This window comes from Phyllobates terribilis, unplaced genomic scaffold (genome assembly GCF_046119375.1).
Source record: "Phyllobates terribilis strain yellow unplaced genomic scaffold, ASM4611937v1 Scaffold_2__4_contigs__length_985480577, whole genome shotgun sequence".
Classification (NCBI taxonomy): Eukaryota; Metazoa; Chordata; class Amphibia; order Anura; family Dendrobatidae; genus Phyllobates; species Phyllobates terribilis.
This window is the reverse complement of record NW_027362762.1, coordinates 248065850-248210028: the sequence shown is the minus strand read 5'-3', so window position 1 is coordinate 248210028 and position 144179 is coordinate 248065850.

Here is a 144179-nt window from a genome sequence, read left to right as displayed (position 1 = left end):
ACATTACCGTAGTCTTTACCTCATTGAGCCTGCACCTCAGTCTCCTGTCTATACAAACAGCTAACTGCATAGCTTCCTGCAGAGTCTCAGGTGCAGGGAATGCAATTAGCAAATCCTTAACCCTTTCACTCAGACCAGCAAGAAATAAATATCTCAGTGAAGGATCATTCCACTTAACTTCTGAAGCCCATCTCCTGAAGTGTGTGCAATAATTTTCAACATCATCTGATCCCTGATTCAAACGTCTAAGTTCTGATTCAGCAGATGAGATTCGATCAGGATCGTCATATAATAGCCCCATAGCAGAAAAAAATTCTTCAACGGACCTTAAACACGGATCATTAGGCTGGAGAGAAAAGGCCCACCCCTATGGCTCATTGCGTAAAAGTGACATAATAAAACCAATGCACTGTGATTCAATCCCAGAGGATTTTGGTCTCAAACAAAAATATAACAAACAAGCATTTTTAAAGGAAAAAAAATCTTGCTGTTTATCATTAAAAACATCATGCAGTCCTACCTTGGGTTCGACAAAATGCGCTCCAGAACAGCTACTCACGTGTTGCTGAAGCTCTGCCACCTCCAGAGACAATCCCTGCAGGCATTGAGCCAAATCCTGGACGGAAACTATACTGATCCCCGAACTTCTTTCCTTTTAGGTTTTTGGGCTGGACTTACTGTTATGATCTGCCACATGTACTAAGGAAAGATAGGGGAAAGCTGTCCCTAGAGAAAGACTAAGCTGAATCCCTTCGATGTAGCGGGCTGCCTATTCCTAGTGAACAGACCCGCCTTAGTCCTCGGTTAGTCTGAACAAAGAGGTATAGAATTAAGGGAGGGGTTCCTAAAAGATCTAAGGACTAGGACAAAAAAGTGACACCTCCTAAACAGAAGTTGTTGCAGAACACAAAAAGACAAACTGACAAAAAGTACTAGAGGTCCCAGAGGACCAAGCAAACTTGACAGAGACAGGCACCGAAGCACCAGGCTAGAGAAACAGTCAAAGACTGAAGTCCAGCACAGCCTGAAGGGCGGATCTGGAATATAAAGGCAGATGGTCACGTGACCGCAAAACACAAGATAGAAAAAACAAACAGGAGGGTTCTAACAACCACACCTGCCAAAAAAAAGTGCAATAAAAAGCCATCGAAACATCATATGTACCCCAAATTGATATCAATAAAAATGTTAGCTTGACAAACGAAAAACAAATCACACAAATCCATTGATGGAAAAATAAAAGTTATTGGTCTCGATAAATGGCGACACAAACCAGAATGTTTTTTTTCATCACTTAAGTTAAAGGAAAATTATTCAAGTTTGGTAGCTCCATACTAGTATACTAGTATTAACATGGAGAATTATGCTGTCAGTTTATTTTTACCATACAATAATGAACACCATGAAAAGCAAAACCCTTAGGCTTTGTGCCCACGTAGGGTTTTTGTAGCGTTTTTTTGGAGTTTTTACGGCAGTGGAAACGCTTGTAAACAGTATACCATGCAAAGCAATGTGAATTCAGATGTGCTATGCACATGATGCGCCAATTAGCGCGCCAAATTCGCATTGCATTGCAAAACGCATCATGACCATTTCTACCGCGACTACGCTGCAAATTCGCGTCTATTGAGGAACATTAAAATGCAGCAAACCTGCAGGTATATGTGGATTTGTTGCCTTTCAATTAAATTCAATGGCCGCGAATTTGCGGCGTAATCGCAGTGCGTGTAGTACCCGTGATGAAGAGGAGACTACAACTCCTCTTCATCCCGGCTACCACGCGATGAAAAAAAGAAATAAAAAAGTTAAAAATAAAAAAACCTGTATACTAACCTTTCCGGTATGCTACCGGCCATGTCCTCTCTCCTCTGTGTCCCGCGGTGTACTTGCAGGACCTGCGGTGACGTCATTTAGTCATCTGATGGTCACTCGACCGCCGACGTCAGCGGTCAGGTACTGGTCGCGTGACCATCAGCTGACTAAATGACGTCACTGCAGATTCTGCCAGTACACTGCGGGAAGCCGACGACAGAGGATCGTCTCCGGGAGGCGCTGGGAGGAGACCGGAGAGGTGAGTATACAGTTTTTTTTTTTTTTTTCAACTTTTTAATTCTTTTTTTTACTATAGATGCTGCATTTAAAGCATCTATGTTGGTCACACATTATAAATCCATGCCGGTTGCATGGATTTATATTGTGTGACCAACTTGTCAAGCACTTTTCCAAGTGATGCTCAAAATCGCTTGGAAAAGTGCTTGAAAAAAAGCATGTGGAAACGCATGTAAAAACACTGGGAAAATGCTTCTCTCTGGCAGAAAAAAACGCATGTAAATCTGCATGCGTGTTTTTCTGCCAGAGAGAGGCAAAAACGCTCTGCATCAAATCTGCTACGTGGGCACATAGCCTTAAAACGATGGCAAAAGTGCAATGTTTTTCACTATTTTATTCCACTTGGATTTTTTTCCTGCTTTTTATTATATTATAAGGTAACATGAATGGTATTATTCAACACTACAACTCATCCTGCAAAAACAGCCCACATATAGCTTTGTCAATTGAAACATGAAAAAGTTATCGCTATTGAAAGAAATGGAAGAAAAAAAAAAAGTTCAAAAATGAATTGGCTGTGCAGTCAAGCAGTTTAAGTCAATTTTTGTTAATCATTTACTGTATCTATTTAATTAATTTACTCTAAAATACTGGATTTTTATAATAAGAAAAATATGTATCTCTTCCCATCAGCACATATGTTTTATGCTTTTTAGAAAGTTCTTGTGCATTTACAAATATTACATAGTACATATTTTATGATATGTAAGAACAAAAATATTTTTAAGATCTTTTCGGTTGACCTACCCTGACAGAAACATGCTAGAAAATAAATATGTGTTTATGAGGAAAAACAGTCAGCCTTAATAATTGTCAAACAAAACAGGCTTTCTTTTTATTTTACTTGACCTACCCTCATGCTAGAACATGAAAGGTACGAAAGTTGAAGACTTAAAACAGTCAAAATAAATTTTTGTCAAAGTATTTAAGTACGCAGATGTGACTTTTGCATTACAATGCTGTAAAGGGCAATATACAGTACCTTGAAAAAGTATTCATACCCTGTGAACTTTTCCACATTTTTTAATGTTACATCCACAGGCATAAATATGTTTTATTGTGATTTTATGTAATATACCAACACAAAGTAACAACTATTTGGGAAGCTTAAAGGACATAATACATGGTTTTCTAAATATTTTGAAAATATAACTCTGAAAATTATTTTCCTCGTGAATTCAGAAAAATGGCAGCATGAAGCTGCTGCTGACAATTTGCTGAACTATACGCTGTGTGCAGAATTATTAGGCAAATGAGTATTTTGATCACATGATACTTTTTATACATGTTGTCCTACTCCAAGCTGCATAGGCTTGAGAGACAACTACCAATTAATTAAATCTGGTGATGTGCACCTCTGTAATGAGGAGGGGTGTTGACTAATGACATTAACACTCTATATAAGGTGTGCTTAATTATTAGGCAACTTCCTTTCCTTTGGCAAAATGGGTCAGAAGAGAGATTTGACGGGCTCTGAAAAGTCCAAAATTGTGAGATGTCTTGCAGAGGGATTCAGCAGTCTTGAAATTTTCAAACTTTTGAAGCGTGATCACCGAACAATCAAGCCTTTCATGGCAAATAGCCAACAGGGTCACAAGAAGCGTGTTGGACAAAAAATGCGCAAAATAACTGCCCATGAATTGAGGAAAATCAAGCGTGAAGCTGCCAAGATGCCATTCGCCACCAGTTTTGCCATATTTCAAAGCTGCAACATTACTGGAGCATCAAAAAGTACAAGGTGTGCGATACTCAGGGACATAGCCAAGGTAAGGAATGCTGAAAAACGACAAGAATGGACCAAGAAATACCTTTAGACTGATTTTTCAAATGTTTTATGGACTGATGAAATGAGAGTGACTCTTGATGGGCCAGATGGATGGGCCAGAGGCTGGATCAGTAAAAGGCAGAGAGCTCCACTCCAACTCTGACGCCAGCAAGGTGGAAGTGGGGTACTGGTATGGGCTGGTATCATCAAAGATGAACTTGTGGGAACTTTTCAGGTTCAGGATGGAGTGAAGCTCAACTCCCTGACCTACTGCCTGTTTCTGAAAGACAACTTCTTCAAACAATGGTACAGAAAGAAGTCGGTATCGTTCAAGAAAAACATGATTTTCATGCAGGACAATGCTCCATCACATGCATCCAACTACTCCACAGCGTGGCTGGCCAGTAAAGATCTAAAAGAAGAAAAAATAATTATATGGCCCCCTTGCTCACCTGATCTGAACCCCATAGAGAACCTGTGGTCCATCATAAAATGTGAGATCTACAGGGAGGGAAAAACAGTACACCTCTCGGAACAGTGTCTGGGAGGCTGTGGTGGCTGCTGCACGCAATGTTGATCAAAAACAGATCAAGCAACTGACAGAATCTATGGATGGAAGGCTGTTGAGTGTCATCATAAACAAAGGTGGCTATATTGATCACTAATTTTTTTGGTTTTAGTTTTTGCATGTAAGAAATGTTTATTTCTAAATGTTGTGCACTGATATTGGTTTACCTAGTGAAAATAAACAAGTGAGATGCGATAATATTTGTTTTTTATTAAGTTGCCTAATAATTCTGCACAGAAATAGTTACCTGCACAAACAAATATCCTCCTATGATATCCAAATCTAAAAAAAACCCACTCCAACTTCCAAAAATATTAAGCTTGGATATTTATGAGCCTTTTGGGTTGATTGAGAACATAGTTGTTGATCAATAATAAAAATAATCTTCAAAAACAATACTTGCCTAATAATTCTGTAGAGGGCTGGCAAAAGGTTAAAAAAAAATAACTTACTGTATATGAGCAGCCAGGTAAAATTCAAATTTGCCTGTTCACACAGATTTTGCCAGGAAATTAAATTCACAGTGAAGTTTTTTTCCGGGAATTGAATGTCTCTTATCATGCACTGGTGTTTCTCCAGACCTCAGAGCTAAATAAACCTAAGAAGTTAAAAATAGCAAAAATATTTATACTTAATTTACAACTCACCTCTCCAGCCCCTCCACTTTACACCATCCTCCATCCTGTACATGCACATCTTCTTATCATACATGCCTAGTGCTAAACCCCTGGGCCTCTTCATGCCTGGCCGGGACATCCAACTCTGATGAGTTATGGGATAGTTCTGCACACATGCCCATAAGTAATGATGTAATGACTTATGCACAGAAAGGTCCCAGTCATTATCAGAAGATATGCCGAGGACTGGATGGGTGAGGAGCAGAGAGAATAGAGAGATGAGTGGAAAAGTGAGTATAAGTATTTTTTTTACTTTTTGATAGCATTTTAAAGCCAATAACTGCCTTTTTGCTCAATCCTTTGGAAGCAAATTACAAAACATCAGCCTATTGGTGGATGTGGATTTTTGTTAAATTCATGTAGAATTCAAATCCACTCAAATATATTCACTCATCTCTAAATCTCACCTCCCAACTCACCTGTCCTGGCACACCCTTTGCTTCTGGGGCCCTTTCCTCACCATTCGGACCTCAAGGCCTCTTGTTTCCACAATCAAGCCTCAGATATCACAACTCACTACAATAGACTGTGTCCTCTAAAGCCTGCTCACGGGTGAAAGTTCTGTTATAGAGTTAAAACACCAGGCCTTGGAGGTCACAGTGCTGTAAAAAGTCTGCATCCCTTAGGGCCGTGGATTCCACTCTACATCTATTGGTCCAATAGTCTTAGAACAAGGCCATATCCTCACATTCCTCCCCCACTTTCTCAGCACGGACCCAAATGTAAGATATTTCACCTTAATGAGAACAAAACTTTGTATCATCCTGTTTATTCAAAGGATATTCCATGTCGGCTTTGTGAATAAACTCCACTGTCTACATTCCACCCTAGTGTAGATCAGCATAGTAGATATCTCATGCTTCTCTCATATGATCTTTCACATTCTGCAAACTACCTGATGGGGAAAGCCCTGAGCTGAGGACTCTGTATTCAGACGTTTATACCCAGGGTCCTCAATATCCTCCTCCTGATCCCCAGTTTGACCTGGATAACTCCACACATAGCCGACAAGAACCGAACTTATATCCATTGCGTCCATCCCCAGTGTGCTGATCCCCAGCTAGGGGGATGGTCACTTGGCGACTTGGTAAATGGTGTTCTGGGAGTACAATATCTTGGCTGATCAGGGTGATGGTAGACCCAGTGTCCCAAAGTCCCTTGGTCTCCTAGCTGATTTCATTTACCTCCCCCAGGTCACATTCCATCATGGTAACAGTCATTGCATGTTGCTGTTTTTTACTCACCACAGGCAGGGGGTAGGCAGCATGTTGAGATTGCTCTGTTCCCTCTTGGCTGAAGCAGTGAAAGCCAGTACTTGGCTTCAGGTCACAAAATTGGCTCAGAAGCACACCAACCCTGCTCCTAGGTTGTTTCCAAGAAACACATCTACTGGTAGGTTCCACACTACTCCTACATCCACCATTCCATGACTGTCACCCCAGTCTAATTGTAATCGGGCCTTCTGAATGTTCAGAGATTCTCCTCCAGCTACGTGGACTTACGAACGTCTGCTAGAAACAATACTGGTCCTGTACCAAATGTTCTTGCATCAATGTGACTGAGGCTCCGGAGTCACAGAGTCTCACAGCCTCCACGCCCTCTACCCAGACTGGCTGCAGATCCGGGTTCATGGTCATTGAGGTGTCCCATCTAGTCCGGGACAGTTATCGGAGAAGTGGAATCCTCTCTCCCTCAGCATTCCAGCCCCATTGCAGCACAGTGTTCACTGGTTGGGGACATGGATGATGTGGGCTAGAATGTTCCTAGCATTCCCCGGCAAAGTGTCACATGCATCCACAGTTATGGCATCTAAACCCTCTTCACTCTGACGTGGGCCATATATTGGGGCTTGAGAAACCTCAACATCTTTGTAAAGTCTGAAATTTCCGCAATTCCTCCTCTGGCGGATCCATAGGTCTCGCTGACCTCTCTGTAAGCTCCTGTTACAGACTCGCTGGGGCTGTACTTCCACGTAGCACTGGTAAATTAGCAGACTAATCATCTGCCAATCTTGCAGCTTCATCCAGGCTGAGTGGTTTTCTTTCTGCCACCCATAATTTTAAGTCACCTGGGAGCTTGGACATAGATTGTTCCAGCATGAATATACCCAAGACAAGTTCTGCTTCCCGAGATCCTAGTCCTTCTATCCACCTAGTTCATGTTGTATATAGAGTGTTGGGAAACTCCCGATAAGTGTATGGTAGGTTTCAGGCATAATGACTAGTGATGGACGAGCACTAAAATGCTCGGGTGCTCATTGCACGGGTGGAGCACATTGGTATGCTGTGGTGCTCGACCCGAGCAATGAGCCCAAGGTAAGTCTATGGGAAACTCGACATTTTTCCGGCGCCCCCCCAGCGGTCTGCAGAGGCACTGGAAATTGCAGAAATCGATGGGAACAGTGCTCAAATGACATGGGAACATATACCCATGTGTTGGTGTGAAAAGGTGCATGGGAATACACCTCCCAAAAAAAGACACTGGATTTGAGTTTATGATATGCTGACATCATTCGGTGGTGTTGCGAAGTCTTGCCCAATCCAGCCCTTTTTCATTTTTATAAGAGTCAGCCTGTCAGCATTTTCAGTTGACCGGCGGATGCGCTTATGAGTTATTATTCCACCAGCGGCACTAAAAACCTGCTCAGACAAAATGCTAGCGGCAGGGCATGCCAGGATCTCCAAGGCGCAGAGAGCCAGTTCATGCCACGTGTCCAGCGTGGATACCCAATAATTATAAGGCACAGAGGAATCACGGAAGACGTACAGTCGGCAAGGTACTCCCTCAGCATCTTCCCAAACTTTGCACTCCTTGTGAGAGTACCCCGCACATCAAGGCCTGTACGATGGGAGAGGCTTAGAAAACTCTCCCAGTACTTTGACAGTGTTCCCCTGCTTCTGCTGGATTGGACTTGTGTCTCTCTCACCTCTCTCCACTGCTACCAGCATTTTCAGATGGAAGTTTTTTTAATAGTTCCGCAACAAGGGCCTTCTAGTACTGCCCCATTTTTGTAGACCTGTCCGCCTCAGGAATAAGAGATAGAAAGTTCTCCTTGTAGCGTGGGTCTAGAAGTGTCACCAACCAGTAATGACTGTCCCCCAAAACTTTGAGAAGGCTAGGGTCATTGGAAAGGCAGTGTAACATATACTCAGCCATGCGCGCCAGACTGATAACAGGCAAGACTTCCGTTGCCTCACCAAGAGGACGACTGACCATGCTCTCCTCCTCCTCCTCCCTGTCCTCAGGCCATCCACGCTGAACAGACGGTATGACAGTTATGCAGGTAGTACCTTCTATAGCACAGGAAACTACCTCCTGTTCTTCCTCCTCATCCTCCTCCTTTTCCTCATTGTCACCCAATCCACATTGGGATGAGATGAGGGTGGGCTGTGTGTAATCACCCTGTATGGTTCCTTGCTTCATCTCATCGTGCTCTGCCTGCAATGCATCCTCTTTGAGTATAGAGCGTTTCAGAAGATAGAGAAAGGGGATGGTGATTCTAATTAAGGCATCATCGCCGCTCATCATCTTCGTGAAGTCCTCAAAGTTTTGGAGGATGGTACATATGTCTGATATCCATGTCTATTCCTGAGGTCTTATGTGTGGAGTCTGAACTGAATACCGAGGGCCTTGTTGATGCTGGTAGTCAACAACTGCCCTCTTCTGCTTACAAATCCTTCTCAACATCTGCAGTGTAGAGTTCCAATGCGTGGGGACATCACACACCAGTCGGTGAGCCGGAATCTGCAAACGCTGCTGAAAAACGGCAAGGGCGGGAAAGCTGTAGCTGACTTTCTAAAATGAGCACACAGGTGGCATATTTTGACAAGCAGATCCGGCAGCTCCGGATAGGTTTTGAGAAACCGCTGAACCACAAGGTTAAGCACATGGGCCAGGCATGGTACATGTGTGAGCTCGCCTTGCCTCAGAGCCACAACCAGGTTCCGACCATTGTCACACATGACCATGCCTGGCTGTATGTTCAGCGGTGTCAGCCACAGATCTGCCTGCTCTTTCAGAGCTGTCCACAACTCTTCAGCACAGCCTGTTGCTGCTTGGCTGAGGCAGTAATGCAGTGCTTCCAACTTGTGACTGATGTGTTCATTTTGGAGATGGAGGCTGAAGAGGAGGAGGAGGCTGAGGAAGATGAGGTGCAGGAGCTGTAGACTGGGGGGGCAACCCTGATTGACCTAGGGCCCACAATCCTCAGCGTCGGGAGGATATGTTCCATCCCAAGGTCCAACTGGGTCCTGGCTTCACTATGTTAACCCAGTATGCTGTCAGCGAGTTGTACCATCCCTGCTCACAAGCACTTGTCCACGTGTCCGTGGTTAGGTGGACTTTCCAAGTAACTGCATTGTTGAGGGTACAGCTAATGTTGTGGGACACATGCTTGTGTAATGCGAGGATGGCACACATGGAGAAATAGTCCGGGAGTACCGAGGGACGACTGCCGCCATCAGATTGCGGAAAGCATCCGTCACCACGAGCCTAAAAGGCAACATTTCGAACGCAAGCAGTCACTAAATGTGGGATTTTAATAGTGTGACCTGTGGGGCGTTGCCTGCATATATGCGCATGCGTTCTAAGGACAGGTGTATGGACAGCTGAACGCTGTGCTGGAACAAGGACATGCTTGCTGATGGTGATACTTGAGAGTGTTCAACGGTAGGTGCAGGGCAGGAGGCATCTTCGCATGCACTATGGACAGGGGATTAGCTTGCATGCACAACAGTGGAAGAAGCAGAGGTTTCACCCGCAGACACTGTCCCTGGACTTTGGGGTTCAGCCCACAAATTTGGGTGCTTTGCTGCCATGTGCCTGATCATGCTGGTGGTGGTCAGGCTGGTAGTTTTGCTGTCCCTGCTGATGCTGGCCTGCTGGCCTGGCAGGTGGTACAAATGGACTTTATGCAGTTATCGGCAGAGTCTTTTAAAAACAACCAGACTCAGGAAGACCTAACAGTTGTACTGGCAACTTCTGTCATGTTGGTGTTACGGGGAACGGTTGACCACCCTCTATCTCCGACCACCACACTGCTTCTTCCTGCCTGTTGGGGTGCTCTGCTCCCCTCTTTCTGTGTGCTCCTGTCCTTGCTCTGCATTTCCTCCTGCCAGGTTGGGTCAGTTACTATATCATCCACCACCTCGTCTTTCACTTCCACACCGTGGTCCTCCTCCTGACTTTCTGGCAATTGTGTCACATCATCGTCCACCTCTTGTGACACTTTCCCACCTTTGCCTTCGTATAACTGTGGCTGCTCAAATATTTGGGCATCGCTACATGCGATCTCCTCTTGCCCCGCTTCAAGTGGACCGGGCGAGAGGCCCAAATCTATAAATGGATAAGTGAACAGCTCTTCGGAGTGTTAAAGTATGGGATCTATTGTGTCTGAGCACTCGGCATGGTGGGAGGAAGAAGGATTCGGGTGAGGAATATGCAGTCTATACTCACGGCTACTGAGACTTTACTATGTGGAAGACAGGGTGGTGGTGGTGGCAAAGTGACTGGAGGCATTATCCGCTATACAACCAACAACCTTTTGACACTGCTCTGGGTTCAATAGTGTTGTGTTACTGTCCCCTAGTAATTGGGACAGGAAGGTCGGGCGAGAAGATGTGGGTGTTTGTTGTGCACAATTTCAGCTTGCCCACGGCCTCGGCCTCTGCATGCACCATCACCATTACCATCACGTCCATTTCCGATCTCTTGCCATGTGCCTTGCCCATTTTAAATGGAGGACAATATCTTCCACACTCACTACAAATGGCTAAATTTGGAGCGAATTTTTATGTTATCAGTATGACGGACAAACCACAGTTTTAAATAGCTGGCCTTTAGGTAACTATTTTTAACAGCAAACTAGTGTCAATAACTTCGCTGACACACAAACAAAATTTTAATGGAGGCCAGAAATGGCAGAATTTTGTGCAAACTTTTATTTGATCCGTGTGATGGACAAAACACAGTTTTAAATAGCTGGCCTGTAGGTAACTATTTTTAACTGCAAACTGGTGTCAATAAGTTCGCTGACATACTAAAACCAAATTTTAATGGAGGCCAGAAATGACTGAATTTTCAGTACAATTATATGCGATCCGTGTGATTGACATACCACAGTTTTAAATAGCTGGCCTGTAGGTAAATATTTTTAACAGCGACCTCATGTCAATAAATTCGCTGACACACTGCAACAAAATTTCAATGGAGGCCAGAAATGGCAGAATTTTCAGCGCATAATCCCTGTGATGGATAAAGCCGTTTTAGATATCTAGATTTTTAGTGCAGTAATATAGAAATTTAGTGCTGTAATATGCCTGTAATCTGCAGTGCCAACAAGCAAAAGTCACAGAAAAAAGATGTTCTCTTTATTGCTTTTTAAGCAAATAATCAGGATTAAGATAAAAAAAAATATTCCTGGCCCCTGATACCTGGGCTATTTCTACAAATATCTGTAAAAGCATCAGAACTGGAAAGGACCCTCTTGCTATATGATTTCGGTGCAAACAGCTCCAATTACAGGGTGACCCCACTCTGCTATTGATGAACACACCATCCAGCAAATAGAGTTTGCCATTTTGGAAAATCGCTGCGTAACCATTCACCACCTATCCCAAATTGCCAAGATTATTGTGGGGTCCGTGGAAAAAATCATCCAATACCATCTTCACATGCATAAGGTATCTTCTCGCTCTGTTCCCCAGCTGTTTACACCTTTCCAGAAGCAGAAATGAGTAGAATGCTCTCAGGCTCTATTGACGATGTTTCATGGAAACCAGGAGGACTTTTTCAACAGACTGAACACACAGGACGAAAGCTGGGTCCATTGCTATGATCCTAAGACTAAAGTCCAGTCGATGCAATGGAAGCATCGTGACTCACCGCCTCCAAAGAAGGCACCTACCCAACCCTCAGCAGGCAAGGTCATGCTCACTATATTTTGGGACCAGCACGGGGTAGTATTGATGGATTTCCTAGCAAAGGGTATACTATGCTTGACTGCTGGGAAAATGTGGAAGGCCATCAAAACCAATAGACATGGCATGCTCACGAAAGGTGTCTGCCTTCTGCAAGACAATTCATCAGTTCACAACTCACATTTTGCCCAAATGGAAGCATGCTCCTGTGGCTAAGAACTCGACCGCATTCCCCTTATTCACCCGATCTCGCATCATCGGACTTCCACCTCTTTCCAAAAATGAAGTTATTTTTGAAGGGCAAGCATTTTCCAGATGATGAGACTCTGATTTCCGAAGTCACAAAATGGCTTTTGAAGCAACCTGTCGACTTCTACAAGCACGGTGTTTACAGTTGCTTAATGAGATGGGAGAGGTGTGTCTCCCTAGGTGGCACCTATGTAGATAAAGACTAATAATTGTGCCAAGTTTCATTGCTCTCAGTCCACAGGAAGTGGGTAAGGGGAAATATTTAATGAACACCCCTCATAAGTATATTTCACTGTATTTTTAACCTCTTCCCAGTCCTTAAATGAATCCAGTGAGTTGGACAATTTTGATGGCTTTAGCAAATCAAATTGCAAAATTTTGTAGCTAATTTTATTATCTGCAAATTATCATGACAACTAAAATCTCATCCTGTCAACAGTGTATCATAAACCAATAATAGCCAGGCATGGGATAATACAGTGTTGGCCGAAAGTATTGGTACCCCAGCAATTCTGTCAGATAATACTCAGTTTCTTCCTGAAAATGATTGCAATCACAAATTCTTTGGTATTATTACTGTATCTTCATTTAATTTGCTTGCAAGGAAAAAACACAAAAGAGAATGAAGCAAAAATCAAATCATTGATCATTTCACAAAAAAAAACTCCAAAAATGGGCCAGACAAAAGTATTGGCACCCTCAGCCTAATACTTGGTTGCACAACCTTTAGCCAAAATAACTGTGAACAACCTCTTCCGGTAACCATCAATGAGTTTCTTACAATGCTCTGCTGGAATTGTAGCCAATTCTTCTTTGGCAAACTGCTCCAGGTCCCTGATATTTGACGGGTGCCTTCTCCAAACTGCCATTTTGAGATCTCTCCACAGGTGTTCTATGGGATTCAGGTCTGGACTCATTGCTGGCCACCTTAGAAGTCTCCAGTGCTTTCTTTCAAACCATTTTATAGTGCTTTTGGAAGTGTGTTTTGGGTCATTGTCCTGCAAAAAGACCCATGACCTCTGAGGGAAACCCAACTTTCTCACACTGGGCCCTACATTATGCTGCAAAATTTGTTGGTAGTCTTCAGACATCATAATGCCATGCACACGGTCAAGCAGTCCAGTGCCAGAGGCAGCAAAGCAACCCCAAAACATGAGAGAACCTCCGCCATGTTTAACTGTAGGGACCGTGTTATTTTCTTTGAATGCCTCTTTTTTTTCCCTGTACACTCTATGTTGATGCTTTTTGCCAAAAAGCTCTAATTTTGTCTCATCTGACCAGAGAACATCTTCCAAAACGTTTTAGGCTTTCTCAGGTAACTTTTGGCAAACTCCAGCCTGGCTTTTTTATGTCTCGGGGTAAGAAGTGGGGTCTTCCAGGGTATCCTACCATACAGTCCCTTTTCATTTAGACGCCGACAGATAGTACGGGTTGACACTGTTGTACCCTCGGACTGCAGGGCAGCTTGAACTTGTTTGGATGTTAGTCAAGGTTTATTATCCACCATCCGCACAATCTTGCGTTGAAATCTCTCATCAATTTTTCTTTTCCGTCCACATCTAGGGAGGTTAGCCACAGTGCCATGGGCTTTAAACTTCTTGATGACACTGCGCACGGAAGACACAGGAGCATTCAGGTCTTTGGAGATGGACTTGTAGCCTTGAGATTGCTCATGCTTCCTCACAATTTGGTTTCTAAAGTCCTCATACAGTACTTAGGACTTCTTTCTTTTCTCCATGGTCAATGTGGTACGCACAAGGACACAGGACAGAGGTTGAGTCAACTTTAAGCCATGTTAACTGGCTGCAAGTGTGATTTAGTTATTGCCAACACCTGTTAGGTACCACAGGTAAGTTACAGGTGCTGTTAATTACACGAATTAGAGAAGCATCACATGATTTTTCAAACAGTGCCAATACTTTTGTCCACCCCTTTTTAGGTTTGGTGTGGAATTGTATCCAATTTGGCTTTAGAACAATTCTTTTTGTGTTTTTTCATTGAAGACAAATTAAATGAAGAAAATAATACCAAAGAATTTGTGATTTCAATCATTTTCAGGAAGAAACTGAGTATTATCTGACAGAATTCCATGGGTGCCAATGCTTTTGGCCACCACTGTACAGTACAAACCAAAATTTTGGACACAACGTCTCATTTAAAGATTTTTCTGTATGTTCATGACTTTGAAAATAGTACATTTACACTGAAGGCATCAAAACTATGAATTAACACATGTGGAATTATATACGTAACAAAAAGTGTGAAACAACTGAAAATATGTCTTATGTTCTAGGTTCTTCAAAGTAGCCACCTTTTGCTTTGATGACTGCTTTGCACACTCTTGGCATTCTCTTGATGAGCTTCAAGAGGTAGTCACCGGAAATGGTTTTCACTTCACAGGTGTGCCCTGTCAGGTTTAATAAGTGGGATTTCTTGCCTTATAAATGGGGTTGGGACCATCAGTTGTCTTGTGCAGAAGTCTGGTGGATATACAGCTAATTGTCCTACTGAATAGACTGTTAGAATTTGTATTATGGCAAGAAAATAGCAGCTAAGTAAAGAAAAACGAGTGGCCATCATTACTTTAAGAAATGAAGGTCAGTCAGTCCAAAAAATTGGGAAAACTTTGAAAGTGTCCCCAAGTGCAGTTGCAAAAACCATCAAGCGTTACAAAGAAACTGGCTCACATTAGGACCGCCCCAGGAAAGGAAGACCAAGAGTCACCCCTGCTTCTGAGGATAAGTTTATCCGAGTCACCAGCCTCAGAAATCGCAGATTAACAGCAGCTCAGATTAGAGACCAGGTCAATGCTACACAAAGATCTAGCAGCAGACACATGTCTTCAACAACTTTTAAGAGGAGACTTTGTGCAGCAGGCCTTCATGGTAAAATAGCTGCTAGGAAAGCACTGCTAAGGACAGGCAACAAGCAGAAGAGACTTGTTTGGGCTAAAGAACACAAGGAATGCACATTAGATCAGTGGAAATCTGTGCTTTGGTCTGATGAGTCCAAATTTGAGATCTTTAGTTCCAAACACCGTGTCTTTGTGCGAAGCAGAAAAGGTGAACGGATGGACTCTACATGCCTGGTTCCCACCGTGAAGCATGGAGGAGGAGGTGTGATGGTGTTGGGGTGCTTTGCTGGTGACACTGTTGGGGATTTATTAAAAATTGAAGGCATAATGAACCAGCATGGCTACCGCAGCATCTTGCAGCGGCATGCTATTCCATCCGGTTTGCGTTTAGTTGGACCATCATTTATTTTTCAACAGGACAATGACCCCAAACACACCTCCAGGCTGTGTAAGGGCTATTTGACCAAGAAGGAGAGTGATGGGGTGCTACGCCAGATGAGCTGGCCTCCACAGTCACCAGACCTGAACCCAATCGAGATGGTTTTGGATGAGCTATACCGCAGAGTGAAGGCAAAAGGGCCAACAAGTGCTAAGCATCTCTGGTAACTCCTTCAAGATTGTTGGAAGACCATTTCCGGTGACTACCTCTTAAAGCTCATCAAGAGAATGCCAAGAGTGTGCAAAGCAGTCATCAAAGCAAAAGGTGGCTACTTTGAAGAACCTAGAATATAAGACATATTTTCAGTTGTTTCACACTTTTTTGTAAAGTATATTATTACACATGTGTTAATTCATAGTTTTGATGCCTTCAGTGTGAATGTACAATTTTCATAGTCATGAAAATACAGAAAAATCTTTAAAGGAGAAGGTGTGTCCAAACTTTTGGTCTGTACTGTATGTCTTAGTTGAATTTAACTACAAATCCATGAAGGATATAAGGAAACTAGCTATTGAACCGAGTGGCGGGAATTTTTATTGGTATATGGCCTACCATCCTGGCATATGCTCCCCCATCCTGCTTTCCTATCCTGTTATGTGCTGCCCCCATCCTGTTATGTGCTGCCCCCAATCCTGCACCCCCATCCTGATATGTGCTACCATAGCCTGTTATGTGCTGCCCCCATTCTGTTATGTGCTGCACCCATCCTGATCCCCCATCCTTTGCTCCCATCCTGTTACAGTATGAGCTGCCCCCATTCTACGCTCCCATCCTGTTATGTGCTCCCCAATCCTGTTTTGTGCTCCCCATCCTGCTCCCCCATTCTGTTATGTGCTTCCACCATTCTGTTATGTGCAACCCCATCCATTAGGTGCTGCCCCCATCCTGTTACGTGCTGCTGTGAGGTTCTGAGACTTTCTATCATGGTTTTTTCATGTTGTGCTTAGATCTTGTTTTTTCCCTGCAGCCATCTTGCTTTCTGTTTTGTGCATCCATTTTGCCCTCAGTTGTAATGGAGTCTTCAGCCTCTATGTCTCCACCCTGTTTTTCTGCCATTTGCACTTAAGCAGCCTCAGCTGTTAGTTCAGTGCTTCTGAATCCTGTCTGCAGCCAGTCTGTAACATTGCTTCCTGAAGCCTCTGGACTAAGCTCTTCAAGTCAGCTTCACTCTCTGAGGAATCCTCATAGTTTACCTGCCTGTCTGAAGTTCCCATTTATGGATCTGAGTCTTCTTACCTGCTGGATCACTGGACTACTGCTTTACTCAAAGGACTTCTCAGCACCCGTAAGAGAGACTTTGCTTATTGCTTAAAGACTGTCTTTTGTTGTTGTGCCTTTTGCAACTCCGGGGAATCCGGGGTTAATCCAGTTACACCAGGAGGTGTTCCCTTTTGCTCAGAGACTTGTATATTACTGTGCATCTGCTTGTATGACGTAATACAAGAATATTACTTTATCAAGACCTGTGTTTCTTGTACTTCCTTGCACTCATGCCAAGACTCCATATACACTGAATTCTACACTTTACAAGATTCAGAAGCCACAAGATGGAGTCAGCTGGGTCTGGGAGTATTGATGCCCGCATTAAGAAATTGTATGAGGTGACTAACTCAATCCTCACTGATTTGCAGACTTTAAAGGCGAACTTTGCAGGTCTGCAGGATCGTAGCGATCACAGCCTACAGGTGCTTGGTCAAAATTTTCGAGATTTCTGCACCCGGACTGAAGCTTTGGAGGAGTTAGTTCGTGCACCAGTTCCTACCCCGGTATCGGGCCTCCCCAAGTTACCACCTTTTCGCTTTGGCGGAGAACGAGAAAAATTCAGGGGATTCCTCAATCAATGCAAACTGTTTTTTGCCACCCAGGCATCACAATACCCTACTGACCGATCTAAGGTACTAACAATAATCATGCTTCTCACTGACAAGGCCCTAGCATGGGCGAACCCTTTGATTGAGACTAATGATTCATGTCTGGACGATCTAAATACTTTCATATTGGCCCTGGGGCAAATGTTTGATGATCCCAATCGCAGTGCTACAGCAGAAGCTGCCATGCTAACCTTGCGTCAAGGTAAACGCTCAGTAGCAGAATATGCGCTGGATTTTAGGAGATGGGCCCTCGACACTACTTGGAATAGCTCCGCCAAGAAATCCATTTTCCGGAAGGGGTTGTCTTCTGAAGTTAAAGATGAGCTCGCCCGTGCTGACCCTCCCACTGCTTTGGGAGATTTCATCAATTTCTGCATCCGGATCGATGCCCGGCTTACGGAACGTAGACAGGAGAGATGGTCGGCAATTAATCGTGTTAACAGATACCTTCCTCCCTCTCCAACTAGAGACTTTGTTCCTCTGACTCCTCGAGAAGCTGAACCTGAACCCATGCAAGTGGACTCTCTACAGAAACGGGTCAGTGACGCACGTAAGGAGCATCGGTTGAAGGAGAATCTATGTTTCTACTGCGGTAAGTCTGGGCACTTCATTATAAACTGTCCCAGCCATTCCCGTAAGGCTACTGCTGCAGTTATACACTGTGAATGCTGTGAAAAGGGGTCTGTGATGGCGGCTCGGGAACTCTTGTCTGACCCGGCTGCACCTATAGATATTGACTATTCCGACTTAAACTCTGTCACATCTGAGCCTGATTCACATATCAATGCTGCAATTTTTCCGGTTTCCTCTGCTGTGTCTCGTCCGAACTGCAACAAGAACAGTTCTCATTGTCTTCTTTCTATTAAACTCTGGATTAATGCTGTTTGGGTGTCCACTTCAGCTATGATTGATTCTGGAGCTAGCGGCAATTTTATGGACATTTCCTTTGCCCAAAGACACGGAATATGTTCTGTGAAGAGGACAACCCCTGTACAGATGGAGACAGTGGATGGCTCTCTGTTAAGTTCAGGACCCGTGGATCAGGAGACGGTACCCGTCAAGGTTTTCATGGGGAAAGGTCATCTAGAGAGACTGTCATTTATGCTCATCACTTCTCCACATTTCCCCATTATTTTAGGATTACCTTGGTTGCAGATTCAGAACCCTACAATAAATTGGGAAACCAAGGAGCTGCATTTCCCGGAGAAGAAGACAATTCCCGGGGTTATGATTTGCTCCACTCCGGTAATTTCCACACCATCAGTCTTCAAGCTGCCGCCCATGTATAGTGAGTATGCTGACATCTGTGATAAGAAGAATGCTGACCAGCTTCCTCCCCACCGTCCCTATGACTGCCCAATTGAACTATTACCAGGTGCAGCAATACCCTTTGGTAATATTTACCCTCTGGCAGGCCCAGAACTAAAGGCGTTGAAAGACTATATCGATGAAAATCTAGCTAAAGGCTTTATACGTCCCTCTTCTTCCCCTGCAGGTGCACCCATCTTTTTTGTAAAGAAAAAGGACGGATCTCTTAGACCCTGTATAGATTATCAGGAGCTTAATAAGGTCACCATCAGGAATCGCTACCCACTACCCTTGATCCCCGAATTGTTGGAGAGGGTACGACAGGCTAAGATTTTTACTAAATTAGATCTTCGTGGGGCCTACAATCTGGTCCGCATTAGGCCAGGTGATGAGTGGAAGACAGCTTTCAGGTCACGTTACGGACATTTTGAATATCAAGTCATGCCGTTCGGCTTATGCAATGCGCCAGCAACATTTCAACATTTAGCCAATGACATCTTCAGGGATCTTTTGGATACATTTGTGGTGATTTATTTGGACGATATTTTAATTTTCTCTAATTCCATAGATGAACATCATGAACATGTGAGGACGGTCTTGAGACGTCTAAGAATGCACCGCCTCTATATCAAGCCTGAGAAATGCGAGTTTCATGTAACTAAGATCCAGTTTTTGGGGTACGTAATTTCTTCACAGGGAATAACCATGGATGTGAGGAAGACTCAGGCTATTCAGGACTGGCCAGTGCCCAGGAATGTGAAAGAGGTTCAGCGCTTCATCGGGTTTGCAAATTTTTACAGGCGTTTTATCAGGAACTTTTCTGAAATAGTGTCACCCATCACACAGCTGACCCGTAAGAAGTCTACCTTTGCCTGGACCTCTCAAGCCCAAGAAGCGTTCTCCCGTCTTAAGACCAGATTCACGACGGCACCCATCTTGGTGTACCCAGATCCTGAACTCGCTTTCATAATAGAGGTGGATGCTTCGGACTGTGCCATTGGAGCTATACTCTCCCAAAGGATAGGTGAGAACAGTATTTTACATCCTTGTGCTTTCTTTTCTCAGCGATTGTCGTCAGCAGAAAAGAACTATGACGTAGGGAACAGAGAACTGCTGGCCATTATTGCCGCCTTCAAGGAATGGAGACATCATCTTCAAGGAGCATCTCAGCAGATAGTTGTACTGACGGACCACCGCAATCTGGAATTCATTAGGTCGGCCAAGTGCCTGACCCCTCGTCAGGCCCGCTGGAGTCTTTTTCTAAATCAATTTAATTTCGTAATTTCCTATAGGCCTGGTTCCCACAATGGAAAGGCCGATGCATTATCTAGGATCCACTCAATTGAGACCACTCCAATCATGACACCTAAGACCATTCTTCCTGATTCCAAGGTCCTGGGGGTGATCCATAATCAAGATTTATTAAACGACATTAAGGAAGCTTATCAACTGGATTCCTTGTTAGTACAACCTTCTAACGAGGTAAGTCTGACTTATAAGAATGGTGTGTGGATGCAGGGACAACGCTTGTATATACCTGAGACTGTCAGATTGAGAGTACTGCATTTAGTTCATGACTCTAAGATGGCGGGTCACAGAGGAAGTCTAAAGACTCAGGAGTTTCTATCCCGTTTCTTTTGGTGGCCCACCTACAGGAAGGATGTCCTAAATTATGTTGCTTCTTGTGAAGTCTGCGCCAGATTCAAGACACCACGTTCCTCACCTACAGGTCTTTTGCAGCCCTTGCCCATCCCATCCCGCCCTTGGGGCTCAATTTCTATGGATTTCATTGTGGAGTTGCCAAACTCTCAGGGGAAAAACTCCATTTTGGTGGTGGTGGATCGTTTGACAAAGGCAGCTCACTTTATTGCTTGTACCGGTTTACCTTCTGCCAAACAGACATCAGACTTAATCGTTCAAAATGTGTTTCGCCTACATGGAGTACCAGATGAAGTCATTTCTGATCGGGGGGTGCAATTCACTTCAAAATTTTGGCAGAGTTTCTGCGCTGCTTTTGACATTAAAGTTAATCTCTCTTCTGCATTTCACCCCCAGACAAATGGACAAACTGAACGCACCAATCAGACCCTGGAGCAATATCTCCGCTGCTTTATTTGCCATCTGCAGGATGATTGGGTGGATCTTCTCCCATTGGCTGAGTTTTCATATAATAACTCACAGAGCGCTTCCACAAAGCAATCTCCATTTTTTGCCAATTTAGGCTATCATCCTAACATTCTTCCTCGGTTTCCCATAGATACGCCTCTACCAGCTGTGGCCGACAGAATTTCTTCCCTGCAACAAAATCTGGAGGTGTTAAAGGAGAATCTGGAATCAGCTCGGGAAAGGTATAAAAAAGCAGCCGATAAATTTCGAAAGCCAGCACCAGACTTCAAGGTAGGAGATTTAGTCTGGTTGTCAACCAAGAATTTGAACTTAAGAATTCCATCATCTAAACTTGGACAAAAGTACGTGGGTCCTTATAAGATTAACAAGATTATAAGTGCAGTGGCTTATCGTCTTCAACTTCCTAAATCTATGAGAATTCACCCAGTGTTTCACGTGTCTTTACTTAAGGCAGCAGTTCCTAATATATTTCTTGGACGGTCTCCTTCCCCTCCTGATCCAGTGTTGATCGATGGACAGGAAGAATTTGTGGTGGAAAAGATTCTGGACTCTAGGCTGCACAGAAATCGTCTCCAATACTTGATCAAATGGCAGGGCTACTCAGTGGAAGATAACTCTTGGGAACCAGTTGACAACATCAATGCCCCCCGTTTACTCCGCCAGTTCCATCAGAGGTACCCAGACAAACCTGGTTCGGAGCCGTCCGGAGGCCGTCCTCAAGGGGGGAGTAATGTGAGGTTCTGAGACTTTCTATCATGGTTTTTTCATGTTGTGCTTAGATCTTGTTTTTTCCCTGCAGCCATCTTGCTTTCTGTTTTGTGCATCCATTTTGCCCTCAGTTGTAATGGAGTCTTCAGCCTCTATGTCTCCACCCTGTTTTTCTGCCATTTGCACTTAAGCAGCCTCAGCTGTTAGTTCAGTGCTTCTGAATCCTGTCTGCAGCCAGTCTGTAACATTGCTTCCTGAAGCCTCTGGACTAAGCTCTTCAAGTCAGCTTCACTCTCTGAGGAATCCTCATAGTTTACCTGCCTGTCTGAAGTTCCCATTTATGGATCTGAGTCTTCTTACCTGCTGGATCACTGGACTACTGCTTTACTCAAAGGACTTCTCAGCACCCGTAAGAGAGACTTTGCTTATTGCTTAAAGACTGTCTTTTGTTGTTGTGCCTTTTGCAACTCCGGGGAATCCGGGGTTAATCCAGTTACACCAGGAGGTGTTCCCTTTTGCTCAGAGACTTGTATATTACTGTGCATCTGCTTGTATGACGTAATACAAGAATATTACTTTATCAAGACCTGTGTTTCTTGTACTTCCTTGCACTCATGCCAAGACTCCATATACACTGAATTCTACACTTTACAGCTGCTCCCATCCTTTTATGTGCTGCCCAATCCTTTTATGTGCTGCCCCAATACTGTTATGTGCTGTCCCATCTTGTTATGTGCTGCCCCATCCTGTTGTGTGCTGCCTTTTGATGAGCGAACGTGCTTGCCACTACTCGGTGCTCGCCCGAGCATGACGGTGCTCGACAAGCTCGGCGAGTATTTCCAAGTTGCTCGGGCAGGAGCTCTGGTCCCTGACCTGCATGTTTGGTGCTCTTTAGAGGGATTGCTTGCCACACACTGTAATGCCCAAGCCATGTTGGTTGTTGGCATTATGGTGATTGGCTGGCTGTACAGCGTCATCAGGTATATAAGACATTGCGCCGTTATGCTCGTCACAGTCTACACCGGAAACAGGCAAAGTAGGGAGAGCTGCTGCTGAGTCAGGGAGAGATTTGCTTCTATATATTAAGTAGAGGTTTTCCACAACATATATATCCATCTGAACTAACAGTCCTTTTGCTTGTTAGCACTGCAGAATGCAGCCATATCTTTTCCATATTACAGAGATAAAAATCCAGAAATTTGAACTGAACGTGGAAAATATTGGCCTCCTTTTCCATTTTGTTGCAGTGTGTTGGTCAAGCTATTCACACGAGGTCTCTGTGAAGAAGAATATTAGTAAACTACATGCCTGCTATTTAAAACCGTGATTCTCTGTCAGACGTATCACATATATCTACGCTCCAAAATCAGCCATTTCTAGTGAACATTGAAAATATTGTCCTCCATTTAAAATGGGCAAGGTGCATGGCAAAGGATGGGGAAGTGGACATGATGGTGATGGTGCATGCAGAGGTCGTGGCACAAGCTGAAATTGTGCCACAACAAATACCCACATTTTGTCACTCGACCTTCCTGTCACTAGGGGACCGTAGCACACCACTATTGAACCTAGAGCAAAGGTGAAAAATTTGTTGGTTGAATAGTAGATAATTATTCTAGTCACTTTTCTACCACCACCCTGTCTTCCACACGGTAAAGTCTCAGTAGCCGTGAGTCTAGACTGCATATTCCACACCCTAATCCTCCTTCCTCCCACCATGCCGAGTGCTCAGAGACAATTGATCCCACACTTGGACACTCAGAGGAGCTGTTCACTTTTCCATTTGAAGATTCGGGCCTCTAGCCTGATCAGCTTAAAGCGAGTCAAGAGGAGAACGCGTGTAGTGATGCCCAAATATTTTCGCAGCCACGGTCACACGAAGGCAACGGTGGCAATTACTGTCGCAAGAGGTGAATGCTGATGTTGTGACACAATTTCCACAAAGTTAGGAGGAGTACAGGGTGCAGAAGTGGAAGACGAGGTGGTGAATGATATATTAACTGACCCAACCAGGCAGGTGGGCATGCAGAAAAAGGACAGTAGCACACATGGGGAGGGAGGCGTAGCACCACATCAGGTAGGAAGAAGCAGTGTGGTGGCCACAGACGCATTGTGAGGAAGCGTTCCCTGTAACGCCAACACGACAGAAGTTGCCAGTACAACTTTTAGGTCTTCCCAAGTCTGGTTGTTTTTTAAATACAAAGAAATAGTCGGCATTCCGTAGTCCTCGTTAGTAATAGTGGTGCACGTGGAGAGATTACAAGTAAAATGAAGAAATCCCGGGACTCACGTGTATTCGATCAGTTCATTTATTCTACATGTAGGAAAACTACAACAAGACGTTTCAGCCCCTCACAGGCTTTTTTCAATTGTGGATAACAAAGAAACTTTCACACATACAGTACAGACCAAAAGTTTGGACACACCTTCACATTTAAAGATTTTTCTGTATTTTCATGACTATGAAAATTGTACATTCACACTAAAGGCATCAAAACTATGAATTAACACATGTGGAATTATATACTTAGCAAAAAGTGTGAAACAACTGAAAATATGTCTTATATTCTAGGTTCTTCAAAGTAGCCACCTTTTGCTTTGATGACTGCTTTGCACACTCTTGGCATTCTCTAGATGAGCTTCAAGAGGTAGTCACCGGAAATGGTCTTCCAACAATCTTGAAGGAGTTCCCAGAGATGCTTAGCACTTGTTGGCCCTTTTGCCTTCACTCTGTGGTCCAGCTCACCCCAAACCATCTCGATTGGGTTCAGTTCTGGTGACTGTGGAGGCCAGGTCATCTGGCGTAGCACCCCATCACTCTCCCTCTTGGTCAATTGTCCTGTTGAAAAATAAATTATGGTCCAACTAAACGCAAACTGCATGGAATAGCATACCGCTGCAAGATGCTGTGGTAGCCATGCTGGTTCAGTATGCCTTCAATTTTGAATAAATCCTCAACAGTGTCACCAGCAAAGCACCCCCACACCATCACACCTCCTCCTCCATGCTTCACGGTGGGAACCAGGCATGTAGAGTCCATCCGTTCACCTTTTCTGCTTCGCACAAAGACACGGTGGTTGGAACCAAAGATCTCAAATTTGGACTCATCAGACCAAAGCACAGATTTACACTGGTCTAATGTCCATTCCTTGTGTTCTTTAGCTCAAACAAGTCTCTTCTGCTTGTTGCCTGTCCTTAGCAGTGGTTTCCTAACAGCTATTTTACCATGAAGGCCTGCTGCACAAAGTCTCCTCTTAACAGTTGTTGTAGAGATGTGTCTGCTGCTAGAACTCTGTGTGGCATTGACCTGGTCTCTAATCTGAGCTGCTGTTAACCTGCGATTTCTGAGGCTGGTGACTCGGATAAACTTATCCTGAGGAGCAGAGGTGACTCTTGGTCTTCCTTTCCTGGGGTGGTCCTCATGTGAGCCAGTTTATTTGTAGCGCTTGATGGTTTTTGCAACTGCACTTGGGGACACTTTCAAAGTTTGCCCAATTTTTTGGACTGACTGACCTTCATTTCTTAAAGTAATGATGGCCGCTCGTTTTTCTTTACTTAGCTGTTTTTTCTTGCCATAATACAAATTCTAACAGTCTATTCAGTAGGACTATCAGCTGTGTATCCACAGAGACTTCTGCACAACACAACTGATGGTCCCAACCCCATTTATAAGGCAAGAAATACAACTTATTAAACCTGACAGGGCATACCTGTGATGTGAAAACAATTTCCGGTGACTACCTCTTGAAGTTCATCAAGAAAATGCCAAGAGTGTGCAAAGCAGTCATCAAAGCAAAAGGTGGCTACTTTGAAGAACCAAGAATATAAGACATATTTTCAGTTGCTTCACACTTTTTTGTTAAGTATATAATTCCACATGTGTTAATTCATAGTTTTGATGCCTTCAGTGTGAATGTACAATTTTCAAAGTCATGAAAATACAGAAAAATCTCTAAATGAGAAGGTGTGTCCAAACTTTTGGTCTGTACTGTATATAGAGGAATTCAAAGGAAATGACATCATAAAAAGTTTTTACAAAAAGAAAAAAAAAAATATAAAAGAATATACAAAAACCACAACAGAATATAACACAAAATACCACATGTACAAAATAATAAAGTATCATAAAAAACAAATAATATCTCCATACTGATACAAAAACAAAAATCAAAATATCCTATTTTAAATAGTCCAATCCACCTAATGAAAATGTATGAGTGAACAATCCACAAATTACTATAAATGGTATAATTTTATAGAATATTTTATTACATCACTAATTATAGTTTATAAATAAAAAACTGTCTTTCCATTTTTCCATATTTTTTATTTTTATTAATTTTATAATTTTTATTATTAATTTTATAATGCTCACTCTATATTATTAGTAGCCCCAACATATTGATTCCAATCGTTAAAATACTACCAATATTTAAATCATGTCATATATAATGTAATATCCCAACTGCAACATCGCAAAATGCAATTACTACATGGAAAATTCCTTATATAAACATCATATCTAACTGAAGAATTTTTTAGCTGAAGAATTTTTTATTTTTTATTATTATTATTATTATTATTATTATTCATCTTGTGATGCTCTCTGGATTGAAAAGAGACTAATCTCTAGTATATATACTAAATAACGAAATCTTTCTATATAGAATCAAATCACAATTGTGACATCACAAATCATACTAATAATCATCCAACTAGTAGTCTTATTTTAACGATAGATAAGTTCCAGGTGATAGAAAGTCTCAAAAACATATAATTTCATGTCTCAAATAATATACTACATTACTGCAAAATATAGCCATATTAACAGATCACCTCTTCATAAAATCAATAATCAAGTATATATAAAAATAGAAAATAAATTCCTTCATAGCTAGGGGTATATATCTGCAAAAAATTCTTCATGGAACTATCATGATTTGATTGTGCATGATATTACTTGATTATGTCAGTAACGTGCATGAGGTGAGCTGAGATCATTGGACATGAGCTCACCTCATGCACGTCACTGACAGCGTGAGAGAATTCTCACGCTGAAGAGTTGAGTGCAGGAGAATTTTCCCACGCTGTCAGTGACGTGCATGAGGTGAGCCGAGTTCATTGGACATGAACTCGGCTCATCTGGATGCCGTCACAGCGAGACACTGAGGAGCGCAAGCATGCCTGCGCATCTCAGTGTCTGCGGGATGACAGGCTGGATGGCAGCTTTCTGCTGCGGTCCAACCTGTCATCTCGATGTAGCAGAGCTGAAGCTGTCGTGGGAACCATGGAAAGGTAAGGATGATGTTGCTTTATTATTTTTTTTTTATTGCAGGAGATCGTTGGCTTCAGCTGGAATGGGTGTGATGGTAAGTATGGTTTAATTTAGAACAATAAAGAATTGTGTGTTTATTTCAATTAAAGGACTTTTTTCTGGGTGTTGTGTTTTTTTTAAATACTTTACTAGAAATTCATGGCGGTCATGTCTAATATTGGCGTGACCCCATGAATTTCGGGCTTAGGGCCAGCTGATAATGCCAAGCTGGCCCTAACCCCTTTATTACCCAGTGAGCCACCGCACCAGGGCCCTGGTTGAGTTGGGTACAGCGCCAGAAGATGGCGCTTGTATGAACGCGCCATTTTCCGGGGGGGCTGCGGACTGCAATTTGCAGTGGGGGGGGCCCAGAAAGCTTGGGCCTCCCTGCGCTGCGGATTCCAGCCCCCAGCTGACTAGTTGTATCTGGCTGGGCACAAAAATAGGGCGAAGCCCCATGTATTTTTTTTTTTTAATTAATTCATGAAATTCATGAAATAATTAAGAAAAAAAGGAGCGTCCCTATATTTTTGTGTCCAACCAGGTACAAATAGGCAGCTGGTGGTTGGGGGCAGCCCGTTCCTGCCTGCTGAACCTGGCTGGACACAAATATAGTGCGAAGCCCCACGTCAATTTTTTTTTAATTATTTCAGGAAATTCATGAAATAATTAAAAAAAAATTGACGTGGGGCTTCGCACTATATTTGTGTCCAGCCAGGTACAGCAGGCAGGAACGGGCTGTCCCCAACCACTAGCTGCCTATTTGTTCCTGGCCGTACACAACAATATAGGGAAGCCCTTTTTTTCTTAATTATTTCATGAATTTCATGAAATAATTAAAAAAAAAATACGTGGGGCTTCGCCCTATTTTTGTGTCCAGCCAGGTACAACTAGGCAGCTGTGGGCTGGAATCTGCAGCGCAGGGAGGCCCAAGCTTTCTGGGCCCCACCCGCTGCAAATTGCAGTCCGCAGCCACCCCGGAAAATGGCGCGTTCATAGAAGCGCCATCCTCTGGCGCTGTACCCAACTCATCCAGGGCCCTCGTGCTGTGGCTCACAGGGTAATAAAGGGGTTAGGGCCAGCTTGGCATTATCTGGTGGCCCTAAGTCCGAAATTCATGGGGTCACGCCAATATTAGACATGACCGCCATGAATTTCTTGTAAAGTATTTAAAAAAAAACACAACACCCAGAATAAAGTCCTTTAATTGAAATAAACACAATATTCTTTACGGTTCTAAATTAAACCATACTTACCATCACGCCCATTCCACCTGAAGCCAACGATCTTCTGCAATAAAAGAAAAATAATAAAGCAACATCATCCTTACCTTTCAATGGTTCCCAGGACAGATCCAGCTCTGCTACATCGAGATCACAGGCTGGACCGCAGCAGAAAGCTGCCATCCAGCCTGTCATCCCGCAGACACTGAGAAGCGCAGGTGAGCCGAGTTCATGTCCAATGAACTCAGCTCACCTCATGCACGTCACTGACAGCGTGGGAAAATTCTCCTGCGCTCAGTGCTTCAGCAGGAGAATTCTCTAACGCTCACCGCATGCGCAGGAGAATTCTCCCACGCTGTCAGTGACGTGCATGAGGTGAGCTGAGTTCATTGTCGGCTCATCTGGATGCCGTCACAGCCAGACACTGAGGAGCACAAGCATGCCTGCGCTTCTCAGTGTCTGCGGGATGACAGACTGGATGGCAGCTTTCTGCTGCGGTCCAGCCTGTGATCTCGATGTAGCAGAGCTGGATCTGTCCTGGGAACCATCGAAAGGTAAGGATGATGTTGCTTTATTATTTTTCTTTTATTGCAGAAGATCGTTGGCGTCAGGTGGAATGGGCGTGATGGTAAGTATGGTTTAATTTAGAACAATAAAGAATTGTGTGTTTATTTCAATTAAAGGACTTTATTCTGGGTGTTTGTGTTTTTTTTTAACTTTGACTATGGGGTTAGTAATGGGGGTGTCTTATAGACGCCTCTCCATTACTAACCTGGGCTTGATGTCAGCTGGCATTATAAGCTGACATCAACCCCAACCCTATTACCCCACTGCCACCGCTACAGGGCAGTGGGAAGAGCGAGGCTAAGTGCCAGAATTGGCGCATCCTATGAATGCGCCATTTCTGGGACGGCTGACGGCTGGTGTTTCTAGCCTGGGAGGGGGCCAATATTCATGGCACCCTTCCTGGGCTATTAATATCAGCCCCCAGCAGTCTGCCTAGCCTTTGCTAGCTATTAAAATAGGGGTGACCCCACGTCATTTTTTTTTGGGGGGTCCCCCATTTTAATAGCTAGTAAAGGCTAGGTATTCAGCTGGGGGCCGATATTAGTAGCCTGGGAAGCTCCATGGGTATTACCCCCTTCCCAGGCTTCAAACATCTGCCCCCGCCGTCTGCTTAACATCCGCTAGAGACTAAAATTACGGGGAACCCCACGCCAATTTTTTTTTAAATAAATCCTTTATTTTAACACTAAATGACAAGTACAGTAACCAACACTGTCACTGTACTTCTTATATATGTGACTGACATGTTTCTATCTATCTAATCTATGTGTGATGCTCTATCTTTCTGTTCTAAATCGTCAGGTACCGCTGCTGAATTGCCGGCCGGCTTCTTTAAAGAGGCGGTGCATGAAAACACTATTATTTTTTTAAATTAATCCTTTACACTAAATGACAAGTACAGTAACCAACACTGTCACTGTACTTCTTATATATGTGACTGACATGTTTCTATCAATCAAATCTATGTGTGAAGCTCTATTTCTTCTTGTCTAAATTGTCGGGTACCGGTGTATGCCGCTGCTGAATTGCCAGCCGGCTTTTTAAAGAGAGCGTCTTCTGAGCAGTTTGTCAGCTTTTAGACACCTTTGAAGGTGTTTTCTATGTGTTTCTATGTGTTTTTGTTTGCCTGCCATTGGTTTTAACGGTGTTCGACGGTGTTCTAAGTTGTTCGACGAACAGTTCGACGAACAGTTCCTCGAACATCCCGGTGTTCGACGAACCGAACCGAACCCGAACACTACGGGGGTGGCTCAACACTAATCACCACCATATCTACCACATCACCAGATCTACGTCTCTTGCAAGGGGCATTAGAGTTCCTCCAAATTTTTGGCAGTAGTTGCATTCACTGCAAAGGTAAATGGTATTGGAGATCCACTTCTTAATAATGGGAACATTGTTTTCAGGAGGCCCTCTGACCTCAACGTCCCTTGCAAGGGGCTTTGGAGTGACTCCAAATTTTGGGCAAAAATTGCAGTCACTGCATACGCAGATCAGTATAAGAGACCAACTCCTTCTACTGGGAACATGTCGTTACTGTGGCCCAGATCTATGTGTCTTTAAATTGTTTTTGGGGTTTTTACCTAAATTTCGGCAGTCACTGTATTCACTGAATACCCTATAACTGTATAACAGACCCGCTCCTATCTAATCTGAGCATGCCATTGTTGTGGTCCAGCTCTATGTGTCTTTAAATTGTTATTGGGGTTTTTCCAAAATTTTGGCAGCCATTGGACTCAATGCATACCCTTTAACTGTATAGCAGACCCACTCCTTTCTAATGAGAACATGTCGTTACTGTGGCCCAGCTCTATGTGTCTTTAAATTGTTAGTGGGGTTTTTCCTACATTTTGGCAGCAGTTAGACTAACTGTATACCCGACTAATGTATAGCAGACATGCTCCTTTCCAAAGGCAGCATGTCGTTACTGAGGTCCACCTCAATGTGTCTTTAAATTATTATTGTTTTTTTTTCAAATTTTTGTAGCCGTTGGTCTCACTGCATACACTATAACTGGATAGCTAAACCGATCCTTTCTAATGGGAATATCTCATTACTGAGTCCCACCTCTATGTGTCTTTAAATTGTTATTGTTTTTTTTTCTAAATTTTGGCAGCCGTTGTACTCACTGCATACCCTATAACTGTATAGTAGACCTGCTACTTTCTAATGGGAAGATGTTGTTACTATGGCCCTGCTCGATATATCTTTAAATTGTTATTGGGGTTTTTCCTAAACTTTGACAGCCGTTGTACTCACTGCATACCCTATAACTGGATAGCCAAACCGCTCCTTTCTAAAGGGAATATGTCATTACTGAGGCCCACCTCTATGTGTCTTTAAATTGCTATTGGGGTTTTTTCTCAAATCTTGGCAGCCGTTGTACTCACTGCATACCCTTAAACTGGATAGCAGACCAACTACTTTCTAATGGGAACATGTCGTTACTGTGGCCCACCTCTATGTGTCTTTAAATTGTTATTGTGGTTTTTCCCAAATTTTAGCAGCCCTTGCAGTCACAGCATGGGCATTACCACTAAAGGAGACCCACTCCTTTATAATGGGAACATTTTCTGTACTGAGACCCTCCTCTATGTCTCTTCAAAAGGGTATTGGGGTGCATCCAAATTTTGGTCAGCCTTTGCAGTCATTGCTTATGCAATAACAGTATAGGAGACCCACTCTTTAATAATGAGAACAAAAAAGCATTGCCAACTGCTCGCCCTTTAAGAATAGTAAGGGCCGCCTGTTGGCCCTATAAAAATAGTGTTTGTGACTTTCAGAGTGCCTCCTTCATAAATTAAAGAAGATGTGTCTGAAGATGTCTCACACACTGTTAGGGGGAGCGGTTGCAAAAAACTTTGTTTAATGGAACGTAACCGACCCCGGGGTCCGCGATGCAGCCTAGAGGACTGCTGCCTAACACTTCCCGGGTGGAAAGGCAAACGACAACTAAATGATAAACCCTTCCATGTTAACTTCACACCGGACAGGGTATAGCGGTACGCTCTATCTCCGTTTACTGCACGGAGGAGAGAGCGACCGGCGACGCACCTAACAATAATCTTATCCCTTCGTGTTAACGCACACGGAAGGGTAAGACGGTATGCACAATCACCAAGAACCGCAGGGAGACGTGCGTCCGTGGGAACAGCAGTAGCCATGTCTTTGATACAGGCGCTACGCTATGGGGATTGGCGCTAAAGCGGTTCACACAATCTCCAAGAACTGCAGGGAGACGTGTGACCAGACTATGAGCAGTAGCCCTGTCTTCGGTACAGGCGCTACGCTATAGGAGATGGCGCTAGCTTGCAGGTGATTCCCGCCGGGTATTCGAGCACTCAGCCGGCGTGCTACCGGACTGAGCAAACCCGCTCTATTAAACTCACATTCGGCTCGGGGTGTAAGGGCGGACCCCCTGGTCAGATCGAGTCAGTGAAGCGAAGCTACCTGCCTCTATGAAGCTAACCTGCCTCTATGGAGTTAAACCTGCCTAGCGGAAACTATGGCTCTTTGAGCCCGGAGTCAGCGTGCACACCACAAACAGCTAGCTCAAATGATCTGAGCGCACCGCCTTGTTTGTGGGCGGGCCTTTTAAAGCTTAAGCCCTGCCCCACTGTCGCACCATTGGTGACGACACCTGTGACCTATCAGGCGGTGCCAGGTCACCGGGTCAGGTGGGTGCCAAACCACCAATCATGATCCGCCAGGTCACGGACATGCTCAGTGAGGCGAATCCTGGACTTAGATTCCACGAGCCCTGTCTCCCTCTGCAGCCTATGCTTAACACTGCTAGGCACAAATGCCTGGGAGACAATCTCTAGGGCTCGTGGAACAGCTAGGCGTTGAGGTTGACAACAATGCTGAGCAGTATCAACCCTGGCTGGCCTGGAATGGGAGACCACAGAAGGTCCTGGACCCATTTTGAATCCAGCCCCAGACCGACGCCTAACACACACCATGTGTGAACATAGCCCAAGGTGTGAAGGATCGTTTTTGTTTTTGAATATTTATTTTGCCTTATATACAAGTCATGAACCTGGAAAAATCCATTTTGGTTTTGTTTTTGTATGTTTAATTGTGAGTCTGTAAAAGTGGATTAATACTCTGACAACATTGTTCACAGCAGTGACCTGGGAGTAAGAGGTGCTTCAGGGTTCTTCCCCATACTGTTCCCATGTCATTTGAACACTGTTCCCATCAATTTGGGCAATTTTTTGGCCCTCTGCAGACCACCGGGGGTGGGGACCGCCTAAAAAAATGCTCGAGTTTTCCACAGACTTACATTGGGCTCATTGCTCAGACCAATCACTTGAGCATTCCAATTTGCTCGACCCGAGCAACGAGTACCTGACCATTTTAGTGCTCGCTCATCACTAGTGTCGCCCTATCCTGTTATGTTCTGCCCATCCTGTTATGTGCGCCCCCATCCAGTTTTATGCTCCCTCATCCTGTTACGTGCTGCCCCATTCTGCGTCCCCACCCTGTTATGTGCTGCCCCCATCCTGTCCCCCATCCTGTTTTGAGCTCCCCCATCGTGTTATGTTCTGTCCCATCATGTTATGTTCTGCCCCATACTGGTTTGTTCACCTCTATCCTGTTATGTGCTTCCCCATCCTGTTATGTGCTCCCCCATCCTGTTATATGCTGCCACTATCCTGTTATGTGCACCTCCATCCTGTTATGTGCTTCCGCCATCCTACTCCCCAATCCAGTTATGTGCTGCCCACATCCTGGTATATGCTTCCTCATCCTGATATGTACACCTCCATCCTGTTTTGTGTGCCTCCATCCTGCGCCCCTATTCTGTTATGTACTGCCTCCATCCTTCACCCATCCTGTTATGTGCTTTCCTCATCCTGTTATGCGCTGCCCCATCCTGCTCCCCCATCCTGTTATGTGCTACCCCTATCCTGCTCCCCATCCTGTTATGTGCTTCCCCCATCCAGCGCCCACATCCTGTTATGTGCTGCCCCCATCCTGCGCCCCATCCTGTTATGTGCTCCCCATCCTGTTATGTGCTCCCCATCTTCTTTAGTGCTGCCCCCATCTTCTTTAGTGCTGCCCCCATCTTCTTTTGTGCAGCCCCCATCCTCTTTTGTGCAGTCCTCATCCTGTGCCACATTCTGTTTTGTGCAGCCCCCATCCTGCGCCAAAATCCTGTTTTGTGCTGCCCCCATCCTGCTCCCCTATCGTGGTATTTGCACCCCATCATGGTCCATGCTCCCCTATCCTGGTATTTGTGCCCCCATCCTGGTCCTCCATCCTGGTATTTGTTCTCCCCATCCCGGTATTTGTGCTCCTCCTTCCTGTTTTATGCTGCCCCATCCTGTTTTTGCTGCCCCCATCCTGCTCCCCCATCCTGGTCTTCCATCCTGTTTTGTTCTGCCCCATCATGCGCCCACATCCTGTTTTGTGCTGCCCCCATCCTGGTATTTGTGCTTCCCCATCCTGGTATTTGTGCCCCCATCCTGGTCCCCCCATCCTGTTATTTGTGCTCCCCCATCCTGGTATTTGTGCCCCCATTCTGCTCCACCATTCTGGTATTTGTGCTTCCCCATCCTGGTATTTGTGCTCCCATTCTGGTCCCCCATCCTGGTATTTGTGCTCCCCCGTCTTGGTATTTGTGCTGCCCCCATCCATAAAATGTGGGGCCGAAGTTCGTGCCTGCGCATAGATCGATCCCGGGCGCCATTTTGTTAAAGACAATTTTGCACACTGCAAATTTGTCTTTAACAAAATGGCACAGGAGATCACGCTATGTGTAGGCTCAAACTCCGGCACCACACTCCTCCTCCAGACTTGCCGGAGATCGAGGCATGTGTCATAATGACGCCGGAGATAGTGGTATGCGGTCAGCACTTCCGCATACCGCGATCTCCGGCACCACAGTCCTTCATCCTCGTCCTATTCCCTCTCACCTATAATGGCTGATGTTTTCTTCTGTCACTGGCTAGACTGCGCAGGCGCATCCCGCTTGCGCAGTCTATAGAGGCTTTGGACAGATGGACACATCTACTGTTATATTATAGATATATAAACCAAAATATGTAAATATTAAAACTGAATATTTATTGTATATACATTAAAATTGCAAATGCAAAAATAGTGCAACAATATACAAGAGGAAGAATGGTCAACAACAGGAGGACAAGTCTCCCGAATACAGATCCCCACAATAAGTATGTACATACGTCTAATCATACAATGCTCACCACTAAGAAAGAATGTAATGCATCTAAGCCACTACAGCCACTACAAGCCAAGCTGATGGTGGAAGCATAGTGGCTCAATCAAGATATCTACAATACCTTAAGACATCCTGTAAACTGTGTGAGTCAATGCAACCTCAATGCGCATTTCACTGCTACCTAGGACAGCATATGCCTAGTCTCTGCTGGTAGGCAGTTTTGTAGTAAAATACTATTATCCATATAGAGTATAAAAAAAATCTCTACTACAGGTCCTCTAGTAAGGCTATTAAAAAATATAAGCTAACATTTAATAAAGTGCAATAGAACATATATCCTGCTTTCCCCAAATAATAAGAAAATAAAGTGTTATAATCTGCAAAAACAATATAACTTAAAATATACTGTACATATTTATTATTGTTGCAAACATATTAACCTGCATAATTTTGTTTACTTGTAAATTTCAGCAAATTACATAAAAAGTTATCTAACTATTATAACTTTGAAAAGTATACTTTATGATGAAAAAATAAAAAACAAGCTGACATTTAGTATGTTAATTTCAAAAAATAATTTATCTCACATTGTCGCCATGCAAAAACAAGAATAGACAAACTTCTGAATTTTTTTTTTTTTGTTTTATTAACATTACTGATATTATCTTTTGTTTTTGAGTTGCAATGGCTTTCAATGCAAAATCAACTGTGAATGTTATTGTAAACTTTTTCACTGTATCAAAGTGAATTTCTGCATTGACTTTTTTATTTTTATTTTTTTACAAAATGACATGAAAAAAAGAGAAAATAGAAGTCTATTGTCCAGCAGTGTGCTGACAGTGACTGATGATAATAGACTAAAAACATATTATGTTTTTATTCTAGAGACATTGCATTGTATTCTATTAGATTATGCTGTCTCCTTTTGTGTTAACATCACTCATCGCACGTTAATTGACTTTAAATTATGCTTAATAAAGTAATACAATGCATTTATATGAATACAATATCAATTTGTAGGACAAATATATAGAACAAGGTTTCAAGGTTTACCAGAGCATCATAAATCAAAAGACTTTAACATATTTGAGGTCAAGTAAAGAAGTTGTTATGGAGAAGGTTTTGAAAATATTAGACCTAATGGAAATCTAAAAATTCAAAGGCAGGACAGAATTTAAAAAGGGACAGGCTTAAGGAAGAGCATTTCCCAAAGGGTCTCAGTGATGGCAAATTTTTTTTTGTAATATTACATACTGTGAAGAGACTGTAAAACACAAATCCCACAAAAGCTTTTCACGGGTCAATTTCATTTTTGAACCATAAAATCATACATACAATATCAAAATACATAGTTCTGTGGAAATTACGAATGATCAAGTGGACACGATCTTTTCTTCTCTGATGTCTCTTATGAAGTGGCCTAATTTAAGATAACGTTATACTTTTATAATGACACTTTTTGCTAGTGTGAACATGCTCCTATTTCTTGCATGTCTACCATCTTAGACCTCAGTTCACATTGCTTGTTTTTTTGTCTTGTTTGCATTCTGTGCAATTTAAGCGTGTGGCATCCCCTTTGTTGAGCTGATTAGTATATATGTAGCTTACCACGGGCCTAGGTGGTCTGGAGTTGGGACCCAGTCCTATTTGTCTACCCTTTTATATGCATTACTTCAACTTTGATATACAGTAAGGTTTTTAATATAGACAGTATAGTTACCGTCCCAATTTAGGGTCATCTTGCCGCTGGTGGGACGGCTTGTATACTTTTTTTGATCAAAAATAGTTCACTAAGTACCCTATATTTATTATGCAACTTTGCTTTACATTTATATATAATGATGGTAGGGTATGAGATATATTTTTTTGTCTTTTGTAGGTTTTGCTTCTTTTTGCTAGTGTGAACATGCTCCTATTTCTTGCATGTCTACCATCTTAGACCTCAGTTCACATTGCTTGGTTTTTTGTCTTGTTTGCATTCTGTGCAATTTAAGGGTGTGGCATCCCCTTTGTTGAGCTGATTAGTATATATGTAGCTTACCACGGGCCTAGGTGGTCTGGAGTTGGGACCCGGTCCTATTTGTCTACCCTTTTATATGCATTATTCAACTTTGATATACAGTAAGGTTTTTAATATAGACAATATAGGTACCGTCCCAATTTAGGGTCACCTTGCCGCTGGTGGGACGGCTTGTATACTTTTTTTGATCAAAAATAGTTCACTAAGTACCCTATATTTATTATGCAACTTTGCTTTACATTTATATATAATGATGGTAGGGTATGAGATATATTTTTTTGTCTTTTGTAGGTTTTGTTTTTAATGACAGGAAGAGCAGTGTGATAATGTTAGACATATCTCTCTAGATCACAGAGAAATAGATGGTTCTGACCTTCTTTGTGGGCAGTTGCTTTTTCTGCCCTGTATGACGTAAGACTTCGTATGATTGGGCATTGTTAAACAGAGAAAAAAGTAAATGCCAAAGGATATGTACTTTTCTTAAAACCCCCTTTGTTAAATGGGAAACTAGCCAAATAGAATTAAATATTTCCAGGTGAAATAAAAAAGTAAAACTATGTGATAATCAGATCTTCAGCCCCTTTTTATATACAGTTATATGAAAAAGTTTGGGCACCCCTATTAATCTTAAGCTTAATGTTTTATAAAAATTGGTGTTTTTGCAACAGCTATTTCAGTCCCCAGACCTGAATATCATTGAACATCTGTGGGGTCATTTGAAGAGGGCTGTCCATGCTCGGCGACCATGAACCTTAAATGAACTGGAATTGTTTTGTAAAGAGGAATGGTCAAAAATACCTTCATCTGGGATCCAGGAAATCATTAAAAGCTACAGGAAGCGACTAGAGGCTGTTATTTTTGCAAAAGGAGGATCTACTAAATATTAATGTCACTTTTCTGGTGAGGTGCCCATTCTTATGCACCTGTCAAATTTTGTTTGAATACAGATTGCACATTTTCTGTTAGTACAATAAACCTCATTTCAAGGCAGAAACATTACTGTGTCCAACAGTTATTACATATATCAAACTGAAATAGCTGTTGCAAAAACACCAATTTTTATAAAACATTAAGCTTAAGATTAATAGGGGTGCCCAAACTTTTTCATATAACTGTATATATATATATATATATATATATATATACAGTGCCTACAAGTAGTATTCAACCCCCTGCAGATTTAGCTGGTTGACACATGCGGAATTAACTTGGCATTGAGACATTTGTACGGTAGATCTGGAAGTGGGAAATGCACTGCAGCAAATTTTGCTTTTGTTTTTTTTTTTTTTTTTTTTTTAAACGTTAAAAGTTAATTCAGAGTGTCATTTATTATTCAACCCCTCAAACCACAAGAATTCTGTTTGGTCCCCCTAAAGTATTAAGAAGTAGTTCAGGCACCAAGAATAATGAGCTTCACATGTGTGGATTAAAGATCTCTTTTGCCAGCCTTTTCTGACTATTAAAGACCCTCCCCAAACTTGTGAACAGCACTCAGACATGGTCAACATGGGAAAGACAAAGGAGCATTCCAAGGCCATCAGAGACAAGATCGTGGAGGGTCACAAGGCTGGCAAGGGGTACAAAACCCTTTCCGAGGAGTTGGGCCTACCTGTCTCCACTGTTGGGAGCATCATCCGTAAGTGGAAGGCTTATGGAACTACTGTTAGCCTTCCACGGCCTGGACAGCCTTTGAAAGTGTCCTCCCGTGCCGAGGCCAGGCTTGTCCGAAGAGTCAAGGCTAACCCAAGGACAACAAGGAAGGATCTCCGGGAAGATCTCATGGCAGTGGGGACATTGGTTTCAGTCAATACCATAAGTAACGTACTCCACCCCAATGGTCTCCGTTCCAGACGAGCCCGTAAGGTACCTTTACTATCAAAGCGTCATGTCAAGGCTCATCTACAGTTTGCTCATGATCACTTGGAGGACTCTGAGACAGACTGGTTCAAGGTTCTATAGTCTGATGAGACCAAGATCGAGATCTTTGGTTCCATCCACACACGTGACGTTTGGAGACTGGATGGCACTGCATACGACCCCAAGAATACCATCCCTACAGTCAAGCATGGTGGTGGCAGCATCATGCTGTGGGGCTGTTTCTCAGCCAAGGGGCCTGGCCATCTGGTCCGCATCCATGGGAAGATGGATAGCACGGCCTACCTGGAGATTTAGGCCAAGAACCTCCGCTCCTCCATCAAGGATCTTAAGATAGGTCGTAATTTCATCTTCCAACAAGACAACGACCCAAAGCACACAGCCAAGAAAACCAAGGCCTGGTTCAAGAGGGAAAAAGTCAAGGTGTTGGAGTGGCCTAGTCAGTCTCCTGACCTTAACCCAATTGAAAACTTGTGGAAGGAGCTCAAGAATTAAGTCCACATGAGACACCCAAAGAACCTAGATAACTTGGAGAAGATCTGCATGGAGGAGTGGGCCAAGATAACTCCACAGACCTGTGCCGGCCTGATCAGGTCTTATAAAAGACTATTATTAGCTGTAATTGCAAACAAGGGTTATTCCACAAAATATTAAACATAGGGGTTGTATAATAATTGACCCACACTTTTATGTTTAAAATTTAAAAAAATTCAACTGAGCAACATAACTTTTTGGTTTATAAGATTCATGCTTCTGTTCATAAAACCTATTCTCGTTTGCAGTTTGAAGGCTCTAACTTATTTGCATCTTATCAAACCAGCTAAATCTGCAGGGGGTTGAATACTACTTGTAGGCACTGTATATATATATTGAGGAAGCCAGTTTACTATACAAAAAGTGGTGAAAGATGCTCTTTAACCAGTTCTGGAGTGCCCATAGACGTTAAACATCTGTGCAGTCCACATCTAACTCTGCAGTGATGTTTTACAATGTTATTGCAGTGTTTTACGTGCTGCCATCACGCTATTAATGAATCCTATGTGACCTCACTATTACTAGTAAGCTAAGATCATGGAGTAAACCCTAGTCACCAATCCTTATTCTCTCTGAGCACATGAGTGTTGTGACAGACTGTCAGAGTGCTCAAAGAAAAGTTTCTAGCAAATAGTTGTTTCTTTAGTTTGTGAAAATCTGGTAGGAGAGGAAGATGACACAGAGGGAATTTGTTAAGTACGCATAATGTAATGTAAATGTAAAAATTAGTGTTGAGCGAGCACTAAAATGCTCGGGTGCTCGAAGCTCGGGCTGAGCTCACCGTGATACACGGGTGCTCGACCCGAGCAATGAGCCCAATGTTTGTCTATGGGAGACCCGAGCATTTTTGCTGTGGCACCCCCGGCAGTCTGTAAAAAGCCTAAAAAGTGAACAAAACGATAGTGACAGTGCTCAAATAACATGGGGACAGCATGAGGATCGCCCCAGGAAGCATTTTTGACCCCCAGGTCACTGTTGTCAACAACGTGGTCAGAGGTATTAAGCAACTTTTACGGGCTAACAATAAAACGTTCAAAAACGAAACTGAAACTGCTTTCCTGTGAAATATGTTAAGGAACATCCTTTCCATTGTAAAGTATTCTGTATAAGGTAAAATAAATAACCAAAAAACAAAAATACTCCTCCACACCTTGGCCTATGTTCACAAATAGCATTTTTTATGCGTTTTTGAACTTTTGTATTGCTTTCAACCATGACAAATGCATTCACCGGGAAATGTCATTTTAACATTTTACCACCTTATCTGGCCATGTGTTGTGTGACACATGCATACAGTGCTGAAAAAACATAGGAACAGCATGGGGAAGACCCCTGGAAGCATCTCTGACACCCAGGTCACTGCCTAAAAGTGTGCCCATCAGAATTGATCTTTGCCGCATCAGAAGATGCAGACTTGCAACTATCCCTGTGCAAGTCCTTGTCCTAGGGGAGTGTTAAATTGTACCTCTCCCATTCCTTGCAATGCAAGCGCAAGTATGCAGCCTGCCACCCACCCGCAGGCTGCAATACCATACTGCTTGCTTGCTTGCACTTTAAATTGGGCCTTTTATGCATGTGGAGGCGGAATCTGAGCACCACGTCATGGATGCGTCGGCGGCCTGGTATCCATACTCATTCCCCAGCCGCCAGGCGGTCGGGTGTCCACGCTTGGTCCCCAGCCGCAGGGTGCAGCTGGGTGTCCATAAACAGTCCCCAGCCGCCCCTATTTGAAGGACAGCCTAACCACAAACACGTGGACAAATGAATGTGGCCAGGGATGGTCCATCTGATTGATGCCGTCACACTGGGTTAATATTGTGGAAGCCGGGACACAGTTGGACACTGGGATGCAACACGTCCTCCAGACATAGAGGATTGCGGGTCCTGGGTCAATCAGGCTTCCACACAAAGTTCAGAAGGTAGACAGCAGCAGTGGTCGGCCTCCTACACAGCGAGTAAATTATTCATGATCATGAGGCCATCCAACTCCTTAGCTTTCTGTTCCTTGGAATGCAAGCGCATGTATGTAGTAGCGGCTAGGCCTGAGGTGGTCAATATTTTGGCGCATATCCTACCTCCTTCGAGGATTGTTGGATATTTTCCTGCTTCTATCCCAGTTCTATGACTCCCATTAAAACAAAGCTTCAGGTGATGAATGATGGATGAGGTGGTGGCAAAGGTGAAAGAGTAGGAGGAACAGGGACCATTCACATCAATATCAGGCCATTCAACCACACATGTCTTGTAGGATATGTTTCTGTACTAAAAGGAGCGGTTCGGCTACACAGTTATAGGGCATACAGTGAGTGCAATGCCTATCAAAAATTTCGAGGCACCCCAATGCCCCTTGGAAGTGACATGGAGGTCAGAGAGCCTTAACTAAACCTTTTTTTCCATTAATAGAAACTGGGTCTACTGTTCACTGTTGACCTAAGGAGTGAATGGAAGGCTTTACAAAAATTATGAGGAACTGCAATGACCCATGAAACAGACGTGGATTACAGCATGCTAAAATCCTTCTACCCATTATTGGGGAGTGGGTCTCCCTTAGTGTTCGCCTATGCATTGAAAAGCAAAAGCTGACTAAAATTAGGAGGCAATGCAAGGCCCGTTGGAAGAGTCGTGGAGGTTAGAGTTAATTAAAAACATTTCAATGCCCCTTGGAAGAGCTGTGGAGTTGAGAGTGCTTTAACAAGACGCTTTTTATGCCCCTTTGAAGAGTGGTGGAGGTTGCAGTGGAATAAAAAGACAATATCAATGCCCTTTGGATGAGTGGTGGAGGTCACAGTAGCTTAACAAGGCGGTTTTAATGCCCCTTGGAAGAGACTTGGATTTCAGAATGGTTTAACAAGACTGTTTTAATGCCCCTTGGAAGAGACATGGAGATCAGAGTGGTTTAACAAGACGGATTTAATGCTCCTTGGAAGAGACTTGGAGGTCACAGTAGTTTAACAAGATTGTTTTAATGCCCCTTGGAAGAGTGGTGGAGGTCGCAGTAGCTTAACATGACAGTTTTAATGCCCCTTGGAAGAGTGGTGGAGGTCGCAGTAGCTTAACAAGACGGTTTTAATGCCCCTTGGTGGAGTGATGGAGGTAGCAGTAGCTTAACAAGACGGTTTTAATGCCCCTTGGAAGAGACATGGAGTTCAGAGTGCTTTAACAAGACGGTTTTAATGCCCCTTGGAAGAGACATGGAGGTCACAGTAGCTTAACAAGACAGTTTTAGTGCCCCTTGGAAGAGTGGTGGAGGTCACAGTGAAATAAAAAGACAATATCATTGCCCCTTGAAAGAGTGGTGGAGGTTGCGGTAGCTTAACAAGATGGTTTTAATGCCACTTTGAAGAGTGGTGGAGGCCGCAGTAGCTTAACAAGATGGTTTTAATGCCACTTGGAAGAGACGTGGAGTTCAGAGTGGTTTAACAAGACGGTTTTAATGCCCCTTGGAAGAGACATGGAGGTCAGAGTGGTTTAACAAGATGGTTGTATTGCCCCTTGGAAGAGACGTGGAGGTCACAGTAGCTTAACAAGACCGCTTTAATGCCCCTTGGAAGAGACTTGGATTTCATAGTGGTTTAACAAGACGGATTTAATGCTCCTTGAAAGAGACGTGGAGGTCACAGTAGTTTAACAAGATGGTTTTAATACCCCTTGGAAGAGTAGTGGAGGTCGCAGTAGCTTAACATGACAGTTTTAATGCCCCTTGGAAGAGTGGTGGAGGTTGCAGTAGCTTAACAAGACGGTTTTAATGCCCCTTGGTGGAGTGATGGAGGTAGCAGTAGCTTAACAAGACGGTTTTAATGCCCCTTGGAAGAGACATGGAGTTCAGAGTGGTTTAACAAGACGGTTTTAATGCCCCTTGGAAGAGACATGGAGGTCACAGTAGCTTAACAAGACAGTTTTAGTGCCCCTTGGAAGAGTGGTGGAGGTCACAGTGAAATAAAAAGACAATATCAATGCCCCTTGAAAGAGTGGTGGAGGTTGCAGTAGCTTAGCAAGACGGTTTTAATGCCACTTTGAAGAGTGGTGGAGGTCGCAGTAGCTTAACAAGATGGTTTTAATGCCACTTGGAAGAGACGTGGAGTTCAGAGTGGTTTAACAAGATGGTTTTAATGCACCTTGGAAGAGACGTAGATGTCACAGTAGCTTAACAAGACGGTTTTAATGCCCCTTGGAAGAGTGGTGGAGATCGCAGTAGCTTAACAAGATGGTTTTAAAGCCCCTTGGAAGAGGCGTGGAGGTCACAGTGGCATAAAAATACAATATCAATGCCCCTTGGAAGAGTGGTGGAGGTCGCAGTGGAATAAAAAGACAATATCAATGCCCCTTGGATGAGTGGTGGAGGTCACAGTAGCTTAACAAGACGGTTTTAATGCCCCTTGGAAGAGATGTGGAGGTCAAAGTAGCTTAATAAGACAGTTTCTATGCCCCTTGGAAGAGACGTGGAGGTCACAGTGGAATAATAAGACAATATTAATGCCCCTTGGAAGAGTAGTGGAGGTCGTGGTAGCTTAACAAGACTATTTTAATGCAACTTACAAGAGCCTTGCAGTACAGCATATTCAAAACATTATTCCCATTAATGGGGAGCGGGTCTCCCATAGTCTTTGCCTATGCCTTCCAAGCAAAAGCTGCCGAAAATTAGGACGGAGGTACTTGCAATGCTGGCAAACAAGAGCCATGCAGTACAGCATATTAAAATCATTATTCCCAATATTGGGGAGTGGGTCTCCCATAGTCTTTGCCTATGCCTTCCAAGTAAAAGCTGCCAAAAATTAGGACGAAGGAACTTGCAATGCTGGCAACATGACCACGGTCACCCTGGTGGTATAGTGGTGGTGGAGGCTGAGGATAAGGAGAAGAGCAAAATACAGCCGAAATGAGGAAGCGTATACCCATGTGTGGGTGTGAAGCCGTGCATGGGAATACACCTCCCGAAATAACTCAGTGGATTTGACTTTATTTTACTCTGCTGTCATTTGGTGGTGATGAGAAGTCTGGCCCAATCCAGCCCTTGTTCATTTTGATAAGGGTCAGCTTGTCAGCATTGTCAGTTGATAGGCGAGTGCTCTTATCAGTTATAATTCCCCCAGCGGCACTAAAAACACGCTCCAATAACACGCTAGCGGCAGGGCAGGCCAAGACCTCGAAGACATACAGAGCGAGTTCATTCCAAGTGTCCAGCTTGGATACCCAATAATTAAAAGGCACAGAGAAATCACGGAGGACGCTGGTACGGTCGGCAAGGTACTCCCTCACCATCATTTCCACTCCTTGTGAGAGTACCCCGCGCCTCAGGGCCTGTAAGCTGGGCGGGTCACAGAAAACTGTCCCAGAATGTTGACAGTGTTCCCCTGCCTCTGCTGGATTGGAGTTGCATCTCTCTCGCCTGTACGCCTTGGTTGGTCAACAAACTGTGACCTCTGCTGCTAGTGTGTTCAGATGGGAATTTTTTTAACAGTTCTGCAGCAAGGGTCTTCTGGTACTGCCACATTTTTGTAGACCTCTCCACCTCTGGAATAAGAGAGTGAAAGTTCTCCTTGTAGCGGCGGTCTAAAAGTGTCACCAACCAGTAATGACTGTATCCCAACATTTTGACAACGCGAGGGTCACGGTTAAGGCAGCATAACATAAAGCCAGCCATGCATGCCAGACTGGTAATGGGCAAGAATTCCGTGTCCTCACCAAGATGATGACTGACCATGCTCTCCTCCTCCTCCTCCCCCCTGTCCTCAAGCCACCCACGTTGAATTGACGGTATGACAGTTGTACAGGTACTACCGTCTACAGCACATGATACCAGCTACTGTTCTTCCTGCTCCTCCTCCTCCTCTCCCTCGTTGTCCCCCAATGCACGTTGGGATGAGTTGAGGCTGGGCTGTGTGTAATCGCCCATTACGGCTTCTTGATCCATCTCATCATTCTCTGGCTGCAATGCCTCCTCTTTAATTCTCTGCAGAGAGCGTTGCAAAAGTCAGAGAAGTGGGATGCTGATGCTAATGATGGCATCATTGCCACTCACCATCTTGGTGGACTCCTCAAAGTTTGTCAGGATGGTGCATATGTCAGACATCCAGTTCCACTCCTGAAGTCTTATGTGTGGAGTCTGACCTGAATATCGACAGCCTTGTTGCAGCTGGTACTACGCAACTGCTCTCTTCTGCTCACAAATCCTTTGCAACATGTGGAGGGTAGAGTTCCAACGTGTGGGGACATCACACACCAGTCAGTGTGCCTGAAGCTGCAAACGCAGCTGCAACACAGCAAGTGCGGCGGAAGCTGTAGCCGACTTCCGAAAATGAGCTGACAGGCGGCGTACTTTGACGAGCAGATCTGGCAAATCGGGGTATGATTTAAGAAATTGCTTAACCTCGAGGTTAAGCACATGAGCCAGGCATGGTACATGTGTGATCTCGCCTCGCCTCAGAGCCGCCACCAGGTTATGGCCAATGTCACACACGACCATGCCTGGATGAAGGTTCAGCGGTCTCAGCCACAGATCTGCCTGCTCTTTCACAGCTGTCCACAACTCACATGCAGTGTGAGGTTTATCTCCTAAGCTTATGAGTTTCAGCACAGACTGTTGCCTCTTGGCTGAGGCAGTACTGCAATGCTTCCAGCTTGTAACTGATGTGGTGATATCTGAGATGGAGGCTGAACATGAGGAGGAGGAGGAGGATGATGCGCAGGAGCTGTACACTGTGGGGGCAACTCTGACTGACATAGGGTCTGCAATCCTCGGTGTGGGGAGAATGTGTTCCGTCTTAAGGTCCGACTGGGTCTCAGCTTCCACTATGTTTACTCAGTGTGCCATCAGTAAGATGTACCGTCCCTGGCCACAAGCACTTGTCCATGTGTCCGTTGTCAGGTGGACTCTCCCAGTAACTGCGCTGTTGAGGGCACGGCAGATGTTTTGGGACATGTGCTTGTGTAGTGTGGGGATGGCACACTGGGCAAAATAGTGTCGGCTTGGGACCGAGTACCAAGGGACGGCCACTGCCATAAGGTTGCGGAAGGATTCCGTCTCCACCAGCCTAAAAGGCAGCATTTCCAACACAAGCAGTCGTGAAATGTGCGAATTTAGGACTGTGGCCTGTGAGGCATTGGCTGCGAATTTGCACTTTCATTCAAAGGTCTGGGATATGGACAATTGAATGCTGCGGTGGGACGTGGACGTGCACGTTGATGCTGTTTCTTGAGAAACTGCCATAACAAGTGAAGACTGAGAGGAGGGGGCATCTTTGCATGCAGTATGGAAAGGGGATTGCCTTGCACGCACAACAGGGGGTTCTCTTACATGCACAACAGCGCACGAAGCAGTGGTGACACCCTCTGACACTGGTCGTGGACGCTGGGGTTCACCCCACAAAGTCGGGTGCTTTGCTGCCATGTGCCTGATCATGATGGTGGTGGTCAGGCTGGTAGTTTTGTCACCCCTGCTGATGCTGGCATGGCAGGTGGCACAAATGGCCTTTTTGGGGTTATCAGCAGAGTCTTTAAAAAAATTCCAGACTCTGGAAGACCTACCGGTTGTACTGGCAACGTCCCTCGTGTTGGTGTTACGGGGATCTGTTGCCCGCCTTCTGTGTGCGGCCACCACACTGCTTCTTCCTGTCTGTTTGGGTACTCTGCCTCCCTCCCCCTGTGGGCTGCTGGCCTTGCTCTGCGTGTCCTCCTGCCAAGTTGGGTCAGTTACTAGATCATCCACCACCTCCTACTCTTCCATTTTCGCACCCCGATCCATCTCCTCACTTCGTGACAATTGTGTCTCGTCATTGTCCACCTCTTGTCGACTTCCTCTGGCCGTGGTTGTTCAAATATTTGGGCATCGCTACATGGGATCTCCTCTTCCACCACTTCAAGCGGAGCAGGCGAGGGGCACAAAAAAGGAAATGGACCAGTGTGCCCCTCTTCAGAGTGTCCAAGTGTGGGATCAGTTGCTGTCTGACGACACTCGGCATGGTGGGAGGAAGGAGCATGAGGGTGAGGAGGAGTATGCGGTCGAGACTCATGGCTACTAAAACTTGACCGCATGGAAGACAGACCGGAGTTTGTGGTGCCCAGGTAACTGGAAGTATTTTCTGCTATCCAATAAATAACCTGTTCACACTGATCAGTTCGCAATACTGGTGTTGTAGTGTGCTTCCCTAGTAATTCGGTCAAGAAGTGGGAGCAAGAAGATGTGGCTGTTGGTTGTGGCACATTTTCACCTTGGCCACGGCACCGTCCTCTACACGCACCATCACCAGAACGTCCAGTTCCACATCCTTTGCCACGTGCCTTGCCCATTGTAAATGAAAATAGCTTATGTTACGGATCTGGGTGGTGGAACCTCTGTGCTGCAGTGCAAGGAGGGACCTAGAGGGGCGTAACTAAGTATCAACTCGGACCGACCTAGGTTGTAGGGCGGCTAATGACTCCGTGACCAGGGAGGGACCGAGCAGAGGGACCAGTTGCAACTCTGGGGATGACCTTGTAAGAGAGCAGCTGACTCTCACGGGTCAGATGGCTGAGACTGACCAGTACTGCAGATGGGCACAGCAGGCAGGCTGACGAGAGTTCCAGGTAGATGAACTGGCAGAGACAGCAGGCGACAGGCGGGAGCCTCTAGGTAGGCTGTCAGGTGGTCACGGCATGTGACGTGAAGGAGCCTTCAGGTAGGCTGACAGGTGGTCACAGCAAGTGATGGGCAGGAGCCTCCAGGTAGGCAGAAAAGTGGTCACGGCAAGTGACGGGCAGGAGCCTCCAGGTAGGCAGACAGGTGGTCATGGCAAGTGATGGGCAGGAGCCTCCAGGTAGGCAGACAGGTGGTCAAAGCCCATAGACAGATTGGCGGACTGAACGGAAGACAGACTGTCAGGCTGGAGAGTAGTCAGGCTGGCAGACTGGACTGATAGTCAGTCAGGTGGGCAGGACAAGTAGTCAGGCTAGCAGCGCGACCTGAGGGCTGAAGCAGAGATGAGTAAACTGTGCATCAACTATTGCTCGGTCACCTCAATTTTGGTGGAGGTGCCCTATATATGGGAGGACCTCTGGCAATTGGCCGGTGACTCCTTAGTGCGGCGTGCGTGGCCCCTTTAAGAGGGAGAGAGCGCGCACGCTCCCTAAGCACAGTGCCAGGAAGCAGCACGCGCCGGCAGCAGCAGGAAGAGGAGCGCTGGAGAACTCTGGGCGGTGAGAGGGACGGCATCTCTGTCTGGCAGGGGGCAGAGACGCCGATGCTACAGTACCCCTTCCCTTTACGCCCCCTCTTTTTTAGGCCAGAAAGAAATTTATTAAGGAGAAGCGGGGCATGAATGTTCTCCCTGGGTTCCCAAGTTCTCTCCTCTGGGCCAAACCCCTTCCAATCCACCAGAAAAAGGTTTTTCCTCTTACCCTCTTGGTGGCCAGAATGTTCTCTACCTCAAAAACGTCCCCAGTGGAAACCTGAGCAGGGGGTGTACCTGGATTATTGGAAAAAGAATTAAACACAACTGGTTTGAGGAGAGATACGTGGAAGGAATTGGGAATCCGCAAGGTGGCAGCGAGTTTTAACTTGTAGTCTACTGGGTTGATTTGTTTGAGGACTTCAAATGGACTGATGAACCAAGGACCCAACTGATAGGAGGGTATTTTGAGCCGAACATATTTGGAGGAGAGCAAAACCTTGTCTCCCTGACGGAATTGAGGTGCATCCAGACGTCTCTTGTCAGCATGTCTCTTCATCCGCTCGGAAGACTGAAGAAGTGCGGACATAGTATTTTCCCAAATGGTGGAAAATTCGATGACCAAAGACTCCGCAGCAGGGTGGTCCACCGAAGAGGAGATGGGAAACGGAATCCAGGGATGTTGACCGTAGACTACAAAAAACGGGGACTTGGAAGTAGATTCGCTCTCATGGTTGTTGTAGGAGAACTCGGCACATGGTAGGAGCTCCACCCAATCAGTATGGTGAGCGTTAACAAAGTGCCAGAGATAGCAGGTAAGGATCGGGTTGATACGCTCCACTTGGCAATTGGACTGTGGATGGTAAGCGGAGGAGAAATCCAGGGTGACATCCAGTAGCTTACAAGAAGCTCTCCAGAAGCGTGAGGTGAACTGAAGTCCTGGATCCGACACAATGTGGAGGGGTAGGCCATGGAGATGGAAGATGTGAAGGATGAAGTCCTTAGCCAGCTCTGATGCAGACGGGAGACCAGGCAGGGGAATGAAGTGGGCCATTTTAGAAAAGCGGTCGGCGACCACCCAAATGACTGTACAACCAGCAGAAACAGGGAGATCTGTAATAAAGTCCATAGCAATGTGCTGCCATGGGGTAGCAGGTATGGGAAGGTGCAAGAGGTGTCCAGCTGGAAGATGTCTGGGAACTTTGTTGCGGGCACAAGACGAACAGGCCGAGATGAAGTCTACCACATCCTTGAGCAGGGTAGGCCACCAGTAATGCCGGGTAATGAGCAGGAAGGTCTTCTTCTGACCGGCGTGGCCGGCTAGTTTTGATGAATGACCCCAAGTGAAGAATCTTCTCCCGATCTGGAACCACTACAAATGTCTTACCGGGTGGTAGATGAGTCAGAGCCAAGGGGGCCATTCTCATCACTTTGGAGGGGTCGATGATGTGCATTGGCTCCTTCTCAAGATCAGAGGACAGGAAGGATCGGGACAAGGCATCATCTTTAACATTCTTGTCTGCCGGGCGGTAATGAAGGATAAAGTCGAAGTGAGCGAAGAACAGAGACCACCGGGCCTGACGCGGAATGAGCCTTTGGGCATTCTGAAGATATGGTAGGTTCTTGTGATCAGTATAGATGATCACCGGGTACAGAGCCCCTTCAAGCAGGTAACGCCACTCCTCCTGTGCCAATTTGATGGCTAGCAGTTCACGGTCTCCTATGGAGTAGATGCGCTCAGATGAGGAGAAGAGTTTGGAGAAGAAGCCGCAGGTTACCATTTTCCTGGATGAAGATTTTTGGGTGAGCACCGCTCTGGCTCGGGAGGAGGAAGCATCAACCTCCAGGAAGAACAGTTTGTCGCAGTCCGGACGGTGCAGCACTAGGGCAGAGGAGAAGGCTTGCTTTAAGGAAAGGAAGGCCTCCTCAGCTTGGGGCGGCCATTACTTGGGATTTGCTCCCTTACGGGTGAGCGCAGAGATGGGAGCAGTCCTGGAAGAAAAGTGCGGGATGAAGAGATGGTAGTACTTGGCGAAGCCCAGGAATCGCTGAATTGCCTTCAACCCCTCTGGACGGGGCCACTTTAAGACATTGACTCGCCCAGGGGGATGGGACGACTCAGTACCTGGGCCTTTGCCTGGCCTTTGGGATGTCGAGGTGGTCGGCTCCCGGGCGCATACCCTGTGGTCAGCTTTTAAAAGGGAATTGTTGGTTATTTTTATGGAAGTTCGTGATGCCACCTGTGGTTTCTGGTGAGAAACACCAGCGCTGCGGCAGTACACTGAGGCCGGTGATAATGCAGCTCGATGGTATAGCTCCCCACAGGTGGAGCTAGGCCTCAGGGCAGCGAACGGAGAGGTGGGGAAGCAGGACAGAGGAGACCCAGCCGGGTCAGAGCAAGAATAGGAGCACACACACGAAAGTCACTTCAGTACCTTTTACTGATGGAAATTCAGGCACATCCCGGAGCACTGTAGGGTGAAGGGGGCATGTCAGGATCCTCTCCAATGAGCGGGTCTAGGGCCTCCTGTCTCTTGCCTCTGCGTAGTAAGTTTCTGACCTGCCAGGAGCAAGGCCTAACTTGGTTTCTGTTCTGCGCCTGCTGACTTGGTGATAGGGCCTTCTGTTGGAGATCACTCTTCCTATTCTTTGGGGTCTCCGTGATTCCTGACCCTGGTACGTATCAGCTTTTGGTGATCCGGGGACATGTAGTTCGCCAGGGGTTCCAGTTGTTTTCTACTGGTAATGAAGATCCACGTAGACTCGGACCCCGTGTCCGGTATACGCTTCGGGGTGAGCTGGTTAAGCTCCTCTGCCCCCTATGTTACTCACTTTCCACTCGCCTTCGGCCCCGCTCGGGCCCCCACTAGGCTTCACACACTGCAGCCGGGAAGCTGCTCTTCTTTGCCGCTCTCAGAGTGTCAGCACACTCCTAGCTCTCTATCCTGAGCTCTGTGAGTTCTAGTCTGGACTCACTCTACAGGCTGTACTGAACTTTTTCTGCAGGAACTGCTAGGCTCTCGCTCGACTGCACTGACTCCTTCTGTGTCTGAGCAGGAACTCCCTAGCTGCTCTGTACTCTAGCAGGCTAGGAACTGAACTGCCTAGCTCCACCTTCCCTATTTATATCCCTAATGGGCTCCCTCTGGTGGTCTGAAGTGGATGATGGAGGTGTGTGTATGCTGTGGGGGCCTCTTGTAGAGGAATCCTTCTATGCAACCCTCTAGGATCTGTAGTACCAAGCGCAGCTGGGCGCCACAACAACAGAGAGCTTTTCGGGGTCCATTCATAGACCTGTCTGGGAGATAATATAGCCCAGGAACAGAAGGGAGGTCTGCTCAAAGAGGCACTTCTCAAATTTGGCATAGAGGTGATTCTGCCTAAGCCTAAGCAGGACCTGACGAAAATCCATCCGGTGTGTTGGAAGGTCTGGAGAGAAGACCAAGATGTCGTCCAGGTACACCACTACCCTGGAATATAGAAGGTCACGGAAGATGTCATTGACTAATTCTTGGAAGACGGCGGGAGCAATGCAGAGACCAAAGGGCAACACACGGTATTCATAGTGACCATCACGGGTATTGAATGCTGTCTTCCACTCGTCTCCTTGACGGATCCGGACCAGGCTATACGCCCCACGTAGATTCAGCTTGGAAAAGATCTTAGTGCCCTTAAGGCGGTCAAACCACTCGGAGATGAGTGGCAGGGGGTAATTGTTTTGACCGTGATTTGGTTGAGTCCTCTATAGTCAATACAAGGGTGTAGTGAACCATCCTTCTTCTTGACGAAGAAGAATCCGGCTCCAGCCGGGGAGGTAGATTTCCAGATGAATCCTCTAGCCAGATTCTCCTTAATGTACTCTGACATGGCCCGGGTTTCGGCCGACGACAACGGGTAAATACGCCCACGGAGTGGAGTGGCACCGGGTACCAAGTTGATCGGACAATCATATGGCTTATGAGGTGGCAGTGTCTCTGCTTCCTTTTTGTCGAAGACATCTGCATAGGACCAGTAAGGTGCCGGTAAACCGGGTACATCAGCCAGGGTGGGTAGAGGGCAAAATGGGCGGACCGGGACCAGGCAGGTCTTATGGCAATCCTGCCCTCAACGGAGAACTTCACCAGATTGCCAATTCACCATGGGTTCCTGTCTCTGAAGCCAGGGTAGACCTAGCAATTGGGAGTGAGATAGACCGGAAAGCACATGGAAGGAGATCCTCTCAGAGTGCAGCATTCCCACCTGCAGGGTTATAGGTTCAGTGACGAGCAGGATGGTCACCGGAAGGAGTCTTCCATCCACGGAGGCGATTGCCAATGGTTCAGCCAGAGGTTTGGTGGGAATGTGATATTTCTCTTCCAGGGACTGGGAAATGAGGTTCCCAGCACCTCCGGAATCCAGGTGTGCAATTTCAAAGTAGCAGTTCTCTCCCCAGGAGATAGAGACGGATAAAGTCAGGGAAGGAGAGGGTTTACTTTTGTCTAGGATGACCTCTCCGAGCGGTCCTAGACACTGCCGTTTCCCGGCTTTTCCGGGCAGGAACGGATGAAGTGCTCCTTACTGCCACAGTAGAAGCAGCTCTCCTCGGCTTGGCGTGACTCTTGGCGAGATTTGACCATCTTGGTCTGGTCGACCTGCATGGGTTCGGGCGAGCGTGCCCGGGAAGTAGCTAATTGAGAGGCAGGTCTCTGGAATGTAGGAGCAAGACGAGGAAATCTTCGTTCCCGGGTAGTCTCTTTAGCAATTTCCAGGAAACGGATGTCAATCCGGGTAGCTAGCGACACCAGGTCATCCAGGGTGGTAGGAAGGTCCCGGCCGGCTAACTCGTCCTTAATCTGACCAGAAAGGCCCTCCCAGAAGATGGACACCAGGGCCTCATTGACCCAGGCAAGCTCAGAAGCGAGGGTACGGAACCGTATGGCATATTGGCCCACTGTGAGACTCCCTTGGCGGATACGAAGCAGAGAGGAGGCAGTAGAGGATTTTCGTCCAGGTTCATAGAAGACTTTCCAGAAAGCTACGAGGAAAGATGATAGATCGGACACCAGGGGATCTCCTCTCTCCCACAGGGGATTTAGCCATGCCAGTGCTTCTCCAGTGAGGTGAGACATGATGAACGCCACCTTGGCCAGGTCGGAGGGAAACTGAGGTGCCAAAAGTTTAAAGTGCAGGGTGAACTGGTTTATGAAACCCCAAGTAGAGCGGGGTCGCCTACAAAACGAGGAGGTGCAGAAAGCCGGGGACCTGGGTAGGAAGCCGTTGTATTGGTGGGCAGCGGCGCTGCCGCAGCCGGAGTCGCACGACTCGAGGCGGACACAGGATGAACAGTCAGTGTGTCCAGGTGAGAGTTGACACTCTGCAGGAAGTTCAGGATGGTATCCTGTTGGGATCTCTGACGAGAAACCTCCTGGTATAGGTCAGAGAGTGAAGGAGCATGGGGGCCATCGGGTTCCTTGGCCCGAGCAAACTGTTACAGATCTGGGTGGTGGAACCTCTGTGCTGCGGTGCAAGGAGGGACCCAGAGGGGCGTAACTATGTATCAACTCGGACCGACCTAGGTCGTACGGTGGATAACGACTCCGTGACCAGGGAGGGACCGAGCAGAGGGACCACGTGCTACTCTGGGGACAACCTTGTAAGAGAGCAGGTGACTCCCACGGGTCAGATGGCTGAGACTGACCGGTACTGCAGATGGGCACAGCAGGCAGGTTGACGAGAGATCTGGGTAGATGAACTGGCAGAGACAGCAGGCGAGAGGTGGGAGCCTCTAGGTAGGCTGTCAGGTGGTCACGGCAAGTGACGGGAAGGAGCCTCCATGTAGCCTAACAGGTGGTCACGGCAAGTGACAGGCAGGAGCCTCTAGGTAGACTGACAGGTGGTCACGGCAAGTGACAGGCGGGAGTCTCTAGGTAGGCAGACAGGTGGTCACGGCAAGTGACGGGCAGGAGCCTCCAGGTATAGAAAAACAACCTGGCACTCAGAAGACTCATGGGTTCTTTTAGTGATTTTTAATAAAGTAATGTAGTAAATAACAAATAAACAGACGTTTCAGTCACAATAGACCTTCATCGGTGTACGGTTTTATTAAAGGCGTGATGCATTTGGGCCGCTGTCTGTAGAAATTTGTAAACTGTATTGTAAAGGACGCAGGACGCGGTATCCACCGTTTGTCCACACGCGCGCCCTAAGCACAGTGCCCGGGAAGCTGTGCGCACTGGCAGGAGCAGGAAGAGGAGCGCTGGAGAATGCTGGGCGGGGAGCACGGTGGTGAGAGGGACGGCATCTCTGACTGGCAGGGGGCTGAGACACCGATGCTACAGCGTACACTCACAATATCAATGGAAAAAGGGTAATAAAAAGTAGATTAGAACAGTGGTAGAGGAAAACCACAGTTCTATTTCTCTGGCCTACACCAGAATCTTTTAAACAGATATATTTGAGTCTGAACACTGAGCGAGACGCTCAATTTTTTTATTTTTTATGTAAAAAAGGCAAAAAGGTGGATAATACAGAGATTTGAACCGTGGAACTGCAAAACCACAATTATAGTTATGTGGCCTACACCAGAATCTTTTAAACAGATATATTTGTGTCTGAACAGTCAGCGAGACACTATTCCTGTTTTTTTACGGAAAAACAGCCAAAAGCAGGATAATACAGAGATTTGAACTGTGGAACTGCAAAACCACAGTTCTAGTTATCTGGCCTACACCAGAATATTTTAAACAGATATATTTGTGTCTGAACAGTGAGGGAGACACTATTACTGTTTTTTTAACCGAAAAAAGGCCAAAAACTGGATAATACAGAGATTTGAACCGTGGAACTGCAAAACCACAGTTATAGTTATGTGGCTTACACCATAATATAATCTTTTAAACAGATATATTTGTGTCTGGACAGTCAGGGAGACACTTTTACTCTTTTTTTTTTACGGAAAAACGTCCAAAAGCAGGATAATACAGAGATTTGAACCGTGGAACTGCAAAACCACAGTTATAGTTATGTGGCCTACACCAGAATATTTTAAACAGATATATTTGTGTCTGAACAGTCAGGGAGACACTATTACAGTTTTTTTTTACGGAAAAACAGCCAAAAGCAGGATAATACAGAGATTTGAACCGTGGAACTGCAAAACCACAGTTATAGTTATGTGGCCTACGCCAGAATCTTTTAAACAGATATATTTGTGTCTGAACAGTCAGAGAGACACTATTACTGTTTTTTTTTACTGAAAAACGGCCAAAAGCTGGATAATACAGAGATTTGAACCGTGGAACTGCAAAACCAAAGTTCTAGTTATCTGGCCTACACCAAACTCATTTAAACAGATATATTGGTGTCTGAACAGTCACAGACACACTCAGTTTTTTTTTTGGGGGGGGGATACGAAAAGGTTAATAAGACACGTATTTGTACAGTCTGACTGAGGAAAAAAAAATACAGGATTTAGATGAAAAAAAAAGGATTTTTCCTGGCCCCTGAGATGGGGGGATAAGTCTAGCAATTTGACAAGCAGAAGCACACAGGACTGTAATGCACTGTTTGTTGGTATAACCACTGCGTCTCCTATACAGCCTGCCTGCCTGATATCTGGGATGGATATTAGTCCTGAGAACTACCTATTTCTCACTATATATCTCTCCCTAACTCAGCAGCACTGACCCTACACTGTCTGATCCCGGGCGACTGTGTCCAAGATCGCGGCGCCCGGTTTTAAATACTCAAGGTGACGCTGTGCAGCCAGCCAGTCACTGTAATGCCCACAAACAACATGGCTGCAGCATTACAGTGACTGGCTGGCAATCCCTGCATGTTCATTGGCTTTGTAAAGAACGCCAAATGTGCAGGGCGGAGACCCGAGCTCGCGCCCGAGTAACCTGGAAATGTTCAGTGCTCGCCGAACATCCCGATTAGTGAGATGCTCAGGCAAGTACCGAGCAGTCTCGAGCATGCTCGCTCAACACTAGTAAAAATGTAAAACGCATTACACATTACATTACACATGACTCTAACCTATTGTTATTTTTAGTCCTAAGCTTCCTCTAATTCCTTTGTTTTCTTAATAAATACATTTTCTTTCTAGACAACCATGTTTTCTAGCTATCTAAAATTCCAAAAAGGTGGATAAGGCAGCACCAATCAAACAGTCTGGGTGCAAATTAAAAGTTGTATTTATTCCAATCCCATGTACACAATTTTTCTCAAGTGAACAAATAGTGCTAGAGACATCCTTAAATAACAGTTCTGGTTATTTACAGGTGTAGTCCCATCTCCAATATCCAATCCCAGTTTGTAGTAGGTAGTGTTGAGCCACCCCCGTAGTGTTCGAGTTTGGTTCGGATCGTCGAACACCCGTGTGTTCGCCGAACTGTTCGTCGAACTGTTCGTCGAACACCTTCGAACACCGTCAAAACCAATGGCAGGCAAACAAAAACACATAGAAACACATAGAAAACACCTTCAAAGGTGTCCAAAAGCTGACAAACTGCTCAGAAGACACAACTAACACATGGAAAAGTGACAAGTACATATAGTCATGCGAAAAGAAAAGAGGTGGAGGAGTAAAAGGAGGGGGAGACACAGATATAGGCATGTCATGCCCTTCTAAAATCCAAAAAGTGAGAAGCCGACACGTTCAGTCCGCTCCTGCCCGTGCCACCTCCGCGTCGCCGGGTTTGCGCCAGAGCCGCGGTGAACCCTGACGGCCAGCCCCCCTCTCTCAATACTGGTGCCTGTCCGCTGGTGGGTCGAGCGAGCCCCCCTGTGGTGGAGGCAGCTCTAAGCTTTTTAATTTAAATTGTCTCTCTAATTTGAATGAATACACTTTAAATCCATTTACAAGGATCTATTGGAGGGCAAGTCTCATGCCAGCAGCCGCGTAATTCCAGCTCCAGTAGCGTCCACTAAAGCTGCTGCAGTTAAAAAGCTTTTATAAGGATCGAGCTCGGCTGTCCACCGCAAGGCATCCTACTGCCAGTCCCAGCCCCTATGCCTTGGGGTGCCTCCTGATGCTCTTCACTGAGTATCCCGTGGTCCCGAAGCATTTCCTTTGAAAAAATTAAGTGTCCAAACTACAGGTGGTGTAGCTTGCTTAACAGCCGGGATAATCCGCTGACTAGCAGACACTGCTACTAGGCACAAAGTATTTCCTGGGCTAGATGCAGTTAAAAATTTGTAATTAGATACTCTCGCTGGATGCTGAGAAAGCATTCCATAGAGTCTCCTGGCACGCCATATATGATTCTCTTAAAAAGCTTGGGGTAGGGGTCTAGGGGACCCTTTTATAGCCAAAATCACGGCCCTGTATCGCAATACGTCACCTAGGCTGAAGATAAATGGAACTGTAGCACCCTGAGGGCTCGGTTGCTACAGAGGTATTGCACCTCCCCCAGAGGTGTGATATCTCACTCTCATGTAAGGATGTAGTGTGGATCAGGACCCGACACCTGCATGCATTACACCACATTGCCGTGGGGCAGGGCAACCAATATGCCCCTGAGATGGGCACGACAGTCCCTGTCCCTGGCTGGAGTGGGGGGGAGGGAACACTGAGGAAGGGGAACCCTGTAGTGCAGTAGCAGGGAGGAAGCAGTTCCTGGGTGCATTGAGAAGGGAGTATAAAAGGTGGGCACCATCATAGTTCAGTGCAGAGACGTCTGAGCAGAAGTGGCAGGGAGCAGGGGCTCTGCATGAGCTCTGCTCCGGAGGCGGGCCTAGTAACAGAGGCCCAGGCCTGGAAGATCGAGAAGGAAGGAAGAGGAGCGGAGAAGGCTCCAGGAATGAGAAACGAAGGGATCCCAGGGGTGCGGACGGGCGAGTCGCCACCGCACGCCCGAATCCACCTGCGTGGAGGGGTCAGGCGAAAGGGGGAGACCGGTCCCCGAAACTAGTGGAGGCAGGAAACGACCCTAAGCTAGAAACAGGAGGCTGTGACATTTTATGTGGCGCAGCCCCTCGCTACACCCGCTAGGAAGGCACCACATAGGGTCATTGAAACTGGCGCCAAGTTTACCAAGAGGAGGCCCGAGGCAGCCAGACAGAAGGGTTGGTAAGAAAGGCCAGACAAAGGACACACAAAGGGGGTCCTGTGAAGCGCTCCAAAGTTATCTGGGAGTTGTCTGAGCCCCTCACCTGGTGAGCACAGTACGACGTGGGCAGCCGTTACCTGCAGACGTGGTCTGGATAATAAGAACTGTGAGTAAAGGCCCTGGACTGCATCACTGACTCCGTGTCGTTACTGCTGCTGCCCTGCACCATCACCCCCATCCTCCGCATACACTGCCCTGAGGCTATACTCCTCCCGTGGGGAGTTATGCTACGCTCTGCTGCACCCACAACACCAGCCTCAGCGGTCTGCCCTGGAGCGGCGGTTCACTCTGACCGCAATCCACGGGTGGCGTAGTCGGACATTTAAACATCAAAACCACATAAATAGTTCCGCCACTGGTTTGACCGCCCTGAGCCACGGAACCGGGTCGCCGCCACGGAGACTACAACCACCAGCATCCACCAAAAAGGGTCCGGCTCCGGGTGTCCCAAGGCCCAGGGGGCGCGTCAGAACATTTTCATCACCTTTCACAATCACCAATGGGACAAGGCAGGGATGTTCTCTGTCCCCTCTCTTATACATCCTAGTGATGGAGCACCTGCTCTCATCAATTCGCCATAACCCCAATATTAGGTGGATTGAGGTGGGAGGCACCGAGTACAAGTGCTCTCTATTTGCTGATGATGTCCCAGTATGTATCACTCAATCACATATATCCATCCATGCTGTTATGGCTGAAATAGATCACTTTGTTACATGGTCAAATTTTAAAATCAATGCAGCGAAGTCTGAGGCCCTCGATGTCTCCCTCCCCAAATCCATATAGGATTCCATCCAGTCCAACTTTCCCTTTGCCTGGCCTTCACAGGGTATCAAATAATTAGGAATTCCTATTCATAGAGACCTCTCCCATCTATGTTATCTTAATTTTGGGCCCTTTATTGAACAACTCCATACAGACCACGGTTGGCAAGTTAGAACTGTAAGATTCACTACGTGAACCACTGGTGTTTTGTGGAAAAGCACATGTACACTGTGTTCCAAATTATTATGCAAAAAGTGTTTAGGAGTGATAAGGGAAGAATTTGTTTGTTTGTCAGTTAAACTCATTGATGGTGATGTGTGTCAGGGCTCTTTATATCACTGTAAGCAATTGCAGACACCTGTGCTAATTAGTTTGGCAGGTGTGTCCAATGAAAGGCAAGACTACTTAAGAAGGCTGTCTCACATTATTAAGCAGCCTACATTTTCTGCCAAAATGGGAAAGAAAAAGGATGTGTCGGCTGCTGAGAAGCAACAAATTGTGGAGTGTTTAGGTCAAGGCATGACTACAATCAACATTGTGCGATGATCAGGATGAAGTGTCTTGGCAATCAAGAAGTATGTAGCTGATTCACAGTACACACGTGTGCGTGCTGATAAGGGCAAATTGAGGACTCTTTCCTACAGGCAATTACATCAGGTTGAAAGAGCAGCGGCAAAAAAGCCTTGTCATAGCAGCAGACAAGTTTTTGAAGCTGCTGGTGCCTCCAACGTCCCCCGAACAACAAGATGCAGGGTCCTTCAGAGGTTTGCAGCTGTGCATACGCCATCCTGTCGACCTCCTCTATCCACTTCACACAAGCAGAAACGGCTCCAGTGGGCCAAACATTACATGAAGACTGATTTCAAAACTGTTTTGTTCACGGATGAGTGCCGTGCAGCGCTCGATGGTCCAGATGGATGGAGTGGAGGATGGCTGGTTGATGGACACCCCACGCAAACACGGCTACAGCGCCAACAAGGAGGAGGTGGAGTAATGTTTTGGGCTGGAATCATGGGGAGAGAGATTGTCGGCCCCTTTAGGATCCCTGAAGGCGCTAAAGATGAACTCCATAATGTATGTGGATTTTCTCAAACAGCACTTCCTGCCATGGTTCAAGAAGAAGAACCGTGTATTTCACAGCAAGATCATTTTTTTGCATGATAATGCACCATCTCATGCTGCACATAAAACATCTGCATCTCTGGCTGATATGGGCATAAAAGGGGACAAGCTTTGGTGTGACCCCCATGCTCCCCTGACCTCTACCCCATTCAGAACCTTTGGAACATCATTAAAAGGAGTGTCTATGATGGCGCGAGGCAGTTCACATCTAAGCAACAGCTCTGGGAGGGTATTCTGTCCTCATGCAAAACAATTGAAGCAGAAACCATCCAAAACCTGACAAATTCAATGGACGAGAGAGTTCAGAAGCTCCTTTCGAACAAGGGGTCCTATGTGAAAATGTAACATCACCTAGAATAAAGTTTTGAGTTGAAAACTGTTTGATTTCAGTTTCTAACAACCTGCTAATGCTTATAATTTTCAAAAATGACCTTTTTTTTGTCTTTATTAAAATGAAAAGGTTGATCTAAAAGTTTGGGGGATCTAAGAGTGTGGCAACCCAGTAGTCATGATTACTTCGAATTCTGACAATATGAGGGTCATGCTGCAGGTAGTGCAGCAAGAAGGCACTTATGTGTCTTGCGCATCTCGGAGCCCCAAAATTATTTTCCGGGCTAGATGCAGCTAAAAATTATTATTAATTTTAAATCTGGTGAAGCTTTATTATAAATGGCCTAATAGGATCAGTGCTGCACACTGCTACAAAGCCCAAATTATTTTCCAGCCAAGATACAGATAAACATGATTAGTAATTTGAAAGCTTAAAATGGTTGGTAGGGTGATTTTAACCAATCATAAAGCTTTTACTCTCCCCAGGATGACACAGGGGTAGAAAAGTCGTTTCGGATCCATGATTTGTTCATCTTTATGAACGTGAGTCTGTCTACATTATCAGTGGAGAGCCGCGTGCGCTTATCTGTCAGCACACCACCAGCAGCGCTGAACACACGTTCAGACAGAACGCTGGCTGCGGGGCATGACAAGATCTCCAAGGCGTAAGTGGCTAGCTCCGGCCATTTATCCAGATTGGAAGCCCAAAAAGAGCAAGGGTCCAGTGACACAGTCATGGCTTCAATGTTTACTTGGAGATACTCCTGTACCATCGTCTCTAGGCGTTGACTATGTGTCAGACTTCTTGTCTCCTGTGGCCTTGCAAAGGATGGGCTAAAAAAGTGGTGAAATGATTCCGCAAAATTGATGTTACCAGCAGATACTGTGGTTCTGTTACGGTTTGAGTGCTGAACACTTGACGGTCCCACGGTTGGCAAGTTGGAACTGTGAGATTCACTACGTGCACCACTGGTATTTTGTGGAAAAGCACATGTAAGATTCTGCAACAGTCTCTGCTGATACTCCTGCATGCGTGCATCCCTTTCTATGGCAGGAATAATTTCTGCAAATTTACTTTTGTACCGGGGATCTAACAGTGTAGCAACCCAGTAGTCAGGATTATTTCTAATTCTCACAATTCGAGGGTCATGATGCAGGTAGTGCAGCAAGAAGGCACTCATGTGTGTTGCGCATCCAGGAGCACCAAGTCCCTGTTGTGTTGGTGGCGAGGTAACAATCATGCTTCCTTCCTCTGTCCTCTCCCCCCAACCTCGCACAACAGAAATGTGATCAAGGTCTCCCTCATCTGATGAGTCTTCCATCAGTTCGTCCTCCACTTCTTCCTGGGCTCCTGCACCTTCCTCACTAGTTTGGCTGCTACTATGCGCCCTGGTAAAACCATCTCCCCCACCCTCACATGCCTGCCGCCTTGGTGCTGCCGACCGTCTGGACCTTGCAGATGTTAGCCCTTCCGCATACAACTCCTCCTCCTCTACTTCCTCCACCTCCTCTTGTGCCACCTGACTCCGAATTCTGTTTAACATGTGCTCCAGCATGTAAATCACCGGAATAGTCATGCTGATAATGGCATCGTCAGTACTAAACATCTTCGTCGCCATTTCAAAACTGTGCAGAAGGGTGCATAGGTCCCTGATCTGAGACCACTCCTCCACCGTGATTTGCCCCACCTCTGGATCTCGTTGGCCCAGGCTATACGTCAGAACGTATTGCACCAGGGTTTGTCGATGCTGCCACAGTCGCTGCAACATGTGCAGAGTTGAACTCCACCGGGTAGGCACATCGCATTTTAGCCGGTGAAGTGGCAGGCCCAACGACTTCTGTAGAGATGTAAGTCGCTGAGCTGCGGGATGCGAATGGCGGAAGTGAGCACACAGCGACCGTGCCCTCTGCAGAAGGCCATCTAGTCTGGGATAGTGGGCTAAAAATTGCTGGACAACCAGGTTCAACACGTGAGCCATACAAGGCACGTGTGTGACATCGCCCCGGCGAAGGGCCGCACCCAGGTTTGCAGCATTGTCACACACGGCCTTCCCTGGTTTCAGGTCCAGTGGAGACAACCATTCATGAAATTGGTTCTCCAGAGCTGACCACAACTCCTCAGCTGTGTGACTCACATTTCCCAGACATTTCAATGTAAAAACCGCCTGATGACGTTGAGCCCTACTGCCAGCATAGTAAGGAGGTGTGCAGGATCCCTTCTGCGCAGTTAGAAAGCTTGTGGCATGACCAGACAGGCTTTGGGTGCAGGTGGAAGACCGAGAGGAGGTTGAGGAGGCAGAAGCAGTGGAGGAACTTTGACATAAAGAGGATTGACGCACAACTCGTGGGGACGGCAAGACTTGGACAGCAGCCCCTTGTCCTGCTGTCACCATAGTTACCCAGTGCCCAGTCAGCGACATGTAACGCCCCTGTCCATGCCTACTCGTCCAAGTGTCTGTGGTGAAATGCACCCTGTCACACACAGAGTTTCTCAAAGAAGCGGTGATGTTGTGTGCATCATGGTGGTGGAGCGCAGGCACACCTTTCTTTGAGAAGTAGTGCTGACTGGGCATCTGGTACTGGGGCACTGCGACGGACATAAGGTCTCGAAAATCCTCTGTGTCCACCAGGCGGAAAGGCAGCATTTCTGTAGCCAAGAGCTTGCAGATGGTGAAATTCAACCTCTTAGCTTTCTCATGGCTAGGAGGAAATGGTCTTTTACTTGTCCACATCTGAGGGACCGAGGGCTGGCTATTGTGCTTAGATGGGAAATTGATAAGGGTGTCCCCGGCAAACTGCCGGTCTGTGAGGAAGATGCAGGCGGACTGGTTAGGTTGCCTTGATCCAAAGGTGGTGCTATCGATGTCGGACAGCGCTCAACACCAGCTGGTGTTACCACCTCCAAAGAAAATGATGACCTGCCAATCACGCTGGCTGTTGCGGTTAAAGAGGTGGCAGGTCTGCGCCCCAAAACAGGTGTGAATGCTGTCCCCCCAGTCACAGAGGATGAAGAGGCCGCGGATGCACAAGATATGGCAGACGGTGGTTGGCCCGGCCGGCTAGGCCGCATTGTAGCACACTGAGCTTCCCACTGCAACTTATGCTTCATGTCCATTTGCCGGTTCATGCATGAAGTACTCAAACTATGTATTTTTTGGCCTCTACTTAGCTTTTGCTGACAAATGTTACAGATAACACGAGTTGGGTCATCTTTATCGATCTGAAAAAATGCCCAGGCTATGCAAGGCTTAGCACCCATGCGACCTAAAGAGCCACCACGACTTGTGGTGAGAGGCAGAGTTGTGTTTGAGGATGCAGTTGTTGACGTGCTTCCAGTACTACGTCTCTGTCCAGGAAGGCGCAACCTGACCTCGTCGTCACTAGCATCTTCCTCCACCTCCTCTGCTGACCTCATCTCTTGGCTGACTGTGGGTTGACAGTAAGTGGGATCTCCAACCTCATCATCATCACCCTGTGCGTTATCACACCCGTCGTCCTCAGAGCCAACCTGTTCCTGCCCTGACAAAAAACTAAAGTTGTCGCTCCAATCAGGTATTTGAGTGTTATCATCGTCTTCCTCATTGTCTCCATCAACAGGAGTTACAGTTTGGGAATGAGGGTCTACATTATGGTCAGAACCTTCTGCATCTGGTCCTGGATCCGACTCATAAAGATTCTGGGCATCAGTGCAGATCATTTCCTTGTCTGGATTCACAGAAGCGCTGGAGTCGACCTCTGATTCCCAGGCTATAGTATGAGTAAACAGCTCTGCAGACTCAACCATCTGTTCTACCTCATACTCAAACGGGCAGCTGGAGATTTGGGAGCTGTGAGGAAGCAAGTGCGATTGGGGTGACACCTTTGAGGACTGGAGTATTTGTGATGTTGAAGTTGATGTGGAGGAGAGCCCACTTAAAGGAGCACTTGATATCCGTTGAAGCACCTGCTGTTTTTGTGCCTCATCTGGAATTTGTAGCGATTGGCGTGGCCGTAAGAAAGGGATCTTATCACATTGTCCGCTAAAAGAAGTAGACATTTTAGTTTGGCTGGAAGATGGTCTTTCTTCTGCAGATGTTACTGTTGCTTTAACACCTACCCCACGGACACAACCTTTTTTCCCCTTCCCAACACGCCTATTCCCCTTTCCACCAGCAGCAGGCCTTTTTCCACTCAATTTGGTGGTTAACTAATTCACAACTCTGGAGTTGTTTGCACAAAAAAACAATGGATGGGAACCGAGCAGAGCTGAGTGGCCAAACTGTGGTATTAGGCCAAAACTATTGGCTGGGTTAGATGCAGAAAAAAATTATATTCAATTTGCAACCTGATGGAGGTCTGTATAGATGGACTAATAGAACAAGTCACACACACAGCTAGAAGCCCAAATATTTTTTCAGAGCTAGATGCAGAAAATTTTTTTATTCAGTTTACAGCCTGATAGAGGTCTGTATAGATGGATTAATAGAACAAGTCCCACACACAGCTACAAGCCCAATATTTTTTCAGAGGTAGATGCAGAAAAAAAATATATTCAGTTTGCAACCTGATGGAGGTCAGTATAGATGGACTAATAGAGAAAGTCCCACACACTGCTAGAAGGCCAAATATTTTTTCAGAGCTAGATGCAGACAAAAAATTATTTTGAATTTGCAACCTGATGGAGGTCAGTATAGGTGGACTAATAGAACAAGTCCCACACACTGCTAGAAGGCAAAATATTTTTTCAGAGCTAGATGCAGAAAAAAATTATATTCAGTTTGCAACCTGATGGAGGTCTGTATAGATGCATTAATAGAACAAGTCCCACACACAGCTAGAAGCCCAAATATTTTTTCAGAGGTAGATGCAGATAAAAATTATTTTTAATTTGCAACCTGATGGAGGTCAGTATAGATGGACTAATAGAGAAAGTCCCACACACTGCTAGAAGGTCAAATATTTTTTCAGAGCTAGATGCAGATAAAAATTATATTCAATTTGCAACCTGATGGAGGTCAGTATAGATGGACTAATAGAACAAGTCCCACACACAGCTATAAGCCGGAATATTTTTTCAGAGGTAGATGCAGAAAAAAATTATATTCAATTTGCAACCTGATGGAGGTCAGTATAGATGGACTAATAGAACAAGTCCCACACACTGCTAGAAGGCCAAATATTTTTTCAGAGCTAGATGCAGACAAAAAATTATTTTGAATTTGCAACCTGATGGAGGTCAGTATAGATGGAGTAATAGAACAAGTCCCACACACAGCTAGAAGCCCAAATATTTTTTCAGAGGTAGATGCAGATAAAAATTATTTTTAATTTGCAACCTGATGGAGGTCAGTATAGATGGACTAATAGAGAAAGTCCCACACACTGCTAGAAGGCCAAATATTTTTTCAGAGCTAGATGCAGATAAAAATTATATTCAATTTGCAACCTGATGGAGGTCAGTATAGATAGACTAATAGAACAAGTCCCACACACAGCTAGAAGCCCAAATATTTTTTCAGAGGTACTGTAGATGCAGATAAAAATTATTTTTAATTTGCAACCTGATGGAGGTCAGTATAGATGGACTAATAGAGAAAGTCCCACACACTGCTAGAAGGCCAAATATTTTTTCAGAGCTAGATGCAGAAAAAAATTATATTCAGTTTGCAACCTGATGGAGGTCAGTATAGATGGACTAATAGAGAAAGTCCCACACACTGCTAGAAGGCCACATATTTTTTCAGAGGTAGATGCAGAAAAAAATATATTCAGTTTGCAACCTGATGGAGGTCTGTATAGATGGATTAATAGAACAAGTCCCACACACAGCTAGAAGCCCAATATTTTTTCAGAGGTAGATGCAGAAAAAAATATATTCAGTTTGCAACCTGATGGAGGTCAGTATAGATGGACTAATACAACAAGTCCCACACACAGCTAGAAGCCCAATATTTTTTCAGAGGTAGATGCAGAAAAAAATTATATTCAATTTGCAACCTGATGGAGGTCAGTATAGATGGACTAATAGAACAAGTCCCACACACTGCTAGAAGGCCAAATATTTTTTCAGAGCTAGATGCAGACAAAAAATTATTTTGAATTTGCAACCTGATGGAGGTCAGTATAGATGGAGTAATAGAACAAGTCCCACACACAGCTAGAAGCCCAAATATTTTTTCAGAGGTAGATGCAGATAAAAATTATTTTTAATTTGCAACCTGATGGAGGTCAGTATAGATGGACTAATAGAGAAAGTCCCACACACTGCTAGAAGGCCAAATATTTTTTCAGAGCTAGATGCAGATAAAAATTATATTCAATTTGCAACCTGATGGAGGTCAGTATAGATAGACTAATAGAACAAGTCCCACACACAGCTAGAAGCCCAAATATTTTTTCAGAGGTACTGTAGATGCAGATAAAAATTATTTTTAATTTGCAACCTGATGGAGGTCAGTATAGATGGACTAATAGAGAAAGTCCCACACACTGCTAGAAGGCCAAATATTTTTTCAGAGCTAGATGCAGAAAAAAATTATATTCAGTTTGCAACCTGATGGAGGTCAGTATAGATGGACTAATAGAGAAAGTCCCACACACTGCTAGAAGGCCACATATTTTTTCAGAGGTAGATGCAGAAAAAAATATATTCAGTTTGCAACCTGATGGAGGTCTGTATAGATGGATTAATAGAACAAGTCCCACACACAGCTAGAAGCCCAATATTTTTTCAGAGGTAGATGCAGAAAAAAATATATTCAGTTTGCAACCTGATGGAGGTCAGTATAGATGGACTAATACAACAAGTCCCACACACAGCTAGAAGCCCAATATTTTTTCAGAGGTAGATGCAGAAAAAAATATATTCAGTTTGCAACCTGATGGAGGTCAGTATAGATGGACTAATACAAGTCCCACACACAGCTAGAAGCCCAATATTTTTTCAGAGCTAGATGCAGAAAAAAATTATATTCAATTTGCAACCTGATGGAGGTCAGTATAGATGGACTAATAGAATGATGCTATGCCCAAAAGATTTTACTTCACTAGGTACAGTAAAAAAATTGGTATTCTATACACAGGTGGTATATCTTGCAACACAGATAGGCTACTCCACTGACTAACACACTCTGCAATAGGCCAAAAAGGATTAGCTTTGCTAGATTCAGCCAAATGCTGTGAAAAAAACTTGCACAGCACTGGCACAGACCTGCCTGGCAAAAACTGATAGGAACTGATGTAACCTAGTCCTGAAAAGGACTCCAATTACAATTAGTCTTTACTCCCACAATCTATCTATTTAAGAGCACAGACCTGCCTGATAAAAGTCGTAGGAAATGCTGTAACCTAGTCCTTAAAAGGACTGCAATCACAACTATTCCCTACTCCCAAGTTATCTGTAGATTTGTGCGAAAATTGGCTTGAAATTAACAAGGTATAGCGCACACAGCAACAGCGGTGCCGTCTAACACGCAGCTGCAGCAGTGAGAAAATGGTGGCGACGGGGAAAATGGCTTGGTCTTATAGGGCAAGGACATGTGACATACACTGCCAATGACACATGCCCTTGCTTGTGTGAAAAAAAGCACTTCTCTCCGTGTGTGCGCTGCTGATAGGCTGACAGATTGCACCTCCCCACTGTAAATGCGGGAAAGAGAAAAAAAAAATGGAGATCTTCATTGTTCCTGCAGAGATCCATCCCCTGCCCCTCCCCCCACCCCGCTGTACACTCAAACTGCGTATTAACATTAATTTTCATCATTACTGAGAAAAAATCCAGTTATGATTTTGGTGCACGAACAGTTATCGAACATAACCTCGAACAGCCGAATTTTTCTCAAATTGTTCGTGTTCGCCGAACGGCTCGAACACCGCCCAAAACAGCTCGAATTTGAGATTGGTGAACAGTTCGAGTAGAACAACGCTCATCTCTAGTAGTAGGTGTAATAATAATAATATTAGCAAATATCTCCAATTAGAAATGTAGTATATTTTTTCTGATTCGTTATCTCTCTTTCCTCATGTGCAGGGATCGCAGGACCTTAGGTATCCATGGTTACGTAAACTGATAAAGTCACAGTTAGTTCGCTAGTTTCTAATGGTCAAAACATGGATAACTAAGGTCCTGCAATGCCTGCACATGAGGAAAGAAAAATAGCGAATCAGAAAAAAATATACTACATTTCTAATTGGAGATATTTGCTAATATTATTATTATTACAACTACTACATATTGGGATAGGATCTTGGAGATGGGAATGACCCTTTCAGTCATTTTTCGTTAATTAGTTATAAAGTGCCAGCGTGCAGTAAATCATGTTAAGCATTCATTATATATTTTTTAAAGGGAACCTGTCATGTCCTATCTACTATCTACACTGCCTCCATTGCTTTGGTAGTGATGCAATGTGCATCACTAACAAACTTTTTTCATTAAAATTGGTGAAAGTATGATGATTTTATAGCTTTATATACACTTTGTCCTACCTGCTCGTATTCAGTCATATGGATGTGATTCTCATATTCAGTCATGGACAGCACTGCATCCAGTCACTGCTGGCGCCACCCATTTATGTGAATACTGCTCCCGGAAAGCTTGCGTCTAGATCGAAGTTGATTTTTTGTGCTCCTTACTTTAGTCACTCTGGTCTAGATGCTTCACTGCTGAGGAGACTAGATCGGAGTTGCTGGAATGAGGGCCTCAAAAAATCCCCTCCGATGTAGACAGTTCAGCACTGACACCACTAAATCGGAGTTGATTCCAGGATCCTCATACTCACTGCTGTCTCGTCGCCTCTACTGGCTTTTTAATGTTTTTCTTATGCTTTTATATGCAATTGCACATGTTTTTAATGGAGCAAACATCACAAGTCAAAACTGATTTTTTTTTACACTGTTACAGAATTTATGTATTTTTATACTATTGTATATTTTATGGATTTGGGCAAAATTCTTTTTTTTCCTGATTAATGAAACTTACATTTTCATTGTCGCTTTATGTAATATAAAAAAATTTCCCTTATCTCTGATTGTTCAGTTTTGCCAGAATGTGACTCTTCCCATTTGTCCACAGTCCTTTCCGCAGCACTGACATTGTCAAGAGTGGGTGGAGCTCTACAGGGAGAGGTGTAAAAGAACTCCCTCAACAGTCACCATAATGTACAACACAGAAGTGAAAAATTATTACAGGAATGTCTAAGGTCACTGGAGAACACTGCTGTTATAATTTTAGCCACTTTTGTAATGTCAATACTGATGATTCTGTTGACTGCGCTCTGTCACTGGCTGAGACTTGTGGACATACAGAAAAATTTGAATTCTATCAAAACTGAACAATCAGTGCTATGTGTCATTTTTTATATTACAGAAAGCGATAATAAAAAAACCTCACTTTATTAATTTTAAAAAAATTCACAAAGTGGCCAAGCTTTCTCTCTCTCACCCTTCATTAAAGGGAATATCCGTGACTTTATCAAAAACAAAAAGTGTGCCTAAGCATTAACAGGCAAGTAATTGCTACTTACCTGCCTGACGTGCCCCGGCGGCGATCTTCCCCGCCACAGAGCAGTCACACACCGTTCCTGTCGGGGATTCAGCTGCCTCAGCTAACGGGGCAGAGCATTATGTCTGACTCATTCTGATTGACAGCCTTCTCCCTCAGTTAGACAGTGGGAATCCAGCTGTCAATCAGAATGAAGTAGTCAATTTCACCCTGTCAACACAGTGGAGCAGAAAAGAAGCCACCGCTCTGTCGACGTGACGTCAGCAGAGGCAGCTGAATGACAGGAACGGATATCTCCTTTAATGAAGGATGAGAGGGAGAAAGCTCAACCACTTAGTGATTTTTTTTTTAAATTAATAAAGTGAGTTCTTTTATTATCGCTTTCTGTAATATAAAAAATTACACATAGCTCTGATTGTTCAGTTTTGATAGAATTCAAATTTTTCTGTATGTCCACAAATCTCAGCCAGTGACGGAGCGCAGCCGACAGAATCATCAGAATGTACAACACAAAAGTGGCATAAATTGTAACTGTTCTCCAGTGATAATTTATTATGTATATACACTGTGTGCAGAATTATTAGGCAAGTTGTATTTTAGAGGATTATTTTTATTATTGATCAAAAACTATGTTCTCAATCAACCGAAAAGACTCATAAATATCCAAGATTAATATTTTTGGAAGTTGGAGTGTTTTTTTTTAGATTTTCCTATCTTAGGAGGATATCTCTTTGTGCAGGTAACTATTCCTGTGCAGAATTATTAGGCAACTTAATAAAAACCAAATTTAATCCCATCTCACTTGTTTATTTTAACCAGGTAAACCAATATCAGTGCACAAAATTTAGAAATAAACATTTCTGACATGCAAAAACAAAAACCAAAAAAATTAGAGATCAATATAGCCACCTTTCTTTGTGATGACACTCCACAGCCTTCCATCCATAGATTCTGTTAGTTGCTTGACCTGTTTTCGATCAACATTAGTTGCAGTAGTCACTACAGCCTCCCAGACACTGTTCCCAGAGGTGTACTGTTTTCCCTCCCTGTAGATCTCACATTTTATGATGGACCACAGGTTCTCTATGGGGTTCAGATCAGGTGAACAAGGGGGCCATGTCATTATTTTTTCTTCTTTTAGATCTTTACTGGCCAGCCATGCTGTGGAGTAGTTGTATGCATGTGAAGGAGCATTGTCCTGCATGAAATTCATGTTTTTCTTGAACGATACCGACTTCTTCCTGTACCACTGCTTGAAGAAGTTGTTTTCCAGAAACTGGCAGAAGGTCTGGGAGCTGAGCTTCACTCCATCCTCAACCCGAAAAGGTCCCACAAGTTTATCTTTGATGATACCAGCCCATACCAGTACCCTACCTCCACTTTGCTGGTGTCTGAGTCGGCGTTGAGCTCTCTGCCTTTTATTGATCCAGCCTCTGGCCCATCCATCTGGCCCATCAAGAGTCATGCTCATTTCATCGGTCCATAAAACCTTTGAAAAATCAGTCTTAAGATATTTCTTGACCCATTCTTGACATTTTATATTATGTTTCTTGTTTAAAGGTGGTCGTTTTTCAGCCTTCCTTACCTTGGCCATATCCCTGAGTATCACACACCTTGTGCTTTTGGATACTCCAGTAGTGTTGAGCCACCCCCGTAGTGTTCGGTTTCGGTTCGGTTCGTCGAACACCGGGATGTTCGAGGAACTGTTCGTCGAACTGTTCGTCGAACACCTTAGAACACCGTCGAACACCGTTAAAACCAATGGCAGGCACACAAAAAAACATAGAAATACATAGAAAACACCTTCAAAGGTGTCCAAAAGCTGACAAACTGCTCAGAAGAAGCTCTCTTTTAAAAAGCCGGCTGGCAATTCAGCAGCGGCATACACCGGTACCCGACAATTTAGACAAAAAGAAATAGAGCATCACACATAGATTAGATAGATAGAAACATGTCAGTCACATATATAAGAAGTACAGTGACAGTGTTGGTTACTGTACTTGTCATTTAGTGTAAAGGATTTATTAAAAAAAATATTAGTGTTTTCATGCACCGTCTCTTTAAAAAAGCTGGCCGGCAAATCAGCAGCGGTACCCGACAATTTAGAACAGAAAGATAGAGCATAATACATAGATTAGATAGATAGAAACATGTCAGTCACATATATAAGAAGTACAGTGACAGTGTTGGTTACTGTACTTGTCATTTAGTGTTAAAATAAAGGATTTATTAAAAAATAATTTGGCGTGGGGTTCCCCGGAATTTTAGTCTCTAGCGGAGGTTAAGCAGACGGCTGGGGCAGATGTTTGAAGCCTGGGAATGGGGTAATACCCATGGAGCTTCCCAGTCTACTAATATCAGCCCCCAGCTGAATAGCTAGCCTTTACTAGCTATTAAAATGGGGGACCCCCCCAAAAAATGACTTGGGGTCCCCCCTATTTTAATAGCTAGCAAAGGCTATTCAAACAGCTGGGGGCTGATATTAATAGCCCAGGAAGGGAGCCATGAATATTGGCCCCCTCCCAGGCTAGAAACACCAGCCGTCAGCCATCCCAGAAATGGCTCATCCATAGGAAGCGCCAATTCTGGCACTTAGCCTCGCTCTTCTCACTGCCCTGTAGCGGTGGCAGTGGGGTAATAGGGTTGGGGTTGATGTCAGTTTATAATGCCAGCTGACATCAAGCCCAGGTTAGTAATGGAAAGGCATCTATAAGACACCCCCATTTCTAACCCCATAGTCAAAGTTAAAATAAAACACAAAAACCCAGAATAAAGTCGTTTAATTGAAATAAACACACAATTCTTTATTGTTCTAAATTAAACCATACTTACCATCACGACTATTCCAGCTGAAGCCAACGATCTTCTGCAATAAAAGAAAAATAATAAAGCAACATCATCCTTACCTTCGATGGTTCCCAGGAAAGCTCCAGCTCTGCTACATCGAGATGACAGGCTGGACCGCAGCAGAAAGCTGCCATCCAGCCTGTCATCCCGCAGACACTGAGAAGTGCAGGCATGCTTGCGCTCCTCAGTGTCTGGCTGTGATGGCATCCAGATGAGCCAACAATGAACTCAGCTCACCTCATGCACGTCACTGACAGCATGGGAGAATTCTCCTGCGCACGCGGTGAGCGTGAGAGAATTCTCCTGCTGAAGCGCTGGGCGCAGGAGAATTTTCCCACGCTGTCAGTGACGTGCATGAGGTGAGCTGAGTTCATTAGACATGACCTCGGCTCATCTGGATGCTGTCACAGCGAGACACTGAGGAGCGCAAGCATGCCTGCGCTTCTCAGTGTCTGCGGGATGACAGGCTGGATGGCAGCTTTCTGCTGCAGTCCAGCCTGTCATCTCGATGTAGCAGAGCTGTAGCTGTCCTGGGAACCATCGAAAGGTAAGGATGATGTTGCTTTATTATTTTTCTTTTATTGCAGGAGATCGTTGGCTTCAGCTGGAATGGGCGTGATGGTAAGTATGGTTTAATTTAGAACAATAAAGAATTGTGTTTATTTCAATTAAAGGACTTTATTCTGGCTGTTGTTTTTTTTTAAAATACTTTACTAGCAATTCATGGTGGTCATGTCTAATATTGGCGTGACCCCATGAATTTCGGGCTTAGGGCCAGCTGATAATGCCCAACTGGCCCTAACCCCTTTATTACCCAGTGAGCCACCGCACCAGGGCCCTGGATGAGTTGGTACAGCGCCAGAAGATGGCGCTTCTATGAACGCACCATTTTCTGGTGTGGCTGCGGACTGCAATTTGCAGCGGGTGGGGCCCGGAAAGCTTGGGCCTCCCTGTGCTGCAGATTCCAGCCCCCTGCTGCCTAGTTGTACCTGGCCGGACACAAAAATAGGGCGAAGCCCCACGTATTTTTTTTTAAATTATTTTATGAAATTCATGAAATAATTAAGAAAAAAAGGTCTTCCCTATATTGTTGTGTCCGGCCAGGTACAAATAGGCAGCTAGTGGTTGGGGGCAGCCCGTTCCTGCCTGCTGTACCTGGCTGGACACAAATATAGTGCGAAGCCCCACTTCAATGTTTTTTTAATTATTTCATAAAATAATAATAAAAAAAAGGGCTTCCCTATATTGTTGTGTCCAGCCAGGCACAAATAGGCAGCTGGTGGTGGGGGGCAGCTCGTTCCTGCCTCTTGTACCTGACTGGACACAAATATAGTGCGAAGCCCCACGTCAATTTTTTTTAAATTATGTCATGAATTTCCTGAAATAATTAAAAAAAAAAAATATGTGGGGCTTCACCCTATTTTTGTGTCCAGCCAGGTACAACTAGGCAGCTGGGGACTGGAATCTGCAGCGCAGGGAGGCCCAAGCTTTCTGGCCCCCCCCCCGCTGCAAATTTCAGTCCGCAGCCACCCCGGAAAATGGCGCGTTCATAGAAGCGCCATCTTCTGGCGCTGTATCCAACTCATCCAGGGTAATAAAGGGGTTAGGGCCAGCTTGGCATTATCAGCTGGCCCTAAGCCCGAAATTCATGGGGTCACGCCAATATTAGACATGACCACCATGAATTTCTAGTAAAGTATTTAAAAAAAGCACAACACCCAGAAAAAGTCCTTTAATTGAAATAAATATACAATCCTTTAATGTTCTAAATTAAACCATACTTACCATCACGCCCATTCCAGCTGAAGCCAACGATCTCCTGCAATAAAAGAAAAATAATAAAGCATCATCATCCTTACCTTTCCATGGTTCCCAGGACAGCTTCAGCTCTGCTACATCGAGATGACAGGCTGGACCACAGCAGAACGCTGCCGTCTAGCTTGCCATGCCGCAGACACTGAGAAGTGCAGGCATGCTTGCGCTCCTCAGTGTCAGGCTGTGACGGCATCCAGATGAGCCGAGGTCATGTCCAATGAACTCAGCTCACCTCATGCATGTCACTGACAGCGTGGGAAAATTCTCCTGCACTCAGCACTTCAGCGTGAGAATTCTCTCACGCTCACTGCAAGCATAGGAGAATTTTCCCACGCTGTCAGTGACGTGCATGAGATGAGCCGAGTTCATTGGACATGACCTCGTCTCATCTGGATGCCGTCACAGCCAGACACTGAGGAGTGCCAGCATGCCTGCTGAAACTCCTAAACCCTTCATCCAGTTTTAATGTGGATACCGCCAAATGAAAGCTGAAAGTGTGAGCTTCAGCTGCATCTGAATTGTTTTGTTTAAAATTCATTATGGTAATGTCTAGAACCAAAATTAGAAAAATGTTGTTTCTGTCCAAAAATATATGGACCTAACTGTATATATATATATATATATATATATACAGTACAGACCAAAAGTTTGGACACACCTTCTCTTTTAAAGATTTTACTGTATTTTCATGACTTTGAAAATTGTACATTCACACTGAAGGCATCAAAACTATGAATTAATCCATGTGGAAATATATACTTAACAAAAAAGTGTGAAACAACTGAAAATATGTTTTATATTCTAGGTTCTTCAAAGTAGCCACCTTTTGCTTTGATGACTGCTTTGCACACTCTTGGCATTCTCTTGATGAGCTTCAAGAGGTAGTCACTGGAAATGTTTTTCACTTCACATGTGTGCCCTGTCAGGTTTAATAAGTGGGATTTCTTGCCTTATAAATGGGGTTGGGACCATCAGTTGTGTTGTGCAGAAGTCAGGTGGATACACAGCTGATAGTCCTACTGAATAGACTGTTAGAATTTGTATTATGGCAATAAAAAAGCAGCTAAGTAATGAAAAACGAGTGGCCATCGTTACTTTAAGAAATGAAGGTCAGTCAGTGCGAAAAATTGGACAAATTTTGAAAGTGTCCCCAAGTAGAGTTGCAAAAACCATCAAGTGCAACAAAGAAACTGGCTCACATGAGGACAGCCCCAGGAAAGGAAGACCAAGAGTCACCTCTGCTTCTGAGGATAAATTTATCTGAGTCACCAGCCTCAGAAATCGCAGGTTAACAGCAGCTCAGATTAGATACCAGGTCAATGCCACACAGAGTTCTAGCTGCAGACACATCTCTACAACAACTGTTAAGAGGAGACTTTGTGCAGCAGGCCTTCATGGTAAAATAGCTGCTAGGAAACCACTGCTAAGAATAGGCATCAAGCAGAAGAGACTTGTTTGGGCTAAAGAACACAAGGAATGGACATTAGACCAGTGGAAATCTGTGCTTTGGTCTGATGAGTCCAAATTTGAGATCTTTGGTTCCAACCACCGTGTCTTTGTGCGACGCAGAAAAGGTGAACGGATGGACTCTACATGCCTGGTTCCCACTGTGAAGCATGGAGGAGGAGGTGTGATGGTGTGGGGGTGCTTTGCTGGTGACACTGTTGGGGATTTATTCAAAATTGAAGGCATACTGAGCCAGCATGGCTACCACAGCATCTTGCAGCGGCATGCTATTCCATCCGGTTGTCGTTTAGTTGGACCATCATTTATTTTTCAAAAGAACAATGACTCCAAACACACCTCCAGGCTGTGTAAGGGCTTTTTGACCAAGAAGGAGAGTGATGGGGTGCTACACCAGATGACCTGGCCTCCACAGTCACCAGACCTGAACCCAATCAAGATGGTTTGGGGTGAGCTGGACCACAGATTGAAGGCAAAAGGGCCAACAAGTGCTAAGCATCTCTGGGAACTCCTTCAAGATTGTTGGAAGACCATTTTCGGTGACTACCTCTTGAAGCTCATCAAGAGAAAGCCAAGAGTGTGCAAAGCAGTCATCAAAGCAAAAGTTGGCTACTTTGAAGAACCTAGAATATAAGACATATTTTCAGTTGTTTCGCACTTTTTTGTTAAGTATATAATTCCACATGTGTTAATTCATAGTTTTGATGCCTTCAGTGTGAATGTACAATTTTCATAATCATGAAAATACAGAAAAATCTTTAAATGAGAAGGTGTGTCCAAACTTTTGGTCTGTACTGTATATATATATATATAAATACACACACACTGCTCAAAAATTAAAGGGATAATCAAAAAAGTTTAAATATAGGGGTAAGAGTGAGCAACAGATGTAAACCCCATAGTAGGACTAAATATCATAAGGACTACCGAAGTGCATCATATAGAAGGAGAAACAAAAAAGGGGGGAAGAGAAACTTCGAAGAACGTCCAATAGATGAAAAAGATTTTTTGTATACTTTATTAGAAAAGAGAATGAAACAAATGGATCACAAATGCAAATATAAAAACACAAGAGGAGGGAGATGCATGTAAGTACAAGGAAAAACGGCTACTAAGGATAAAAACAATCTCATAAATATACATATACAAAAAATATATATGGATAAATGCACATAGTGGGGTCAATAACAAAAGGTCCCAAAGCTTTGGATAGAGATCACAGTGTATTCTGGACAAGTATATAGCCAAGGGGACTACCCCAACCAAAGGAAACATAAATGGAGATAAGTATAGTTAGAGATCTATAGCAGACTTGATAGTGTGAACACTGAAGAGATATCATACAATAATAATATGGTAGTCATTATATCAAATGGGAAAGCTGCAGGTGTGCCCACCCTGATCTACACCCAATAACTCCCAAAATAGGGAGAGAAGAGGGGAGGAAAAATAGACAACTATGTGTCAGTAATACCATAAGGTCCAATTGCAGCTATCATAGGAAGATTTCCCGAGATCTGTAAACACATAACAGCTACCATGTGAGGTTACATACTTACAATTAGAGTGTAGCCGAAGCCTAGCGCAAACACGCCACCCTCAACCCTACGCGCTTTTCGACTGGGAATGCCTTCGTCAGGGGGTCAAAATAAATACACACACACTGCTCAAAAATTAAAGGGAACACTCAAATAACACATCCTAGATCTAAATGAATGAAATATTCTCATTGAATACTTTGTTTTGTATGAAGTTGAATGTGCTGACAACAAAATCACACAAGAATCATCAATGCAAATCAAATTTATTAACCAATGGAGACCTGGATCTGAAGTCACCCCCAAAATTAAAGTGGAAAAACACACTACAGGCTGATCCAACTATGATGTAATGTCCTTAAAACAAGTCAAAATGAGGCTCAGTATTGTGTGTGGCCTCCACGTGCCTGTATGACCTCCTTACAATGCCTGGACGTGTTCTTGATGAGGTTGCGGATGGTCTCCTGTGGGATCTCCTCCCAGAACTGGACTTAAGCATCCGCCAACTCCTAGACAGTCTGTGGTGCAACGTGACATTGGTGGATGGAGCGAGACATGATGTCCCAGATGGAGGGGTCCGTAGAATGGCAACAACCCAGCAGCAGGACCACTACCTCTGTCTTTGTGCAAGCAGGAACAGGAGGAGCATTGCCAAGCCCTGCAAAATGACCTCCAGCAGGCGACAAATGTGCGTGTATCTGCACAAACGGTTAGAAACCGACTCCATGAGGGTGGAATGAGGGCCCGATGTCCACAGATGGGGGTTTTGCTCACAGCCCAACACCGTGCAGGATGCTTGGCATTTTCCAAGGAACACCAGGATTGACAAAGTCGTCACTGGCACCCTGTGCTCTTCACAGATGAAAGCAGGTTCACACAGAGCACATGTGACAGACGTGACAGAGTCTGGAGACGCCGTGGAGACCGATGTGCTGCCTGCAACATCCTTCAGCATTACCGGTTTGGCAGTGGGTCAGTAATGGTGTGGGGTGGCATTTCTTTGGAGGGCCGCATAGCCCTCCATGTGCTCGCCAGAGGTAGCCTGACTGCCATTAGGTACCGAGATGTGATCCTCAGACCCCTTGTAAGACCATATGCTGTTGCGGATGGCCCTGGGTTCCTCATAATGCAGGACAATGCCAGACCTCATGTGGCTGAAGTATGTCAGCAGTTCCTGCAAGATGAAGGCATTGAAGTTATGGACTGGCCGGCCTGTTTCCCAGACCTGAATGCGATTGAGCACATCTGGGACATCATGTCTCGCTCCATCCACCAACGTCACGTTGCACCACAGACTGTCCAGGAGTTGGCGGATGCTTTAGTCCAGGTCTGGGAGGAGATCCCACAGGAGACCATCTGCAACCTCATCAGGAGCATGCCCAGGCATTGTAGGGAGGTCATGCAGGCACGTGGATGCCACACACAATACTGAGCCTCATTTTGACTTGTATTAAGGACATTACATCAAAGTTGGATAAGCCTGTAGTGTGTTTTTCCACTTTAATTTTGGGGGTGACTCCAAATCCAGATCTTCATTGGTTAATAAATTTGATTTCCATTGATGATTTTTGTGTGATTTTGTTGTCAGCACATTCAACTTTGTACAGAACAAAGTATTCAATGAGAATATTTCATTCATTCACATCTAGAATGTGTTATTTGAGTGTTCCCTTTATTTTTTTGAGCAGTTTATATAGCCACTTTTATAAGGAGATGATTATTTGAAGACCTCATTTTAACCTCCACTGTAGGTGGCTCACTAGTGAGGTGAGTAGAGCGGAGGTGATTTTTTGAGGCCCTGGCCGTAGCCTCCCCTCTAGACAGTTCAATACCAAGGTGACTAGAATGGAGCTGCTGGAGTGAGGTCCTCAAAAAATCAACTTCAAACTAAGATTGGGCGGATATTTGCGGGGAGGGAGGTGACAGCAAAGGAGCAGCTGACAGAATCATCATAATTGACATCACAAAAGTGGCTTAAATTATAACAGCAGTGTTCTCCAGTGACCTTATACATTCCTGTAATAATTTGTCTCTTCTGTGCTGTACATTATGGTGACTGTCGGGGGCGCTCTGTTACCCTTGTCCCTGCGGAGCTCTGCCCACTCTACATAATGTTGGTGCTGCAGACAGGACTGTGGACAAATGGGAAGAGTCACATTCTGGCAAAACTGAACAATCAGCGATAAGGGGAATTCTTTTATATTACATAAAGCGACAATAAAAATGTAAGTTTCATTAATCAGGAAAAAAAAGAATTTTGCCCAAATCCATAAAATATATAACAGTGTAAAAATACATAAATTATATGACAGTGTTAAAAAATTATTTTTGACTTGTGATGTTTGCTCGATTAAAAACATGTGCAATTGCGTAAAAAAGCATAAAAAAAATAATAAAAAGCCAGTAGGGGCGACTAGACAGCAGAGAGTAGGAGGATCCTTGAATATACTCCGATCTATTGGTGTCAGTGCTGAACTGTCTACATCGGAGGGGATTTTTTGAGGCCTTAACTTCAGGAACTACGATCTAGTCTCCTCAGCAGTGAAGCATCTAGATCGTAGTGACTAAAGTGAGGACCACAAAAAATCAACTCCGATCTTGTCACTTCACTGCTGAGGAGACTAGATCATAGCTGCTGGAGTGAGGGCCTCAAAAAATCAACTCCAATCTAGACGCAACCTTGCCGGGAGCAGTATTCAAATACATGGGTGGCGCCAGCAGTGACTGAATGCGGTGCTATCCATGACTGAATATGAGTATCACACCCCTATGACTGAATTTGAGTAGGTAGGACTAAGTGTATAAAAAGTTATAAAATCATTATACTACCACCGATTTTAATGAAAAAAGCTTGTTAGTGATGCACATTGCATCACTAATTAAGCAATGGGGGCAGTGTACATAGCAACTAGGACGTGACAGGTTCCCTTTAAAAGTGGACAAAGCCTTAAAACCATGAAAAAATCGTGCCATCATACATAATTAATAGTGAAGAGCAAACACTAAAATGCTCTGGTGTTCGTTGCTCGGGTCAAGCAAATTGTAATGCTCGGGTGCTCGACCTGAGCAACGAGCCTGATATAAATCAATGGGAAACTTGGGTATTTTTTCGGTGGACCCTCCCGGAGGACACCAGGTGGCTTAAAAATTTCCCAAATTGATGGAAAAAGTGTTCAAATGATATGTGAGCAGCATGGGGGAGAACCCTGAAAGCCTTTGAGACTCCTAGATCACTGCTGTCAACAATGTTGTCAGAGTATTAAACCACTTTTACGGACTCACAATAAAACATACAAAAACTAAATCAAAATGGATTTTCCTGTGAAAAATGTTAAGAAGCATCCTTTTCAGATAATGACTTGTATATAAGGCAAAATAAATATTCAAAGACCAAAAATTATCCATCACACCTTGGGCTATGTTCACGTGTTCACATTTGATGCGTTTTTGCACTTTTGCATAGCTTTCAACTATGAAAAATAAAACATGCAAAAACTAAACCAAAATAGATTTTCCTGGAAAAAAATTCAAGGGACATTCTATAAAGGGAAATGACTTGTATATAAGGTAAAAAAAAAACATAAAAAATTTTCCTCCACACCTTTAGCTATGTTCACATGTTGCATTTTTGATGCATTTTTGCACTTTTGAATTGTGATAAAATACATTCACCAGTAAATGTCATTTTAATATTTTACTAAGTTATCTGGCCATGTTGTGTGTGAGACATGATTAGACACATCCTGTTTTGTTTATGAAGCAGGGGCTCTGAAAGTCATAAAGGCTTTTTTTACAGGGCCATCAGGCGGCCCTCACTATTGTTAACCCCTTTAAAGCCCATGACGTACTATTCCGTACCTGCGCCCTGGGCTTTAAGAGCCAGGTACGGAATTGTATGTCATGGCGATCGAGCCCGCACACAGGCTGTGTGGGCGCGATCGCCGCCGGGTGTCATCTGATTGTCACAGCTGACACCCGGTACTATGTGCAGGGAGCAGTCCCGCACCACTCCCGGCACATTAACCCCAACAATGCTCCGATCTAAGTCGATCGCAGCATTGCGGTGGCAAGGGGAGGTGATCGCAATACTCACCTTTCTCTTCCGGCCTCCAGGGTTGTCTGCCGCGGCTTTCCGGATGTTGCCATGACGACCCAATGTCGTCATGACATCATCCGGGTCACCAGACAGCAGGAAGATAGTTTGGTCATGCGCAGTGCATAACCAAACGATCTTCTCCCTGTGCACCGCTGATAGCCTGCATAGCACAGGTAAGGTGCTCCATTCCTGTGCTATGCAGGTGATCAGATTAAAAAAGTGAAAGTCCCTTAGTGGGACAAAGTATAAAAGTAAAAAAAAGTATCAGAAAGTGAAAAAAAAAAATTTAGAAAAATTGTAAAAATATTAAAAAAAAATAAAAAAATAATTATTCAAAAATAAAAATATAATGTACCCATCAATAAATATTATTATGAAAAAAACCAAAACAAAACAATAAAAGTACACATATTTGGTATTGCTGCGTCCAAAACGACCTGACCTATAAAACTGTCCCACTTGTTAGCCCCTTCAGTGAACACGGTAAAATAAATAATTAAAAAACAAAGCAAAAAACAATGCTTTATCACCATACTGCCAAACATTAAATGGAATAACACGCGATCAAAAAGACGAATACAAATAAAAATGGTACCGCTGAAAATGCCATGTTGTCCCGCAAAAGACAAGTCACAAAAAAGCTCCATCAGCCAAAAAATAAAAAAGTTCCAGCTCTCCGAATAAAGCGATGCAAAAAAATATTTTTTTCCATAAAATAGCTTTTATTGTGTAAAAGTGCCAAAACACAGAAAAATGATATAAATGTGGTACCACTATAAACGTACTGACCCGAAGAATAAAGCTACCTTATCAATTTTACCACACGCGGAACAGCATAAATACAATTCCTGAATTGTTGGTTTTTGTTTATTCTGCCTCCCAAAAATCGGAATAGAAAGCGATCAAAAAATGTCACGTGCCTGAAATAGGCACCAATAAAAACGACAACTCATCCCGCAAAAACCAAGCCATCACATGACTCTGTTGGCCAAAATATGGAAAAATTATAGCCCTCAAAATATGGCGATGCAAAAACTAGATTCTACAAAAAATGCGTCTTTTAGTGTCTGACAGCTGTCAATCATAAAAACCCGATATTATTCTGGTATCGCTGTAATCACACCGACCCGAAGAATAAAAATGCTTAATCACGTATACCGCACGAGGAACGGCGTAAAAAATAAACTCTCGGATTAGGGTTGGGCTAGGGTTAGGGTTAGGGATGGGCTAATGTTAAGGTTAGGGTTGGGCTAGGGTTAGGGTTGGGATTTTTTTCAAAAGTACAAAAAAAAAAAGATAACGATATGGCGACTAGTGTTGAGCAAAAAGTGCTCACTACTTGAGTTTGCATCGGGTACTTGGGTATGCACTGAGTATCGCGGGTGCTCAAGTATCTGCCCCGTATGCTTTGTTGCCAAAAATCCTTGCGGGGATTGCCTGCCATGCACGAGCAATCCCCGCATGTTTTTTTTTTGGGTGTCTAATAAACGTGAAACATGTGGGTGGGGACTCGAGCATGTCACTCGAGCACCCACGATACATGGTGTATACTTGAGTACCCAATGCAAACTCAAGAAGCGAGCACTTGCATTCAAGACTATTGACAACTTATTCAATATGATGACCTAATGTTATCAAATTCTATGTCGTACCTCTGGGTTCACAATGTTCACTATACCCCTTGATAAAATTTTTGAGGAGTGTAGTTTCCAAAATGGGGTCACTGGTGGGGGGTTTCCAATATTTAGGTACATCAGGGGCTCTCCAAATGCGACATGGCATCCGCTCTCGATTCAAGCCAATTTTGCGTTCAAAAAGTCACACAGTGCTCCTTCACTCCTGAACCCTGCCGTGCGCCCAAACACTGTATTTTTCCCACATATTGGGTATTGGCTTACTCAGGAGACATTGCACAAAAGTTTTTGGGGTCCATTTTCTCCTCTTACCCTTGTGAAAATAAAAAAATTGGGGTTAAACATCATTTTTGTGGAAAAAGTTTGATTTTTTTATTTTCACGGCTCCATGTTGTAAATTTCTGTAAAGGACTTAGGGGTTCAGGGTGCTCGCCACACATCTAGATAAGTTCCTTTAGGGGTCTAGTTTCCAAAATGGTATCACTTGTTGGGGTTTTCCACTGTTTAGGGACATAAGGGGCACATCCACTAATTATTCAAGCAAATTTTACATTCAAAAAGTCAAATGGCGTTCCTTCCCTTCCGAACCCTGCCGTGCACCCAAGCAGTGGTTTTCCCCCACATATGAGGAATCGTCTTACTCAGGAGAAATTGCACAACAAACTGCATGGTGCGATTTCCCCTTTTACCCTAATGAAAATGCAAAATTAGGGGCTGAAAACATTTTTGTGGGAAAAATGTGAAAAGGTTATTTTTACGACTCAATGTTATAAACTTCTGTGAAGCACCTGGGGGTTAAAGGTGCTCAACCCACATCTAGATAAGTTCCCTGAGGGGTATAGCTTCCAAAATGATATCATTTGTGGGGGCTTTCCAATGATTAAGCACATCAGGGGCTTTCCAAACGCAACATGGCGCCCGCTAATTATTCAAGCAAATTTTACAATCAAAAAGTCAAATGGCGCTCCTTCCCTTCCAAACTCTGCCGTGCGCCCAAGCAGTGGTTTTCCCCCACATATGAGGAATCTTCTTACTCAGGAAAAATTGCACGACAAACTGCATGGTGCAATTTCTCCTGTTACCCTTATGAAAATGCAAAATTGGGGGCTGAAAATCATTTTTGTGGGAAAAATGTGAAAATTTTATTTTTACGGCTCAATGTTATAAACTTCTGTGAAGCACCTTGGGGTTAAAGGTGCTCAACACACATCTAGATAAGTTCCCTGTGGGGTCTAGTTTCCAAAATGGTGTCACTTGTGGGGGGTTTCCACTGTTTAGGCACATCAGGGGCTCTCCAAACGCAACATGAAGTCCGCAAATTATTCAAGCAAATTTTAGAATCAAAAAGTCAAATGGCGCTCCTTCCCTTCCGAACCATGCCGTGCACCAAAACAGTGTTTTTTCCCCACATATGGGGTATCTGCGTGCTCAGGGGAAATTTCAAAACAAATTTTGGGGTCCATTTTCTCCTGTTACCCCTGCAAAAATAAAAAAAAATGGGTTTAAAATAAAAAAATTTTGAAAAAAGTTAATTGTTAATTTTATTCTTTCACATTCCAAAAATTCCTGTGAAGCACCTGAAGGGTTAATAAAGTTCTTGAATGTGGTTTTGAGCACATTGAGGGGTGCAATTTTTAGAATGGTGTCACTTTTGGGTATTTTCTGTCATAAAGACCCCTCAAAGTGACTTCAAATGTGATGTGGTCCCTAAAAAAATGGTTTTGTAAATTTTATTGGAAAAATGAGAAATCGCTGGTCAATTTTAACCCTTATAGCGCCCTAATAAAAAAAAAATTTGGTTCCAAAATTTTGCTGATGTAAAGTAGACATGTGGGAAATGTTATTTATTAACTCTTTTATGTGACATACAGTACAGACCAAAAGTTTTGACACACCTCATTTAAAGATTTTTCTGTATTTTCATGACTTTGAAAATTGTACATTCACACTGAAGGCATCAAAACTATGAATTAACACTTGTGGAGTTATATACTTAACAAAAAAGTGTGAAACAACTGAAAATATGTCTTATATTCTAGGTTCTTCAAAGTAGCCACCTTTTGCTTTGATGACTGATTTGCACACTCTTGGCATTCTCTCTGATTAATGGCATAAAAATTAACATTTTTGAAATTGCAAAATTTTCACAATTTTTGCCAAATTTCCATTTTTTCACAAATAAAAGCAAGTGATATTGAAGAAATTTTACTACAATCATGAAGTAAAATATGTCATGAAAAAACATTCTCAGAATCAGGGGGATCCGTTGAAGCATTCCAGAGTAAAAACCTCATAAAGTGACAGTGGTCAGAATTGTAAAAATTGGCCTGGACATTAACATGCAAACTACCTTGGGTTGTAAAGGGGTTAAAGGGCCATCAGTCGGCCCTCACTATTGTTAGAGGGCCATCAGTCGGTAATGCTTTGTTTTTCCCATTATTAAAGAGTGGATTTTCTATACTGTTTTTGCCTATGCAGTGAATGCAAGGGCTGCCAAAAATTTGGACATATCACAATACTCCTAAGAGACAGAGGAGGGCCTCAGTAAAAAAAAATGTTCCCATTATAAAGGAGCTGGTCTTCTATACTTTTATTGCCTATGCAGTGAATGCAAGGGCCGCCAAAAATCTGGTTCTTTGAAGAGACATAGAGGTGCGCCTCAGCAAAAAAATGTTCCCGTTAAAAGGAGAGGGTCTCCTACACTGTTATTGCCTATGCAGTGAATGCAAGGGTTGCCAAAAATGTGGACGCACCTTAATTTCCCTTTGAACAGACAAGGAGGAGGGCCTCAGTAAAAGAAATGTTCAGATCATTAGGAATTGGGTTTCCTATACTGTTATAGCGTATGCAGTGAATGCAAGTGCTGCCAAATATGTGGAGGCAACACAATACCCCTTTAAAGTGACATAGAGGAGGGCCTCAGTAAAAAAAAGTTCCCATTTTTAGGAAGTGGGTCTTCAATACTGTTATTGCCTATGCAGTGAATGCAAGGGTTGCCAAAAATTATGATGCTCCCCAATACCCATTTGAAGAGACATAGATTAAGACCTCAGTAAAAAAAATGTTCCTATTATAAAGGAGCGGGTCTCCTATACTATTATTGTGTATGTAATGATTGCAAGGGCTACCAAAAATGTTGACGCATCTCAATACCCATTTGAAGAGACATAGAGCAGGGCCTCAGTAAAATAAATGTTCTCATTATAAAGGAGCGGGTCTCCTATACTGTTAATGCAAATGCAGTGAATGCAAGGTCGGCCATTTTTATAAGATTCAGCCTGTCCTCATTTTGACAGGCGGATGGGCCTATCAGTTATAATGCTCCCGGCTGCACTAAAAATCCGCTCTGACAAAACGCTAGCGAATGGGCAGGCCAGGACCTTCATGGCTTACAGAGCCAGTTCATGCCACGTATCCAGTTTGGATACCCAATAATTATTATGCACAGAGATTCACAGAGGACACTGTTACGGTTGGCAAGGTACTCCTTCAGCATATTCGAAAACTTTTTTCTCATTGTGAGAGTACCCCACACATCAGGGCCTGTGTGTAGGAGGGTCTGAGAAAACTGTCCCACATCTTTGACAGTGTTCCCCTGCCTCTGCTGCATTGTATTTGTGTCTCCCTCGCTTGTACTCCTTGGTTGTCCAACAAACTGTGACCTCTGCCTCCAGCGTTTTCAGATGAGAATTTTTTTTTTAATTCTGCAACAATGGCCTTCTGGTACTGCAACATTTTAGTAGAACTCTGCCGCGGGAAGGAGAAATAGAAAGTTCTCCTTTTAGTGTGAGTCTAGAAGTGTCACCAACCAGTAATGACTGTCACCAAAAATTTGGAGAAAGCGAGGGTCACGGGAAATGCAGCATAATATAAACTCAGACTTGTGTGCCACACTGCTAACAGGCAAGACTTCTGTGTCCTCACCAAGTGGATGACTGACCTTGCTCTCCTCCTCATCCTTCTCTTCCTTGTTCTCCCTCTCCTTACGCCATCCAAATTGAACAGATGGTATGACATTTGTGTGGGTTGTACCATCTATAGCGCAGGAAACTATCTCCTGTTCTATCTCCTCTTCCTCATTGTCATTCCATCCGCGTTGGGATGAGATGAGACTGGGCGGTGTGGAATTACCCTGCATGATTCCTTGCTCCATCTTATCATACTCAACCTGTAATGCTTCCTCTTTAATTGTGAGCAGCGAGCGTTTCAGTAGACAGAGAAGTGGGATGGTGCCGCTAATTACAACGTCATCACCGCTCACCATCTTGGTGACAACTGTCCTGTGCTGCTCATAAATCCTTCCCAACATCTGCAAAGTTGAGTTCCAATGTGTGGGGACATCGCACACCAGTTGGTGAGCTGGAAGCTACAAATGCTTCTGAAGCACGCAAGGGCATGCGAAAGCTTTAGCTGACTTTCTGTAATGTTCACACATGTGGTGTACTTTGACAAGCAGATCAAGCAGATCCGGGTAGGGTTTGAGAAACTTCCGAGCCACTAGGTTAAGCACATGGGCCAGGAATGGAAAGGGAGTGAGCTCGCCTTGCTTCAGAGCTGCCATAAGGCTCCAGCCATTGTAAGACACGACCATGTCTGGCTGTAGCTTCAACAGTGAAAGCCACAGATCTGCCTGCTCTTTTAGAGCTAATAAAGAAAATGACGGCACTTCTACTATAAGAAATAGGTGTGAACAGGTGCTTACTAAGAGGAGCTACCTATATATACAATGAAAAAACAAAGTAGCACACTGTAACGCTGAGCATGTGAATATGAAGTATGAAATATGAATAGCATTATTGCTGTAGAAAATAGAAATAAATGAAAAATATTTGAAAAATTTTTGCGCGTGTAAATATGAAGTATGAAATATGAATATTCATATTTCATACTTCATATTTACACACGCAAACATTTTTCAAATATTTTTCATTTATTTCTATTTTCTACAGCAATAATGCTATTCATATTTCATACTTCATATTCACATACTCAGCGTTACAGAGTGCTACTTTGTTTTTTCATTGCTCTTTTGAAGCTGTCAACAACTCTTCAGCGGTGTGCTGTTTGTCGCCTAAGCATATTAGCTTCAGCACAGCCTGTTGCCGATTGGCCGAGGCAGTGCTGCAGTGCTTCCAGCTACCGATAATTGTGGTAATATCGGAGATGGAGGCTGAAGAGGAGGAGGTGCAAGAGCTGTAGATTATGGGGGTAACCCTGATTGACCCAGGGCCGGCAATCCTCGGCATTGGAAAGACATGTTCCATCCCAGGGTCTGACTGGGTCCCGGCTTTCACTATATCAACCAAGTGTGCCGTCAGAGAGATGTACCATCCTTGCCCACAAGCATTTGTCCATGTGTCCGTGGTTAGATGGACCTTATCAGTAACAACGTTTTTGATAGCATGGCAAATGTTATGGAACACGTGCTTGCGCCATGTGGGAACGGCACTCCGGGAGAAATAGAGATGGCTGGGGATCGAGTTGGTGGTTGGCTGCGTATTTTTGCTTGCGTTAAAAGGACTGGGTTAGGGACAACTGAACGCTGCACTGACACAAAGATGCGGACGTGTTTGATGATGGTGGTGGTTGCAAGTGTGCAATGACAGGTGCAGGGTGGGAGGAATCTTCACCTGTGCCATGGATGGGGGATTGTCATGCACGCACAACAATGGAACAGACAGTGGTGTCACCCGCAGACACTTTATCTGGACCCTGGCGTTTGGCCCACCTAGTCGGGTGCTTTGCTGTCATGTGCCTGAGTATGCTGATGGTCGTCAGGCTGGTAGTTTTCCTGCCTTTGTTGATGTTGGCCTGGCAGATGTTGCAAATGGCCTTTGTGGTGTTATCTGTACAGTCTTTAAAAAAGAGCCAGACTCTTGAAGACCTAACAGTTGAACTGGCAATTTCAATAGTGTTGGTGTTTCGAGGAACAGTTGCCTGCATTGTGTCTGTGGCCACCCCACTGCTTGTTCCTGCCTGTTGTGGTGCTACACATCCCTTCCCCTCTGTGCTGCTGTCCTCGCTATGCATGTCACCTTGCTAGGTTGGGTCAGTGACTTCATTGTCCACCTCGCTTGGCCGAGGCAGTGCTGCAGTGCTTCCAGCTTGTGACTGATGTGGTCATTTTGGAGATGGAGGCTAAAGAGGCGGAGTTGGAGGAGCTGTAGAATGTAGAGGAAACCCTGTTAGACCCAGGGCCCGCAATCCTCGGGGTTGGAAGGACGTGTTCTGTCCCAAGGTCCAACTGGGTCCCCGCATCCACTATAATAACCCAGTGGGCCGTCAACGAGATGTACCGTCCCTGCCCACAAGCACTTGTCCACGTGTCTGTGGTTAGGTGGACTTTCCCAGTAACTGCTTTGTTGAAGGCACCGCTAATGTTGTGGGACATGTGCTCGTGTAATGTGGGAACGGCACACTGGGAGAAATAGTGGTGGCTGGGGTCTGAGTACCGAGAGAAGGCCACTGCCATCAGGTTGTAGGAAGCTTCCATCTCCACGAGCCTAAAAGTCAACATTTTGAGTGCAAGCATTCGCGAAATGTGTGAAATTAGCAGTGTGGCCTGTAGGGCGTTGGCTGCATATTTGCGCTTGCGTTCTAAGGACTGGGGTAGGGACAACTGAACGCTGCGCTGGAACAAGGAAGCATTATCTGCTATCCAGCCAACAACCTTTCGACACAGCTCTTGGTTCAATAGTGGTTTGCTGCGGTTCCCTAGTAATTGGGACAGGAAGGTAGGGCGACATGATGTGGTTGCTTGTTGTTGCACAATTTCAGCTTGCCCACACCCTCAACCTCGGTCACTGCATGCACCATCACCATCATGTTCACTTCCCCGTCCCTTACCACGCACCAGGGGAGTAAAATTTTTTACACATCCCCTGCAAATTGCTGGATTTGTATCGCAGTAATATCTGATAGTCTGGACGCCCACGGTTTTAAGCACTGGCCTTTTAGTTTATTATTATTGCTCTGGGACCACATGTGAATAGGTTCACCAATACAATTTTGCTAAACTGTAAATGGAGTATAATATTTTGCATATCCCCTACAGATTGCTGGATTTGTATTACAGTAATATCTGATGCGTCTGATGTGACGCCCACGGTTTTAAGCACCGGCCTTGTAGTTTATTATTGCTTAGCAACCATGTGTGAATAGGTTCACAATACACTTTTGCTAAACTTTAAATGGAGTAGAATATTTTACATGTCTCCTACAAATTTCTGGATTTGTATAGCAGTAATATCTGATATGTCTGACGGACGCCTTCGGTTTTAAGCACAGACCTTGTAGTTTACTATTATTGGTCAGCAACCACGTGTGAATAGATTAACTACCACACTATTGCCAAACTGTAAGTGGAGTATAATATCTTGCACGTCCCTTACATCCCTTACGAATTTGCTGGATTTGTATCGCAGTAATATCTGATACGCTTGACAGGACGCCCACGGTTTTAATCACTGGCCTTGCAGTTTGTTATTATTGCTCAGCGATCACGTGTGAATAGGTTCACCAACGCACTGCTGCCAAACTGTAAATGGAGCATAATATCTTGCACGTCCCCTACATATTTCTGGATTTGTATTGCAGAAATATGGGATCACGTCTGATGATGGAAATGATCTGGCTGTATTCTGCTGTGCTAATAAGCAAATGGAGCAGTAAAATGTTTGACTGTATTGCATTTTAATTAAATGTTCAGGATTACGAGAAAAAAACAAATTAGCCCTGATATCTTGTCCAAGGATAGCTGTAACAGACAGCAGAAGCAGCAGACAATGGACACTATTGTGCTGTATAGTGTCTACAATCTCTACATGCCTAACTCCTTCTATCACCAGTAATATATGCAGCTGGATTAGTCCTCAGAGGGACTGTTAGTTTAGATGGATATATATAAATATATATATATATATATATATATATATATATGTATGTTTTGGAATACCTGTAGTAACTAATAAACAAGCAAATCTCTCCCCTGCTCAGTGGCAGCTTTCTCTACTCTTCCTGTATATGGGGTACACTGTGATGAGCATAGGATCACCAGGTCTGATATAGAACCAATAATGCTATGCGGCCAGCCAATCATTGTAATGCCACAACCAAGTTGGCTACGGCATTACAATGAGGTGCAGGCAATCCCTGCATGTTTATTGGCTGTCTAAAGAGCGCTAAACATGCAGTATGGGGACCTGAGCTCCAAACCGAGCATCCCGTAAATACTCGAGGAGCCCCCAGCATCTCGAGCAGTGAGATGCTCAGATGAGTACCGAGCAGTGGCGAGCATGCTTGCTCATCACTAATAATTTATCAATAAAAAACAGGTGATGCATAATAATCTATAATGGTACATCTCATACAGTATGCATTATATCCCCATGTACTTGTGAAATATGCAATTGACGCGCCCCCTGGGCCTGTGCTGTGCAGGGGGATACCCGGAGCCGGGCCTTCTGTAAGATGCTGGGGATTGTAGTCTCCGTGTGGCGGTGACCCGGTCCGTGCCCAGGGTGGTCAAACCAGTGGCAGTCTTAATGTATAGCAAATGTCCGACTACGCCACCCGTGGATTGCGGTCAGTGGGGACCGCCGCCGCGCTGCAGACCGCTGAGGCTGATGTTGTTTGCGCGGCTGAGTATGGGATAACTCCCCACGGGAGAAGTATTGCCTCAGGGCAGCAAATGTGAGAGATGATGGGAGTGATGGTGTGAGCGTCCCAGTGCTAATGGTGCTGGTGCGGCGAGGAACCACAGAGGCGTGCAGTTGAAGTTTTCAATGCTTTACTCACAGTTGTTGTTCATGTCAATGCTGCAGGCGATGACTGCCTGAGCCGTGCTGCGTCCACCAGGCAAGGGACTCGGTCAACTCCCAGGTAATTCCAGAGTGTGGTTCAGAGCTCCCTTCTCTACCTTTCTCTGGCCGTCCCCACCAGTGACCCACCTTTGTCCAGCTTCCTCGGGCCTTCTGTTGGCGAAACCTCTCCCGGTTTCCCTGACCCTATACGGTATGCCTTTCTGGTGGATGTAGTGAGGGGTCGCACCAAGATGTGGTAACAACCTCCGGTCTTTGGCTGAGGAATCTGTAGCCTCCACCAATTTGGGTTCTGGTACCCTGTTCTGCCAACCCTTTACCCTGTATCTCCTCTGGGCATATGGGGTTCCTTCGGTCCTCGTGTCTCTGGGCCTTTCTCTGTGTTCCTTGCTTCCTTTCTCCTCTGTTCCAGTTCCTTTCTTACTTTCCTTTCTGCTCCTTCTCCTCTCTCTTTCTGCTGTTTCTGGCCTCCACTCCAGGCCTGCCTCTGGAGCTGGACCCAGACTGAGCCACAGCTCCATGTCAGCCCTCTCTGGCTGAGCTCCTGTCTTCTTCTCCTCCTCTCTGAACTGAACACTGTCCTAAGATGGTGCCCACCTTATATACCTCCTTCTAACACCCGAGCCCAGGTGACTAGCAACCAATGGGCTCCTACCTATGCCCAGAGACCCACCCCTATCTGCTCCTACACCACTGGGTTTTCCTCCCCCTCCCCACTCCAGCCAGGAACAGATGCTGTCGTGCCTACACTTCTGTCTAGTGGGAGCACCGTTGAGCTGTCCCTCGGAAATGGGGTGTGTGTGGTGCATGCAGCCTACTGAGTCCTGGTCAACACTCCATCCTTACCCGGGAGTGGAATATCACACCTCTGGTTTGAGGTGCAATACCCCTGTAGCAGCCGAGCCCTCGGGGTGCTACACAATTACTGGTATATTCCTGTATCTACTGTGCATGTTCAGACCAGAGTAGTTAATCTAAAGTGATCAGGGTATACTGCTTGCACACAGTGCACAGTGCAAGCATGCTCAGTATATAGCTGCTGAAGATGCTATATGGGGTATGGGGTCAACTTTCAATATGTCCTCATATGTGGATTAAACCACCCAAACATAGCATAAGGTTCCTAGAGGTTGACAAGAGAGACAGGACACAATTATCCTTAAAGATCTCATTTATGTGGCAGATTTGTGATCCATAGCCAATCCCCAAGATTAGGTGGAAGTCAACTTATAGACCAACAAGGTCATGGGAAGTCTGCATCCATTTAAGATAGTGGGGAAGAGAAAAAAATCAATGCAAGAAGGATGTGCACTCATACTGTTCAAATAAACAAACAATTTTATTGGTACAAAGAGCATGCACATGAGAATGATAAAATCATTTAAAAACATGTAACAGTACAGAACCATACCTCTGCCCGCATAGTATGTAACCAACATGTACAATAATAATATAATGATCAAGAGTAGACTAAGCCATGGAGATAAGTTGGAAATAGACAAACACTCTCTACCATCAGTAAGCTCAAATAACCATGCCCTGCTGTCATATGAATGCAATGCCTAGAGACAATAAAATATAACGATAATTGTATTTATAATAGAGACCTCTGAGGCGAGTGCCTAAACACTGAAAATGACCCAAATAACTCATAGAGGTATATATAATAATAATAATAATAATAATAATAATAATAATAATAAATACAAGCTACAAGCCTAGGCAACCCCAGGGATGAGAAAGACGCACAAACTATGGAGAGGACTGGTCCATCTGGACGTGACAATGGGTCACAAATCTGGGAACCCTCTAAACAGCAAGCAGGTACAATCAAATAACATACCCATGAGAAGATGCAAGCAAGGAGGGCACGGTGAAGTCTGAAGTCAGGCTATGGTGAGCCTGATAATAAAAGAGGAGCCAGCATGGAGAGAGGGCGAGGGGAAGGGGGCATGGGAAAAAGCCCGATCATATCGGCGCTGTGCGGCTTCATCCGGGCAAGTAGTACCATGTAGTGTCCATGTGAGTATAAATAAGACTAATAATGAGATGAATTGATTACCGGTGTGAAGCTCACAGTTCTCCGGAATGAGGGGACAGGTCAGAGTTGGTCATGTGGTAAGTGTCATGTGACGGGTTCACATGAATGCGTTACATGCACAGTTGACCAGAGAGATAAGTGAGGGCAACATTGAATTCTGACTCTAAATTTTATGGTGAGGATGCAGGAGAGGTTTTCTTCTGATGACTCTTCCATGAAGGCAATATTTGTGCAGGTGTCTCTGAACACTAGAACAATATACCACAGCTTCCGAGTCTGCTTGATCTTCCTGAAGGTCTTTTGCAGTCAAGAGGGGGTTCTGATTTGCCTCTCTAGCAATCCTACAACAGCGCTCACTGAAATTTTGCTTTATCTTTCTTAATCACATTGTCAACTGAGAAAAGGGGAACTTGAAAATGCTTTGCTATCTTATAGCATTTTCCTGCTTTTTGGGACCTCCACCATTTTCATTTTCAGAGAGCTAGGCAGCTGCTTAGAAAAATCCATGGCTGCTGTTTTGTGACACAAGGTTAGAGGAGGCTGGGTTTTTATAAAGCTGGGAAATTTGCATCACCTGGCCTTTTCTAATGGTGATAGTGAACAAGCCAAAGCCCTTACAGGCTAATTAAGGTCTGAAATCTTGGTCAAAGTTATCTGAGCATATAAATCTCCAAGAGTGACCAAACTTTTGCATTGGCCCATTTTCCTTTTTGTAATTTTTAAAATGTAAAAGATGAAAAAAAAAATTATATATTTATATACTGTATATATATATATATATATATATATATATATATATATATATATATATATGTATATGTATATATATATATATATATATATATATATACATATACATATATATATATATATATATATATATATATACATACAGTACAGACCAAAAGTTTGGACACACCTTCTCATTTAAAGATTTTTCTGTATGTTCATGAGTATGAAAATTGTACATTCACACTGAAGGCATCAAAACTATGAATTAACACATGTGTAATTATATACTTAACAAAAAAGTGTGAAACAACTGAAAATATGTCTTATATTCTAGGTTCTTCAAAGTAGCCACCTTTTGCTTTGATGACTGCTTTGCACACTCTTGGCATTCTCTTGATGAGCTTCAAGAGGTAGTCACCGGAAATGGTTTTCACTTCACAGGTGTGCCCTGTCAGGTTTAATAAGTGGGATTTCTTGCCTTATAAATGGGGTTGGGACCACCAGTTGTGTTGTGCAGAAATCAGGTGGATACACAGCTGATAGTCCTACTGAATAGACTGTTAGAATTTGTATTATGGCAAGGAAAAAGCAGCTAGGTAAAGAAAAGCGAGTGGCCATCATTACTTTAAGAAATGAAGGTCAGTCAGTGCGAAAAATTGGGAAAACTTTGAAAGTGTCCCCAAGTGCAGTTGCAAAAACCATCAAGCGCTACAAAGAAACTGGCTCACATGAGGACCGCCCCAGGAAAGGAAGACCAAGAGTCACCTCTGCTTCTGAGGATGAGTTTATCCGAGTCACCAGCCTCAGAAATCGCAGGTTAACAGCAGCTCAGATTAGAGACCAGGTCAATGCCACACAGAGTTCTATCAGCAGACACATCTCTACAACAACTGTTGAGAGGAGACTTTGTGCAGCAGGCCTTCATGGTAAAATAGCTGCTAGGAAACCACTGCTAAGGACAGGCAACAAGCAGAAGAGACTTGTTTGGGCTAAAGAACACCATGAATGGACATTAGACCAGTGGAAATCTGTGCTTTGGTCTGATGAGTCCAAATTTGAGATCTTTGGTTCCAACCACCATGTCTTTGTGCGACGCAGAAAAGGTGAACGGATGGACTCTATATGCCTGGTCCCCACCGTGAAGCATCGAGGGGGAGGTGTGATGGTGTGGGGGTGCTTTGCTGGAGACACTGTTCGGGATTTATTCAAAATTGAAGGCATACTGAACCAGCATGGCTACCACAGCATCTTGCAGCGGCATGCTATTCCATCCGGTCTGCGTTTAGTTGGACCATCATTTATTTTTCAACAGGACAATGACCCCAAACACACCTCCAGGCTGTGTAAGGGCTATTTGACCAAGAAAGAGAGTGATGGGGTGCTACGCCAGATAACCTTGCCTCCACAGTCACCAGACCTGAACCCAATTGAGATGGTTTGGGGTGAGCTGGACCGCAGAGTGAAGGCAAAAGGGCCAACAAGTGCTAAGCATCTCTGGGAACTCCTTCAAGATTGTTGGAAGACCATTTCCGGTAACTTCCTCTTGAAGCTCATCAAGAGAATGCCAGGAGTGTGCAAAGCAGTCATCAAAGCAAAAGGTGGCTACTTTGAAGAACCTAGAATATAAGACATATTTTCAGTTGTTTCACACTTTTCTGTTAAGTATATAATTCCACATGTGTTAATTCATAGTTTTGATGCCTTCAGTGTGAATGTACAATTTTCTTAGTCATAAAAATACAGAAAAATCTTTAAATGAGAAGGTGTGTTCAAACTTTTGGTCTGTACTGTATATATACAGTTGTGCTCAAAAGCTTACATTTCCTTTCTTGGCCTTGTTTCAGAGAGTATGATTGATGACAAAAATAGTTTTTCTCTACTCATGGTTATTGGTTGGGTGAAGCCATTTAATGTCAAACTACTGTGTTTTCTCTTTTTAAATCTTAATGACAACCAAAAACATCTAAACGACCCTGATCAAATGTTCACAATCCCTGGTGATTTTGGCCTGATAATATGCACAGAATTTGACACAAATGGGTTTGAATGGCTACTAAAGGTAACATCCTCACCTTTGACCGGTTTGCTTTTAATCAGTGTGTGTGCATAAAAGCTGAATGGGTTTCTGGGATCTAGACAGACTCTTGCATCTTTCATCCATCCACTGAAGTTTCTGGATTGTGAGTCATGGGGAAAGCAAAAGAATTGTCAATGGATCTACGGGAAAAGGTAGTTGAACTGTATAACACAGGAAAGGGATACAAAAAGATATCCAAGGAATTGATAATGCCAGTCAGCAGCATTCAAACTGTGATTAACAAATGGAAAATCAAGGGCTCTGTAAAAACCAAACCACGGTCAGGTAGACCAACAAAAATTTCGGCCACAACTGTCAGGAAAATTGTTCGGGATGCAAAGAAAAACCCACAAATAACATCAGCTGAATTTCAGGACTCTCTGAAAACTAGCGGCTGTTTCAAGATGCACAGTAAAAAGGCAATTAAAGAAAAATGGGCTGCATGGTCGAGTCGCCAGAAGAAAGCCATTACTGCACAAATTCCACAAAGTATCTGGCCTTCAATACACCAAGCAGCACAGAGATAAGCCTCAAAATGTCTGGAACAAGGTAATTTGGAGTGATGAGACCAAAATTGAACTTTTTGGCCACAACCATAAACGTTACATTTGGAGAGAGGTCAACAGGCCTATAATGAAAGGAACACCATTTCTACAGTAAACCACGGAGGTTGATCGCTGATGTTTGGGGATGTGTGAGCTACAAAGGCGCAGGAAATTTGGTAAAAGTTGAAGAAAAGATGAATGTAGCACGTTATCAGCAAATACTGGAGGCAAATTTGCACTCATCAGCCCAGAAGCTGCACATGGGACGTACTTGAACATTCCAATATGACAACAATCCAAAACACAAGGCCAATTCGACCAGTCATTGGCTACAGCAGAACAAAGTGAAGGTTCTGGAGTGGCCATCTCAGTCTCCTGAACCTCAATATCATTGAGCCACTCTGAGGAGATCTCAAGAGTGCAGTTCATGCTAGACAGCCCAGGAATTCACAGGAACTGGAGGCTTTTTGCCAAGAAGAATGGGCCGCTTTACCATCTGAAAAAATAAAAACCTCATCCAGAACCAACACAAAAGACTGCAATCTGTCATTGATGTTAGAGGGGGCAATACATGGTGTTAAGAACTGGGGTATGTGAACTTTTGATCAGGGTCAGGGTTTGGATGTTTTTGGTTGCCATTAATATTTAAAAAGAGAAAACACAGTAGTTTGACAATAAATGGCTTCACCCAACCAATAACCATGAGTGGAGAAAAGAAAGGCCAAGAAAGGAAATATTCTGCCGGGGTATGTAAACTTTTGAGCACAACTGTATGTATTTGCCTAAAATACAAAGAAAATGTGTCAACTTTAACTGCAGACCTTTTAGAGATCATTTCATCTTTAACTTGCTTTACTGTTCACAATAACAGTAATTTTGACCAGGGGTGTCCAAACTTTTACATGCCACTGTATATCCAGCAGCTTATGAACAATATAAATATCAAATATATCCTTTAAAACATTTGTGTACACTCTCCTAAGTCCATAGATCCACTTCCCTCTTGTACCTCAAGTTGACTCTCCAATTTTGAATGTGTCACAGTAAAAGTTACCAGGCTCATTGCTTCTTCTTGCCCTACAACCTGCAGCAATGATCCTATTCCCTCACATGTCCTTCAGTCAATCTCCCCAGCTGTTGCTGCCTACCTAACTAAAATATTTAATCCCTATTTTTCTTTTGGAATCTCTCCTTCCTCATTCAAACATGCTGTCATAATCCCTTTACTTAAATAACATCGCCTGACAGAACTGTACTGTTAACTACAGATATGTTTCTAAACTCTCCTTCATCTCTAAACTCCTGGAACACTTAGTCGACTCTCATCTAATCTGCCATCTTTCACATAACTCTGTTCTTAAACCTTTACAATCTAGTTTCTGCTCTTTAAGGCCCTGTCACACATAACGAGATCGCTAGCGAGATCGTTACTAAGTCACGGTTTTGAGATCGCTGGAGAGATCGTTGGGGAGCCGTCAAACATGCAGAACTTGCCAACGATTTTGGCCGCCCCAGCGATCTAACTAACGATCTCGTTGGTCATTGGGGCGCCTTCACACAGCAGCTATTTCAATGATCCACACCTTGATAGGAATTATACTGTGTCACAAAGGCGTGCATAAAATTACTTTTCCGCGCCCCCTTATCTCTGATTGGTGGACGATACTGCATTCTGATTGGCTGCAGGTTTAAAATAAGGCGACGTTGCTGCCATTCCGTTCCTTTGTTCCTATCTGTGCTCTGCTTTCGGATCGTAGCAGTGTTCTCCGGGCAAGATTCGTTCATCTGGGATTTGTTAAGGCCCTGTCAGCGTCCTGATTTTTGCATCCTAGTAGCGTTCTACAGCTGTGATTCCATTCATCTGGGCTTTGTTCCTGACAAGTGTTCTGGTTTGTGGATTTTCTTCAGCTGTGACTCAACATCGATTTTTTGGTTCTTCAGGCAGCTATATTGCTTTGTTTACACGGTAAGTTATTTTAGTGGGTTTTTGCCACACCCAACAAGTATACATTTGCTTATGCATCGGAGGCCATTTTTAAGGGGGTCAACAAACAGTGTGCAGTATTTTTTACTATATTTTAAAATGTTTCATGTATGCTCACTGTATGCTATCCTTTTTCAGATGGCTTTCAAAAGTGAAGAGTTTGTGAGGGAAATGATTGACCTCTACCGCTCCCTGCCGTGCCTTTGGCAAATAAAATCAACAGACTACTGCAATAGAGAGAAAAAGAGGGAGGCATACCAGCAATTGATTGAGCTCTTTAAAAGGCATGGCACCATCGAGAAGGTGGATGAAGAGCTGGTGAAGAGAAAAATCCAGGGTCTACGCACCGTATATAAGAAAGAACTCAACCGGTTGGAGAAGTCAAAGAAGTCGGGTACCAGCACAGATGAGGTTTATGTGCCGACATTATGGTATTATGACTTGCTTGCCTTCACCCGTGACCAGGAGCTACCTCTGCGAATGGCGTGTACGATGCGGCCGACCCCGGAAGAAGACCCCGACATCCGGACTGACTCCCCTATTGAAGATGTAAGTACCTTCTTTGCTTCCCTGTAAATAGCATTTATACTTTCAATGTACATGCCATAGTTTAGCCGCCCCTCACATTTGTTTTTTAGTGCACGTGTACCCATGCTGGTCATAACATACCTGCTGGATTTTGTAACCAAATCATAACTTTAATTTTGTGTTCCCACAGCACCATCGGCAAGATGACGACATCCCGGCTACAGAACGTGGTATGGAGGAGGCGAGTGTGCTGTCAAGGAATGAGGAACCTATGGCATCAGCGAATGAAGACCCTATGGCCTCTACAAGTGAAGACCTTGTGCCTCGGCGACAAAGAAAATCAAGAAAAAGAAAGGCCAGCTTGCCGCCATCGCCAGATCTAATATCTCTGGCTAACAAGATTCTACTGCTGCAGACCCAGGCCAAGCGGGACAGCTTTGCAACATTTGCTGGCGAGAGACTACAGAGGCTGGATGACCGACAGAGGGCGCACGCAGAAAGGGTCATGTTTGAGACTTTAAACAAAGCGGCAGCCGGTCAACTTAATGAAACTTCTAATGTACATACTCTGATCGACCCTGGCCCTTTTCAACAACATTCTTGGACCCATATGCCGGACCCACTTCGCAGCACACCAGTGCAGAGGTTCTGGCATCCACAAAGCCTTGCCCCCCCCCACAGTATCCCATGTGTTCGGATTCTTTTGTTTCCCCCAGGCATGGATACACCAATACAGGCAATCGATACGAAGAACTGTTGTGATGTTTCATTTCAATTTTTGTTATCATTTTGTAAATATTGTTAATTTAATACTTATTTAAATTGTTAAAATTGTTCAAATTTTTGTTTGTTTCTAAAAAAAATGTTTTATTGTCCTCTTTTTTAACTTTACCCCTGCCCTCTGTTCTCCCCCTGATTGAAATAAATATGCTTTTTTGTTGTCTTATTTTCTGCTTTACCTCTTCCCGAGGGTGGGACCCCTCACCCCTGCCATCCGATCCCTTCCCAATCTCCGTTCCCTCCCCTCCATTCCCTACCCTCCATTCCCATCCCTGCTCTCCGCTGGTGATCACCTCCTCCCCTTCTCCTCTTCCCGCTCCAGGCTTCATCACCTGTCTTCTGTCTTCTCCCTGTGTCCTCTGGTCTTCTTCACAGCTGGACTTCTTCTCCTCCTCTTCCTACTTCCCTTGTTTTAGTCTTTGGGGTCATAGTCATGGTGCACTGTATGGCAATGATCTGCCATACCATGCACCATGAGTCTGACTCTGATTATAGGTTGCATATACTAGATTCTTGATAGTGCGTTGATCCAGGGAACTAGTCTGATTGCCGTATATGGAGTCAGGAAGGAATTTTTTTCCCCGAAACGGAGCATGTTTTTTTTTTGCCTTCCTCTGGATCAACATGTTAGGTCTTCCTTCAACTTTTCATACTATGCTCCTATTCTTTGCTATTCTTTCCTCTTCTCTCTTCTTCTTGAATTAGCTGGCATCTGTGAAAGCCGACTTCAGACGGCTTTCCTGCCCCCACACAACATCAGCTGATAACATCAATTTGCAGGAGGGTGTGAAAGCTGACTTCAGATGGCTTTCCTGCCCCCACACAACATCAGCTGATAACATCAATTTGCAGGAGGGTGTGAAAGCCGACTTCAGACGGCTTTCCTGCCCCCGCACAACATCAGCTGATAACCTCAATTAGCCCACAGGCACAGACCCCGTAAGTATCGCGGCTCTTTCCAGCAGCCGTGGACATCAGCGCTGTAGTGCAGTGTATTGCCGCGCAGAGACCGGCTCTCAGCACAGCAACACCAGTGCCAGCCGCCGGCCTATCAGAGGCCAGCTGCTGACATCTGCGCATGGCCTCTGATAGGCCGGCGGCTGGCACTGGTGTTGCTGTGCAGAGAGCCGGTCTCCGCACAGCAATACTCTGCACTACAGCGCTGATGTCGGCGGCTGCTGGAAAGAGCCGCGATACTTACGGGGTCTGTGCCTGCGGGCCGCATGAAGCAGCCGTAGGGTCCGCATACGGCCCGCGGGACGCGTGTTTGAGACCTCTGATCTATACAGATGCATACATATAATGGGTGTGAGTGATGAAACATCTTGTTTGTTTGTAACAAAGTGTAGACAACAGTGGATATAAACTTTAACTTTTTTTTATAAAAATAGAATAAATATAACAACAAACCAAAAAATATCAACAACATATAAAAAAAATTTTATTGGCTGCCGCGACGCTCTTGGGCTGCCACAAATCTTGCCAGCATCACTCCGTGCTGGTGGATCTCTTCACTAAGTCTCCGCTGTGACGCCAGGAGATCGTGTAATGTTGGGATTTCTACGGAGGTAATTGTTAAACTTAAGTCCAATAATTCTGTACATTCATCAAGCTAAGGCTATGTGCCCACGACGCACCACACCCGGGTACCATCCACACATTAGAATGCACTAATTACGCAAGTACAGATGCAGTATTGCGGAATTGGCGCATTATAATGCAAGTCAATGGCGGCGCAAAAAAAAACACTTCTGCAAATTAATTGGTAGTGCTTCGTTTTTTTCCGCAATGATAATCTGCAGCGGAAATTTCCGCAGCATGTGCACAGCACATGCAGATTATCATTGGGGAACATTGCTGCCTTTCTACCATGCGCTTTTAATGCGTTTCCACAGCTGTAAAAACGCTGCAGAAATGCCTTAAAAAACGCATCGTGGGCACACAGCCTATCAGGTACATGTTTGTTATTTAACACTTACGGTTTTCGGTTTGCTCGGGTGATGACGAGCTGAGTGACCACCCGGATCCCCTGGCATCACCGGCTAGGGAAAGACACTACACTTTCCAAGTTGTATGGACCGTATTTTATGTGAAAGCATTACCGTAAGACGAAGCTGCACCTATATCACGGAGTGATGCTGGCGAACCTGTGGATGAGTGCTGCTGGGGCTCCGGGGTTGCAGGTGCTGGAAAACAAATAACATTAGATACCTAAGGTAATTGCAGTTGTAACAAATGTGCTGCCATATATTGTGCTAACGTATTTTAATACCACTCACCACGATGGGGCAAAGTCTGTGACCGGATGCTGGTGATACGGTCGGCAGATCTATACTTCAGATCTGCCAGCTTCTTCCTGATTTGGGTAGCAGAGCGCTGCACCCCAAATCTCCGGACCAGGCCCCGACCGATCCTCTGCAGCACCGCCCGTTTATGGAGCATTGAATGTTCAGAGAGCACATGGCACTCATAATCCAATGCATCCAGCTGTTCTACAAGAGTAGATGCTCTCATCCTGGATGCCATATTGCTACTGATGAGCTAGGCCGCAACTACGTTGTTAAACACGCCCACGACGCATCAACGTCGGTAACCACGCCCACGACGCATTAACGTTGCCCATAAACCCGTGCGCTTATTAGAGGACGCTACTGCGCGACCTGAATTATTAGCATCTCTGTCAGACTAAAGATGCTGTATTGATAATGCGTCATCTGTAGAACGCAGCAGCGTTTCCAGTCTGACGGTCACACAGGAACACTGGTGTCTATGGGTTTTAAGTAGAAATATATATCTATACTTTTAGATAGGTATGCATACTTTTGTGTCTGTGACTATGTATGTATATATCTAGTTATCTGTATATAAGTGTGGATATGGGTGTAGATTTTTATGTATCTGAATATGTATGTGTATATGGATGGATCTGTATACATATGAGTACACCAGTGGCGTACAGGCCACATAACTGCTATGGGGCCCGTGGCTGTAGGGGGCCCAAGAGCCAGCGGACCCCATAGCAGTCTCCCCCATTCTGTCCCCCATGCTCCGCTGTTTGATTGCCGCTGCCTCCCACTGCCACTGTGTTCAGACAGGGCGGCGCGCTGTGTGGCTGTGTCTTGTGGTAATGACGGCAGGGGCGACACTGCACCTTTAATTGTGCTTGTGTCACCCCTGCTACGTCATTACTACAAGACACATAGTCGCACAGCATACTACGTGCAGCCATTACTGAGTACAGTGCCGGTGGGCGGCGGTTAATCAAACAGCAGCAACGCTGCTACGATGCACCACGCTGTGTCAGACAGTGGAGCTGGCAGCTGCTGTCGTGATGAGAGAGACAGGCTGCAGAGACTGAAGCAGCGGGGAATGAGGAGTGGTAAGTATGTATTTATTTATTTTTTTAAATCAGTCAGTACTGATAATACTGGAGGACTGGGGCTGCATTTTACCCTATGGGGGGCTGCAATATACTGTGTGGAGGACCATGGGGAGTGCATTATGTATATGTATGCATATGTATATGCTCTCCCATCCTGGTATACAGGGCTGTGGAGTCGGCAAGTCAAACCGACTCATCAATTTCCATGACTCCGACTCCACGACTCCGACTCCCTCATACATGCCTCATGTGATACATTTCCTATAGCACAGATTCATCTCAGCTAAAAGTCCAGATCCGATCAGGAATAGAACATTTATAGGACATTTCATAAATTTCCCAAATTCTTTGGAAAAAAATACTCCACACAAACTGCATTCAACTACTGTACCCAATTTATTATATATTTTATGAGTCGGTCCTTTTTATATCGACTCCAACTCCGACTCCACAGCCCTGACAGTAGGGTCATTACACTGTGCATGTGGAGGCTAAAAAGGAGGAATTCACCATCGGGGTATTATACTGTGTTAAGGGGGACACTTTTGTTGGCATCACATTTTATGGGGCTATGAAAGAGGAATCTAGGAGTTCAGAAAGGAAGAAAGTTGCTATGCAAAGGCTGGAAGGTTGTGAGATCTGCTCTTCTGTGCCCCCAACAATTATTTACTTTTTTTTTGTGGGGGGGTCCCCAATTATAACTTCTGCTATGGGGTCCCATGATTCCTATGTACGCCCCTGGAGTACACATATGTATATACGGGCCCTTACTACTGAAACAATGAGAAACAAAGCTTTTGCAAAGTAAAACACAGTTTATTACACAAATCAGTACAAAACTGAAAGTAGTGTATAATTGTCAGTAGTTGCCCACTATAAGTTCTGATGCTGCCAAGTAACAGCACCAGGACCGTTAAAATACTGGCAGTAGTTGTCGCGGCAGGTCTTCACATCATGGGTGTTTCTGCCATGTCCCACTGGTTGAAGGCTTGCAATTGCAGGATCGTTTGCACGCCATTCTCCGAGCTCCACTTCCCCATTGGCTAGGTCCACAGAGTCCAGGAAGCCAGGCGACAGTACGTAATTGCATCACTTCGACGAAGAAAGTTGTGAAGTGTGCAACAGGCCAAAACAACAGAGTCTGTTGATGTAAGCTTCATGTTAATTGGCGTATGAAAAACTCTGAAGCGGTTGGCCACGATACCGAAGGTATTTTCTACAACACGACATGCCCTTGACAAACGATAATTGAAAATTCTTCTTTCCTGGGTAAGCCTTTTTTGGGGGAACGGTTTAATAAGATTGGGATGAAGTGGGAAGGCTTCATCGCCGACAAAAACAAAATCAAGGTTACCTGTAGTCTCTGAGTTGGGAGGCAAGTGTAGGTCACAGTTGTCCAATCGCTCTCCAAAAAGTGTGTGCTCTAAAACACCACCATCAGAAACCCTGCCGTTCATGCCAACATCTACATTTATAAATTCGTACTTGGCGTTAACAAGGGCCATCATGATGATGCTGAAATAGCCCTTATAATTATAAAAATAGGATCTGCTATTTGGTGGCTGAGTGATTCGGACATGTTTCCCATCCAAAGCCCCACCACAGTTAGGGAACTGCCACAGCTGCTCAAAATCAGAGGCAATCTTTTTCCATTCCTCCTTCGTGTTGGGAAACTGTATGTAACTACGTAGACTGTGGTAAATCGTATTACATGTCTCCGGGATTAGAACGCTGAGCATGGGCCTCGAAATGGCTGAAGAAAAATGCAAGTCTTGAAGTGAGCATCCTGGGGCCAAGAATCTCAGTGTGACTGCCAACCTTTCATCTGCCGGAATGGCAGCACGCATCGCTGTATCCTTCCGTTGAATACGTGGCGTAACTCGTTCCAGTAACTCTTTAAAAGATTCCTCTGACATCCTCAGATAGTTGCGGAAATCATGAGGATTCTTCTCCTGAAGCTCTCTTACAAGTTGCATGTGGGACAATTCAGACCTCTTCTGCAGCCACTCTCTGGTCCACATGCGACGTTTTCGTTTGGAACGCCTCTGTAGCTCTCGTGCCTCATCTTGATGCGGAGCTTCCTCAACCAGCATGCAGCAACCACAATAGCACACTGCCCGTCGTCCATGATGTGCAAACTGCAAACATAACATGAAAAGATGAGAACACTTTCAACAAAACAATTAACACAAGTATTTAAACTGTACATAAAAAATATCATGGAAAACCATGTTCCATTCTGTTAGTGAGCATGACAGAAAACGTGCTGTGTGGGTGCGTGTGCATGAGACCCCTAAAATATCTGTCCATGCAAAAGCATATATATATACAGATAGAAGCCAAGCCCTCCCTCACTGAAGAGCAATGATAGCAGATAATTGGTAAATGTCCTATAAGTGAATTAAAAATGGAAACTCATTTGAGACCTCAAACAATTCCTACCTTGCTAAAGGTGCCTGATTTCTTCAAAGTGGAGTCACAGCTGGAGAACGCTACAATGATCCGCAAAAATCAGCACTAGTCGAATGAACGGATATTAACAGCCCGGATAACTCTGCTAAGATCTGCAATCTAGCACGAGGTCAGAAACAAAGGATGGAATCGCTAATCTGTTGCCTTCTTTATGTGCGGCCGGAAATGAGAATGCTGTAGCGACCACCAATCGGGGACGAGGGGCACGGAAAAGTCCAATTTATGCACGCCTACGTGTCTCTGCTCTGAATCGCTAACGAGGTCGTTGGTTAGGTGTCAAATACAGCGATGCACACTGCCCAGCGGGAGTGCAACAACCCAGGAATGGTCCAGGAAGCTTTGTAGCGATCAACGATCTCACAGCAGGGGCCTGATCGTTGCTACCTGTCAAACGTGACGAGATCTCGCTAGCAATCTCGTTATGTGTGACAGGGCCTTTACACTCCACTGAAACTGCACTTACTAAGTCTCCAATGATCTACTAAGAGCTAAATCTGATTGCCACTGCTACAAGCTGATTATTCTTGATCTCTCTGCTGCATTTGACACTGTGGATTAGGGATGTGTGAACCTGAACGGGAAAGTTCGGGATTCATACCTAAATTCTTGTGTCCTGCACCTGACCCGGACACAGACTACTCAATGTATGTCTGGTTTCCTGTTCGGGTTCGTCATCCTAATAAAGCTTGTTGAAAGGCTGCTGCGCAGCCAATCAACAAGCTTTAAGACTGTGGCCACTTCCGGCTCCATCACGGTCATTTCAAGTAATGGAATGGTTGTGATTGGTTGGCGCAACCTGTAACCTGGCCTGACTGTGTAAAATAAATTAATTAATAAGAAAAACAACTTTTTGAAACCAGGCCGAGGAAGGCACCATTTCTGGGGCAGCTGAGGGCTGGTGTTATTAGTTTGAGAGGGGGCCAATATCCATGGCCATTTCCCAGCCTATTGATATCAGTCCACAGTTGTCTGTAGAGCCTTTGCTGGTTATTAAGTATTGGGGGATCCCACATCATTTTTTTTTTGATCCCCGATTTATTAACCAGTAAAGGCTTTGCAGGCAGCTGTCAGTTGATTTTAATAGGATGAGAACCTTTATTGATATCGGCCCCCTTCCCAGAATAATAACACCAGCTCACAGCTGTCTGCTTTCCCCCTTACTGCAACCATTTTACAGCCTTTGCACAGCACTAAAGTTCAGGTCCCCATTGACTTGTATTGGCCTCGGGCTTAAGTTCGGGGTCAAGTTTGGACCTGAACCGAACTTTTAGCTGTATGTTCATCGAACCTGCCAAACCCGAAAATCCATGACTCTGCTCATCCCTACTGTGGAACACTAACTGCTTCTCACAATCCTCCACTCTCTCGGCTTCAAAAAAACTGATTTGTTCTCCTCCTACCTCTAAGACATCCTTTACTATATCATTTGCTAACTCTTCTTCCTCTCCTCTATCCTTTACTTTCAGGTTCCTCAAGGTTCAGTCTTAGGTCCCCATCTCTTCTCTCTTTACACTGTCCCCATTGGAAAAACCATCAGCAGATTTGGTTTCCAGTACAGTGTATATGCTGATGACACCCGTTTATGCATATCTTTTCCTGACATCATCCCCACCTTAATACAAAATACCAGAGATTCTCTGTCTGCTGTCTCTAACTTCATGTACTATCTCTATCTGAAACCAAATCTCTCCAAAATTGAGCTTCTCATGTTTTCTCTTTCTACTAACCTACTCATACCTGATTTTGCAATTTCAATGTGTGGTTTAACTATAACTCCCAAACAGCGTGCTCACTGTCTGCAGGGTCGTATTTGACACAGAACTTTCCTTTGTTCCCTATATTTAATCACTCATTTGCTCAAGTCATCTGCTCCATAAAAACATCCATTAAGCCTGTCAGCTCCTTAATTTGTTGACTACCAACTTTTTTGAACTGCACCAACTACACCCTTCAAACACTGTTCTGAGAGGTGTACTGTTTTTCTTCATCCTAAATCTCCCATTTAAGAAGGGCCACAAATTCTTAAAAGGGTTTACATCAGGTGACAAAGTGGGCCATTTAATTATCCTTTCATCTTTAAGAACTTTACTAGCTAGCAAACAGTGGAGTACTTTGATGAATACCATAGACCATTGTCTTGTAGAAAAGTCGTGGGTTTCCGGAAAGATGCAGACTTTTTCCCATACCACTGCTTGAAAAAAGTGTCTTCCATAAAAATGAAAATATTTAGTGATGGGTGGACCGGTGGATATTTGGGTCCGCCATATTCAATCTAACTTTAAAAAAAAGTTTGGTTCGGGTACCAGAACAGTACCCCAACTCGAACCCTAATCCAGACCCTATTCAAATAAATTGGGGGACTGAACATCTGGTGTTTTCCATGCAGTCATTTGTGTGATAGTACAGGAAACACTGGCTCTGATCGGCATTAACTTTACACGTTACAGACAGTCAAAGCACTGCAATTCCCACACTGTCACAGAGATGATAGCATGTGAGCCAGTAGCTGTGACTGGCAGTCAAAAGATTACCTCCGATCAGGCATCGGCTGATAAGACTACTACTCTCATCAATGTACACCTGGTCTTACTGATAGCAGGGAGAGCAGGAATACGCTGATGAGAGTATTCACCAGCCAGCGGCTGTCCATAGTAATTAAATTGTCAGTGAGATAATTAGTGCAGTTTTTGTGTATTTTGCTGTACATGTAATATGTATTTAGCTAATAAATATGTAAATTAAAACAGTGGACTTGGGTCCCTGCTTGATAACCAGGGCAGGTAAAGCTGAAAGCTGTGGGCTGCAGCCTTCAGCTGTCAGCTTTATCTTGGCTTGTTATCAAAAATAGAGGGGTCCCCATTGCCATTTAAATAATTTAATAATTTAAACAATTTTTGATAACTAGCCAAGCTAAAGCAAACAGCTGTAAGCTGGCTATCCTCAGACTAGGAAGGGGCCATGGATATTGACCATCCCCAGCCTAAAAATAGCAACCCGCAGTCGCCTCAGAATAGGTACTTTGCCCGGCTCTTCCGACTTACCCTGGTGCAGTGGCAAATGGAGTAATAGTTTTGGGATTGATGTCAGCTTTGTAATGTAAGCTGAAATCAAGCTCAGGAGTTAGTAATGGAGAGGTGTTTATTAGACACCCCCATTACTAATCCTGTAGTGAAAAGTGATAAAAACAAAAACAGAAAAAAGATCTTTAATTGAAATAAACACTCACAGACCCTCTTTAACCCATTTATTTATGTCAAAATAAAAAATCAAAGTTAAACTCACCTGTATTACCAAAGTTATACTCACTAGGTGTCCGGTATGGACCCCGAACTTTACCATTCCTGTTTGCCCATCCCTAATAATAGGTTTAAGAGTTGATTTTGAGTTTATCTTCAACCAAAAAAGGTCCAAGAAGCAAATTTTTAATAATATAAGCCCATAGCACTTACCCACCTTGCTGGCATCTGAGTCAAAGTGGAGGTTTGTGCTCATTACTGATCCAGCCACAGGCCCATCCATCTGGTCAATAAAGAAAAATCTTTCTATAGATATCTCTTGGCCCAGTTTAGATATTTCAACTAATGTGTCTTGTTCAGTGCTGGTCAAGTTTCAGCCTTTCTTACAATGACCATTTCTCAGAGCACTGAACACTTTGTACTTTTGGGCACTCCAAGGAGGTTGCAGTTATGGAATATGAAAACATTAGTGAATAATTTTGCGTCACCTTTGATTTTTCTCACTTCTTTGGCTTGCTGTTTGATAAGTGATATTTCAAAAATTTGAGTCAGCTTAAAGTTTAATGTTGTTTGCTTCTAGAACTTTTAAGGGCTGTATCTGGCTTCTAATTTTACATTTGTTTTTAATTTTTTTGGTTACCAGTTATTATATAAGTACTGTTGGCAAAATATTTTGCAATTATTTAGCTCTGTGAAATATGCAGAATATTATTGTAAAATATTTCTAATATTTTACTACATTTTTGGGTTGTGAAAGTACTTTAGTGGTTCACACTACACTTTTTCAGAATTATCAGGCAATTTGTATTTTTGATGATTTATTGTATCTCGAATCAGCCAATAGATTAAATGCTAGACAAGCTAGATGGGGTTTGTTCTTTTTTGTTTAGTCTTAGAGCTTCTATCCTTCCCAAACTGAAGTCATGGAAAAAATTCCCATACTGACTGAGTCTATAGACTTCTGTACCCCTGGACCTTGTGGAAAAAAACAGATCTTAAGAGTTAGCTTCTGACAATATTCCCACCCAAACATTGGTCGTCCCACCAACATTTTGTCTGCAAATCCTCCACGGATACCATGAGTCTATGCTCACAGATCTCCCTTGGGTTAATAATAACTTCCAACCGATATCCAGGAATTTTGGTGGTTTACCATTAATTGGGATTGCAAGAAATATGTTGCCGAATGTGAAGTCTATGCCCGAGCAAAAATACCCTGTTCAGATCCAGCTGGACGTCACCTGTATCTACGCACCCCTAAAAACACTTGTACCCATCTCTTCATTGGATTCATTATTGTTCTGCCATTCTCTAAGGGTAACACTGTGGGTAGTGGTAGACAAGTTTTTTAAACAGTGTCATTTTGCTTCTCTGACTTGGTTTCTTAACTCCCAAACCTTAAGAAAAGGTTCATAAAACACATTGTGCATCGACATGTTTGTGTCCATATATTGAATGACTTTATGTAAGAATATTAATACTAAATAATATTTTTATTTGGCTACCACTAACATAGTAAAGCCAGGCTAAACACACCAACCAGACACTGGAACAATATCTCTGATGTTATGTCACTGACCATCTGTCCAACTGAGTGAAATATTTGCCTTTAGCTGAGTTTGCTTTTAATAATCAGTATGAAAAATCTATTAAGACTTCTCCATTTATTTGTAAACATATTTAATACTCTCACTATAGATCTTTCTCACCCTTTGAACCCCAGGAGCTTTCAAAGTGGTAGACAAGATTAAACCTAAAAGGGGAAAAGTGTAGGCAAAGCTCCTTTGCCAAAAAAGAAACGCAGAAAGAGGCCAAGCTTTAACGTTGTTGACAAAATGTGGTTGTCCAGTAAAAATTTCAAGATCAAGGTTCCCTGTCCTAAATTGGGACCCAGGTTAATTGCTACATATGAGATTATTGTGGTCATTGGCCATGTAGCCATCGTTTCACCCCTTCACAACATATGATGTACACTTACATCATATGTTCTGTTCCTGTCTTTGATGCAGGATCACACACTGATTCCCCATCAGCCATTATATGCCTCTACAAACTGCAGATGGAGCTCAGATCTGTCCGTGGATATTAGCCTGTTAAATCTCTCTGTCAATTTCTGACTGCGGCATTTAACATGCGCTGGCAGGGGAGGCACTGTTAGAACCCTCCTGTTTGTTTTTTTCCATCTTAAGTTTTGCGGTCACGTGACCATCTGCCTTTATATTCCATCTCCGCCCTTTTGGCTGTGCTGGACTTCAATGTTTGACTGTTTCTCTAGCCAGGTGCTTCGGTGCCATTCTCTGTCAGTTCGCTTGGTCCTTCTGGGACCTCTAGTACCTCTTTGTCAGTTTGTCTTTTTGTGTTCTGCAACAACTTCTCTGTTTAGGAGGAGTCCCATTTTTGTCCCTGTCCTTAGTTCTTTTAGGGACCCCTCTCCTTATGCTATAATGCTATAGGTCTTCGTTCAGACTACCCGAGGACTTAGACGGGTCTGTTCGATAGGAACAGGCAGCCCCCTACATCGCAGGGATTCAGCTTAGTCTTACTGTAGGGACAGCTTTCCCCTATCTTTCCTTAGTACTTGTTGCAGATCATAACAGTAAGTCCTGCCCAAAAAACTAAAAGGAAATGAATTCGGGGATCAGTATGGTTTTCATCCAGGATTTGGCTCAATGCTTACAGGGATTGTCTCTGGAGGTGGCCGAGCTACAGCAACATGTGAGTAGCTGTTCTGGATCACATTTTGTGGAACCCAAGGTAGGACTGTCTGATGTTTTTTATGGTAAACAGCAAGATTTTTTTTCCTTTAAAAATGCTTGTTTTTTATATTTTCATTTGAAACCAAGGTCCTCTGGGAATGAATCACAGCGCATTGGTTTTATTATGTCACTTTTGCGCAATGAACCACAGGGGTGGGCCTATTCTCTCCAACCTAATGATTCATGCTTAGGGTCTGTAGAAGAATTTTTTTCTGCTATAGGTCTATTATATGATGTTCTTGATAGAATCTCATCTGCTGAGGCAGAACTCAGGCGTTTGAATCAGGGGTCAGGTGATGTTGAAAATTATTGCACATACTTCAGAAGATGGGCTTCAGAAGTCTTATGGAATGATCTTGCTCTGAAATGTTTATTTCTTGCTGGTCTGAGTGAAAGGGTTAAGGATCTGCTAATTGCATTCCCTGCACCTGAGACTCTGGAGGATGCCATGCAATTAGCTGTTCGTGTGGACAGGAGGCTGAGGTTCATGCTGAATGAGGTAAATACTCCAGTAATGTCAGGTCCTAGTCCCCAGAAAATCTGTTCAGACAGCGGAGAACCAATGGAGGTTGGGGCGATGTCACTCCGCTCTCAGGAAAGAGACCGGAGGTTCGCTGAGGAACTGTCTTTATTGTGGTAAAGCTGACCATTTGATTAAGTATTGTGAGCTTCGTTTAAGTAATGAAAAAAAAGGCCAGGTACGCCCGTATTGCTTGTTTACGCTCTGCAGGAGTATTTCTTTCTGGAAGTACTACTTTGCAGGGAGATTTGATTGAATTTCAGGTATTTGTGGATTGTGGTTCAACACTTAATGTGATTGATAAAGGGTTTTTGGAAAAATTTAACTTGAAATCCAAACCTTTGTCATCACTTATTTCTGTGATTGCAATTGATAACACTCCCTTGAAATGTATTACTCACAAGGTTACTGCATTTCCCCTCTCTATCAATGGAGTTCACCAAGAAATTTTGGACTTGGTTGTTTTAGATTATTTTCCCTCTCCTGTTGTTGTAGGATTGCCTTGGTAAAAACTGCACAATACTTTACTGGACTGGTCTACTAATGTGATTAAGTCTTGGAGTCCGAAGTGCTATGATAAATGTTGTAATGGTCGCATTGGGGCTGTGGAAAAGGGGCATTACCGGTACCTATTCAAGATTTTTGGAGGGTTTTTTCGGAGGAGGAGTCACAAGTTTTAACTCCTCATAGGGATTATGATTGCGCCATTGAGTTTGTTGCGGGAGCTACTCTTCCCAAGAGTCGCTTGTTTAATCTGACTATCCCTGAAAGAAAGGCCTTGGAGGAATACATACAGACTAGCCTGGCTTCTGGTCACATTAGACCTTCTAAGTTGCCTGTGGCAGTTGCATTTTTTCTTTTAAAAAAAAGGACAGGGGTTTACATCCATGTCTGGATTTTCGTGAAATTAATAAGATTACCGTACGCAATTCCTACCCATTGCCGTTAATTCCTGACTTGTTTAACCAGTTAGTGGGAGCCAAGTGGTTCTCTAAAATTGATCTCCGGGGGGTATACAATTTGTTAAAGAGTGAATGAGGGTGATGAATGGAAAACTGCTTTAAACAGTCGGGTAGGTCATTTTGAGAATCTGGTGATGCCTTTTGGTCTTTACAATGCACATGCATTTTTTCAGAACCTTAATAATGACATCCTGAGACCTTTGATTGGTAAGAATGTGGTTGTGTATTCGGATGACATTTTGATTTATTCACCACATCTAGAGTCCCATTGGCAGAGTGTTCGTGAAGTTTTGCAGTTATTGAGTGATAATTCACTCTTTGCTAAGCTGGAGAAATGTGAGTTCACTGTGCAGAAAATTTGTTTTTGGGCTACATTGTCTCCAGCGAGGGCTTTGAGATGGACCCTGTGAACGTTCAGACTGTGCAGGAATGGCATAGGCCTATTGGTTTGAAATCTATACAGAGATTTTGGGGTTTTGCCAATTATTACAGGAAATTCATTAAGAATTTTTCTGTAATTGTTAAACCTCTAACCAATCTTACCTGGAAAGGTGAGAATACGGTCCAGTGGACAACTGAGGTCATTGAAGCGTTTAAGTATCTCAACTAGAGGTTCAGTTCTGTCCCTATCCTTATGCAGCCTGATGAGACAAAGCCTTTTTTGGTTGAGGTCGATGCTTCATTGGTGAGGGTCGGAGCAGTTTTGTCTCAGGAGTACAGGGATGGAGATCATCCTTGTGCCTTCTTTTCAAAAAATTTTTCGGAAACTGAGCTGAATTATAATGTTGGAAATCAGGAGTTGCTGGCTATTAAACATTTTTTAGAAGGCACTAGATTTCCTTTTAAGGTTTTCACAGATCATAAGAATTTGATCTATCTGGATGCTGCCAAGCTCTTGAATGCCCGTCAAGCTAGGTGGGCACTTTTTTTTTCTCGGTTTCATTTTTCTGTTACCTATATCCCTGGTACTAAGAATGTTAAAGCCGATGCTTTATCTCGCAGCTTCTCTCATACAGTCGGTGCTGAGGAGGAGGAGAGAATTTTACAGAAAGGAGTTGTGGTGGCGGCATTGGACTCCGTTTTTGAGGATGGGATTCTGAAAGCTCAAGATGATGCCCTATCTAACACTCCCCATGGGAGGTTGTTCATGTCTAGAACCTTTAGGAGAGATTTGTTTGTGGAGTGTCATGAGTCTCGGTTGGCAGGTCATCCAGGAATTTCTGAGACTAAGAGACTTATCAGTGGCAGTTTTTGGTGGTCTGGATGGCAGAAAGAAGTCATGAAGTGGGTGCGTCAATGTACTGTGTGTGCTAGGTCAAAGTCTTCACATACTCCTGCTGCGGGGTTGCTTTGCCCTCTGGAGAATCCTAGTGTGCCTTGGACGCATCTCACAATGGATTTTATTACTGATCTTCCTGTGTCCGAGGGTTTTACTGTCATCTGGGTGGTCATGGACCGTTTTAGTAAGATGTGTCATTTGGTTCCATTCCTTATGTTGCCCTGCACCAAGACACTCGCTAAGGCATTTGTTAAGTAGATTGTCAAGCTCCATGGCGTTCCCACGGATTTTGTTTCTGATAGAGGACCTCAGTTTGTGGCTCCCTTTTGGCGTGCTTTTTTTGACAGGTTGGGAGTTCATTGGTCATTTTCGTCTGGGTATCATCCTGAATCTAATGGACAGACTGATAGAAATAACCAGGATGTAGAACAGTTTTTGTGCTGTTTTGTGGCAGACAATCAAGAGGTGTGGTCTGAGTTTCTGCCTCTCGCGGAATTTGCTCTTAACAATCAAACATCCTCCTTTGCTGGGTGTTCTCCTTTTTTTGTTGTACTGGGAGACATCCGTCTTTTGGTTTGTTCTCCGAATTGGGGTCGGCGGTTCCGGAGGAGGAGAATATTTCCGGTGATTTGGAGAGAGTTTGGACTAATGTACGTTGCAACCTTCAAGTGGCTAACAAGAAGGCCAAGAAGCATTTTGACAGGAAATGTAAGCGTGTTTTGTTTACTGTGGGTAACATGGTTTTGTTGTCCTCAAAGAACCTGCGGTTGAGGACTCCCTCTAAAAAACTGGGTCCTAAGTTTGTGGGTCCATTTAAAGTGCTTCAGGTTGTTAACCTCTCTGCTGTTTGGTTGGATGTCCCTACTTCCAGGAAGATTAATACTTTGTTTCATGTTTCCTTGTTGAAAAAGGCTGATGTGTCAGATAGGGATGCCACTGTCACAGTTCCTCCTGTGGTGGAAGATGGCGAATATGAAATTTCTCGTATCTTGACTTCTAGATGGCATAGAGGGAGATTACAGTATCTTGTCTCCTTGAAGGGTTTTCATCCCGAAGACAACTCCTGGGTAAGGACTTATGATGTCTCTGCTCCTAGGCTTGTTAAAGCTTTCCACAAAAGGTTTCCGGATAGGCCTGGGCCTGGAAGATCTGGAGGATCCTCATAAAAAAGGGGGTACTGTTAGAACCCTCCTGTTTGTTTTTTTCCATCTTGTGTTTTGTGGTCACGTGACCATCTGCCTTTATATTCCAGCTCCGCCCTTTTGGCTGTGCTGGACTTCAGTGTTTGACTGTTTCTCTAGCCAGGTGCTTCGGTGCCTTTCTCTGTCAGTTCGCTTGGTCCTTCTGGGACCTCTAGTACCTTTTTATCAGTTTTCTGCAACAACTTTTCTGTTTAGGATGTGTCCCATTTTTGTCCCAGTCTTATTTCTTTTTGGGACCCCTCTCCTTATGCTATAGGTCTTCGTTCAGAATAGCCGAGGACTAAGGCGGGTCTGTTTGCTAGGACCAGGCAGCCCGCTACATCATAGTGATTCAGCTTACTCTTACTGTAGGGACAGCTTTCCCCTATCTTTCCTTAGTACTTGTTGCAGATCGTAACAGGCGCATTATTCCACGCTTCCATCAGTGCGCCAGTGACGTGCTCAAGGGATGCAAATTGGTTGTTATGACAGTCCGGGGTTTGATGATCACCCCCGTACCTGTCAATACAATCCTCCTGTGGAAGACAGGGTTTATCTGGCGTTCTTAAGAGATTGCATTTTTAGCTATTCATAGCACAAGCAATCAGATTGTCATAGCTTCAAGTCCCCTAAAGGGAATAATAAGTACAGTAAAAAGTGAAAAAAAATCAAAAATAAAACAGCTAAAAAAAAAAATAAAAATACACATATTTGGTGTTTGCTGCTTTCATGAAAGTCTTATCTATCAAAATATAAGATAAAGTAATCCAATCAGTTAAAGGCATAATGAGAAAAAAAATCAAAATGCCAAATATTCTGTTTTTTGGCCACTGCAATATAATACAATAAGAGGTGATGGAATTATATACTTAACAAAAAAGTGTGAAACAACTTAAAATATGTCTTATATTCTAGGTTCTTCAAAGTAGCCACCTTTTGCTTTGATGACTGCTTTGCACACTCTTGGCATTCTCTTGAAGAGCTTCAAGAGGTAGTCACCGAAAATGGTCTTCCAACAATCTTGAAGGAGTTCCCAGGGATGCGTAGCACTTGTTGGCCCTTTTGCCTTCACTCTGCTCTCCAGCTCACCCCAAACCATCTCGATTGGGTTCAGGTCTGGTGACTCTGGAGGCCAGGTCATCTGGCGTAGCACCCCTTCACTCTCCTTCTTGGTCAAATAGCCCTTACACAGCCTGGAGGTGTGCTTGGGGTCATTGTCCTGTTGAAAAATAAATGATGGTCCAACTAAACGCAGATCGGATGGAATAGCATGCCGCTGCAAGATTCTGTGGTAGCCATGCTGGTTCAGTATGCCTTCAATTTTGAATAAATCCCCAACAGTGTCACCAGCAAAGCACCCCCACACCATCACACCTCCTCCTCCATGGGAACTAGGCATGTAGAGTCCATTCATTCACCTTTTCTGCGTTGCACAAAGACATGGTGGTTGGAACCAAAGATCTCAAATTTGGACTCATCAGACCAAAGCACAGATTTCCACTGGTCTAATGTCCATTCCATGTGTTTTTTAGCCCAAACAAGTCTTTTCTGCTTACTGCTTGTCCTTAGCAGTGGTTTCCTAGCAGCTAGTTTACAATGAAGCTCTGCTGCACAAAATCTCCTCTTAACAGTTGTTGAAGAGATGTGTCTGCTGCTAGAACTCTGGCATTGACCTGGTCTCTAATCTGAGCTGCTGTTAACCTACGATTTCTGGGGCTGGCGACTCGGATAAACTTATCTTCGGAAGCAGAGGTGACTCTTGGTCTTCCTTTCCTGGGGCGGTCCTCATGTGAGCCAGTTTCTTTGTAGCGCTTGATGTTTTTTGCAACTGCACTAGGAGACACTTTCAAAGTTTTCCCAATTTTTCGGACTGACTGACCTTTATTTCTTAAAGTTATCATGGCCACTCGTTTTTCTTTACTTAGCTGCTTTTTTCTTCCATAATACAAATTCTAACAGTCTATTCAGTAGGACTATCAGCTATGTATCCACCAGACTTCTGCACCACACAACTGATGGTCCCAACCCCATTTATAAAGCAAGAAGTCCCACTTATTACACCTGACAGGGCACACCTGTGAAGTGAAAACCATTTCTGGTGACTACCTCTTGAAGCTCATCAAGAGAATGCCAAGAGTGTGCAAAGCAGTCATCAAAGCAAAAAGTGTCTACTTCGAAGAACCTAGAATATAAGACATATTTTTAGTTGTTTCGCATTTTTTTGTTAAGTATATAATTCCACATGTGTTAATTCATAATTTTGATGCCTTCAGTGTGAATGTACAATTTTCATAGTTATGAAAATACAGAAATTTCTTTAAATGAGAAGGTGTGTCCAAACTTTTGGTCTCTACTGTATGTCTGCTTGATACATGGGCTTCGGTGATGTTTTCTTTCGTCTGGAAGAGCGTGGACTGTAGCTACAGACTATACTGGCGGGAGATACAAAATGAGTAGGCCAACCAAAAGCTTGGAGACAGTGAGTATCGCTTGGAATGGGGACAGTGGAACTACTGATCCCATGCTGGGAACTTGTGGACTGAGAGCATTGTATTTTGGCCATTTTACCTGGAATTGTTATAAAACCATGGATGTAAGGAATAAAATCTTGTTGCATCGTTAACCTGCCTAGGTGAATATTAATAGAGATGCGCGAACATGTTTGGAAAGCATTTGTTTTTCTTTAAAATTCGGCATGGACATTGCACATTTGGGTATTTGATTTGCCACCGAAGTGATTTTTCAGAAAATCGGCCCAATTCGGCAAAAGTGCGGTAATTGATCACGTTTCCACTACTGTATTTTTTATTACTTTGGCTAGGATAGTGTTGCTGCATGATGAGCGGGGAGGACAAGTTTGATGAGGGGAGGGGGTGGGGAGAGGTCAAAGTAGTGGCGGGCTGTTAATCCTTTTTTTTTTTTCTTAATGTGTGTAGATTCTGGCAAGCCAAGGCGCAAGAACCATCCTCATCATCCTGGCTTCTGAAGTCACATGTCCCACTCGATATAAAGAGTGGACATGTTGTTTTAGCGCCATTTTGTCAGTGTAACAGTGCTGAGAGGCTACTCCTGATGCTGCTCCTGGATACTAAGAGACTTGAGATAGTTACCTAGGCGGTTGCTTCTAAGTTAGATAGTTTAGATAGATAGGATCCTGTGTGTCTGGGAAATGTACCTTAAAGTAGGTAAATCGTTTTTGTTATTAGTTTGGTCCAGAGATAGACAGCAGGCCACATCTCAGCATAGAAATCTGTTGTGCACTGCTGATATTGTGCTCCATGCAGGAGTACACCTCTGAAACTATTATTTTTTCTGTTCCTACTGTGCTACATAAAGCAGGCCACATCTGAGCTCGTAATCTGAGCTTTTGCGCTTAGATTCAGCTTTATCCAGGGCTCAACAGTGAAAGATCAATTATTTTCTGTTACTACCTTGATACATACAGCAGGCCACATCTCAGAGTGTAATTTTATTTCACAGAGACTCAGCTGTATTCAGAGCTCGTCCACAGTAAAAAAAAAAAAAGGAATTTCTTCTGTTACTACCATGATACGTACAGCAGGCCACATCTCAGCATTTAATTTTTTTGCTCATAGATTCAGTTGTATCCAGAGCTCGTCCACAGTAAAAAAATAAAATTTCTTATGTTACTACCGTGATACATACATCAGGCCAGATCTCAGTGTGTCATTTTTTTGTGGTAACATTCAGCTGCATCCAGAGCTCATCCACAGTAAAAATTTAATCTTATTTCTTATGTTACTAACATGATACATACAGCAGGCCACATCTCAGCTTGTAATTTTATTCAGTATGATTTTATCAGCAATATTAAGCTCTATACAGGGCTCTCCCAAAGTAAAAAAATCAAATTACTTCTGTTGCTACCATGAAACATACAGCCGGCCAATTCTCAGCATTTCATTTTTTTGCACTGAGATTCCGCTGTATCCAGAGCTTGTCCACAGTAAAAAAATCAAAATTCTTCTGTTACTACCGTGATACATACAGCAGGCCTCATCTCAAAGTGTAATTTTTTTTCAGTGAGATTCAACTGTATACAGAGCTTGTCCACAGTAAAACAAAAATATTTCTTCTGCTACTACTGTGATACATAAAAGCAGGCCACATCTCAGCTTCTATTTTTTATGTGCATAGATTCTGCAGTATCCAGGGATCCATAGTATAAAATCAAATTTTTGGTTTCTAATAGCGTGCTTCACAAACACTCTCTGAGCAAATAAATTCTGCTTGATAATTTACTGACAGGTGACTCACAGGTCTAGTCATAGGTTTGTTAAACAGTTGGTTAAAAAGGAGGAAGGGTAGATCCAAACATGATTGGGAAAAAGCGAGGATGTGATGGAAGGAGGAATAGGCTTGTTGTTCAAGGTGAACGTGGGATAGGTGGTAATGTTAGTGAAAGCTCAATCAAACCAACATCGTCACATCTTATCCATAGACAACTGACAACTTTTGTTACTGGACGGGCTACTACATGCCCTTTCATTTGCAGCCACACAGCTGTATGCCTTGCAGATGATGGCCAGAAAGAGCATGTGCTCCAGTGGATGGCAAGTGCTGCATCAAGTGGCATCTCCTCCTTTCCCTCCACCTCTACATCACACACAGTACAGTCCTCAGAGGTGGCACTCCAATTACCCTTGTTTCCCCCCTTGTCTCAACTCTCCAACTGCTAACTGACTGTAGGGAACCACAGATGGGCGAGTCTGCAGAGCTGTCCACACATTCTATGCCATGGGCATCAGAGGTCTGCTCCAAAGATTCACAGACTAAAGAAGAGGAAAGCATCTGCACCGATGTCAAATTTTTTTTATGTGGGATCCAGGGCAGAACGAAGTACGGTCCAAGCAGAATCCTGAATCTTGTCACCAGATGTTAACCCCCCGGGGTGGAGTTGATCCTGATGAGACACCGATACCTGCAATTTTATTGCCTCCTTTTGTCTTAAGCTAGTTGATTGATTGCTAACGAGTTAAATCTGTGTACATCTAAGCAGATACGTCCCTATATATTGAGACATAGTCAAGGAGCAGCATTTATGCATATAGCATTTATGCATACTTTATCGAAGTGCCATAGTTTATCAAAGTGTCTTGGCGGTTAGATATGGCAGTTGGACAGGGCAGGAGACGGGTAAGACATGCAAGATTATTAAACAAACTTGCTTCCAGGTCATCTGTTTTGCAAACAGTATTCACCATTTGTATTTGTGCCATTTACGTTCTGGCTGCTACCATCATCCACATTCACCGTTCTCCCACAAATTCAGCACACTTCATCCATATTAACCCCTCTCTCCTCTCTTCTCCTATGTACAGCTGTCATGCTCTCTTCACAATGTTATACCACACAGATCCATTCATTCCCACCATACAACACAATCACAAATCACTCAACCATCTGCTCACTCTCTGTATCTTCCTTCTCTTAGTCGCAGGTGATATTTCTCCTAATCCAGGACCCTCCAGAAATAATTACACTAACTCTTATCCTATCACCCATGACAGCACCAACAACGAGAGAGGGGATCCGCCCTTCCAAGACAGGAAACCAACAGAATAAAAGGGCGGCGCCTCTCCACCACCTCAGTTGGTTTCCTGTCTTTGAGGGGGAACCTTGTTAAAATGGCGGTAGATGAAAGAAGAGAAGATTATTCCCAATGGGAGAACGTTAGACAGGCTTACCTGTTGAAGATCCGGATATGACTGAGCGGAAAAGCTGCTGTGGAACTGTGCCCCTATCTGGGTTCGGCAGATCCAGCTCTGCACGTCAGTGAGAGAGCAGCTGTGGACCTGCGCCCCTGTCTGGGGTCGGCAGCTCCAGCTCCTTGCATCAGTGGAGTAGCTGCTCTGGAACTGCGCCCCTGTCTGGGGTCGGCAGATCCAGGTCTGCATGTCAGTGAGGGAGCAGCTGTGGACCTGCGCCCCTGTCTGGGGTCGGCAGCTCCAGTTCCGTGCACCAGTGGAGAAGCTGCTGTGGGACCGTGCCCCTGTCTGGGGTCAGCAGATCCAGCTCTGCACATCAGCGAGAGAGCAGCTGTTGACCTGCGCCCCTGTCTGGGGTTGGCAGCTCCTGTTCCGTGCATCAGTGGAGAAGCTGCTGTGGAATTGCGCCCCTGACTGGGATCAGCAGCTCCAGCTCTGCACATCAATGGGAGTACCTGTTAAGCTGCGCCCCTGCCTGGGGGTAGAAGCTCCAGATTTGATCGGCGCACTATTGGAGGCGCCCCTGCCTGGGATTGACCACCCCAGTATTGCTCAGGCATGGACGGATGGAGAGGAACAGGCCTGTGACTCGTTCCAGCCTCCGAATCCGTACATCTGGTTGTGAGTGATCTTCGTGAATGTTTACCTTGTTTATGGGGCCCTCTCCTTGTTATGGTTACTAGGAAAGGCTGAAGGATGTTAGCGTAAAACTCAAAAATGTGTGTGTGTGTGCTCTGTAAGACCCCATCTGGGCCAAGGGCATCGTGCTTTAAATTTGGCTTCAGGATGGAAGCTGGACCTTAGACATCTAGGCTAAAGTTAGCCACAAGTCTGGGCCGCACAAAGCCTCATGATTGGCCTTCAGAATTTACCACAAAAATGAGCCTCAATCTGCTCAGTAAATGTTAAACTAACACTGAGGTTTTTACTGTTGTCCTCCAGTCAGTTTACTCCATCCATAGGATGGCACATGGTGTTAATATAGCACATGATCTCTGTGAAGGTCTGCTCTCCAGCTGCATCTCATCAGTTGGCTCCTTCAGGTGGGGCTAGTCTGACAATTGAGATTTACCACCCAAAGGAAAGGTTTATCCTTCATTCAGAGGGATTGCTCTTTTAAATAAAAATCTGAGCGCAGTGCCTCACAGTGCCTTATAAAGCCTCTTTGCGCTTCACAAAGAGCACATCATAGCGCTTTATATCACATCATAGTGCCTCACAGCACCTCATGGCACATCATAGCATAGTGCCACATAGCATAGCGCTTTATAGCACATCATAGTGCCTCACAGCGCCTCATGGCACATCATAATGCGTCATAGCAAAGCGCTTCATAGCACATCATAGTGCCTCATAGTGACTCATGGCACATCATAGTATAGTGCCGCATTGCACTTCATAGCACATCATAGTGCCTCATGGCACATCATAGCATAGTGCCTCATAGCTCAGCGCTTTATAGCACATCATAGTGTCTCACAGCGCCTCATGGCACATCATAGTGCGTCATAGCATAGTGCTTCATAGCACATCATAGTGCCGCGCCTCATGGCAAATCATAGTGCCTCGCCTCATGGCACATCATAGTGCGTCATAGCATAGTGCTTCATAGCACATCTTAGTACATTATAGCGTGGTGCCTCATGGCACATCATAGCGTGTTGCCTCATGGCACATCATAGCGTGGTGCCTCATGGCACATCATAGCGTGGTGCCTCATGGCACAGCGCTTCATGTCACTTAAAAGTGCCTCATAGAGCCTCATGGCACATAGCATAATGCATCATGGCACATCACAGTGTCTCATGGCATAATGCCTCATGGCACATCACAGTGCCTCATGGCATAATGCCTCATGGCACATCACAGTGCCTCATGGCACATTGTAGTGCCTAAAAGCACATCATAGTGCCGTTTAGTGTCTCATAGTGCTTTATAGTGCCTCATGGCATAATGCCTCATAGCACTTCATAGCGCCTTATGCCTCTTCATAGCATAGCATGTCATAGTGCCTTATGGTGCATTCATAATGCCGTATAACGCCTGTTAGTACCTCATAGCACTTCACAGTGCCTTTTAGCACCTAATGGGGCCTCACAGTGTCTCTCAGTGCTTTAGGTTGCCCCTGTGCCCTGTAGTGCTTTTATAGGGTGTTTGTGCCTCATAATCCCTCTTTGTAAAGGTACTGGTTCCACAACTAAGTTTATGTCTGACAAAACCAAGTTCAGCGACTGTAAACAGTGCATGGCAAGCTTACCGAATTCAGGGGGAAAAATATCCTAGCCTCTATTTTGAGACAGAGGGTAGCAGTATTCCTGGCTGGTGCTCAGCTGGCTCGGTGGAATGCTCATTGGAGGCAGGTGACAATAAGTGTGCTTCTTTAGTTTTGCGGGTTAATAATAAACATTGTAGGTTTTCACTCTTAAAGGTAGGAGGCATCATGTAGTGCTCATACAGCCATTGTGGGTTTGGTCCAATCGAGCACAGTTTTCTTGCTTTTTACAGGTTGCACAGAAGTCGTAAACATTAATATTTCTCGTCTTGTCCAAGCTCTGACTAAATAGGAAAGACTCTGACTACTCATATACAGCTCAGCTAACCCAGCTTGATCAAACAAAACAATATTTATCCATGGCAACCTCTGAGTCTGGCCTGTGTCTCTGATTAGCTCCAAGACAAATATGTAAGCTCTGCTTTCCAGCAGTCTGACTAAGGTGAATGCCTAGCCTGCTCTGGTGCTTAACTCTCCAGGGGCCCTAATCAAGACCTGTAAACCTATTATTTAACCCAGTCCTACCTGGGTTTGCTACAACCCGAAGGGGCTGTTGAGATTCCTGAGAGTTAGATCATTGGAAATGGAATCAAGAAGAACTGCTAGTAAATCTGCAGTTCCAGATTGCGATGTAGTAGTATAGGCATTTAAGAAGGTATACAATCAGGTTCCAATTCACATGAAACATCAAATTTCCTGAGAATAGTTCTTGGCGTAAAATGAGGATTTAGGCTTTCAGTTTGTGTCTTTCCATTCAGATGTTAATGAGCCTTAAGGCTTTATGGAGGATTATAGTAGTTACGACCACTCTCATATCGAAGGAAGAGGCATTGACAATAGTTTACATCAACTATTTCGGGATTATGGGCAGATCCATCGAGTGCTGCAGAACTCACTGGGCAGTGAGTAAGAGTTGTGGTCTCCTAAGGTAGAATAAGGAGTCCTGCTATATGTAAAAATTAATAAGCAGTCTGGCCACAACTCTGAACAAGGCAATATTGCTGTTAATAACTAATCTCCTACATTCAAGTAGTAGCATGGTCACAGGTACACACCCGTGGGCTGCCTCTAAAGACCCGGTTCCTCTAACCTAAAGAAGCTTTATATAAGAAAGCTCCATTCATCTATACATGGTCACCATGTAAAGGTCTTGTCATACTATAGAGTAACTTTATCTTACATAAACCATTATAGAGGAACTCTGCCAAGATCCCTAACGACACTTATGTCTAATCAGTTCAGATGGCGAAGTCTCAACTTTTATATTTAACAGCACCTCATATAAAGAGGAAGAGAATTGCAAGTGGACCTTTTTAGCCATAGACTACTGGAACAGTGTCCAACCTTCATTGAATAAGCATGGAATGTGAAAGTGAGCTTTGGATCTAGGCCCATTTTCAGTGCAAAGATGGCACCCTGGGATGTGAATCCAGTGCTTACGGCTGTAAAAAGCCTTCGCTTGAACCCATGGATTCAGAGTCTTCACAATAAAGACTATTATCCCGGTGGCCCTGACTTCAGCATGGTAAGTTAGTGACATTCAAGCTTGTTCGGTTAATCCTTTGTTTATAGAGATCCTAGAAGATGGGTCGGTTCCGGAGCTACTTTATCTTCTGAAGATAGCTTCCAATTTCCATAGAAGTCAGGAAATTGTGCACCCTACTTTCTGTGCTAATCCGGGGAATCCATGGCAGAACAATAAGAAATCGGATGTCCCCATCAAGCATTATGTAAGGTTCAGTCTTCACCTTGCACCTTCTATAGACACTATAGGCTTGATCTGGGATCTTCTGCTGTCCTTTCTGTAACGGGTCTGGGAGGCGGAACCTCTGAGCCACTATACAAGGGGGCTGCCCTTGTAAGGGAGCGGGTGGCGACCAGGGAAGACGGGCAGGGAGTCACAGCAGGTGACCGGGACAGTCTCTGAGTGAACGGGCTGGGGGTCACGGCAAGTGACCGGGGCAGTCTCTGGATGAACGGGCAGATGGTCACGGCAAGTGACCGGGGCAGTCTCTGAATGAACGGGCAGATGGTCACGGCAAGTGACCGGGGCAGTCTCTGAATGAACGGGCAGATGGTCACGGCAAGTGACCGGGGCAGTCTCTGGATGAATGGGCAGATGGTCACGGCAAGTGACCGGGGCAGTCTCTGGGTAAAGGGTTGGTACGACCTGTGGCGGCTGATGATAGACGTGAGCTCCCAGGTGAGCAGGCGAGAGTCTCTGGATGAACGGGTGGTCACAGCATGTGACGGCGGAGCCTCCAGGAAGACCAACAGACAGGCGGCAGATGAGCGCTCCCAGATGAGCGGGCAGAAGTCTCTGGACAGGCGGGTGGTAACAGCACGTGACGGCAGAGCCTCCAGGTAGGCTAGCAGACAGGCAGCAGATGAGCGCTCCCAGGTGAGCGGGCAGGAGTCACTGGACAGGCAGGTGGTCACAGCACGTGACAGCGGAGCCTCCAGGTAGGCTAGCAGGCAGGTAGCAGATGTGCGCTCCCAGGTGAGCAGGCAAGCTGGTCCATAGACAGACTGACAGGAGTTGGAAGGCAGACCGTCGGACCTCAGGCAAGCAGGCAGGTAGTTGATGTGCGCTCCCAGGTGAGCGGGCAAGCTGGTCCTTAGACAGACTGACAGGAGTAGTAAGGCAGACCGTCGGACCTCAGGCTAGCAGGTAGGTAGCAGAATATCAGTCAGGAATAAGACAGCAAGCTGGCAGGAATCTGGCAGGTATCTGGCAGGTAACTGGCAACGGGACCTGAGGGCTGAAGCAGAGTAGTGAACAGTGCAACAACATTGCTCGGGCACCTCCATTTTGGAGGAGGTGCCTTATATATGGTGAAGTCCTCCGGCCATTGGCCGGGGACTCCTTAGGACGGCGCTCGCGGCCCCTTTAAGAGGGAGGGAGCGCGCGCGCGCGCGCCCTAAGCACAGTGGCCGGGAAGGAGCGCGCGCTGCCAGCAGAGCGGGAGGAGGACGCCGGGCACGGAGCAGAGCGGTGAGGGGAACAGCGTCCCTGCCTAGCAGAGGGCAGGGACGCCGGCGCTACAGTACCCCCCCCTTTAGGCCCCCCCTTTTTTAGGCCAGACAGAAATTTAGCTAGGATAAGAGGGGCATGGATGTTCTCCCGGGGCTCCCACGTTCTCTCCTCAGGACCAAACCCCTTCCAATCTACTAGAAAAAAGGTCTTTCCTCTTACCCTTTTGGTGGCAAGAATGTTCTCTACCTCAAACTCGTCCTCAGCAGAAACCGGAGCAGGAGGCGTACCTGTAGACTTGGAAAAAGAGTTAAGTACCACAGGTTTGAGAAGAGATACATGGAAGGAGTTAGAGATCCGTAAGTTGGCCGGGAGTTTCAATTTATAGGCCACCGGGTTGATCTGACTGATGACCTCCAGAGGACCGATGAACCGAGGCCCTAACTTGTAAGAAGGTATCTTGAGTCGGACATATTTAGATGAGAGCCAGACTTTATCTCCAGGACGAAATTGTGGAGGATCCAGGCGTTTTTTGTCAGCGTGTCTTTTCATCCGTTCGGACGACTGAAGGAGTGCGGATCGGGTACTCTCCCAAATGGAGGAAAATTTGCTAACGAGAGATTCCACAGCCGGGTTGTCCACAGAGGTGGAGACAGGAAAAGGAATCCGAGGATGCTGACCGAAGACTACAAAAAACGGGGATTTGGAGGAGGATTCGCTCTCGTGATTGTTATAAGAGAACTCGGCCCATGGTAGGAGATCCACCCAGTCTGAATGATGGGCATTAACGAAGTGCCGGAGGTAACTGGTCAGGTTCTGATTGATCCGCTCCACTTGACCATTGGACTGTGGGTGGTAAGCGGAAGAGAAGTCCAGGGTGACGTCTAGCAGTTTACAAGTGGCTCTCCAGAAACGTGAGGTGAACTGTACCCCACGATCCGACACGATGTGGAGAGGCAGACCATGGAGACGGAAGATGTGGCGGATAAAGTCCTTAGCTAGCTCGGGAGCAGACGGGAGGGCTGGCAGGGGAATAAAGTGAGCCATCTTGGAAAAGCGATCCGCGACCACCCAAATGACCGTACAACCGGCGGAGACGGGGAGATCAGTTATGAAGTCCATAGCAATATGCTGCCAGGGGGCAGCAGGCACAGGAAGCGGAAGGAGGCGACCGGCTGGCAGGTGTCTCGGGACTTTGTTGCGGGCGCAGGACACACAGGCAGAAACAAAGTCTATTACGTCCTTGTGCAGGGTAGGCCACCAGTAGTGCCGGGCAATAAGCTGGAGGGTCTTTTTCTGACCGGCGTGGCCAGCTAGTTTAGACGAATGGCCCCAGTGTAGGATCTTCTTCTGATCAGGTACTGAAACAAACGTCTTACCGGGAGGGAGACGATTTAGACTCACGGGAGCCACCTGCATTACTCTGGCGGGATCGATGATATGTTTAGGTTCTTCCTCGAGATCGGACACCAGAAAGGATCGGGACAAGGCGTCTGCTTTGACGTTTTTGTCAGCCGGGCGAAAATGAAGAACAAAATCAAAGCGAGCAAAAAACAAGGACCACCGGGCTTGGCGCGGGTTAAGTCTCTGGGCATGCTGGAGGTAAGCCAAGTTCTTGTGGTCAGTGTAAATTATTACCGGGTGAAGAGCCCCCTCGAGTAGGTAACGCCACTCCTCCAACGCCAGCTTGATGGCCAATAACTCTCGGTCTCCTATGGAATAGTTGCGCTCAGAAGAGGAGAAGAGTTTGGAGAAGAAGCCACAAGTTACCATTCTCCCGGAAGATGATTTTTGAGTAAGTACCGCTCTGGCTCCAGAGGAGGAGGCGTCAACTTCCAGGAAGAACTGCTTGTTGCCGTCCGGGCGGTGCAGCACCGGGGCGGAAGAGAAGGCCTGTTTTAGGGAAAGAAAGGCCTCCTCTGCTTCGGGCGGCCACTCTTTGGGATTAGTACCCTTACGGGTGAGCGCGGAAATTGGGGCAGTCCGGGAAGAGAAGTGTGGTATGAAGAGGCGGTAGTAGTTAGCGAAGCCCAGGAATCACTGAATGGCCTTCAACCCCTCCGGTCGAGGCCATTTCTCGATGGCAGACAGTTTCTCTGGATCCATTCGTAGGCCGGTCTGAGAAATAATGTAGCCCAAAAACGGAAGCGAGGTCTGCTCAAAGAGGCACTTCTCATATTTAGCGAAGAGGTGATTCTGCCTGAGCCTGAGCAGGACCTGACGAACGTCCCTCCGGTGAGTCTGGAGATCCGGAGAGAAGACCAAGATGTCGTCCAGGTACACCACTACGCAGGAGTAGAGAAGGTCCCGGAAGATGTCATTGACCAACTCTTGAAAGACGGCAGGAGCGTTACAGAGACCAAAGGGCATTACCAGATATTCATAGTGGCTGTCCCGGGTGTTGAATGCCGTCTTCCATTCATCCCCCTGACTGATACGAACCAGGTTGTACGCCCCACGGAGGTCCAGTTTGGTGAAGATTCTAGCCCCCCTCAGACGATCAAATAACTCCGGAATGAGCGGAAGGGGGTACTTATTCTTCACCGTGATCTGGTTAAGGCCTCTATAGTCTATACAGGGACGGAGAGAGCGGTCCTTCTTTTTGACGAAAAAGAAGCCTGCTCCCGCCGGGGAGGTAGATTTCCGGATGAATCCCCTGGCCAGATTCTCCTCAATATATTCGGACATCGACCGGGTCTCAGCAGCGGATAATGGATAAATACGTCCACGGGGAGGAGTAGTACCAGGTAACAGGTCGATAGGGCAGTCGTATGGTCTATGAGGGGGTAGTGTCTCTGCTTCCTTTTTATTAAAGACATCAGCATAAGACCAATAAGGAATCGGAAGTCCAGGTAGATTAGCTGGGGTAGGAGAAGGACGGGCGGGATGAACAGGAACCAAACAAGTCTTATGACAGTCCTGTCCCCAGCGAAGGACTTCTCCGGTCTGCCAGTCAAGCACGGGTGCATGTCTCTGGAGCCAAGGTAGACCTAGTAAGAGGGCGTGAGAGAGTCCAGGCAGAACATGAAATGAGATGCTCTCAGAATGCAGCATTCCCACCTGCAGAGTTACGGATTCGGTGATGAGTTGGATGGGATGTGGTAAGAGGCCCCCATCCACAGCAGCGACAGATAATGGTATAGCCAGAGGTTTGGTGGGAATGCGGTATTTTTCTATCAGGGCCTGTGAAATAAGATTCCCGGCCGCTCCAGAGTCAAGTTGGGCTAGTTCGAAATAACGATTCTCCCCGCAGATAATTGAGACTGACAGCAGCAGAGATGGAGAGGATTTATTCTTGTCTAGGTCGACCTCTCTGAGCGAACCTAGACACAGGCGTTTCCCGACCTCTCCGGACAGGTACGGATCCGGTGCTCCTTACTGCCACAGTAGAAGCAGCTCCCCTCGGCACGGCGTAAGTCCTGATGGGTTTTGACCATCTTGGTCTGGTCGACCTGCGTAGGCTCAGGAGAGTGTACCTGGGGAGAGACGGAGGGAGTGACGGGTTTCTGAAGAGTAGGAGCTAGACGTGGAAACCTCCTCTCACGGGTGACCTCTTTGGAACGCTCCTGGAACCGTAGGTCAATCCGGGTGGCAAGAGTTATTAGGTCATCAAGAGTGGTAGGAATGTCCCGACCGGCAAGTTCATCTTTAATACAGCCGGACAGACCCTCCCAGAAGACGGATACCAGAGCGTCGTTATCCCAGGCCAGCTCCGAGGCAAGGGTACGGAACCGTATGGCATATTGGCCCACGGTGAGATTTCCCTGACGGAGGTGCAGCAGAGATGATGCGGATGAGGTCTTCCGTCCGGGTTCGTCGAAGACTTTCCGGAAAGCCGAGAGAAAGGCAGGCAAGTCGGACACCAGGGGGTCTCCTCTCTCCCATAGAGGATTTAGCCAGGCCAGGGCCTCCCCGGTGAGATGGGACATGATGAAGGCAATTTTGGCCCGGTCGGAGTTAAACTGGTGGGACAATAGTTCAAAGTGCAGGGTGCACTGGTTTATGAAGCCCCTAGCTTGAGCGGGGTCGCCTCCGAAGCATGGAGGTGTAGAAAGCCGGGGTCCGGGGCAGGATGCCATGGTATTGGTGGGCAGCGGCGCTGCAGGGCTGCGAGTCATGACACTAGCGGAGGTTGCTGGTGGAGCAGTCAGAGTGTCCAGGAAAGAGTTGACATTCCGCAGATGACTCAGGATGGACTCCTGTTGGGACCTCTGACGGGACAGTTCATGACGTAGGTCCGAAAGCGAGAGAGCTTGGGTGCCACCGGGTTCCATGGCCCGAGCAAACTGTAACGGGTCTGGGAGGCGGAACCTCTGAGCTACTATACAAGGGGGCTGCCCTTGTAAGGGAGCGGGTGGCGACCAGGGAAGACGGGCAGGGAGTCACAGCAGGTGACCGGGACAGTCTCTGAGTGAACGGGCTGGGGGTCACGGCAAGTGACCGGGGCAGTCTCTGGATGAACGGGCAGATGGTCACGGCAAGTGACCGGGGCAGTCTCTGAATGAACAGGCAGATGGTCACGGCAAGTGACCGGGGCAGTCTCTGAATGAACGGGCAGATGGTCACAGCAAGTGACCGGGGCAGTCTCTGGATGAACGGGCAGTTGGTCACGGCAAGTGACCGGGGCAGTCTCTGGGTAAAGGGTTGGTACGACCTGTGGCGGCTGATGATAGACGTGAGCTCCCAGGTGAGCAGGCGAGAGTCTCTGGATGAACGGGTGGTCACAGCATGTGACGGCGGAGCCTCCAGGAAGACCAACAGACAGGCGGCAGATGAGCGCTCCCAGGTGAGCGGGCAGAAGTCTCTGGACAGGCGGGCGGTCACAGCACGTGACGGCAGAGCCTCCAGGTAGGCTAGCAGACAGGCAGCAGATGAGCGCTCCCAGGTGAGCAGGCAGGAGTCACTGGACAGGCAGGTGGTCACAGCATGTGACGGCGGAGCCTCCAGGTAGGCTAGCAGGCAGGTAGCAGATGTGCGCTCCCAGGTGAGCAGGCAAGCTGGTCCATAGACAGACTGACAAGAGTTGGAAGGCAGACCGTCGGACCTCAGGCAAGCAGGCAGGTAGTTGATGTGAGCTCCCAGGTGAGCGGGCAAGCTGGTCCTTAGACAGACTGACAGGAGTAGTAAGGCAGACCGTCGGACCTCAGGCTAGCAGGCAGGTAGCAGAATATCAGGCAGGAATAAGACAGCAAGCTGGCAGGAATCTGGCAGGTATCTTGCAGGTAACTGGCAACGGGACCTGAGGGCTGAAGCAGAGTAGTGAACAGTGCAACAACATTGCTCGGGCACTTCCATTTTGGAGGAGGTGCCTTATATATGGTGAAGTCCTCCGGCCATTAGCCGGGGACTCCTTAGGACGGCGCGCGCGGCCCCTTTAAGAGGGAGGGAGAGCGCGCGCGCGCGCCCTAAGCACAGTGGCCGGGAAGGAGCGCGTGCTGCCAGCAGAGCGGGAGGAGGACGCCGGGCACGGAGCAGAGCGGTGAGGGGAACAGCGTCCCTGCCTAGCAGAGGGCAGGGACGCCGGCGCTACACTTTCCTTTAGGAAAACTGTTCTACAGGCTGTGGTCCCACCCTAATTTTAAAGTTTTTTCTCTGTAAAACTCTCATTGTAGGTGCTGTCATGGGTGATAGGATAACACTAAATTACTTACCGCTAATGTGTTTTTCCTGAACCCATGACAGCACCCTTATATTCCCTCTCATCACTGGTAGAAGTTGCTCACTTCATTTCCTTCATGGTGTTCATTTCCTTCATGGTGTTTGATTCACATGGTGTGTAGCAGGAAAAATCATGGGGTATATAACTATTAAGTAGTGTCCTCTCATGCTCTGTAAACAACTGAAGTGGTGGAGAGGCGCCACCCTTTTATTCTGTAGGTTTCCTGTCCTGGAAGGGCGGATCCCCTCTCTCATTGTAGGTGCTGACATGGGTTCAGGAAAAACACATTACCGGTAAGTAATTTAGTGTTTCATTGTTACATTCAGAAACCCTGCTAATCTCATTAATATTCCCTGAATGTCTTCTGTCTCATTCAACTGTGCCCTTTGGAATGCGCGCTCAGCATGTAATAAACTCTCTAACATCCATGACATTGTCCTCTCTAATTCCCTCAACCTTCTGGCTCTCACTGAAACCTGAATCCAGCAGTCGGACACCACCGCCGCTGCAGCTCTCTCCTATGGTGGCCAACACTTCTCTCATACTCTGAGACCTGACAACAGATCAGGTGGAGGTGTTGGTCTGCTACTTTAAACAAAATGTTCTTTTCTGGTTATCCCCCAGTACCCTCCCTTGTCTTCCCTTCTTTTGAGGCCCACACAGTCAGACTCTACTGGCCCTTCTCCCTGCGAGTGGCGGTTGTCTATCTCCCTCCAGGTCCCTCCTGTCAGTTCCTGGATCACTTTGCTGCCTGATTTCCAAATTTTCTATCCTGCGACATCCCCACGATAATCATGGGAGATTTTTACATCCCAATTGGCGATTCTCTTTCCCCATCTGCCACTCATCTTTTATCACTAACCTCCTCCTTCGGCCTTTCACAGCTTGCTAATTCTCCTACACATGAAGACGGGAACACATTGGACCTGATCTTCTCCCGGCTATGATCAGTACATGACTTTACTAACTCTCCCCTTCCACTCTCTGACCATAATCTTCTTTCATTCTCTGTCAAGAACTGTGAGGCTACTCAAGACACCCCCACTTTTCACACTTTTAGAAATATACGCATCATTAACACCCAGAAATTTATGAAAAGTTGCAATCATCATTGGCCCCAATCTCCTCCCTCTCATGTCCCGACTCTGTATTGAAGCATTATAACGAAATAATACTATGCGCCCCGGATGAAGCCGCACCTCCTACACAAAGAACAATTCGGCATAGATGGCGACAACCCTGGCACACGCCTCAAACACGCCTTCTCCAGCGGTGCTCCAGGTGCGCTGAAAGGCTGTGGAGAAAATCTCATCTGCCCGAAGATTTCCTCCATTATAAATTTATGCTGAAAACATATAACTCTGCGCTTCACCTCTCCAAACAAACCTACTGTAACAACCTCATCATCTCACTTTCCAATAATCTTAAATGACTCTTTGACACGTTTCATTCTCTCCTCAATCAAACAGCACAGGCCCCGATTACCGACCTCAGCGCTGACGATCTGGCCAATTATTTCAAAGAAAAAAATTGACCATATCCGTCATGAAATTTTCTCCCAATCCCCAAACTTTATGCATGCTCTCCCCCACCATATTGTATCTTGCTCACTTTCTGACTTCGAACGAGTCATGGAAGATAAAGTGATCAGGCTCCTTGCATCTTCTCGCCCTACCACTTGCACCAGTGACCAGATCCCCTCACATCACCTTCAGTCCCTTTCTCCAGCTGTCACCACTCACCTAACTAAAATTTTCAACCTCTCCCTCTCATCTGGTATCTTTCCCTCTTCTTTTAAACATGCCAGCATAAATCCATTACTTAAAAAAACATCCCTTGACCAGAACTGCACGGCCAACTACAGACCTGTTTCCAGTCTTCCCTTTATCTCTTAACTCCTGAAACACCTGGTCCATTCCTGTCTAATCCGCTATCTCTCAGACAACTCTCTTCTTGACCATTTACAATCTGGTTTCCTCTCTTTACATTCTACTGAAACTGCCCTCACTAAAGTCACTAATAATCTACTGACTGCTAAATCTAATGGTCACTACTCCTTGCTGATTCTCCTGGATCTCTCTGCAGCATTCGACACTGTGGATCACCAGCTCCTTCTCACTATGCTCCGCACAATTGGCCTCAAGGACACTGTTCTCTCCTGGTTCTCTTCCTATCTCTCTGACCCCTCCTTCTCTGTGTCTTTCGCTGGCTCCCTCTCTCCTTCCCCTTAGTGTCGAGGTTCCTCAAGGATCAGTCCTAGGCCCCCTTCTTTTCTCCTTATACACCGCTGCCATTGGACAAACAATCAGCAGATTCGATTTTCAGTAGCATCTCTATGCTGATGACACCCAATTAAACTCCTCTACTCCAGACATCACCCCTGCATTACTACAAAAGACCAGCGATTGTCTTTCTGCTGTGTCTAACATTATGTCCTCCCTCTGTCTAAAACTGAATCTGTCAAAAACTGAACTAATCATATTTCCTCCCTCCACTAACTTACCTGTGCCCGATATTGCCATTTCCGTTTGTGGCTCAACCATTGCTCCCCAGCAACAAGCCCGCTGTCTTGGGGTCATTTTTGATTCAGATCATTCCTACACTCCTCTCATCAAATCACTCGCTCGTTCAAGTCATCTACACCTCAAAAACATCTCAAGAATCAGGACTTTTATCACCTTTGACTCGGCAAAAACTCTTACTGTAGCTCTTATTCATTCTCGTCTGGACTACTGCAACACTCTACTTATTGGGCTCCCTCTTACTAAACTCTTCCCTCTCCAATCTGTCCTTGATGCAGCAGCCAGGATCATATTCCTCGCCAACCACTACACCGATGCCTCTTCCCTGTGCCAGTCATTGCATTGGTTGCCCATCCAATATAGAGTTCAATTTAAACTTATCACCCTTACCCACATAGCGCTCCATGCTTCAGTACCCCTCTAAATCTCCTCCCTTGTCTCAGTTTACCACCCTACACGTGCCCTCCGTTCTGCCAATGACTTAAAACTAAAATCCTCCATAATCCGAACTTCCCACTCCCGTCTGAAAGATTTCTCGCGTGCTGCGCCAATTCTTTGGAATGCACTACCCAGGACAGTTCGATTAATTCCCAATACCCACAGTTTCAAGCAGACCCTAAAAACCCATTTCTTTAGACTTGCTTATTGCCTCCACACACGATCTGTCCGTCCCAGTTTTCCCCCATATTATAATCTTCTTCAATTTCCGGTACATACAAACCATGCACTTAATAGCCTCGGTCAGGACTGTACACATACTGGCTGGCGACCAGTCCATGTAATATTATTAGTGTTGAGCGAGCATGCTCGACACTGCTCGCTACTTGCCCAAGCATCATGCTATATGGGATGTTCGGCGAGCACCGAGCATTTCGGGGTTACTCGAGTGGGAGCTCGGGTCTCTACCCTGCATGCTTTGTGCTCTTTACAGAGCCAATGAACATGCAGGGAATGCCAGCCAGTCACTGTAATGCCGCAGCCATGTTGTTTGTGGGCATTACAGTAATTGGCTGGCCATACAGCGTCACCTCGAGTGTTTAAAACCGGGCTCCGCCATCTTTGACACAGTCGCTTCGGATCAGCCAGTGTAGTTACAGTATTGCAGAGTTAGGGACAGATATATAGTGCGAAATAGGTAGTGTTGGGTCTCTAAAGGCTGCCAAATCAAACAAACAGTCCTTCTCAGTAGAGATGAGCGTTGTTCTACTCGAACTGTTCGCCAATCTCAAATTCGAGCTGTTTTGGGCGGTGTTCGAGCCGTTCGGCGAACACGAACGATTTGAGAAAAATTCGGCTGTTCGAGGTTATGTTCGATAACTGTTCGTGCACCAAAATCATAACTGGATTTTTTCTCAGTAATGATGAAAATTAATGTTAATACGCAGTTTGAGTGTACAGCGGGGTGGGGGGAGGGGCAGGGGATGGATCTCTGCAGGAACAATGAAGATCTCCATTTTTTTTTCTCTTTCCCGCATTTGCAGTGGGGAGGTGCAGTCTGTCAGCCTATCAGCAGTGCGCACACGGAGCGAACTGCTGTTTTTCACACAAGCAAGGGCATGTGTCATTGGCAGTGTATGTCACATGTCCTTGTCCTATAAGACCAAGCGATTTTCCCCGTCGCCACCATTTTCTCACTGCTGCAGCTGCGTGTTAGAAGGCACCGCTGTTGCTGTGTGCGCTATACCTTGTTAATTTCAAGCCAATTTTCGCACAAATCTACAGATAGCTTGGGAGTAGGGAATAGTTGTGATTGCAGTCCTTTTAAGGAATAGGTTACAGCATTTCCTACGACTTTTATCAGGCAGGTCTGTGCTCTTAAATAGATAGATTGTGGGAGTAAAGACAAATTGTAATTGCAGTCCTTTTCAGGACTAGGTTACATCAGTTCCTATCAGTTTTTGCCAGTCAGGTCTGTGCCAGTGCTGTGCAAGTTTTTTTTCACAGCATTTGGCTGAATCTGGCAAAGCTAATCCTTTTTGGCCTATTGCAGAGTGTGTTAGTCAGTGGAGTAGCCTATCTGTGTTGCAAGATATACCACCTGTGTATAGAATACCAATTTTTTTACTGCACCTAGTGAAGTAAAATCTTTTGGGCATAGCATCATTCTATTAGTCCATCTATACTGACCTCCATCAGGTTGCAAATTGAATATAATTTTTTTCTGCATCTAGCTCTGAAAAAATATTTGGGCTTCTAGCAGTGTGTGGGACTTGTTCTATTAGTCCATCTATACTGACCTCGATCAGGTTGCAAACTGAATATAATTTTTTTCTGCATCTAGCTCTGAAAAAATATTTGGCCTTCTAGCAGTGTGTGGGACTTTCTCTATTAGTCCATCTATACTGACCTCCATCAGGTTGCAAATTAAAAATAATTTTTATCTGCATCTACCTCTGAAAAAATATTTGGGCTTCTAGCTGTGTGAGGGACTTGTTCTATTAGTCCATCTATACTGACCTTCCTCAGGTTGCAAACTGAATATAATTTTTTTCTGCATCTAGCTCTGAAAAAATATTTGGCCTTCTAGCAGTGTGTGGGAATTTCTCTATTAGTCCATCTATACTGACCTCCATCAGGTTGCAAATTAAAAATAATTTTTATCTGCATCTACCTCTGAAAAAATATTTGGGCTTCTAGCTGTGTGTGGGACTTGTTCTATTAGTCCATCTATACTGACCTCCATCAGGTTGCAAACTGAATATAATTTTTTCTGCATCTAACTCTGAAAAATTATTTGGCCTTCTAGCAGTGTGTGGGACTTTCTCTATTAGTCCATCTATACTGACCTCCATCAGGTTGCAAATTAAAAATAATTTTTTTCTGCATCTAGCTCTGAAAAAATATTTGGCCTTCTAGCAGTGTGTGGGACTTTCTCTATTAGTCCATCTATACTGACCTCCATCAGGTTGCAAATTAAAAATAATTTTTATCTGCATCTAGCTCTGAAAAAATATTTGGCCTTCTAGCAGTGGGTGGGACTTTCTCTATTAGTCCATCTATACTGACCTCCATCAGGTTGCAAATTAAAAATAATTTTTATCTGCATCTACATCTGAAAAAATATTTGGGCTTCTAGCTGTGTGTGGGACTTGTTCTATTAGTCCATCTATACTGACCTCCATCAGGTTGCAAACTGAATATAATTTTTTTCTGCATCTAGCTCTGAAAAAATATTTGGCCTTCTAGCAGTGTGTGGGACTTTCTCTATTAGTCCATCTATACTGACCTCCATCAGGTTGCAAATTAAAAATAATTTTTATCTGCATCTAGCTTTGAAAAAATATTTGGCCTTCTAGCAGTGTGTGGGACTTTCTCTATTAGTCCATCTATACTGACCTCCATCAGGTTGCAAATTAAAAATAATTTTTATCTGCATCTACCTCTGAAAAAATATTTGGGCTTCTAGCTGTGTGTGGGACTTGTTCTATTAGTCCATCTATACTGACCTCCATCAGGTTGCAAACTGAATATAATTTTTTTCTGCATCCAGCTCAGAAAAAATATTTAGCCTTCTAGCAGTGTGTGGGACTTTCTCTATTAGTCCATCTATACTGACCTCCATCAGATTGCAAATTAAAAATAATTTTTATCTGCATCTACCTCTGAAAAAATATTTGGGCTTCTAGCTGTGTGTGGGACTTGTTTTGTTAGTCCATCTATACTGACCTCCATCAGGTTGCAAACTGAATATAATTTTTTTCTGCATCTAGCTCTGAAAAAATATTTGGCCTTCTAGCATTGTGTGGGACTTTTTCTATTATTCCATCTATACTGACCTCCATCAGGTTGCAAATTAAAAATATTTTTTTCTGCATCTACCTCTGAAAAAATATTTGGGCTTCTAGCTGTGTGTGGGACTAGTTCTATTAGTCCATCTATACTGACCTCCATCAGGTTGCAAACTGAATATAATTTTTATCTGCATCTAGCTCTGAAAAAATATTTGGCCTTCTAGCAGTGTGTGGTACTTTCTCTATTAGTCCATCTATACTGTCCTCCATCAGGTTGCAAATTAAAAATAATTTTTATCTGCATCTAGCTCTGAAAAGATATTTGGCCTTCTAGCAGTGTGTGGGACTTTCTCTATTAGTCCATCTATACTGACCTCCATCAGGTTGCAAATTAAAAATTTTTTTTATCTGCATCTACCTCTGAAAAAATATTTGGGCTTCTAGCTGTGTGTGGGACTTGTTCTATTAGTCCATCTATGCTGACCTCCATCAGGTTGCAAACTGAATATAATTTTTTTCTGCATCTAGCTCTGAAAAAATATTTGGCCTTCTAGCAGTGTGTGGGACTTTCTCTATTAGTCCATCTATACTGACCTCCATCAGGTTGCAAATTAAAAATAATTTTTATCTGCATCCACCTCTGAAAAAATATTTGGGCTTCTAGCTGTGTGTGGGACTTGTTCTATTAGTCCATCTATACTGACCTCCATCAGGTTGCAAACTGAATATAATATTATTCTGCATATAGCTCTGAAAAATTATTTGGCCATCTAGCAGTGTGTGGGACTTTCTCTATTAGTCCATCTACAGTGACCTCCATCAGGTTACAAATTAAAAATAATTTTTTTCTGCATCTAGCTCTGAAAAAATATTTGGCCTACTAGCAGTGTGTGGGACTATCTCTATTAGTCCATCTATACTGACCTCCATCAGGTTGCAAATTAAAAATAATTTTTTTATGCATCTAGCTCTGAAAAAATATTTGGCCTTCTAGCAGTGTGTGGGACTTTCTCTATTAGTCCATCTATACTGACCTCCATCAGGTTGCAAACTGAATATATTTTTTTTCTGCATCTACCTCTGAAAAAATATTGGGCTTCTAGCTGTGTGTGGGACTTGTTCTGTTAATCCATCTATACAGACCTCCATCAGGTTGCAAAATGAATATAATTTTTTTCTGCATCTAGCTCTGAAAAAATATTTGGCCTTCTAGTAGTGTGTGGGACTTTTTCTATTAGTCCATCTATACTGACCTCCATCAGGTTGCAAATTAAAAATAATTTTTATCTGCATCTAGCTCTGAAAAAATATTTGGCCTTCTAGCAGTGTGTGGGACTTTCTCTATTAGTCCATCTATACTGACCTCCATCAGGTTGCAAATTAAAAATAATTTTTATCTGCATCTACATCTGAAAAAATATTTGGGCTTCTAGCTGTGTGTGGGACTTGTTCTATTAGTCCATCTATACTGACCTCCATCAGGTTGCAAACTGAATATAATTTTTTTCTGCATCTAGCTCTGAAAAAATATTTGGCCTTCTAGCAGTGTGTGGGACTTTCTCTATTAGTCCATCTATACTGACCTCCATCAGGTTGCAAATTAAAAATAATTTTTATCTGCATCTACCTCTGAAAAAATATTTGGGCTTCTAGCTGTGTGTGGGACTTGTTCTATTAGTCCATCTATACTGACCTTCCTCAGGTTGCAAACTGAATATAATTTTTTTCTGCATCTAGCTCTGAAAAAATATTTGGCCTTCTAGCAGTGTGTGGGAATTTCTCTATTAGTCCATCTATACTGACCTCCATCAGGTTGCAAATTAAAAATAATTTTTATCTGCATCTACCTCTGAAAAAATATTTGGGCTTCTAGCTGTGTGTGGGACTTGTTCTATTAGTCCATCTATACTGACCTCCATCAGGTTGCAAACTGAATATAATTTTTTTCTGCATCTAACTCTGAAAAATTATTTGGCCTTCTAGCAGTGTGTGGGACTTTCTCTATTAGTCCATCTATACTGACCTCCATCAGGTTGCAAATTAAAAATAATTTTTTTCTGCATCTAGCTCTGAAAAAATATTTGGCCTTCTAGCAGTGTGTGGGACTTTCTCTATTAGTCCATCTATACTGACCTCCATCAGGTTGCAAATTAAAAATAATTTTTATCTGCATCTAGCTCTGAAAAAATATTTGGCCTTCTAGCAGTGTGTGGGACTTTCTCTATTAGTCCATCTATACTGACCTCCATCAGGTTGCAAATTAAAAATAATTTTTATCTGCATCTACATCTGAAAAAATATTTGGGCTTCTAGCTGTGTGTGGGACTTGTTCTATTAGTCCATCTATACTGACCTCCATCAGGTTGCAAACTGAATATAATTTTTTTCTGCATCTAGCTCTGAAAAAATATTTGGCCTTCTAGCAGTGTGTGGGACTTTCTCTATTAGTCCATCTATACTGACCTCCATCAGGTTGCAAATTAAAAATAATTTTTATCTGCATCTAGCTCTGAAAAAATATTTGGCCTTCTAGCAGTGTGTGGGACTTTCTCTATTAGTCCATCTATACTGACCTCCATTAGGTTGCAAATTAAAAATAATTTTTATCTGCATCTACCTCTGAAAAAATATTTGGGCTTCTAGCTGTGTGTGGGACTTGTTCTATTAGTCCATCTATACTGACCTCCATCAGGTTTCAAACTGAATATAATTTTTTTCTGCATCCAGCTCAGAAAAAATATTTAGCCTTCTAGCAGTGTGTGGGACTTTCTCTATTAGTCCATCTATACTGACCTCCATCAGATTGCAAATTAAAAATAATTTTTATCTGCATCTACCTCTGAAAAAATATTTGGGCTTCTAGCTGTGTGTGGGACTTGTTTTGTTAGTCCATCTATACTGACCTCCATCAGGTTGCAAACTGAATATAATTTTTTTCTGCATCTAGCTCTGAAAAAATATTTGGCCTTCTAGCATTGTGTGAGACTTTTTCTATTATTCCATCTATACTGACCTCCATCAGGTTGCAAATTAAAAATATTTTTTTCTGCATCAAGCTCTGAAAAAATATTTGGCCTTATAGCAGTGTGTGGGACTTTCTCTATTAGTCCATCTATACTGTCCTCCATCAGGTTGCAAATTAAAAATAATTTTTATCTGCATCTAGCTCTGAAAAGATATTTGGCCTTCTAGCAGTGTGTGGGACTTTCTCTATTAGTCCATCTATACTGACCTCCATCAGGTTGCAAATTAAAAAATTTTTTTATCTGCATCTACCTCTGAAAAAATATTTGGGCTTCTAGCTGTGTGTGGGACTTGTTCTATTAGTCCATCTATGCTGACCTCCATCAGGTTGCAAACTGAATATAATTTTTTTCTGCATCTAGCTCTGAAAAAATATTTGGCCTTCTAGCAGTGTGTGGGACTTTCTCTATTAGTCCATCTATACTGACCTCCATCAGGTTGCAAATTAAAAATAATTTTTATCTGCATCTAGCTCTGAAAAAATATTTGGCCTTCTAGCAGTGTGTGGGACTTTCTCTATTAGTCCATCTATACTGACCTCCATCAGGTTGCAAATTAAAAATAATTTTTATCTGCATCTACCTCTGAAAAAATATTTGGGCTTCTAGCTGTGTGTGGGACTTGTTCTATTAGTCCATCTATACTGACCTCCATCAGGTTGCAAACTGAATATAATTTTTTTCTGCATCCAGCTCAGAAAAAATATTTAGCCTTCTAGCAGTGTGTGGGACTTTCTCTATTAGTCCATCTATACTGACCTCCATCAGATTGCAAATTAAAAATAATTTTTATCTGCATCTACCTCTGAAAAAATATTTGGGCTTCTAGCTGTGTGTGGGACTTGTTTTGTTAGTCCATCTATACTGACCTCCATCAGGTTGCAAACTGAATATAATTTTTTTCTGCATCTAGCTCTGAAAAAATATTTGGCCTTCTAGCATTGTGTGGGACTTTTTCTATTATTCCATCTATACTGACCTCCATCAGGTTGCAAATTAAAAATATTTTTTTCTGCATCAAGCTCTGAAAAAATATTTGGCCTTATAGCAGTGTGTGGGACTTTCTCTATTAGTCCATCTATACTGACCTCCATCAGGTTGCAAATTAAAAATAATTTTTATCTGCATCTACCTCTGAAAAAATATTTGGGCTTCTAGCTGTCTGTGGGACTAGTTCTATTAGTCCATCTATACTGACCTCCATCAGGTTGCAAACTGAATATAATTTTTATCTGCATCTAGCTCTGAAAAAATATTTGGCCTTCTAGCAGTGTGTGGTACTTTCTCTATTAGTCCATCTATACTGTCCTCCAACAGGTTGCAAATTAAAAATA